Source organism: Dipodomys merriami, unplaced genomic scaffold, assembly GCF_024711535.1.
Source record: "Dipodomys merriami isolate MVZ:Mamm:240054 unplaced genomic scaffold, mDipMer1.0.p SCAF_3, whole genome shotgun sequence".
NCBI classification, from domain to species: Eukaryota; Metazoa; Chordata; class Mammalia; order Rodentia; family Heteromyidae; genus Dipodomys; species Dipodomys merriami.
The window spans coordinates 10,425,565-10,569,743 of NW_027204492.1; the positions used below are offsets into that span (position 1 = coordinate 10,425,565).

The following is a 144,179-nucleotide window of genomic DNA, read 5'->3' on the forward strand; positions in this document are numbered from 1 at the left end:
AATTTTTATTATCTTTAAGTAGTTGTACAAAAGAGTTGTGATTCAACAAAGCAGTTTATGAATATAATGATCTTGATCAATGTCACCCTTTCCAACATTTTCACCCATCTGTCCAATCCACCCACCCCTTTCCCTCACTCTTCTTAATTTTGTAGGATATGCATTAAATTTGTGGCTTCATTTTCCCACTTTCAGAAAATGGCAAGCCATACTCCTGTCAGAATAACTTGAAAAATGGACTACTGTTAAAAAAAATAATATCCTGCTAGTGCCAGTGGCTCACGCCTGTAATCCTAGCTACTCAGGAGGCTGAGATCTGAGGGTCGTGGTTCAAAGCCAGCCCAGGCAGGAAAGTCTGTGAAACTCTTATCTCCAATGAACCACCAGAAAACTGGAAGTGGCGCTGTGGTTCAAGTGGTAGAGCACTAGCCTTGAGCTGAAGAGCTCAGGGACAGCACCCAGGCTCCACGACCAACAACAACAACAAAAAAGATATGTTGTATAAATAATCTTCTTTGTTAAATCATAACTTCTTTGCACAACTACTTAAAGGTAAGAATAAAAAGAAAACAAATGGTTAAATAATAAAAGAAAAAAATCCTTCCCATAAACCATGAGTTCTAGCAGTTGTCAGTGTTTGAATAAGTGATGTATATATGTATTTATTTTTGTTTATGAATGTCAAGTTTCAGAAATGTTTAACTGCTCTCCTAGAAAGTTAAGAGCATAAGATCTTGTTTCAAAGGGAGAAAATGAGGGAGAGGGTAACACTGTTCAAAAAGAAATGTATTCAGTACCTTACTTGTTCAACTATAAGCCCCATTCATCACTTTTACAATAAGTAATAGTAAAAAAAAAAAAAAAAAAAAAAAAAAAGCAAAGATTCTGAGTCAAATCCCTAGGATTGCATCTAAAATTTCTATTTATTACCTGGGTGTCATTCAGAAATTTAACTCACTTCTCTGTTCCCCAGGTTTCCATCTATAAAATAGGGATAGTATAAGTATTATCTGGGCTGAGGTATACCTGAGTGGTGAAATGTTTACCTAGTATACACCAAGCCTTAGGATTGAGTCATAGCACTGAAAATCTGAAATTTTTCAATACTATGAAAACAGTTGACAACTTAAATAGGAAGAAATCAATGTTGGCTGAATATCAGAGGTTTGCGTTCGTTCAGTTATATTACCGCTAGCTTGTGTTGGTTGAGTCAGAATCATCATGGCAGGAAACAGATGGCAGAGTAAAGTTGCTCACCTTGCAGCAGTTAGGAAGCAGAGAGACTGATATTAAGAAGCCATACATAATACGTATGCTTCAAAATCAGGGACTCAGTGACCTACATCCTTAAACCAGGCTCCATCTTAATCGTCCACTGAGCTATGAATTCATTGTGGAGTTTGTATATTAAAGACATTGGAGGCTGCTTGATCCAATGACCTCTCAAAAACCCATCAGCTAGCAACCAAAAATTCAGGGAGACATCTTTACACCAAAGCCAAAACAATCACCTACTTATAGGGTTTGTAGGAACTAAACATATTTTATCAGTACCTGTAAGTTGCTTGGAGTAGTGCCTGACATATAATACTTTGTGTTTTTAAAAAGAAGTCGATCATCTTAGTTGTATATAGAATAGTAGTGCTTGGAATTATGTGCCACTTGTCTAAACAAATAAGGAAAGAACTCTGACTTCTAGATCTCTTTATTAACCCATCAGGTGAAAACTTCTCCATACTACCTAGGACCACATTGTGAGGATCTCTTAAAGGCTTCTGGTCTAAAATATACATTACAAAGGAGGATGCTGAAGAGCGTCATAGAGATGGAACTTGCCCAAGGAATAGTTGTTAAAGTGTAGCAGAGTTTAAAATGCTTAAAAAATTAACATACTGTCTTATACATCTCATTGTTACAATGGGTCAGCATTTTATTCTGTTTCAGCATTTTATTTCCCTTCCCTCTTCAAATTAGATAAACGTATATACAAGATGCAGGGCGAAATCAAACACAGTGAAAACAGGGGTTATACCATGGGGGGAGAACATACAAAAGAAACAAAAATATCGTATAGTACATTAAAAATAACAAACAACAGCGACAAAGGAAAAAGCTCTTGTGTCCCTATCTTAGGGTTCATTTCGCTTAGCATCATCTTATATGGTCATATGTGCATAGTTCTGGACCTTTTCTACTTGTCTGGTAAGGTTATCCTAGACGTATACTAGTTATTGCAAATAAGGGAAACCATGGGACCTGTGTTTCTTTGGGTCTGACTTACTTCAATTAATATAATTTTTTCCCAAGTCTTTCCATTTCCTAATAAATGGGACGGTGTCATTTTTCTGATGGAGGCATAGAATTCCATTGTATATACATTTTTCTAATTTGGAGAGGGGAAGGAAAATAACATACAAGACACTATGTTGAAAACAGACTTTACAACTTTGGGGATGGGGAGGGAAGGGTTAGGGAGTTGGGGAGGGAAGGAGTAATAGGAAAAACAAAGGAGTGGATAACAATGCTCCATAGGACATGTACTCATTACCTTACTCATGTCACTGTAAGCCCTCTGCACAGTATCGTTACAATAAAAATATTTTTAAAAAAACAAAAAGGCAACAAAACAAAATATTTAATTAAATTTTTTTAAATGGGGCTGGGAAGGTGGCTCGGTGGTAGAGCACTTGCCTTGCATGCATGAGGCCCTGGGTTCGATTCCTCAGCACCACATAAGCAAAAAGAAAAAAGGCGGAAGTGGTGCTGTGGTTCAAGTGGTAGAGCGCTAGCCTTGAGCTGAAGAGCTGAGGGACAGCGCCCAGGCCCAGAGTTCAGGCCCCATGACTGGACGGAAAAAAAAAGTTAAAAATTTTTTTAAAAAATATGTATGTCCTTAGAAAAACTTCTTACTAGTAAAGCTAGCATTTATATCTCCACTCAAAGTAAACTGTTTTCTTTCTACCCTAGAATTATGAGTTTTGTGTCATTGATGTTACTTAATAGAAAAAGGTTTTACCAATATCAGTTTATCACTCTCTTTCTCTCTCTCCCTCTCCCTCCCACTCTCCTTCCTTTATCTCTCTCCTATAATTTCCTCCTTTCCTCTATCTTTCCCTTAATCTATGAAATTACGTAATAAAATTAATATTTGTATTGCATCTTTAAACATAATTCCTTTATAATCAATTAAACTAAACATATTGAAAGGTATAGCATAGGGCAATTTTATTCCTTACATTAACACTGCAAAAGATCATTATGATTTCTCATATTAGAATATCTATATTTTCATAGCTCTATTCCTAAAATAGTAAATTATTAAAAAATACACAGTGAGTGGATTAGACATGTTAGCCAGCTCAGAAGCAATGAAGCATAAACCTCGAAACTGCATTTTAATTTTTCTAGCCATTAAAGAAAAATAAAAATAAGTGAAGATCATCACCTTACAAATGTTTAAGGATATTTCTGAAAGTCAAGATTGTAAACCCATATGGTTTATTTTTGACACACAGGGAGTCTTTACAACATTCATTTACTCAAACCTAAGACAAAAATTCTGAATATCTCTTAAAAAGAAGAGCTATGACTTTGTAATTTTTCTTTCAATGTTTATATTTATCACAAATTAAAAAAACAGTGAGTTCACATTTGTAAATTTAAACATCCAATATTAAACTCACCAATCTGACTCTTTTTATATTCATTATAGAACATGATTATTTGTAAAGTCCCATTAATTTATCCTTTGCCTCCAGAAAGCAGTGATTGAGATTTGTCCACTCACAAATTAACAAATCATACAGTTCTTACTACGGGTTTAGTCAACCTCAATATCGACACATACTAGAGCAATAAATAATTACATTTCAACAAGATCATAATAGGACAGCTTATGACAATTATGTGACTATTCTGATTAAATACAAGAAAAAAGAACTGATACAGATATCATGGCCCATTCCAAACATCTTCCATTTAGTCTATCACAATGGAAATATTGCTTAGAGACTATGCAGACAACTCTTCCCCTCTTCTTCCACACACAGCTCAAAGCCAGAATATGATGGTTCAGATCAGGGAGTTAGTTAGTGTTGGAGCCTCAAGTTTTCTGTATCTTTGTCTTGTTTTCTTCCAAATAAAGAGATGGTGTGTTGTGTTTGCTTGTTGGGTTGTGTTTGCTTGTTTATATTTGAGCTTCATGAAAAACATTCTCACACTAAATTAGTTAATTCCAAGGATTGCTCTGAAGTAATAATCTAGACTAAATTTCATTGAAAACTGTTCCTATTTGTGAATATTAGCATTTATAGCTATTAATGATTAGGTATTCATACCATATTCACATTTAGAAGAAAAAGAAATGTAAACTGGAAGACGTTCTACACTGGAGAAAACTTCCACTATTTCTATTTATAAACATAATCTTCATGTTTCTTCTTAAAGTTATTTTACAGCAAGAAATTAGCTATAGAGACAATTCCATGGTCTTGTAAAGAGTTATATCCAGGAATTTATTTTACAAAACTAAGCAGCTAAGAAAATTGAAAAAGTTGAGTTTTTACCAATATGAAATTATAAATATGAAATTATAACCACAAGTACAAGGGTATGCATCTTTGTAGTGATTTCACAAAAGCCAACTACTACCACCAATATAGTTGTGAAACTTTCAAGAGCTGTTAATATAATCAAATAACAGATATGTAAGCTTTTTCTCCAATTTATATTCATCAGCTATTTTGGTACAATGCTTTCCTTAACCACCTCAGCTTTAAATAATCCATTCTTAAAATGTTGCATGGTGCTTAGTAAACTAAGACGAAGCACCCCACTCCCATCACCAGGGCCTATCTATCACCTTATAACCTTATCGACAAAACCTGAAACTTATTCTTTCTTTCTCTCCCCTACTTAGTCAATTGAACGGGCTCATTTGCCCACTCAACAGATTTTTATCAGGCTAGTAGAGTGCATTGTATTCATGTCACTTTCCTTTAAGGAAGAACTGTGTGTGTGTGTGTGTGTGTGTGTGTGTGTGTGTGTGTGTGTGTGTGTGTGTGTGTGTGTGTGTGTGTGTAGCTGCATACCTATGTTGTTCAATTTGCTCTTTAGTAATAAGGTCCACTCACCACGCCTTTGAGCTGCAATCTGGCCCTTTGTGTTTTGGTATCTTCATGAGGGACAAAATGAAAGAGATCAGACACTATATTGATACTGTTTTTCATGCCCATGTACGCAGTACATTGCCTGAAATTATCTGGGCTAACTGTATTTGTTTTTATTTTGCCAGTCAAATCTGTTGGGATGTCTAAGGAGTAATGACAACAAGCTCCGGAACCAGACAACCTGATAGGTGATTAGGCCATGGGGGCTGTTCTAAAAAGATGACTCTGGACCCCTCAATCACACCCTTGCCCTTCCACTTTCCATTCTCCATCTTATGATGACACAACAAGAATCCTATGCCAACGACAACAGCAACTTGGTCTTGCACTTCACTAGAACAAAGTTCTTTCCATTATAAACTTCCTTTTATAATATCAGGTATTCTGTGCTTATAGCACAAAAGAGACTAAGACATCAACCATGTTGCTTAGAGATATGGCACAGTAGGTCTATAACCGTTCTCTGTGTTGATTTCCTATTACCAAATGTTGCTTAAGGCTTATGAACAGTAAAAGGGCAACTTTACCATGATAAGTAATGACTTTATTCAGCAAACCAACTCTTTCCTTAACCATCATCAATTTATTTAGTAGCATTATTTTATGTTACACATTATAAATAATACAATGGCTTTTAAGAAATATTACCTCTCCCCCAAGAATTACCTAGCTGGACATGTGTTCCATAAGTACTATGATTCTGACAAAACAACTTAACCAGGAGCCAGAGTATAGAAACAACTTAAATACCTTCTCTTCAGTATGTATCTTTCAGAAAGGACAAGTGTGTCCCTATTTCAGAAACATAACAACCATCATTTACTATGGGGAAAAAGCTCATGATTTTAGGAACCAATATTATAATGATACATTATTTCAGAAATGTATCAACCCCTTATTTAAAGAGAAAACCAATCATTTCAGGCACTAACAACACAGTGATATAGTCATAAAACTACACTGCACAATACATATATCTCATGCTGTGTATGTGCATGTGTGGGGCTTGAAATCAAGGCCTTGCACTCTGGTTTAGCCATGCTTTCAGTCCACTGGAGATGGAATCATGTAGACTTTCCTGCCTAGGATGGCTTCAAACAGAGATATTCAGATCTCAGCCTCCTGAGTAACTATGATAACAGGTATGAGTATGACTACCCAACTTGTCCTATGTTTTCTTTACCTTGTAAATCTCATTTTCATTAAAAATGTTTACTATTTTCTGCTACTGAAATATCATACCTCATTAAAGAAAATTAACAGGAAATAGGAAAGATTTTTTTCATGGGGGTCTGGTCATGGGGCCTGAACTCTGGGCCTGAGCGCTGTCCCTCAGCTCTTCAGTTCAAGGCTAGCGCTCTACCACTTGAGCCACAGCACCACTTCTGGCTTTTTTCTTTTTGCTTATGTGGTGCTGAGGAATCGAACCTAGGGCCTCAGGCATGCAAGGCAAGCACTCTACCACTGAGCCACCTTCCCAGCCCTAGAAAAGATTTTTGAAATCATCTGCAACCCAGAAATGGGTTCTATGAAGATTTTCACATATTTCTCCCATTTTATATATTGATTTTAACCCTGATGAGTTAATACCACATTTTTAACTTCTAAATTGAAATTTTTGGTCTTTTCCTTCCATTAAAATGCATGATGGAAATAAAAATTATCCATTACTCTCTAATCAGGTAGATATCAGTTAGATAACCGCATATATCCTTTAGAAAAAAAATCACAGGTGATTAGAAATTCAGGCAGTATAATGACGTATCCTTTCACTATAGATGTATCATAATATATGCTTTATATGTATGCTATGTAATATGCCAGTTATGAGATTTTCATTTATTCCACATTACAAGTAATGCTTTATTGAGTACTTTTATCAACACATATTACTAAGACAAGAAAATAGCTGTATACATTTTAACAAAGTTTGTAAAATATAGTTGCAATAGCTTGACTCAAAATACAAGCTACAAAGAGTACATGAGATTCATTTTGCAGGTCAGACATGAAATACTAGGAAAATACTGCTCCAAAGGAACTGTAGCTGAGATTTAGCAAGCGATCTCTAAGACTGCTAATCAACAAAGCCCTGTCCTGTAAATTAAAATATCCAATAGAAAAAAATCAAATAGTGCTTTAAAAAGATCCCCTTTTGAAAATTTCAGTGTCAGATATACACACACACACACATATATATATATCAATAGATATAGATATATACTACATATGTATATACATGTATACTACATACATATACATACTTCACATTATAAATACTTTCTATTGAACTTTTTCTCTAATAGACAGCTGGGTATTATGTCATCCAGAGGTAATAACAATAGTACTAGTATTTATATTTTGGTCATTGATGATGAATTTGAGCAACTCACAAGAGGCAAGAAACATAAAGAATTGCCTATCATCTGAAGGTAATAAGCACTATGAAAAGTGATACAAAACTGGAGAGGAATGAACCCCAAAGGACTAATGCTTAAAGTCGAAGGAAGCTGTAGACAATAAATCCTCAGAAAGACTTGAAACAGTGCTATAGTCACAAAAGAATAGAACAAGCCACTGCTTTAAAAAAAAAAAAAAGCCACAAACGTATAATTGTAAAAGGAAGCAGTGTGCGAACAACATAATATACAATGTAATTATATATAAATATAGTTGCAGGACTACAAAACAACAAACTCCTTAAATAGCAGAAAGAACATAGCAGGAAATCAAATTAGAAGTTTTGAAGATTACATTAAAGCGTATTTTTAGAATGTTTTTCAGCAGGAAGAAAGTTAAGAAAAGTTGATGAAGTATGGAGAATTATAGGCAAGTCAATATCTGTCTAATAGGGATTCTAAACAATGAAAATGGAAAAACATAATTAAAAGTAGCAGAAAATACACTTCCCTGCTTAAAACTATTACTCTGAAGCTAAAAACTGAAGAAATGTTGCCATCTAGTATATTACTTGTAAGAAGATCCACAATTATTCTCTCCTATCATCTAGACACTCTACAATGTCAAAAGTACCTCCTATTGAAAGTGGAATCTATTTACCCACCAGTTCAGTCTTCCTTGGCATTATGACTTGCCTTGGTAAACAGACTGTGGTGAAAATAACATTGTGGTAGTATCAGACTATGTTTCAAAAGAGAAATGGCTTCTGTATTTGCTTAGAAGTCTATGACTACTTTACCACAATTCCAAACTAATCTGGTGGGTTAGTTTGGGATTGGTGGAGAGCAGACAAAAGTCATTGCAACTGAGGCCTTCTTAAGTACTCAATCTACAGACACAGGATCTCAGGAAAAACCCAAATAATTGCTTAGCTGAGATTAAGCCAAATTACCAACCTGTAGTCTCTAAGGAGACATAGGAACTGGCTACATAGATATGCGATAATGAGATAATGGCAAAAGGATTAGTATTATAAAGGCCTTGAAGTGAGAGTATGCCTGCTATTTCTGCAGGAAAGCAAGGTCAATTTGAATGAAACATTAGCATATGGAATACAGAAGAATGTGGCAGATTATGAAAACAGTCACACAATCTTCCCCTTTCTTTGTGTTTAGCCTTGAAATCACATTGTCATTGGAAATACCTTAGCTCTTCCCTACATGCTTCCAGGTTGATGATGCCACTTGGCTTTGGCCAAGGGGATATTAGTAAATGTGCAGAAAGTAGAAGTTTGAAAAGCCCTTGCAGATCATTCTTGAATGCCTATCATGCAAGTGAATGCAGGTCATTCTACTTATGAGTCCTACTCATTTTTGCCATCCTAGATGACACACAGCAATTCCCCACACGTGAGGCCATTCACTGCAGCTAACTGAAGGTGCCCAAATAATCAGAGTTAGCAAAAACTGCCCAGCTGAGCCCACTCCCAACTGTTAAAGGATTATGAACTTAATAAATCATTCTCATGTCATATTTTCATAAAGTTTGTTGGACATCAAAAGTTAATGGATGCATGTGCTTTGTAATTAGGCTAAAAACTTATAAAAAATTGAGTTATACTCACTGGCAATAAAATTCTCCATCCATAAATAGGATAGAAAATTTGATATTGGCATCATGTTTATAGAATTCTTTTTTTTTTCTTTTTTTGTCGGTGGTGGGGTTTGAACGCTGCGCCTAGGCGCTATCCCTCAGGTCTTCAGCTCAAATCGAGCACTCTACCACTTGAGCCACAGCATCACTTCCGATGTTCTGAGTACTTTATAGGAGATAAGAGTCTCACAACACAAAAAATTAAAATTAAAATTAAAAAAAAAAATAAAAAACAGTCTCATGGACTTTCCTGCCTGGGCTGTCTTTGAACCGTGATCCTCAGATGTCAGCCTCCTGAGTAGCTAGGATTACAAACGTGAGCCACTGACACCTGACATGTTTATGGATTTCTTTAAGGAAGGATTTGAAGCTAAAGTACCAAGGGAAAGAGGCCTTGGGTATACCAAAATGGTAGCACCTACATGGAGAGAAAATTGTCAATTATTCAGGAATTCTACTTGAAATTAATGTACTAAATGAAAATACACAGGTTAATTTGGCATAGACTGGCTTAAAGAACTTCAGTAGTACCATTATCAGGAAGAAATGCTGGCAAAGTGAAAGAATGGTAATCTGAGATGAACTGGGTAGAACTTCAGTTTCCCACTCATGTCCAAGGCATGAGACTTGGGGAGAGTCCATGTAATACTACAGTTCATCATCCCTTCCCAGAAATCAGTTGCACTCAAATAATAATTTAAAATGGTATAAGATTTAGCGGAGGGAAAAGGTAAGAGTGGATCCAAGAAATATACAAATTTAAAGGAAAAAATTGAACTGTATTATTTTTAGAAAAATCTCTAAAGTATGTATTTTACCATATGAAAGATAATTGTTCTTTCCTAAAACAATTTAAAAAATAGCTGTGGGCTGGGTGCCAGTGGCTCATACCTCTAATCCTAGCTAGTCAGGAAATTGAGATTGAGGACTGAAGATCAAAGCCAGTCTGACTAAGGAAAGGCCAAGAGACTTATCTCCAATAAACTACTTGGAAAAACTAGAAGTGGCAGTGTGGTTCAAAGTGGTAGAGCACTAGCCTTGAGCAAAATAAGCTCAAGGACAGAGAGTAGGTCCTGAGTTCAAGATCCAGGACCAGCAAAAATAAAATAGCTATGGCCTTGGAGTACTATGATTTGTGTGAATATATTCTAAATGAATTTAGGTTTTTAAAATTTCAAACAAAATGATTTCAGAAAAGATATTCTACAGTTTAAAGATGATTTTTTTCTATATGGAAATATGATGTTAGCATCTATTCCTGTATCTCAGATACAATTTGGCTTAGAAAGAAGGCAACTGTGCCCATCAGGAGGTGGTTAAGTTAAAATAAAAGAAAAGAAAAAAGAAGTTGACAAGATATCTAGAAAGAAATATTTTTCCAGGCTTTCATTCCATAGCCACAAATCTGAAGAGGATTTTCTCCTTTACTATCTATGCCATGTTAAAATGTTGGCCTGAAGCCTTGACTTTAGTGGATACTTGGTCAAATCCAAACATGGATAGGTGGTTGGCAGCAGTATGTTGGCAATCATTTTACCTTCAGATAATGTTTCATAAAAGGTTAAAGAGTTAAAAGTCAGAAAGTGTTCACACTAGGGAAAATCCCCCAAAATATTGTTAATTGGCTTTTAGATGAAGGCAGTTGTGCAAGACACTCAGAGGAAGAGTTTTTTTTTTTTAACTATCATACTGTTTGAAGTTTTTTTGTCTTTTCTTTTCTTCTTTCCTTTTTTTGTTTGGTTCATTCCCTCTTGTCACTGTTTCTGATTTCTGTGCCCTTGTCTTCTATATAAGTTTATCTGATTTGGGGAGGGGAAGGGGAAGCAGAGAATTGGTGGGACAAAGGATGAACCAATTCAGTAGTGAAACTCAAAAGACAATATGGTGGAAATGAACTTTACAACTTCCGGGGGAGAGAAGTTAGAAGGGGAAAACCTGGGTGAGAATGCCAGAGAGGGTGACATCGTTCAAAAGGAAATTTACTCATTACCTGAACCATGTAACTGAAACCCCTCAATACAACACCTTTATAATAAAAAAATGACAGAGACAAACAATGAATTTAGCTACTAGCATATGAGCTGCATCACCGGATTCTCACTATTGGGTACAAAGATACATGTAAATGGGAAAGTTCACAGAAAACCAAGTACTGCAATGCCCAAGGAGACTAGGGTAAAAATGCTCTAGCAGACCTTATGTTACTGCAGGGGGACTGTTTTAAATAAGAAGCCAAGAACAAATTACTGACTCTCTCTACATCTTAGCACAAACTCCAATGCCTGATTAACATGTTAGGATTTTAGCAAACCCACAGAGAAATTTATGATCTTGTTAATTGACTGGCTTTCTGGTCACATAGGTCCTGTGATGTGCCTTTCAGCTACTGGCACCAAGAAGTGGAGTCTTCCTTAATTCTTGAATAGGAGTTGGCCCTGTGATTTGTTCGGGCCCCTGGTATGGGGCAGAAATGATATTGTGTCAGCTCCATATAGAGGCCTTAGGAGAACCTCCCCACTTCTAAGTCCTCTGTGGGATCTCTACAGCATCCAGAGAATAAATATAGGCCATCCCACTGGGGAACGTATAGGGCAGAGTTCAGTTGTTCCAATGTAAGCCAGCCTAGAGCCAGCTGATTGCCATACATGTGGGAGTATCCAGCCTCTCCTGATCCACAGCCAACAACAGAAACACAAGTCATACACCACACTGGCCACAATTGCCCAGCCAACCTGGACACTAAGTTCTAGAGAGATTGTACAATAGCGAATTGATATGCAATTTGATAACGCAGGTGGGATGCTGCTAAAATAGAAGCTTTAAATAGTATTTCCTTGTTCTATGGCACACTTTAATTCTGGTGTTTCTCTATTAAGTTCTTGTCTGAAGCATCTATCCACTGATGAAGTGCAGTGCTAGACTTTCACGCTACCTTGATTTGGATTCCCTATATTCCTTTCTATCTAATGATTTTTGTCAGTATCGTGGTTTGAAATCCCTCCTCTACTTACTAGACAAACATTCTGACCCTTGAGTTATGCCTTCAGCCCTTTTACCTTGAGGCTATTTTGTTAGATAAAGTCTCTAATCCTACTATCCAAGCTTCTACCTACAACTACATACAGCTGAAATTACAGGAATTCACCACCATGTCCAGGTTATTTGCTGAGATGGAATCTTACTCTTTTTCTGGGACTAGCCTTCCGTCAGGAACCTCCTGATCTCTGCCTCCCAAATAGGACTGAGCTATAAGGTGCAATGCATTGGGCCAACACTCAATGTTTGTTTTATAAAATTTCAAGCTCTAGTATTAAGCACACATACAATTACAATTGCTATACTTTCTAGGTGAACCGATCCCTTGATCATTATATAACCTTTCTCAGTTTTTTAATAGTTTTTATCTTTAAGTTTATTTTGTCTGATATAAAATACCTGCTTGCTTTTGGTTTCCATTTACATAAAATATCATTTCCCATCCTTTCCAAATTCATTCTATGTGTGTGTTTATTGGAGAAATCAGCTTCATTTGCAGAAAAATGAATGGAATTGAGTATTATTGTATTAAGTGATATCCAAGGTTAAAAAGCATATGTTCTCTCTCATATATGGAAGTGAAAAAATAAGTCAATGTAGAATAGTGATTACTATAGTTTGGGAGATAGAGGGAGATAAAAGTATGCTACATTTGATCAGTGCATGATCCATATATGCACTGTACCCTACCAATACATAAAACACATGCTAATCAAAGACAAGGTAGGTATCTTTGATACTGGGTAGCAGTGGGGGAAAAGTTGGCATTGTGGAGCATGCCTGTAGTTCCAGCTACTCATGATTAATACACAGAAGGTTCACTGTTACCAGCCTGGAAAAAAATGTGAAGTTGTACCTGAAAAACACACTAAAATCAAAAGAATCTGGGAGTGTGGCTGAAATGGCACAACATTTGCCTAGTAAGTATAAGGTCCTGAGCTCAAGCCCAAATACTGTATAAAACTTTACCAAAAAATAAATGATTTGTCAACCTGTGTTACACAATAGTTAAATGACTTTTGAAAATGTGCTTAGGAACAATTTGGAAGACAGAAATTTTTCCTAATGAACTTATTTGGCTAAGAGAGATCCATGTAGAATATCAAAATTGTCACTTGGGAGAATATTCTTAGGAGAGGATCACATAGGTGCAATAGCTATATGCATCTGAACATATAAAATAATATTGATCGAAATGAACTCCAGGAAGTGGAGAAGCAGTGGTAGTACTCACTAGACACTGTGCTGAAAATGAACGATACAACTTGTGAGCAGGGATAGGAGGGAAAAACTGGGAGAGTGCTAGAGAAGGGGTGACATTGTTCAAACATGTACTCTTTACCTCACAAGTAACTGAGATCCCGCTGTACATCACCTTTCCCATAATGATTAAGAAATGGAAAAAAATGGGCTGGGAAGGTGGCTTAGTGGTAGAGTACTTGCCTTGCATGCATGAGGCCCTGAGTTCTATTCCTCAGCACCACATAAGCAAAAATAAAAAAGCCGAAGTGGCACTGTGGCTCAAGTCGTAGAGCGCTAGCCTTGAACTGAAGAGCTGAGGGACAGCACCCAGAGCTCAGGCCCCATCACACACACACACACACACACACACACACACAGAGAGAGAGAGAGAGAGAGAGAGAGAGAGAGAGAGAGAGAGAGAGAGAGAGAGAGAGAGAGAGAGAAACGGAAAAAAAATTACTTGGCTGTTCCTCACTAGGTTAACATAGAGAGGGAAATAAATGAATCAAAGAGTGTATAAGTAGAATTCAAAAGGAACATAAAAGAGAATTTCCTAGGTTGAAAAACTTCTTTTTCCTCAGCCTCTTAATCCAAATGTGGGTTATGCCAAAAACATACTGTATTTGCCAAAAAGCCAAAACTGTAAGTCTACCACAATTTGATAATACTTCTGGAAGAATTCGGTGATAACAAATACATGAAAGATTTCTAGTAAGTTTAAGAGACTTGGCCCACAGCTGGCTTAAAAGTCCAAAGTAATTATGATTGCATCTGGAAAACTTGTCTTAAAAAGATATTTGGGTCAAGCTTTCATGCCAAGCCTACGAAACTTTTGAAGGACTGTATTGGTGAGAATCTCCAAATTAAACTAAATGGGACTTACAGAATTCAAAAGGTGTGAGCTTTCAAATTTCTATGAACAGGAAGCAGACTAAGAAAGTGCTCAAAGGACATAACTTCTACAACCTCCTTTGGAAATGGCCACCATAGAAAAGAAAGAGAATCTGGGATGTTTTCAGAGAAAAGAGCCACACTAGTTGGAGAACAATGGAAAGGAGTGCCTCTTTCAACAATTAAAACCACAACATAACCCAGGATGAGGTTAACTGAATGGATTAATTGCATTGACAGCAGGCATTAACAGGCTCCCTATATTCCCACCTGTTGTAACATAACCTTGACATTCTCAACATTAAAGGATGGAGTATATTCCCCTACACCTTGCATTTGGGATGGCACCTTGAGTTTGTGACTTGCTTTGGCCAATTGATTATGGCAGAAGTGATAGTATGCCAAGGGCACCTATGGGTCTTTAGAGGCCTGGTATACCTCTGCTTTCCCTCTTGGTCCCCTGTCATACCTTCACAATAAGCTTGAGCTAACTTGCAAGAGAAAAAGGGACCAAGTAGTTAGGACACTGATTACTCGAGAAAACTAAAACTTATGGGAGCCCAGCTAAAAGAATCAGATACCTACCTGACCCATAGCTAACTTGGCACACATAATTCATTTAGTTAAGATTAGAAAAAAATCCCAAGTGTCTCATGGGATCATGAGGGAAAATAAAGGTTTATTGAATAAGCCACTAAAATGTGGTTTGTTACAGTACAATAGGTAGGTGATACCGGTTCTAGCAATCAAGTAACCTAGAAGCAAGTGACTCTATATTTCTTTTCTGGTGTGAACACTAAATTACTATTAAGTCTAAACTGGGCTTGTAGAGATGATACACCTTAACCCAAGAAAGGAGATTGTTGCACTAAAACTTCATATGGTTTTGTCCTTGTTTTTATAAGAAACCATGTAAACAATACCACTACCTAAATTGGTTAGGGTGGTTTTAAAAAAAGTAAGTTATATGTTGAATGTTTGTGTTCTGCTATGTGAGCATTTATATGGAAAGTTAATCATCAGTGCTGATTATTAGGTACAGCTTCTACAATGTGATTAGGTCACATTGTATGTGGTGTGCCATCTTAATCTTCTGGCTTTCCTAATTTGGTGCTTATGTAAAAAAAATAGTATGAATCATGCAGGTACACAGAGTCTATCTGTCAGTACTAGAGTTTGAACTCAGGTCCTTGCACTTACTAAGGAGGAGCTCAACCACCAACATTTTTTGAGGTAGGTTCTCACAATTTTAATCACACTTACCTAAGAGCTCAATTTCTCTACTTAGAACCTCCCCCAGAGCTACATCACAGATTCAGCACCACCAAGCCTGCTTATCTGAGAGCATGTCTTCTTACCAGGGCTGTCCTTGAACTGCCATCCATCTTCCCAAAATATCTTTCTGAGTACCTGGGATCACATGCATGAGCCACCCTTTGCCAATGCCACCCCCATTTCTCTCTCTTTTGGTTTTGTAAGAAAGTGGGCCAGGCTGCCTTGAACTTGTGATTTTTCCGGTCTCCACTTCTTGAGTGCTGGAGTTGCAGACCTGCACCACCACACCTAGCCAGAAAGAATCTTACTTGAAATTTCGAGACCAAAAGTTCAATGGCTGATCATTTTTCTGCCACGAATGTGGCTATGTTTGCTTATTTTTTCATTACAAAGATGAACTAGTTCCATGTGGAGACAAAATAGATGCATTGATCGAAAGACTTTTACAAATTTGGAGTGCCATGTGAAAATTACCTTCATTCAATTAAAACAAAAAAGGGATAAGGACACTTTTGTATATTGCTTTTTGAGCTACATATGTCCTCTGCTTTTATATGCCCTGAAGGGGGCTAGGAACTTTTCTTTACAGACAACTGAAGTTTGAATGTAATTAGTAGTGGAGATTGGTGGCGCTCCACAGCTTGAGGCCACTTGAAAGAAAAACAAGGTAAGACAAAATAAAAGTGATTAAAAGAAACCAGCAGCTGCTAAGTTGGGAGGAAGGAGGATAATATGATGGTATGATTTTGTAACACATCTCATGGTATCATAGTCATTGGAAAAGTTAAAAAAAACTGGTAGCAAACTTTTTTTAAAAAGAGAGAAATTGAGTTAATAAACTCTCATTCATCCAGGTAAACAACTGTGTAAACTGGTAGTTCATATTTGGAAAAACAGTTTGTTTATTATGTAATATCTTACTCTTCTGAGGAAACAAAGATAACATTAAAGATATCCAGAAGTTGTGGCCTAATAGCTTAAAATTGCTCGAGAGGAGTTACAAATTGTGAGCTTTATAATGTGGAAAAAAATATTGACAGGCACCTGGAATAAGTGGTCTATAAAAGGCCGAAATTTCATGATGTTTAAGAGAAAAATATGGAGGAACAACTTTTATATAATGCATCATTGGATTGGAGCCACAGGACAAATCATTGTACCAAGATAGCAATTACCTATCAGGGTCAGAGGCCTAACTGTGAAAAATTCCGGTATCATGGTAATCTTCAAACTCTGGATATTAAATCAGACTCCTGTATTTCCTCAACCACTGGGAACTTCGAGGTGAACTATTGCATGAGCATTGGCCATTATCTCATTTTTCCTGTACCTGAGAAGAGGACCTTTCAATGCTTAGCTTCATTCAAAGTGGAGACACATATATTGGCTGGGTTCTTTCAGTCTAACAGCATAGAATCTCTGTAGCAAAAGGCAATGAGGCTGTAAGTGGGGTGGAGATGTGTCAAGACCCCATCTTATATGGACACTTGCAGCGGCACAAACCCATAATTCTAGGTATCAAGGGAAGCTTTGTTGAGATAGGAAACCTCAGACTTTATGCCACTATTTAGAGGGGAAAGTATATATTGTATCAACTAAAATGTGCGAAAGGAGATATGATAATAGTGGCAAACAGGAAATGCCTATTACCTCAATAATTTCTGAAATGTGACTAGGAAGTTAAGATTTTGTTAGGAAATGGGAAGACTTGGAAAAAATTCTATTAAGTGAAGTAAGCCAGGCCCAAAGAAACATAGGTCCCACGGTGTCCCTTATTTGCAATAACTAGTATATGTCTGAGTCAAGCAGAAAAGGTCAGATAAGGTATGAGGGAAATGAACCCTAAGATATGTATTCAAATTTTTTTTCTTTCATGCGATTGTTTCTAACGCTTTTATAAAAATATTTCTCTGTTGCTTTGCATGTCCCTCCCCCACGGTATAACCCCTGCTTTCACTGTATTTGATGTTGGTATAATTTGTGGAGGGGAAAGGGAAAAAACAAATTGTTTAAATAGGGATACAGGTGGACCCATTGCAACAATGAGATGTACAAGTCGTTATGTCGAAAACGAACTTTACAACTTTGGTGGCGGGAGAGGAGCGTTGGATAGGGGAGCGGGAGAGGATGGGAAGGGATGGGAAGGGGAAACAAAGGAGGAGGCTATAATGCTTGATAAGAAACGTATGCATTATCTTGCCCATGTAATTGTAGCCCCTCTGTAAAGTATTTTCACAATAAAAAACTAAAAGAAAAAGTTACTTGAGATATGAAAAAAAGATTTTCTTAAGTATAATCCTAAACAAAGAAGGTATAGTGTGAAAAACAAACAAAATTCTTTTAATATCTAGAAATGAAGAATTCATTTTTGTTGGTGCAGCAGAATTCTACCAAATGGGGTCAGTATTGCTTGAGAGTGGAGCAGCTGCAATGAATTTTGAGTATAGAGCCATCAGGAGGCAGTAGTAGGGGAAGAATCGAGTGTGCTGAAGATGGTGTTCTTTGGCAGTAAGAGTGCTGCAGATAATTGTTTAGTGGTATCAGTAAGATAGTGGGTTTTTCTCCATTGTCTACAGAGTTCCTCGTTCCATTTCAGGAAAGGGGCATGCTGACTGAAATGGGGCCTCAGGCAAGAACAGCAGGTGGAAACACCCTGAGCTCAAGCTCATGGATTAAATATTGGTATGACCCAACCAACTTTCAAGGAAGTTTGATACTTTACTCTGTGATGGAGGATTTATTAGAGTACAGAAAATGACAAAAGGTTAAGTTAAAGCAATGGAGGATAGCACTATTACTAAGGTAAAGGTGGAAGAAAGCCTTTGTTTTAGTGTGAGAGGTTAAATTGAAACATTAAATCAGTTGGGATGTGGTCAACAATTTTATTATTAATAAACATCAAATGCTCAAAGGAGTCATATCACTGAAATTCTTCCTGCATATACCATACTTTAGTTTTAATATGTTTGTGTCTATATGTATGTGTCCCTGTATATGCTTAACAAACTGAATAGGAGAAAGCTCAGCATGTGTAGGAGTGATGTCTAGCATAGGGGGAGTAGCTGAATGGAGAAAAGTAAGGTGGGCAAATGAAATCACAATATCCAATGTAAATAGGAAAAAATGGAACCAGGTAAATTGAGGGGATGGGTGGGGATAGGTAGGTTTGGGAAAGATGGAGAAGGATGAATGACATGGATCAAGATGCATTGTGCTCACAAACTGACATGTTAAATGAAAACAAGTACTAAGGACAAATAAATAAATGAATGATATACTAAGGAAAGAAAAATAATTCTAAATGCAATAAAGAAATATCAGAGCCTTCATCATTTATGTGTTTGTTTCTGTGTATACCCCAATTCAGTATCTGGATAAAAAAAAAAATCCAGCAATCTAAAAGGGCACCGGTGGCTCACACTTGTAATCCTAACTACTCAGGAGGCTGAGATCTGAGGATCAGGGTTCAAAGCCAGCCCGGGCAGGAAAGACCATGAGACTCTTATCTCTAATTAACCACCAGAAAACCAGAAGTGGTGCTGTGGTTCAAGTGGTAGAGCGCTAGCCTTGAGCTGAAGAGCTGAGGGACAGCACCCAGGCCCAGAGTTCAAGCCCCACAACTGACCAAAAAATAAAAAAAAGAAAACCAGCAATCTATCCAAAATTATTGCATGAGTTACATGGACATTAGTGTTATTTATTATTATTAAAATCCCTTTATTACATATTACTATGTCATATCTGAATAAATAAATTTAGGCTTAGGTTTCTTTCCCCAGTCTTTGTTTTTTTATAATAAGGACTATGCTTTTAAAATTATACTTACATATTTTTATCTTTTGATAAAACAATATATACATACACAAAAAATTCCATCAAATATTTGAAGCTTGCAGAGTTAAAAATGAAGATTTCGCCCACAGTTTGTAACCAGAATGTTCTGGTGTTCCTTGATGGAAAACTCAATCTAGAGAATAGATTGCAGACTTAGTACTTCAAGAGTCCTTTGAGAAAATAAAAATGTGTGGAGAAGAAAATGAGCACAAATAAAGAAAGGGGCAAATGCTAATGTGTGGGGTCGTGAGGAAAACATGCTGCTCAGAGTAGATGATCAATAGGCAAGTTGAGAAGCCACAGGAACATGGATGTCAAGTATAGAAACTGAGGTTCAATTAGGAAAGTGGAAGGGAAATTTTTTTATATGAAAAGATTAATCTGACAGATTAAGGAGTTGAGGAGTTGAAAATTTGACCAAAGGATCTAAAATTTGCACAATGACACCTAAGCAAGGATAGTAAGAAATAAACCAGTAGTAGACATATTTAAAAGCACATGTATTTTCTATATTTTATTATAAAGCTATTACATGATCATTATAAAATTATTATGTATAAAAGCATATAAAATAATATATGTGCATACATATATATCAGTGTAGTCATTAACAGAATAAGTAAAATTTTAAACTTGTAAACAACATAAGAAAATATATACATTTTTACAAATTCAGCAAGAATATGAAATAAGAAAATTATCAATGTTCCAGGAAAATGTATGTATAAGTAGTACTGACTATAATAAATATAAAACATATAATTGTGAATTAAAAGGCAAATATTTTTAGATGAAGTAAAATCTCGTATGCTATTTGGAAAAGGTATGTAGACTCCTAAACACAGCAACATACAAAAGTTGAAACTTTAATGTAAAAATATACTAGGAAACTCTTTCCCAAACAAATTAGAAGACGCAAAGCAATCCTATTGAATAGGTCAAAACTGGTATTTTTATAGTGTGAGCTAAGACAATCCTATAAGACTATGATGAGTCTTAAGGCACTAAGAAATTTCAAACATATAAAACAAAAATAAAGCTAGATATATGAGACTGTCATAAAATAAATAGGAAAATATACATATTTTTATCAGAAGATATAGATCAAGCACACAAAAAGGGAAAATTAGAATAACAGCATCAGATTTAGCATGTACAAACATGATTCATTACTCCAACAAACAGAAAAACTGTGTTTACTTGAATTTCCCAAGGAATATTTATTTAAAAATTCATTACTATAAAATAGAAGGAAAATACTCCAAAATACTTGACTCATACAGGAAACATTTCTTTATCAACATAGTACAGGAAAAAAGGAGGGGCAAACTTAAAGAAAAGTCAAATGTTTATTTCCAACTGACATAATCATGTATCCAACAATTTTTTTTAAAATCACCTGAATAAAAAAGCTATTAGAAATAGGAAGAGTTCAATATGATGGCTGGAAAAATGTTAAACATGAAACATCTCTAGACTTTCTATAGTTTTATAAGGAATTTTTAAAATGCAGTTGCAGAATTATCAATAAGACAGGAATCAACCAATGGGTCCAAAAGTAAGTGAATACATAAATAAAATGTGGTCTATACAAGCAGTTGAGAATTATTCAGACATAAAGAATGAAATCATGTCACTTGTGCCAATATGGATAGATGCAGAAATTATTAGGTTAAGTGAAATTCATCAGGCACAGAAAGACAAGAATCTTATTATCTCATTCATATGTGCCATCTAACAAAGTTTATCTCATAAAAGTTCAAAATAAAATGGTGGTTTCTAAAATCTTGAAAGAGCAGGAAAGAGATAAGTTGAGGAGAGGTTAATCAATAGTTATAAAAATAAGTTAAGCCGGGCGCTGGTGGCTCACGCCTGTAATCCTAGCTACTCAGGAGGCTGAGATCTGAGGATCGCGGTTCAAAGCCAGCCCCGGCAGGAAAGACCGTGAAACTCCTATCTCCAATAAACCACCAGAAAACCGGAAGTGGCGCTGTAGCTCAAGTGGTAGAGCGCTCGCCTTGAGCTGAAGAGCTGAGGGACAATGCCCAGGCCCAGAGTTCAAGCCCCATGACTGACAAAAAAAAAAAAATAAGTTAAGTCAGGGGGTAGTGGCTCATGCCTGTAATCCTAGCTACTCAAGAGGCTGAGATCTGAGGATCACAGTTCCAAGCCAGCCTGGGCAAGAAAGTCCATGACACTCTTATGTCCAATTAACCACCAAAACACTGGAAGTACAGGTGTGGCTCAAGTGGTAGAGTGCTAGCCTTGAACAAAAAGGCTCATGTGGACAGCACCCAGGCTCTGAGTTCAAACCCTAGACTAGTATACACACACAAACACACAATACACACACACACACACACACACACACACACACACACACACACACACACACACACACACACACACACACACACACAATTCATTAACAAAGTTTAAACTGATTTTTAAACTTTGAAAATAATCCATGTTTGGAATAGAAATCTTTTTTAAAAACATAGAAAATATATAGAGAATAAAAAGTCAAAGGAGAATAGAAGCCACATGCATTTCAATTACCCGTATAAATAATGAAAGCCAAGGGCACACAATTAGATTAAATAATCTCTAGATTATAATATACCTCTTTGATCCATGTGTTAGCTTTTATTTTTATTAACTTGTTCTATTTAATTTTAGCAAATCATTTAATCATTCAGTAATGATTTCAGTTATATAGTGACATCCAGCCACCCACTCAACAGACTTCAGCACTAGGATACTAACAACAGTTGATAACCATTGATATGGTCTGTTGGTATTCTGACTGGCTTTCCTCTATGTTATGACCATAATCCTGAATTTTTATTGATATGTCTTTTTTAAATAAATTATTATATGTCATAGACTTGTATGCTTAAAATATAGTGTCTAGTTTTCTTTGTTTTGAATAAAACAGACCATTCTATGTAGTCTTTGGGGACATATCTTCCTTAACATTCTAAAAGTTAAATCTTCACATAATATTATATGTAAAGTCTAGTACATTTATGTTACTGTTAAAAATATCCCATAGTGTAAGTACATCAAAATTTATCAAACAGGGTAGGTGGCTTAGTGGTAGAGTGCCTGCTTTGCATGCATGGAGTCCTGGGTTCGATTCCTCAGTATCACATACACAGAAAAAGTCAGATAGGGTGCTATGGCTCAACCGGTAGAGTGCTAGCCTTGGGCAAAAGAAGCTCAGGGACAGTTCTCAGGCCCTGAGTTCAAGCCCCAGGACTGGTGATACACACACAAACAAATAAAAATTTATCTATTTTTTTGGATTTTTTTAACTGTCCTGATTTATTTATTTATTTATTTGTATCAAGACTTATACTCAGGGCCTCACATTCTCACTCAGCTTTCTTGCTCACTGATGGCACTGTACCACTTGATTCATATCTCCAAGCCCAGCCCTGTTGCTGGTTATTTGGAGATGAAGTCTCATGGACTTTTCTTCAAATCTCAGTCCTGCTAATCTCAATCTTCTGAGTAGCTTGGGTTGTAAGTGTGAGCCATTGGTGTCTGCCTACTTTCTACAAGTAATTTTTTAAGCATTTACAACTCTTGGATATCTTGATTGCTTGTAAATGTTTTTGTGGTAAGCATTATGATCTATATGCCCTGTGGTTCAATAACTCTCCTTTTACTTACTGATCCTAGGTAATACATGAACCAATATGCACAGAAATATGTGATAAACCACTATGTAGTGTGATATAGTTTATTTTCGATACAATTTGCACAACATATAGTCAGTTCACCAGGTTTTCATAGGACAAAATATTGGAACAAACTTAGTACCCACCAAAATGTGTAGTAAAGAAATTATGTCCAAAGATGTATTTACTGAGAGTTAGAAAATAAGCACACTTGTCAGAAAGCCTGAAAGGACATACATCAAAATCTTAGTGGTGATGTTTTCTGTGTATTATGATTGAGAATTTAACCTTTCCACTTTGTTTTACTTACATTTTCAGGTATTTTTCAACAATAAAACAGGTAAAAAGATGAATAAATAATACACTTGTGTATAATTGCTTACTTTTCCTGACAGAAGATACCTTCACATTATAACAACTTTGGGGGAAAAACAAGAATACAAAGAAGAAAATAAAATCACCATAATCTTGCTCAATATTTATAAGCATAATTAGTTCACAATGTGTTTATTTCCAGCCATTTGTCCCTGATTACATACTCTAAAATAGCTGCAGTCACACTTTATATGATTATTTTTCTCTTAGTATTTTGCAATGCGTACTCCATAAATATCTCAATGGCAGAATATTATACATAAATAGCACATTTACTTAATCATTATCTAAAAGCTAGCCTAGCTAAGTTTTTCTGGTTTTCTCCAATTACTTAATCATTCTATAAAGCTAGACCGTAAGGTTTTTCTGGTTTTCATTATCCCAAATAAAATATGTGAGAACCATTTTAAAATATTTTCTTTGAGACAAGCTTTCACTATGAACCTTAGACTGGCCTTAAATTCCAATTCTCCTGACTCAGCCAAGTGCTAGGATTACCAGTTTGTATTGCCTTGCTCAGTGTGTATTTTCCACATTTTAAATACTTTGCTTGGATAAATTTTCCAATGTGAAAATAATAAATCAAAGAGTCAAAGCATTATATATTCCTTGATTAAGGCAGGGTTGAGTAGAAGGGATTTAAACAAAGGTCAAAACAACACATTGCACACATAAACTGATATGTTGAATTGAAACCCCTCTGTACAACTACTTAACACTAAGTAAATGTTTATAAAATTTTGATAAAATAATTAGATGTCTTTTTTTTTGCCAGTCGTGGGCCTGAACTCTGGGCCTGGGCGCTGTCCCTCAGCTCTTCAGCTCAAGGCTAGCACTCTACCACTTGAGCCACAGCACCACTTCCAGCTTTTTCTGCTTATGTGATGCTGAGGAATTGAACCCAGGGCTTCATGCATAGCAAGAAATCTACCACTGAGCCACCTTGCCAGCCCAGATGTCATGGTCTTTATTATTACTGTTCTTAGCTAAGTCACAAGGTTACTCTGACAGCCAAACAAAGAACTAGATTCTCCAGAATCAACATGAATGTTACTTCTCAGGAATGCTTTCTTCATTTTCCAAACTGTCACAACATCAATATACTTACTTTTCCTTCGTGGCCTTAGCATACCAATAAACAATTGATGGTTACTTTTCATTTCCTATAAATACCTCCTACAACTGATTTTAAAACTCCATTAAGACATGTCTGGCACACAAATTTGGCACTCAATAAATATTTGGTGAATGGATTGATAGATGAGTAAGTGAAGTGACAGCACTTTATAAATTGTAATTCAGAAGGTATTTCTATTTTAATTGTTATTATTGATGTTCCTTTTACTGCTATGTAGATGAGTCTAAATTTTTTAGAGGTCACTTGCCTATCTATACTTTGACTTTGTGGCTTTCATGTTGTTCATATCACCAGCCAGAGGCATGGGTAGCAACATCGCTGCAAAGTGCCTGATGAAGAGCGTTGAGACTTGGAGAACCAAGCAGTTAGTTCTCTAAGTCAGCATGCTGGGATTTAAGGAGTGGTAGTTACCATTAGTTGGACACAAAGTAGAGATCAGGAACCCAGGAGGTCAGTGATATTTGAAGAAGCACGTGGATCTTGAGTGTCAGAAGCAAACTAATAGTAAGCGGTCTGGATAATAAGGTTCAAAAAGTAGAATGGTCAGTGATAAGGGATGAAAAGTTGACTTTCACATACTAATATTCAAGGTATGAAGCTATGAATATGCATCTAAAGCAAAGAGTACTTGAGGCAAGTTTTTTCTGATATCCATCCTATTACAATGGAAAACAGTTTTCAGAAACTGTACCTACATCCCAATATATGAGCAAGGGAATGGGAATAGCTGGTTGACATGTGTTAATAAGCTGTTACTACAAATGGGTTCTGACAGTGGCAGGATTAAGGAAGCCCATTTATATTTAAGATTTCACAATATTCTACACACTGTGTGAATAATCAAACTTTAGATCCTATAGTTTTCATATTACTTTTCTTTGTTTGTGCTGGTACTGGACCTTGAACTCAGGGCCTCATATTCTTGCTTAGGTTTTTCTCAAGGCTGGAATTGACCCACTTGAGCCACACTTCCACTTCTGGTTTTTTCTGGTTAATTGGAGACAAGAATTTATCAGATTTATCTTCCTGAGGTGGCTTTGAATTGTGATTCTCAGATCTCATAATATATCCCTAAAAAGGTTTTTTGTGAAGATCAAATGAATTAATGCATGTAAGGACGTTAGAACAGTGCTTGGAAACAGAAATGCTATGTATGGTTGCTGTTGTTATTGTTGTTGTTGTTATTATTATTATTATTTCAAATAATACCACACCAAATTTGATGTTATTAAAAATGGACAAACATATTCTATGTTAATTTTATCTAAAACTACAATCTAAAAATTAAATTTTCACACTAAAATAAAAATTTCCCTTGCAATAGCATTAGCAAAGTAGTAAAGTTTACTGCAGTGATTCTGTGAAATTTTCTTCTGAACATTACCTTAACAATTGTAGAGAATAAATATATATGTCCCAATATCAAGAAAAATAAACTGCAGAATACTTGGTTCCTTAATTCTAGCCTATAAAAAGAAATGCCTTGCTTGCATACTTGAAACTAATTCCACTACAGGAAGTCACACTTGAGTTTGGTTATCTGACTGTTGAGGAACTGAACATAGGAAAGCCTGAATGAGGAAGACTAGATTTGAAAACTCTTTAACCTGGGGAAAAGCTGAAAGAGATTATAAAACATGTTAGAATACCTGGATATTGCAGACACAGGAAAACCTGAATGTCTGAAGACTGGTACACTGGAGAAGTAGGAAGACGTGGATATTGAGCCCGCTGATGGAAGACTGGGTAGTTGTAGGAAGACCTGAAGATGTTGAAAGACACGGAGATGCGTGGAAGACAAGCAAATGCTGGAAGCCCTGGAGATGCTGGAAGCCCTGGAGGTGTAGGAAGACATCGACTTGTTGGAAGACATGGATGACTTAGTTGGAAGACAGATTTTTCTGGAAGACAGGGAATTTCTGGAAGATATGGATTTTCTGGAAGACGTGGATTTCCTGGAAGACATGGATTTTCTGGAAGCTGTGGATTAGCTGGAAGACGTGGATTATCTGGAAGACATGGATTTTTCTGGAAGCTATGGATTTGATGGAAGACAAGGATTTTCTGGAAGACATGGATCATCTGGAAGACTTGGAGGTCATTGGAAGACGTCGACTGGCTGGAAGACCTGTCTTTCATGGAAGACGTGGATTTTCAGGAAGACCCGAATTGTCCGGAAGATCTGGATTGTTTGGAAGACACTGATTTTCTGGAAGATATAACTCTTCAGGAAGACATACATTGGCTGGAAGACCTGTAGGTTATCGGAAGACAGGGATTTTCTGGAAGACGTGGCTTTATTGGAAGACTTGGATTGAGTGGAAGACATAGATTTGCTGGAAGACCTGGATTTTTTTCTGGAAGACTTGGATTGGCTGGAAGACATGGATTTTTCTGGAAGACGTGGACTGACTGGAAGACCTGGATTTCTTGCTGGAAGACGGTGATCAACTGGAAGACCTGGGATTTTTCTGGAAGACCTGGATTGATCGGAAGACTAGGATTTCATGGAAGACACAGATTTTCCCGGAAGATGGAGATTGGCTGGAAGACCTTGAACTTGCTGGAAGACCTTGAAATTTTTGGAAGACATGGATTTTTCTGGAAGACGTGGATTCTCCTGGAAGAGCTGGATTTTGTGGAAGACTATCATTGCAGGAAGACGTGGATTATCTGGAAGATGTAGATTTTCTGGAAGACATGGATTTCTGGAAGACCTTGAGGTTATTGGAAGACTTGCGGTTGCCGGAAGACCTGGAGATGTTGGAAGACTTTGATACTGGCGCCATTGGAAACCCTGGACATTGGAAACATTGGAAGCACAGGATGTTGGAGATATTGAAAACCTTACATTTGGGACACAGTGGTTATTGTTACTGCAGATTTTGGAGGCCCTGAATATTATGACAATGCATACTGAAAGGCAGACACTGGAAATTGTGGCTATTAGAGACATGTTAATTGCTTTACCCTGGAACTGCTAAACACTGCTGGATATGAGTAGTAGAGGACTGGGACATCTAAAAGTCTTAAAAATAAAAGGCATAGACTAGGAGACAAAGGAAAACCTAGATACTAACATACTCATCAAAACATGATTTCAAGAATTACATTTAAATGATGCTCGAAGACAAGAATGCTGGGATCTAGATATAAAGACATCTGGATGATAAGAGACATTGTTACTCAAACACTGGGGACATAATGCTATCTAAATGTTAGAAGCCAAAGTTCTTAGGAATATTGAAAGAGTAGTAATAAACAGATACTTGTAAACCAGGATTTAAGAGAGAAGAAGAGATAGGGAAAGTAATGATATAAGCAGTAGAAGATATTAGAAAAGCTAGACTTGGACACTGAAGCACTACATATATGGACTCCAGACACACTACATACAGGAAATATTGAAAGATTGTGACTATAGAAGACTAAGAAATCTGGACCTGGAAATGTTGACCTGAAATATTGATGGAAATATTATAATACTTAATAAACTTAATACTAGGGAGATTCCAAAATCCAAGCGGTGAAGATGCTGCAGGCCAGAAACTGAAAGACATGGGTGTTGTTATATGGGAAATACTTGGTAATTAGGGATATTGTGAAGCTATGGAGCTTAGAAGCACTAAGGGACCTTAAACAAAGAAAAGGTTTGATCTGAAATGTTTGAAGGGTATATCAAAAGTCTCATATATTAGGGCCTACATTAAAAGACAGATATATGACTAGTTGTTATGATTGTAGAAAACAACAGGGGAAGGGCATTATTAGGTAGCAAAGGAAGGAAGGAAATTTGAGCCAAATCAAGAAGTTTGAATGGATTAGAACTTCTCTGAGATGGTCTTCTTGGCCTTTCTGAGGAAGTAAAAGAAAAATCAGTATCTAAGTTAGAACTTCTTGGCTTTAGACCAAATTGAGAAAACATGTTACGTAAAGGATTAGACTAAATATTTTAGGCTTTTAGGCTATATTTCTCTGTTGCAGTGTGATAAGTTGAAGAATGGAGATGGTCATGTTTCCGTGACTTTATTTTTAAACAAATAAGAGTTGGGAGCTCACAAGATGGTTCAAATGGTAGAGCATCTGCATAGCAAGCACAAAACTCTGAGTACAAACCACAGTACAAGAAAAAACAAATCAACAGTCAGGTTGGATGGAATCGGAAAGCCTTAGTTTTGCCAAGGCTTACTTTAGATGTTAAATGTCAAATATGGTAAACTTAAGTATAGTCAAGTCTGGTATTCACATTCAAAGACATTTTGAAGCCCAATAATAGAAGAAAAATGCCATGTTATATGCTATATCAGGAAATGAGGTTGGCAGGAACCTAAGAGTGGCACTCTTGGCAAATATTTTAGGTGACTATACAGGAAGTCTTACATTCAGGGTCCCTACGAAGGAGAATAAGAGTCTGAGAAGATTTCCTAATTTATTAGGGCTGGAGACTTAAAGAGAATATTAAGCAATTAAATATACCCTATAGACTGGGACATGTGATTTAATTATCTTTCAACAATACTTTCTAGAGAATATGAATATACCTGTGTCAAATGCCATTACCATATAAATAAATGTCATCTAATGATAATCACATTACATAAATATAAAGAATCACTGCAGGCCAAGCTGTAATAGTAATAAATGAATTACTATTTAGGTGTCCCTCGTCAGCAAATAGAAAAGTATTAAAAGTCATTTCTTAGTCCTCTTAAAAACCATCATGCACACCTTATTTGGAGGAAATTTAAACATTGAAATTTTGCCAAGACAGGAATAAATGATCATTTTCCATTTACATAATGATTATTAAGGTATTATAATAATAATAATAGCAATGATTTATTGAGTGCTTACTGTGTGCCAGGCACTATACTAAACATCTCATATAAATCTAACAACCATCCTATCATGCAAGGAATTAAACCCCATTTTATAGACTAGAAAATAAAGTCTGCAACGATTAGGAAACATACCCACAGATGTCTAGCTGGTACTTGGCAGTGGTAGGAGCTGAAAACAGATTTACATTATTCCAGAGTGTAGGCTCAAACTCCAATAACCTAAGGACTATATTTCCAGGACTAAGTACCACGACTCAGAGAAGAAATTCCCAACACAGAGCAGAGAAATCAGGGTCAAAGTCCTCACATAAAGCCCTGTGACTTTTTCACTCTAAGTGTTTGCAAGGATGGGCTACTTAGCAATGCAAGATAAAGTGCAGTGTCTCAGATACACTAAGTTCTCAATTTCTCAATCAGTATTAGTTATTTATGCTGATACAACATTATTTATTCTTTCTTCAATTTTGTTTGATTTTGTGGTTCATCAAAGTACATAAATTCTGGGCACAGCATATGTTTCCTGACATTAAAGAGCATCAAATGGTACAAATACTAAGCAAAGTTCACATTCACTCTTAAACACACCCCTGCCACCCCTTATTTGCATTCAAGTGGCTGCAGCTAGGTGATCTCAATGTGTAATTTAAAGAGCTTTCTCAGCAATTTGAACTTAAAGATTTTAAAACAAAAGGATCTTTTAAAATTAAATGCTAGTTTTCTAATACACACTCCACATTTCTGCACACTATGCCGCCCACCTCATCTCCTTCTTTTCTAGTTTGTTCTTTTTGCCATTGCAGTTAAACAAGCTTATAAAGAAAGAAATTTGCATGTGCTTCTACAGAATGTACCCAAACCATTTGCACACAAAACTGTGCCTAAGGCTTACTAAAATAAATTCTAGCTTTTCAATTTAATTATATTTTTGAGACATACCTCATGATGTAGCCTAAGGCTGACCTGGAATTCACTGTTTACCACAGTCTGGCCGTGAAGTCACAGTCCACCTGCCTGGACTTCTCAAGTACTGAGATTACTGGTGTACCTCACTATATCTTGTTTGTCAGGCTATTCATTTTTTTTTTGTTAAAAAAAAACCAGAAACATATTACTAGTTACCAATTATTGATTATTGTCTATTTCTCATTCTAGCAAGATAATGAGAAAATATAAATATAGTTAAGACTATATTTTAGTTACAAAGAAAAATTTAAAACTTATAGATAGGTTAAAATATATGTAACAGCCAGGCACCAGTGGCTCACATCTGAAATCCTAGCCACTTAGGAGGCTGAGATCTAAGGATCATGGTTCAAAACCAACCCCGGGCAGAAAAGCCCCCATGAGACTCTTACCTCCACTTAACTACTAGAAAAACAGAAGTGAGACTGTGGCTCAAAGTTCTAGAGTACTAGCCTTGAGTGTAAAAGCACAGGGACAGTGCTCTGAGTTTAAGCCCCACAACCAACATACATACATACACACACACACACACACACACACACACACACACACACACACACACACGTATGTGTGCACATATATGTTATAATCGCCAGTACCATAGTCTATATTCATGAAGAAAACAAATGCATAAAAGCATCAACTATAACCACAGGAAGAACATAAGTAGAGAGATTAGCCATAATACAGGGATATTCTTAATTTAAAGAATAATACATAGCAGAACCTCACTAAATTCCATTACTACTGCTTGGCTCATACCAAATTTCACATCTTCCTATGAGTTCTACTGACCTGTTCAACTCAACTTCAATAAAATGTTTTAACACTAACCCTAATCATTAACATTTCTTAATTATTTCAACTAGACTTTGTCTTAAACAAGAATTAAACTTATCTAAATGCTTCAATTCAAATTACTTGGGTCCTAGACAAATGCTTCTTTCTACTAAGCCAAATTCTAGGCATTCTTACAACAATTAAAATCATATAATGGTCAATTTCTCATTCTATTACTTTATATGAATAATTCCTACTTGATGTAACTTAATTGAAAATCTGATTTCTCTAATTCTGGTTAAATTAAGAGAAATAATAATACAGACAGTAGCCCCAATAATGAATGGTAAAATTCCCAGAAAAGCTCATCTTTCACTACGAGGCTCATGAAAGGGGAGATAGTGATGAAGATGCCTTGTACACATAAACTGACATGTCAAATTGTAAACCCTTTGTGCAATTCCTTAATTAAAATATAATTTTTTAGATGAAGCACATTTTGTGTGTATGTGTTTGGGGGAGGCTGGTCCTAGAGCTTGAACTCAGGGTCTGAGTATAGCCCCTGAGCTTTTTTGGTCAAGACTAGTGCTCTACCACTTGACCCATAACTCCACTTCTAGCTTTCTAGTGATTAATTGGTAAGGGTCTCGTGGACTTTCCTGCCCAGGCTGGCTTCAAACTACAATCCTCAGATCTGTTTCCTGAGTAGTTAGGATTACTGTTGGGAGCTATCAGATATACTGAACCACAGACTATTCTGAGAAAAAGATCACTGACATAAAATTTACCTCTACACATAATTAAGAGGAATTATCTATATGACTGTAATTCCCATTACTCAGGAGGTAGAGATCAGGAGCACCATGATTCAAGGTCAACATTGGCAAAAACAAGAGAAATCCATGTGAAGGGCAGTAAGCAAGAGGCATAAGTAGGGGAATAGTAATATACAGCCAGCACCAGGTACACAGTGAAACTGTACATGAAAAATAGCTACAGCAATAAAGGGCTGAGGGTATATAACTCAAACGGTAGAACAACTGCCTGACAAATACAAGGTGCCAAGTTCAAACTCTAGTAGTGCCACAATAAAAGAGGAATAAATTACCCATTGAACCTTAAAATATTAATGATACTGATTGTTCCACTTATAGAAATACAAAAAGTGTTTTAAAAAAGTAAGTATAAATATATATATAAGTTAAAACTATATTAGGATTCCATTTTATTATAGTCAGAATGAAGATATGAAGAAAAGAAACTATACTTGGTAGGTATGTGAACTATAGCAATGTCTATGGAAAGAGTATGGATGCTCACACACAAAACAAAAATAGGCCCATTTATGACCTTTTCATAGCACTACTGGGCATATCTCAGAAGAAATGTAAATATATAAGAGATATACCAACATCCATGCTTATTGTGTCTCTGTTCACAAGAGAGAAATAATGGATTCAGCCAAAATGCCCAACAACCAACTAATGGATAAAAAAAATATGGCAAAAAAATACCATGAAATAATACTAGTTATAAAGAAAATGAAATTATATCATTAGCAGGCAAATGGATAGAACTGGAAATCATCATACTGGGTGAGACAAATCAAGATCACAAAGGCAGATATTGAATATTTTCACTCATTTGTGGAACCATGACCTAGAATGATCATGATGGCTAATCATGATGATAATGATGACATGAACATGAAAGGGAGACTGTCTGAGGTGAGGAATCCAGTGGGAAAATGGGAAAGGAAAGGATATTATGGGGTAACGAGGATCAAAAAAAGTAATGTACATGCATGACCTATGTATACATGTGGATAGAGAAAGATAGCAAATGGACAGAACGAAACCTGCCAAACACTGTTTGAAAGGAGAGACAGGGAGTTTAAGGAAACATAATGGAGGGGGTAAACTTGTTCAAGGTATACTATATGGACCTATGGAATTATCACAATAACCCCCTTCATATCATTAATGAATGCTAATTAAAATAAACTAAAATTTAAAAATTGTGTTTTACGTATCTACATGCTACTTTCTCTCCACTATAATCATGAGGGAAAATACTGCAGTTGTCACAGACAAAGAAACTCATAGGAGATTCTTTATTTTCAGAAAGTTAATGACCTGTTGGCCTTTTCGGTTCTGCCATCTTTGCCTACCTTTCATTCCTACAAGGGACTAAAATGGCAAAACTGGAATGGCAGACAGAATTTCGAAAACAAGAACATACCACAGTGTTAGTACTTATCTTGATCTCCGTGAACCATGGGGCTCATTTCCCACAATGTAACGGTATCAAAGCAAGAATGTGATCCTCTCAGAAAATGTCATAAAATTTCACCAAGTGATTCTGTCATTTGACGAGTAAGAAAAGAGAAAAATGACTTGAATAACAGAATTTGTGTCCAAAAAAATACTCTGTATCAGGGATTCCCAGCTCCATGGCCAGGATCCATTTGTCTGATATTTTCTATCTTAGTTTTGTTCATTCATGGAGCAGAGGTTTTCAACCATGACTATATTTTTAAAAATCACATGAGAAACTTGCACAAAACACCTGAGGACAGGTATCAGAAATCCGTATTTTAAAAGCTTCTCATCAAGTCTATGATATACACTCAGGTCTAATTAATATCAGTGGCTTAAGTGGCTTTGTGGTATCTCTAGTCCTGAAGATCCTACAATGGGTTTTCAACCTTCCTCTACCTCCGCTGGGCTTGTTACAGAACATATATCATCACAACCATAACTATGCAAGCAAGCTGTCTTTGCATTTCCCCTTCTTGATAATTTCAAACTCACACAGTACACCTATCATTCAGACCTTCAAATTTGGGGGAAATTACTGGATTCCATCACTCCTGAGGTTAATTTAAGTGAATTTCTTGTGTCCTTTAAAAGCAACCTTATTTTCTGATATGGTGGTAGTGATACTGGTAGTGGTATGGGTACGGGTATGGGTATACTGGAGTTTGAACTTAGGGTCTAAAAAAAAAAACTTGGCTTTTTGTTGGAGGTCTACCACTTAAACCATACCTTCAGCCTTTGGCTTCTTGCTGGTTATTTTAGACATGAAGTCTCAGACTTTTTTACCACACTGGCTCCAAACCTCAAGCCTCCATTTCTCAGTCTCCCGAGTAGGTAGAATTACAGTCATGAGCCGCCAGCACGCAGCTTCTGATGTCATTTTTTTAAACTGTTACTCAAGGCAAAGCATTTATTTCATTACTGTACATAAAATTTATTTCAGGTTGTCTTTATGACTTTTCAAGCCACATGAGGTCTTGGAAACTTCAAATACAGAATGTTTTCCTAATCACTAATCCTTGTTTTGGTACAGTTCTGTCAGAATAACTGTCCAACCACGTCCAAAGTGTACAGCAAATGGGAAAATGTGCATAAGTGGCCAAATGAACAAGTAGGTTCATTATGGGTCCTGGTCAAGAATTCTTAAATAAGATATGAGTTTCACTGCCAGCTTTATAATTTTTTTCACATCTGTGGTTAAAACTTCAGGGAAAATGCCAAATAAAGTGAATGAGTGAAATTATGGAGGGAAGATTTTTTAAAATATCAATCTGGCAAAGAATTCTCCACCAGCAAACAAAAAGTAACAGTACCCCTTTTCTGGAATATATTGCATTGTTAAAATCATTGGGAGAGCTACATATGAGAACAGAGAGGAACTATGGACATGAACTCTAACACTTCCTCTTCCTTGACCTAGATACCAATGTAAATTCAGAAATCCATCATATTGTACTGTCCTTCAGGACCAGCTATCAGCTAACTTACACAACAGATGCAAAACTCATCAAGTTAGACCACACTACTCTCTAGTAAGAGAGCAAGGTAGGATTGAATGGAATTGAAATAAATTTCTAGATCAAGAGGATAAACTCAAATTGTGAATCTCAGGAATAGTTTAGAGATTTTACATCAGCAATAGCAGTTACTGGGTAATGAAATCCTACGGGTTTCTGACCTCAAGGGGAAGAAAATAATGCACCAATGAAAATACCGGCCATGACAGTATGACAGGAAAAGAATAGGGAAGTCTTGATGGTGTTTATAGAGAAAGAAGTAAGCTTCTGCTCCATTTTCTGGCTCAGCACCCAGGTGACACCTTCGAAGCCATCAGAACATGAATCCCAAGACTGAACTCAATGTGCGATGCGGTCTGGAGAACAAGTCTGAGCAGCTTGGTGGTTGATCTAGATTCCTCTCCCCTGTTAAATAAGCACACAGAAAAGACTCAGTGACCTTTGTTTGAAGGGTTCTTATTAGGTCTTGATAGGAATGAGTGTCATCATTTAAAGCCTTGCCTGAGGTGAATGAATTCCGCTGAGGGATCTCATTCTTCTGAATCATCGTGACAAGTTGATTGTAGAGTGGATGCTTTAACGTTCTTTAATATCTAGATGTTAACCTATGATGGTCACTTTAACCAGCGTTTGAAGTGCTCACAGCTCTGAAATGTTCCTCAACTCTTTTGTCAAGGTGAGAGTCAAACTAGTAGTTCAGCATTGTCACAACTCCATCTCCTCCTTTCACTACCTTCCACCACCACAAGAACTCTTCACTCTCACGTTTCTGACAGCTTCCACCAAGGGCCAATTTCTCTATTTCCTCTTACGTATACTACTATTAAGCCATTACAAATGAAGAGATATTGCCAAGCGACATTCATGAAGCTGAGTATAGTGTATCATGAACCATTTGGGACCCCCATCTGTAATAGGGGAATTGAGGGAATGTACTATTGTGGGGCATGGAGATGAATGCAGGAGCAACATTTGCTAAGGCTCCTCTATCAGTGGTGAGAGCAACATTATTTCCAATTCCAGGTTGTTTTCATTTAAATATTGTCTTAGCCTTTAGAACCAAATGTCAAAAACCAGTTTAAAAAGAGTTTCTCAATGAACCAAATGTTAGGGTTTTCTTTCATAGAGACCTACAAGTATTTCTGGCATTGTCCTTTCTTGGTTGTTTTGCTTTGTTTTGTTTGTCGGTCATGGGGCTTGAACTCTGGGCCTGGGCACTTTCCCTCACTCTTATGTTCAAGGCTAGCACTTTACCACTTGAGCCACAGCACCACTTCCAGTTTTCTGGTGGTTAATTGGAGATAAGAGTCTCAACAAACTTTCCTGCCTGGGCTGGCTTTTAACGGCGATCCTCAGATCTCAGCCTTCTGAGTAGCTAGGGTTACAGGTGTGAGCCCCCTGTGAGTGGCTGGCATTGTCTTTGAAAAGGAAAAGAATTTCCAAATTTGTGAAGTAACCTGGGATTAGCAAGGAGGTCACCAGAAGCACTGGAATGAAGCAGAATTTTGAGCTTGTCTTTCAGTTGTGAAGCCTGTGGCCCTTTCCCATCTTTTGCAATAGATAAGCCAGTTCCATGTGCTTCCACCACGGGACCCTTCATTGAAGCTGAAAATCAGTTCAAGCAAATACCCTTCCCTTACTCAGTCTTATACTTATTCAGGATACCTGCAGCTGCTTTTACCCTGCTTACTCTCTCAGCCATTTCTTCTTACACAGGCCCTCCTGTTTCATAAGCCCATTTGCTTGAAAGGAATGCGATGGTGTTTTGTCCAGACCAAAAGTTATGCTTGCATTTCTGTGCGAGCCACCAATGGATTCCTCCTAAGGGAAAAAGTACTATTCGGCTTCAGAGGCTATAAATGCAAATCAATTTCCATGTTCTCTATTTGGGCAATTTGAGTCATGTATGATTTCCCCAGTGACGGCTGCTGAAACTGTCACTACCTTAATAGCCTTCTCAAACAAACAAACGAACAAACTGGAGCTTCATCAAATGCCCTGTAAGAGTTCTCCCATTCACCCTTCTCAAGCATCGCAAAACTCCTGTCTGCACTGATGTGAACTTTCTTGCTCTCTTTACTTGTCTTGCATTCCTGTCCCCTATGGTCCCATTTATTCTTGTGGAGGCCATCTTTATTCTAACTCATGCCAACTTACAATCATCAAAGTGTTCTATCACGAAGCTGTGGGCATTTTTACTTTGAAAGAATATTCCAATGATAAAATTGCTAAGGCAAATAAAAGGCTGGGGAGTGAGAACACATGAATGGGACTGAAGAGGGAGCAACAGGTGGAAGCCAAGGGTAGAACACTGCAACCCAGATGATGTTCCTTTCACACGAGCTTGTCGGCAAGGGGACATGATGGTGGTTCAACTTGCATAGTAGGCCAAAGCTCTCAAAGGCACCGACTAGATCAACTCAAAGGTCGCCCAAGAATGACTTGCAGTTGTGCAGCATCGACAGGAGTCAGGCTGTCAATGAGGTAAGAATTGCAGCTATCACCACCTAGGAGAAAACAGATACAAAAGGAAGAAGTGAAGTCAGAAGAAAGGTCGTTGGCATGAGTAGTTTAGGAAGAAGCTAGAGATTGGGAATTCAAAGAGCTTTGAAACCACAAACTATTTCGAGTTGATTGAACGACCTGATCTCACCAACTTTACATACTCACAAAGAAAGAATGCTTTGTGACCACGTATCATCAACCTTTGTAAGTTCTGCCAATCAGAAAGTAAACAGAAGCCATTTCACTTTTGCTTTCGTTCTCATCTGTTTAACCATCCTTCCACATAATAAGATGGTTCAGTCACCATGAGTAGTGACTAGGTGAGCTCGCTCAATTTCTACCCTGTCCTACTCTGGTTTACCTCTGAGAAAAAGATGCTGGAAACTAGAAGTTATTCCGTAGGTGAGCCAGGTAAATCCATTGGTCTATGATGAACCATCTAACAACCTATAACTTCATTATCATCCCATTTCTGTACGCATACCACCATGCCATCACATACACATCTTGCCATGAGAAGCTGACAATTTTCATGATATGACCAGAAAGAGCTATAAAAATAGAGAAGAATCTTCTTTATTTGCCGATTCCTTCCTCTCAGTTTTGGTGGGAATACTGGGACTTGACCTGAGGGCTTGGGTGCTATCCTTTAGCTTCTCTGCTCAAGGCTGGCACTTTACCATTTGAGCGCTGGCTCCACTTCTGGTTTTTTGGTAGTTAATAGGAGGATAGAGTCTCATGGAATTTCCTATCTGAGCTGGTTTCAAACAATAATTCTCAGATCTCAGCCTCCTGATTAGCCAGGCATGAGCCATCAATGCTTGGCATCCTTTTATTTCTTTTATCCTGTATCTACATCATTGTGGCTCTCTCCACTTGTTCAGAGGTTCATATGTAAGTCTTCGATCCCTACTTCTATGCTCTGGGCAAGAATACATTTTCTTTCCCCCAACAACAAATCTTCAAAGAAACAACTGCCCAATAAATAAGTGGGCTAAAGACTTAAAGAGAAACTTCTCTGAAGAGGAAAGAAGGATGGCAAATAGACACATGAAGAAATGCTCAACCTCCCTAGCCATAAAAGAAATGCAAATCAAAACAACATTGACATACCACCTCACCCCAGTTAGAATGGCTAAAATCAAGAACTCTAATAACAACAGATGCTGGAGGGGATGTGGTCAGAAGGGAACCTTATTGCATTGTTGGTGGGAATGTAAACTTGTTCAACCACTTTGGAAAGCAGTATGGAGGTTCCTCAAAAGACTTCACATAGAACTCCCCTATGACCCAGCAATCCCACTTTGGGGCATTTACCCAAATGTTTACAAACAAGACCATACTAAAGCTACTAGCACAACTATGTTTATTGCAGCATTATTTACCATAGCTAAGATATGGAACCAACCCTGATGCCCCTCAGTAGATGAATGGATCAAGAAAATGTGGTATATATACACAATGGAATTCTATGCCTCCATCAGAAAGAATGACATTGCCCCAATTTGTTAGGAAATGGAAGGTTTGGAAAAAATTATATTAAGTGAAGTAAGCCAGGCCCAAAGAAACATAGGTCCCATTGCTTCCCTTACTTGCAATATCTAGTATATGTCTGAGTCAAGCAGAAAAGGTCAGATAAGTTGATGTTAGGGAAATGAACCCTAAGATATGTATTCAAATGTTTTTTTTCTTTCATGCGATTGTTTTTAACACATTTATAAGATGATTTCTTTGTTGCTTTGTATGTCCCTCCCCCCATGGTATAACCCCTGCTTTCACTGTATTTGATGTCAGTATAATTTGTGGACGGGAAGGGAAAAAACAAATTGCTTAAATAGGGATACAGGTGGACCCATTGCAACAATGAGATGTACAAGTCATTATGTTGAAAACGAACTTTACAACTTTGGTGCGTGGGGGGGGGGAGATGGGGGCGGGGGGAGGATGGGAAGGGATAGGAAGGGGAAACAAAGGAGGAGGCTACAATGCTTGATAAGAAATGTACTCATTATCTTGCCCATGTAATTGTAACCCCTCTGTACAGTATTTTCACAATTAAAAAAATAAATAAATAAAATTCCATTGTATATAAAAAATAAAAAAAGAAAAAAGAATACATTTTCCTTTGCTGCTCAGTTGGCCTTCACTCTCTTCTATTGGTTCCTGAACTCCAAAAGAGAACACTCCCGTTTGAGTCAAAATATTGGTAACATTTCTAGTTTGTCATCTGTAAATTTGTTCGTATATTTGTTTTTGCTGTAGGTTCTGGGGCTTGAATTCAGGAACTAGGCACTGTCCTTGAGCTGTTTTGGGGTGAAGGCTAGTACTCTACTACACTTGAGCCAGAGCTCCACTTCCAGCTTTACTGAGAGGCTGGTTTACTGAAGAGAAGAGTCACACAGACTTTCATGCCCCAGCAGGTTTTGAACCATAATCCTCCAATCTAAGCCCCATGAGTAGCCAGGATTACAAGCGTGAGCAAGTAGCACCTGGCTTCATATCCCTTTTCCACTCTAATTTTTCTACTTAAAAAAAGAGAATTATAAAAACATCAGAAATAACAACAAGAAAGATAAAACCTCTTGTGCCCCTATCTTGGGGTTCCTTTCACTTAGCATCATCTTATATGGTCATATGTATGTAGCTTTTGACCTTTTCTTCTTGTCCTAGACATATACTAGTTATTGCTGATAAGGGAAACCATGGGACCTATGTGGATTATAGAATTATCACTTACAAACAGAAGGCACTAAATCAGAGACGAAAACAGAGGTTGTGTGAGAAGCATCGGATGTTGTTTATAATATATTTTCCTGCGTTAGGAAGCAATGTTGATAAAGGAGAGACGGGACAACAAAGCCCATGGTTTACTGGCCCTGCCTGACTCTCTAAACCCACCACATATTCCCACACTATGTGTTCCTGCTGCCCTGTTGATGAGGAAAGCGATGGTCCCAAGGTGAAATGGTACTGGCCACGCCTACCTCAGCCTCAGCAGGACCACAACACTTGCTGTGCACAGAACCTGGAAGAATTTCTCTGCTATCACCATCCACGATGCCTTCGCTAAATGTCACCTCCTCCAGAAAGTCCTCCCTCACTACTGTGAATGTGGTTTATCTTGGAACGGTTATGAATACAATGTAGACTCTTTCTTGACTTTCCTCACCTTTCTTCTACCCCCTTACCTAAAAGAGAACCAGGAACGTGGCAGGCAGGAACAATGGTGAGCACCTGATAAATACTAGGTATGGAAAGGAACAACTACACCCAAGCAGCACTTCCCATCATCACAGTGAACTGCTCCCCCTACCGACCAATCCCCATGCTAACAGAATCAAACACAATCCCTGGCAACTTTTTCTGTTCCCTGGGGGGGGGGGGGAGGGGGGTGCGGGGGAGGGGGAAGGAGCGGCTGTTCTCTCTCTGCTTTAGAGATCTCAACTTCCACAGCTGGAGCCATCTGTTCTCTTGAGGCCCCTGGCCCGGTGTCATATGGCTTAGCACCCAATCAACACCCACCTCAGTGCTACAGATAACAACACCCGCTCTCCCTCAGTCACTGAGCACCCAATGAGGGCTTGGCTTCTCAGGAAGAAAGGGCCTGGTAAAGGTATGTTCACAGTTTCTTCTAAAGGTACATCTCCTTTGCCAGTCAGACCAACACCCCCCCCCCTGCCCCGCCCTGCCATGACCAAGGGTAAAACCCACTCCTATCAGGAAGACTTGTTTAAATGAGGAATCACTACACAAAATGGACCCAGGTGATCTATGACATGCTGAAGTCAGGGACCTGGTGAAGAAGGCTCCCTTCATGCTTGAGAGGGAAATACATCCCCTGGGGAGCAGACTGATTGTGAGTTCTAGTCTCCCTCCCTGAGCCTTTCTGCAACAGCTGTCTAGCATTCCTTTGGCACACATCTCCCCCCCTCCCACAACTGCTCCAGTTCTGCAGCTCCAAGTAAAGGTCTTATCTCAACCTAAAACCATTATAATTGTCTCCCAATGGATTTTGCTATTTCCAAGGCCACCCACTTGTTTCTCTGCTTGTTCCCCTAGCTGAAATGCCTTCAGCGGATTCTAAGTAACCCTGCAGTGAATTCTTAACTCTTTCGTGCTCAGTCCTTATTCTCACTTCCAGCATTCATTAGGACTAGCATTACTTTACTCTGGAGCATTTGCACCTTAGTTCAATTTCCTTAGGCTGGAGTTGAACATTTCGAAACCCTAGATTACTGCAGAAAGTATGAAGACTACTGCCTGTATTTCATAGATGAAAAAAAACTGAGATTCATAGAAGTTAAGTAATGGTCTCTATATCACAAAACCAAATGTTTATTGATTCATCTTTCTTTTAGTGCTAGGAATAGAAACCGGAGCCAACTACATCCTAGTACACACTCTGATACTTAGCTACACTCTCAACCCTAAAACCCAAACTTGAAACCTATTCAATCCTTCTGCACACCCCACACTTACCCATTACCATACACCTGAGACTAATGACCCTCATATTCTTTTTTTGCAGTGCTTGGGTTTGAATCCAAGGCCTTAAACTTGGTAGATAGGTGCTCTTGCTTCTTGCCTAGGCCAAACTAGATCACAATTATATTCATGTATCCTATATAACAAAGATAGTCACACTATAGCCAGATTGTGTGTATGGTGTCCCGGTCCTGGGCATGAACTCAAGGACTGGGTGCTGTCTCTGAGCTTTTGTGCTCTACCAATTGAGCCACAGCTCAAGTCTCACAAACTTTCCTGCCAAGGCTAGCCTCAAACTGCAATCCTCATATCCTAGTGTCCTGATTAGTTAAGATTACAGGCGTGAGCTACTGGAATCCTGCTAATGCTGTTTGTTGGGTTTTTCTTATTGCTTGATATAGGGTTTTATGGACTTTTTTCTGGGGTGGCTTCCAACTGTGATACTCCTCCTAAATCTTTGCCTATTGAGTCATAATTCACCTCATCCAACTTTCTTTCGTACAGTTCTTAACTGCTCCAAAATCATCCTAACAAAAAAAAATCTCTCACTAAATGAGAAAGGAGGCACCCAAAATTAGAAAATTTTTACAGTAAATGATTTGTAAAATGTCAGTGTGCAAAACCATCAAAATAGAACACCCAGAATAACTTATACATTCCAAAATAATGTGTGAGTTTAAGTCTATCCAATATGAATTTTCCTTTCATTTCATACATCTATCTCAAAATTGTACCACATACATTACAAACCATATACTGTTTTAGCAAATTTTCATAAATATTAGCTAAACATAGTAAATAGATTTCAATCTAATCCTGCTCAGAATCACACATATTGGTATTTAATTTTATGATAAACCTTTTACATTTTTACTTCACAACTATCCAGTGTCAGACCATATTTTGCCACAGATGTCTACATAAAAAGTAAAATCATAAACTCACAAGTTTTTATTATTTTAAGGGAATAATAGAAATCCACATATCAACTATCTTTATTTGAATGTTAATATTGTCCCTATGAGCAAAAGTTCCATGTCCAAAACAATTTAGAAGTACAATGATGATATTTACTACTATATTATTTGTCCTTGGTATTCTAATCTCTGACTGAAAAAAAAAAAAGGGAAAGGAGACATTTTCTTCCATTAACCAAATATTCAGTCATAAATTCTTAGTGATAATCTGTGTATACATTAAAGTTTCTTCTTCTTTCTTTTTTTTGCCAGTCATGGGGCTTGAACTCAGGGCCTGGGCACTGTCTCTGAGTTTCTTTAGCTCAAGGCTAGTCCTCTACCCCCTGAGTTGGCACCACTTCAGGCTTTTTTCTGTTTATATGGTACTGAGGAATTGAACCCATGCTAGGCAAGCACTCTACCCCTTGTGCCACATTCCCAGCCCTAAATGTTCATGGAAAATCATTCATCCATCTTACTGGATCTTAGTAAAGAAATTAGCCAAAAATTCTCCACTAAAACAAAAACAAAACAAAACAAAAAGTTGTATGTAACAACTCTGCTCTCTGCTGGTCGAACTATGGAACAACAAAACTTGGTCTGAAAAGTGGAAGAATTAAACTAGTGAGATTTTGAGCACTAAGAAAGACTACAATGATTCCTTGGAGATTACTTCCTCTTTTATTTAGGATGTGGATTTAACAGCCCTTCAAAGGGCACAAACTCTTTTTTGCAAGTCAAGGAACGTGCAGGTATTCCACCAAATTCTTTTTTCTTCTTTTAAAGGATCAGCCAGTTTCCAAAGATTTTTCTTTTTAAAAAAATACATCTACATATTACTTCCTAATCTCTACCTCAATTCCCCATTCCTTATATTACATATATTACAATTCATCAGCTACAAAAGATGAAAGGAAGGAACTAGTAAGCAGTACTCCTGGGATACTTCTCACCGCCATTAATTTAAAAAGCATGAAACATCACAACACTTGTACAAAATGGCTCCAATCAATAAGTATTGACAGACATCCCAGACCCCTCCATCCCGTTTTTGTCCCTCTGTACCTACCACAGATTGTGCCTGCCTGTTGAGAAAGTTAAATAAGTTATGGAGGGGGGGTGCAAATATGGTAAATTGGTGAGTATGAACGTTATGACCGTTGTTTAATTCATTGCAAATTCGGACTGAATGAGAGCAGGCCACTTACAAAGAAATACCCTCCTATCCCCAAACACAGCATTGTGAGGCGCCCTTTTACACAATGATTTCTAAAGTCATCCTCTGCTTCTTGGGGCTCTTTGAGAAAATGTATATTGCATGTGAGTACAGAATTCTTTCTTAATCATTCCTTATTACGGGAATGCAACGCTATCCCCTCCCCCTCCCCAGCCCACTGCAGGGTGCATTTGGAAGGTGAGCCACATCGATTTCGGGGTACTGCATAAACTCTCCCCTTCGGCCTTCTCCAATTGCATATGGTCCCTACCTGGCATTGGAAAGACAGCAAAAGCAGCCCCTTGAGGCACCAGGTGAGAAAGCTTCAGTCCCCACCAATCACCACACGGTGGGGAAAGCAAATGCACAACAAAAACAACCCAACTCCTTCTGTTCTACAGTGGTACACACGGGCGGGTGGGGGGGGAGGTCACTTCAGAGTTGTTTCACTTAGCCTGCAATTAGGGTGTGGCCCGAGGGACTGAGCTGTTCAAAGGCAGGGTCAGATCCCCGCCTTCGATCAGTTTACATTTTTGTTCCTTAGGAAATGTGGGGCCTAACCCTGGAATTTTCAAAGGAATGCATTTAAAAACAAATCTGCATCTCACCTACTGAAGGTCTTGCTGTCACTTCAGATGCTGTGCCAGAGGCCAGGGCCTCTCTGCACTGGATCTAGTTAAGATCCAGGTGGTTTGAAGTTGGCCAAAAAGGTGGGGCGTGGTTTCGTTAGGAGAAGAAGTAGAACTTCCACGCCTGCTGGGAAAGGAGGCCCGGCCTGGGGCACAGACAGGCGAGGAGGCAGGCTTGGAAAGCCAAAATGCTCAGTCCTCATCCTCTGTGGCACCCCAAGAGAAACCACCCTGGCTTAACAGCCGAATACCTGAATGTTGTCCGCTTCCCAATTGTGCCAGCTCCGGTGTCAGCCGCTACACACAGCACGGTGGGTCTCATTTTTTGTCACGCCCTTCAGTGCTGCCTGGGAAAAGAGCTGTCCCAGAGGCGGGCTACGCCAGCCCGCCACAGCCTCCCCCCCCCCCCACCCTTCCCCCCACAGCTCCCCCCACCGCCCCTCCCGCTGCATGCAGGGCGGACTCTTCCCCAGCTTGGGTGGCAGGACTCAGTGCGGTCACTTCCGACCTCAGCCCGGGGGGCCGATCATTTCTACAGACACTCCACCAGCGCCCCGCTCCCTTCCTCCCTGAAAGAGGCCCCCGGGAGGCGGATTTAACTATCTCACAACCAGAGATGGGATTGTTTTTCAGTAGTGGCAGCGATCGCTGACGGGATTCACAACCCAGCACACCACACTCCAACGCTAAAGCTGGAAGAGGAATCAGATGCAGGCGGGATTCATATTCAATGTCTTTCCTGAACTCACCAAAGGAATTAAATATGGGTTACCATTCCATGCCAGGAGGGAATGACAAGACATACCTAATAACCCCAATTAAAGCAGACCAGACGGGACTAATCACTGCCTGTGCCCACTTAGAACAAGAGGGCTGAAAAGGTTTGAAAGACGGACAGGGTTTCTGCTGGGAAATGCACTACTTCATCATGCCAGCCGCATAGAAGGGGTGGTACGGGGTTTGTTCTTCCTGCCCAATCTCTATAGGACCTCTCACTCTACATTTCTTTGCAACGCCATCAAAAGAAAAATGTAAATGTCTATCCACAGGCAGCTTGGAGTCTCTTACAAAACATTTAATAAGACCTAGCCAAGCGAAACTGGCAGCCCAGACACTGGGAGTGAAACACTGATTTCTTATTACAGGCAAGGGCACGGAAAGCACTAGAATACAGCTCTGTGGAGGCAGAGCTGTTGCCTAGCTTTCCACCCCCAGCACTGAAAATAATCAGTTTACTGAAAACAAGGGCAGCGAATATGTATTGATGGCACTAGGATCCTAAAGATCTATTTTGCTTCAGGACTCCTGTCTCCAGACATTTCACTATTTTCACACCTTTAATAAATGAGGATTGGGCAAAGCCTATACACACAAGAACAAAGTTCAGATTTCGCATCTGGAAATTCAGCTCATTCAACTAAAATTGGATCTCAGCTAAACAGCAAATACTTTGTCTTTAATACAGTAGTTCTCCCTTATCTGAAGTTTTGTTTTCCACATTTCATTTAGGCACAATCAACCATCTACCAAAATACTGTGTGGAAATTTCCACATAGCAAACATAAACTGTAACTATTACACAATTAGGTATTATATTATGATAAAATTTGCCCCTTCCTGCTTTACCTCACCCAAAACACAGAAATCATCCTTGTGTCAAGTCACTGAATAGCTATCTCAATCACCAAAATGACTGTCCCAGAATCACTGTGCTGTGTTCAAGAAACCATTTATTTAATGATGGTCCCAAAATATATTTTTAAAAAGCCAAAAAAAATCCTTCCTTCAAGTGAAAAGATCAAAGCTATAAACTTAACAAGCAAAGAAAAAAAAGGATGTGCTAAGGTAGTAATATCTAACATATAAGCAAATCTATACACAGAGATTGTAAAGAATGCAAAAAAAAATCATGCTAAATTTGTAGAAAATGGATGGAACCAAAGAACATCATGTGAAGTGAAATGAGCCAGTTTGGAAAAGACAAGCATCATGTGTTCTTTCAGAAGTGGAATGTGGTGGCAGGCAGGACATGAAAGTAAACGGGAGAAAAAGGAGAAGAGGGAAGAGAAACAAGGGAAGAGAAACGGAAGCTTTGCATGTGATTAAGGAACAACATATGCATGGGTGGGAATATCAAAATGAAGCTGTCTGCTTTCTACAATTTTAAAAAAATTAATGGGATAGTGGTGTAACTCCACTGTTAGAACAGCTGCCTGGTGAGTAGAAGGCCAAGTTCAAACCCCAGTTTTGACTTTTGACTTACAAAAGTTATAGCCTTCGTGCATACGTGCTTAGTGAATGATGGGAAAAAATCATTAAAATTGACATGTACGTATACTGTAGTTTCTATAGGATTCACTGACATAGCTAGATTCTTCAGTACTATTCATACTTTCAGGCATTCAGTTGACGGTTTCAGAATGTATCTCTTGGGAATAAAGAGGGCATATTTTTTATTTATATCCTATCCAACATTTGGTATACAAATTTGGTATCCAAAATTGTCCTTAACAGAAATTCAAATTAAAGTGGGAGTATTTTCTTCTGACAACTCCATGAACAAATGCAAAGCTTATTTGAAAAACTTGTCTCCAGTCTTAAAAGGAGATAGGCAAAAAAAAATACCGCCTGCATTTTTAGTAATTTATGTATCTGCAATAGAAACCTACTGACATGTATTATGACACTTACATACACAGGCTTTGAGGAGGCTGCCAATCTGATAGAAGACTCTGGCGTCTAAACATTAAACAAGGCTTTTGGGAAATATTGCCTACTACCTAAGTCAAGAATATTTTTTACATTTTAAATGATCAAAAATTCAAAAAGAATAATCATATTTTGTGACTAGTGAAAGTGAAGTTTTTGTTACCTTAGCCATGCCCAATCATTTCTGTATCATTCCACACTGTTTTGGGTCAAGTTAAGTAATTTCAACAGAGAGACCATGTAGCCATCAAAACTGGAAATAATTGCTATACAGCTCTTGACAAAGGAAGTTTGTCAACCTCGACACTGATGAAGCCATTACCTGCCAAGTGGTGCTACAAATGATCATTAAGTCTCTTAGCTGTAAGTTTAAGTGGGCTAAATACTGCCCTTATTTGAAAAAGTATTTGCTTAGCTGTTCTTTAGTCATGGTCAAATGAAAAAGACGTGCTTTCAATAGATAGCAAATTTTGGTAAATTGCAAACCAATAGTGTTCGACTGAGACTTTAAAAAAATATTACAAGCTGTCTCTGTTTTTCATGACTTCGAATTTGTCCTTTGTCTCACAAAGCAGAATATCACTATGGTTTTTAGATCCCTAACCCAGTCAGTGTTGTGGGAAGTGGCCTGCCTGCCATCTAGTGGGGAAAGAGGAGTTATTTATTCTGTAAACCTGACTGGCCAGCTATAACTGTCAGACTTGACCAGTGATGATAAACATAGCCATTACTAACCATTGGAACGCGCATGTAATTTATATAGTGTTTCCCAAAGTCAGGTCCCGCAACACAATGCTTTAATGTAAACCACTTGGTGGGGGGACGGGTACTGAGGTTTGAATTCAACACCACAAACAGCTAGGCTGATGCTCTACCACTGGGGTCACACTTCCACCTTTGATTTGTTTTGCTGTTTTGCAAATGGAGTCTAGCAAACCTTTCTGCTTGGGATGGTCTTGAACCACACTACTCCAGACCTCCACCTCGTGAGTAACTAGGCTTACAGGCAGTATTTGACTATAAGATCTGTCCCAAAGTTTGTTTTTGTTTTTTTTTCAAATAAGGAGAGTAAGTTGGAATGATGAACTGATCAAGGTCATAAAGTTGGGCTCTAAACCACTGCTGTGATCCGTTCACTGAGCCTAACTCCGATGAGCTCATATTCTCTCATTTCTTCATTTCGAATTCTATTCTATGAGTGAATTTTTAAGTCTCTACTTCTACAAGTACATTTAGTATTATGGGATACTTCTGTGGATAGCCTCTTTAGACAAGAGTGGTACCACTTGAGCTAGCTTGCAGCTCTGACAGTCTTTTGAAAATAAACACGAGCATCCTCTCAAGAAAACAAAAAGGAAAACTCCTCTCAAGATTAAAAAAATCTGAAGTGCCAAACACATTTTTAAACTGATGTTTACCAAAGGAATGTTAACTTATATCTATTTTCTGATGGAAGGTGCAGAAATTGGGCAGAAGATACTCAAGGCTTAAACCTGGAAGAGCTGTGTGACTGCAGTCACAGTACCAGCTATCAGTTACCTTTAAAAGCTTTATTTTTTTTTCATTAAGACACATAGCAATTTACAAGCACAATCTCATTTCCTGGTTTTAGGTCTACAAAAAGTGCTTGCAAAGAGCTTTGAGAGAGTAAGCTACAGGTCTCACAATGTGATCACAAAGACCCTCTTAGGGGCTTGCTATCCATTTTCAAAGGAAACTTTGAACATATTATGCTAAAGTTCATTTGAGAAGAGCAACGTGTGTGTGTGTGTGTGTGTGTGTGTGTGTGTGTGTGTGTGTGTGTGTGTGTGTGTGTACTTCTAGCACTTTCTGAGGTCTGCATCTTGGAATCGCAGTTTATGTGTTTGCTGATGACCAAGAGCCAGACTAAATAAACCAAAGGGTAGCACAACTCACTGGAAGAGTCATGTGTGGGATGACATCTACGTGCTTGCTTTGCCCTTCGGCACACAGTCAGAAGGTGTCGAGAAGTGTACTCATCACCTTACTCATGTAACCGCCACCCCTCTGTACAGCATCTTTACAAAAAAATAAAATTTACAGAAAAAGAACGTGTCACCTGCTTAGTGTAGTTGTACTTGAGTGTGTCCAAAATTGTCCCGCAGTTTTCAGAGCTTTGTTCCCAGGCTGCTCCTGTTTATGGGTTCGAAAATGAAGGGTTCTAGGAAAAGGGATTGAAATATTCACACTGCTGGAATTTATGTCTAGTTTCCAGTTTAAGAATCAGGGAATAAGACTGTTTACAAACTCTACTAACCATGCAGGGAGGATATGTGCTTTGGCCGCCAACCCTTTTGTGAAGTCTTTCCTAGTTGCGGACGCTTATCTCTTCATGTAGCTATCGTGTGGCTCAAGTCAATTGTACAAAGAGAGTAGTACAAATTCTTTTCACAGCCTCTAAAGTTCACTCCTGGTTTCCTCAGGCATCTGAGGTCATCTCCAGTATGTCCCATACAGTCATAGCAGCAGAACGCTTTAAGGTAGCCACCATTTATATTGAGCCAATTGGTGCTAGTACAACCCAGTTAACAGCAACACTTACAGACTATGTCCTTCGGTTAGCAAATCTATGTGTTTCATGTATGTGAATTAAGCTAACTGGTCCTGATGACAACTGTGAGGGTGTGGTATTATTGCCATCCCCCCCTTTTTTGTGGAAGCTGAGGTTGACAGTGTGAACTTCGTGTGGAAGGCAATGAGGCCAGGCTGTCTGGCTCCAGGGCCCTTGCTTTTCATTTCCATTGGCTCAATCCCAGACAGAAGCAAAGATACACCACTCTCCACTGTCTACTCAAAGTCCAATGACCCACCCTGACATGTGGTGCCTGCTGTGGTTTAGTTGAATATTACTATTTTCTTAGCTTATGACGCTGTTGGTCCTCCAGAATTATGCAAAAAGAACAGTCTTGATTATGACCACGGAACAGCAGTTATCAATATAAACCATGCCTCTATTTATGTTTATCCTTTCGTTTGATCTCTCCCTTCCCCCCCCCCCCGCCCGCCGCGCATGATTTCACTCAATTTCCTGTTGAATTTGACCTCTAGTAAATCCTTACCCAAGACTCCAGCTAGAAATAAGCACACAAACCTGAACTCTCCCTCAGAACACTCTGTGTGACTTTCTGTTCTCACACTTCATACTCTCAACTAGTTGAAATGAGGAATTAGTTGACTGGGAGTCACAGGCACTAGACTATACCCTCCCACTGAGAAAATTCCTGCTTGCCCAGCACTCTTTCTTGGCTTCCTGCAAACACAGTGATCCCTAGGTCTCATCACATTGCTCTTACCACAGTTAATCTTATCCCAGGGTAAAAGCAGTAGTCCGGAAATAAGCCAGGTTAGTAGAGTAGAAGGTGGACTCCGTGAGGGCTGATGCTGTTCTATTTGATGTTGTCTCTTGCTTGTGGAATGTGGAATAACGGAATACATGAGTGAAGTCTTTCCCGAATGCTCATAATTAGAAGTAATATCTACCTTCTCTGAACTCCAACAACAACACTTTCACCATTTTGGTATTTAAAAACAATCATACCTTAAAGGTATTTTTAGAGTGGTATACCTGTAGACAGGTGTAACTCTAAGATATCTCTACCTTCCTTGGGGGATGATTAAGTTCCTTAAGAAGGTTTGAAACTGGAGGGATAAAACATGAACAAATGAAGCAGTGCTACTCAGTAGATTCTATGTTGAAAATGAGCAATACAATCTGTGGATAGGGATGGGAGGGAAAGAAAGGTACTCTTTAGCTGATTTATATAAATGTAACCCTTCTGCACAGCACCTCTATAATCATAATCAAAGCTGTTTTGAAGAAGGAGGAGGAGGAGGAGGAGGAGGAGGAGGAGGAGGAGGAGGAGGAAGAGGAGGAGGAGGAGGAGGAGGAGGAGGAGGAGGAGGAGGAGGAGGAGGAGGAGGAGGAGGAGGAGGAGGAGGAGGAGGAAGTGATATTGAAGCTATGCCTTAAACAGATCCATTGTGCTCTCTCACCTGCCAGGATCCCTGGTCCAGTAGTGAATGGGCTCACTAATTCTTTGCTGAATGAGAGAGTCATCATAATGAATGCAGCCCCTTAGCAATGAGGTCTGTGTGTTGCCAAAAAGAATAAAATAAATGGAAGAATGCTGAACTGGGTATGAGCTGGCTATCCAGTCTGAGGGGAGTGGTATATTATAGAAGGGTTATGCGCTACAGGACCAGTGACTCACAGCTACCATACAAAAGACCCGTCACTTACCCCTATTGCTAGTGACATTAGAGGCGGTTCAATATTCTTTGCTTTGCCACTGTATAAATTAGAACAAACTTCAACATCTCCCAGAGAAGAGGCCAGTGATTAAGAGAAACTATCAAGAAAAGATTTTCATACAATACATTAGCTTCATTCAGTAGCTGCATCTGTTCTACAAAATAATCCATTTTGTTCATTTGCCGGTACAACTGCTTTCCAATTCTGAATTCCATTTCATACTATTTTAATCACTAAATATAATTATAACTACCTTAGTACCCAGTGAAATATGAAAAACAATAAATTAAAATGTATTATGACAACTAGTAGGCTTTAAAGATCATGAAATTATATGGGTTATGCTTTCTGTCATCAAATGATAAATAAAATATCTTGGAAAGAAGTGATTGTCAAAACTAAATTCTTTACACAATAATAGAAATGTAAGATTTGTGGAAAAAAAGAAAATGGCATTTCTATCTAGTATGTGTCAAATATTACCTATTATGGAGAGGTTACTCACCTAATGAGCATCTAAAGTGGAAGTTTCATACCTTGTCCATATCATTTTCTTTTTCTTGTCTGTTTTGTGAAAAATTCATTGCTATCATCACTAGTTGGAATTCCTGTTCAGTAAAACTCAACTTGATCCTTCCTTATCCCAAACATGGCTTCAGATGCTGTCTAGACCAATTCATTGAATTTCACAAATTGATTTAACACATCTACATCCAAGTGGTCAACATTTCTACCATTCAACTCCCTGATACATGATATCTATCATATATTTACTTTTATAATTTAAGCCTATTAACTTACACAGATTACGTTTTTTTAAAAAAAAATTGTCCCCACCCAAATACACAGTTTAAATAGCCTCAAGACAGAATAACAGTCATGACCATCTAAATGGACACGTGTCCAATAGATCGATTACTCACTTGGTGGCCTGCTGATAAGCAGCCAAATGCCATCAGAAAATATGGAGTCCGGTTCTTGTTCTCAGTGATTAATTGGCCCTGTTATTACATTATGAGAAACAGTTTTCCTTACCAGCGGTGACAGTTTGATCTAAGCAATCATAGACATGATAGAGAGCGTGCAAACAGCATGTAGACAGGGGCTCTTTGCAAACATTTATACACATTGTCAGGCTGGGGAAAGCTTGGGAAAGTGTATGAGATTGTTAAGGAATCAAAAATTCACTATCAGTTTCTAAAACGCTAAGCACTTGTCAAAATGGCACCGTTAAATTCTTTTAGATTAAATGAAAATGAAGGAACAATAATTGGGCATGCAATTATCCATAAAAATGTTTTTAAGGTTTGTAATTAGAGTTAATTGCTATAAAATACCATGTTGATTTGAAAAGCTGTTAACGAAATTGAAAGTAAAGCAATGACATTGGGAATGCATATTGCCTTATGCTAGCCAGGCATGTGGGCAAGGGAAAAAGCCTTCTCTGCTGACTTAGTGGCCCAGCGCCCATAACACCTGCTGGGCCAGCTGTACAGCCTCCCTTACTCTTGCTGCAGCCTGTTTTTCTCTTTCATATGGTCCATGCACACGTGAAGAGTCCTATTATTCGTGAAGAGTCCTATTATTCTCTGCCCCCTGCCTCCATTTCATACCTCTCTTATGATGGTGATGCTAAAACAAAATGACTCATGGGATTCAAATAAAACAATAAGATGAAGCCATTTAGGTGATCTAGCATTCTAATAGGAATGCTACTGAGTCATGCCAGGGTTAAATCACTCTACACTTGACCTGCCTTCAAAGTATGTCATTCCTATTCACCATAGACACACTTCCTCCAAACACGGGAGTGTTCTCGTTTCATTCTGCCCAAAGTTTCATCTAAACCCCTCAAAAAGGGAGGAGGTAACACTGCTCAAATAGACATGTACTCATTACCTTACTTTATGTAGCTGTAACCCTCTATACATCACCTTCACAAGTAAAAAAAACTCAAAAAGTCTAAAGTTTCATTTAAATGTAGTGGTAGTTATGACTATAGTATGACAATGGAGTTTCAGAAAACTTGTCCTGGGCAAAAGTGGATGCTATTATTATTTTAAAACTCTAAGGGCAAAAATGATGTATATAATGTCTCTTGGTTGACTTAATGTCACAATTCTCTTAGAGCTGCCCTTAAAAAGAAAAATTAAGAGCCAGCTGGTGGTAGCTCCCACCTACAATCCTAGCTGCTTCTCAGGAGGCTGAGATCTGAGGATTGTGGCCCAAAGCCAGTTCGGGCAGGAAAGTCTATGATACTCTTATCACCAATTAAACACTAAACAGCCAAAAATGAAGCTGTAGTACAAGTGGTAGATCACTAACCTTGAGGGGAAAAAAGTTCAGGAACAGTGCCCAGGCCTTAAATTCAAACCCTAGGACTAGAACCAAAAGTAAGTTAATTCTCCATTTTCCCTATGTGGCTGGGAACGATTATATAAAGTGTTCAGAGAATTGTACTTTAATGACATCCTAGCATATGCCCATCCATTTTAATGCTCCCTTAGTTAGCATAATTTATTCATACTGAACAATAAAAGTCCTCACATTTATCACTAATCTTATCCTCTAAATTATTTCTGCCATAAAAATTATGTCCTGTGATGAATGTTAGACATAAAAGCAATTGGAAGATGAGGCCTTCTCTAGCTTTCCATCAACATCTAGCATATATTTGGGGAAATTCCAGAGAAGTATAGATATGTGGCACCTAAATATTTTATAAAGAGGTTAATTAGGCTCTGCTGTTAGCTATTAAACTACACTTGAATGCAGGGTTTTGGGACAGATCTGGAAATAGACACTTCTGTTGGTGTGTACTTTTCACAGCAACATTAGGGAATTCCTTCATCTATTCATTCAACACACTTTTACTCAACTGCTCTACCAGGCATATCGCTGCAAAATGTGTTAAATATGTAGAGAAATTTATGAACTCGTCACAAGAATATGACGCTGGTCTATTATGGCTCGATTTTACAAATATTGCCTACAGAAATTATTTCTCTAAGGCCATAGATGGAGTAACTCAGACAACATAGGCAAAGCGAATATAATATTTAACTCAGGGAAGTGGTACCTGATCAAAAATTTTAAGTTAATTTGAAACATCTTGGGTAGAAGATAAACTTACAAATGTCTGTTGCAATTACAATATAAGTAGCACAAGTAATTGAGAACTCTTCTTCCATATTTGATGCGATGGTGATGTTCCCCACTTTCATGTATTGATGAGGTTCTGACATACATATTTATTATATCATTTCACTTTGGTTTGATTCATTAATGTAAATAAAGGTATAAACCTAAAAATCATGTTAGGTAGAAAATAAGTCCCGGTGCACTGTGGACACACAGGATTATCTTCTGAAACTTTTCCTAACTTTCCACTATCTTGACAAGATATTACCACCATTGTAGGTGACACTAAATTTAATGACTCATGAACACAGTAATTCAGTATCTCTTTCTAGGATCGCCAGAGTCCAGAAGTTCTATGACTTACTGGAATCCCAAGATACAATTCAGTAGCGTCTGATTGAAAGCCTAAAGTTTTTAGTTATTTTCAAATCTGTTCCAAATTCATTACCAGGACTCCAATCTCACTCCTTTCTAGAGGTCTTCCAGGTATCTACAGCTCAGAACACCATGAGAACTGTCAGGAGAGAAGAGAAGCAATATCCTTCCCTGCCGAAAGCCTATGCTAAAACCCAGCTTCGAGTAACTAAGAGTGAATGAACACACGGGCACAGGAAAACACAAAGAAGGTAGGCTCCAAAAATTAAAGGTGAGGTTAGAAAACAGTGTCTGTATGTAGAAAGAATACATGAAATCAATGGCTGCTTGCTCCATTCCAGAGGTCATTGGCATTTCAACCAAAGTGTACTTACTATGTTCACTTAGTTCACTTAGAGGTCCAAAAATAATCTCTCAAATACCTAAGGCAATGATTTAATTAAGGATGTAGTCACACTCCTTCAAAATATACCAGATAAGGGCTGGGAAGGTGGCTCAGTGGTAGAGCACTTGCCTTGCATGCCTGAGGCCCTGGGTTCCATTCCTCAGCACCACATAAGCAAAAAGAAAAAAGCCGGAAGTGGTGCTGTGGCTCAAGTGGTAGAGCGCTAGCCTTGAGCTGAAGAGCTGAGGGACAGCACCCAGGCCCAGAGTTCAGGCCCCACGACTGGACCACCCCCCCAAAAAAAAACACCAGATAATACCAAGGACCTTCCAGGGAAGCCAAAGGGAATGAAGTAAGCTCATCTTGAAACACTGAAACAACCAGCAGCAAGGAAGATAGAATTGTTACCAGTAACGGTCTCCTATTGGCTTGATTCTAAGGACTATAGAGCTAAGGAAAAATGTTGATGTGTTCTTCAGGACTAAGTAAGAGTCAGGATTACTTTAGTGTTGAAAAGAGAGAGCTTAACAGAAATGTCATTATGAAGGTCAGAAAACAGGTCCCAATATATAATTTAGATAAGAGAACTGCCTCAAATATTATATAGCACAGTGAGATGACTATAGTTTCCAACAATTACATTTTATAAATAACTAGAAGAGCCAGGAGCCAGTGGCTCTCGCCTATAATCCTAGCTACTCAGGAGGCTGAGGTCTGAGGATCGTAGTTGGAAGCCAGCCCAGGCAGAAAAGTAATTCCCAATGAGACTCTTATCTCCAATTAACCTCTCAAAAACTGTAAGTGTGGGGCTGTGGTTCAAGCGGTAGAGCTCTAGCCTTGAGTGCAAAGAACTTAGGGACAGCACCCAGGCCCTGAGTTCAAGCCCCACAATTGATGGGGGGAAAAAAAAAAAACCTAGAAGCGTTTGAAGGTTTCCAATACAAAGAAAGGGTAAGTATTTAAGAAGATGAAAATGGGGCCGGTCATGGGTGGCTCACGCCTGTAATCCTAACTACTCGGGAGGCTGAGATCTGAGAATCATGGTTCAAAGCCAGCCCGAGAAGGAAAGTCCATGAGACTCTTTTTTTATTCTGCTTGTCTCAGACATATACTAGTTATTGGAAATAAGGGAGACCATAGGACCTATGTTTCTTTGGCTTACTTCACTTAATATCTTTTTTCCAAGTCTTTCTTTTTCCGTGAGACTCTTATCTCCAATAAACCACTAGAAAACCGGAAGTGGCGCTGTGGCTCAAGCAGTAGAGTGCTCGCTTTGAGGTGAAGAGCTGAGGGATAGCACTCCACCCCAGAGTTCAAGCCCCACTACCAACAACAACAAAAGAAAATGGGTATAATCATGATTTGATCATTCACTTGAATATGTGTCTAATTACCACATTGTACTCCACAGTTATGTAAATCTAAAAAGATCACTGTGAGTTGTATCAAAATCATTATATTTTTGAAAGATGCTACCATGATTGTATTGTGCTTCAAAGGCTAATTATTACTAGTTTGGATTCTTTCAACTTTGGGAAGCTTCTGACCAATGCAACTCAGTTCATATGCAGCAGGAATGATTATGCAATAGAAATATCCTTTAAGCCATTGAAATGATTTTAACTTGTCTAGCGAGTAAATAGAAAAACAAAAAAGAAGCAAGTAAATCAATTTAATAACGAATCTTATTTACCAAACATATATCTCAAAGATGTTTCAATATGTAATCAATGGAAAGCAGTGGCATGGTGTTTAAGTATGTTATATATTAGAATGCTGGTGCACATTCCACATGCTCAACCATCCTCTGCTGGAGAGAGCACCATTTCACGAAGCTAAGTTACTCTTCCACTCTGGCAATATGCTTTAAGGACTACACCCCCAATGAATATCGTTTTAATGATATACCTATTGACTTTTACTCTGAAATGAGAGTAAAAGTGACAAAGACAAAGATGCTTCACAGAGTTACAGACACACAGATGTTGAAGGGACCATAGATATTTAGGCCAACTCTTTTTATCTCCTAACAAGGTGCCTGAGGGCCAAGGGTGGACGGCTTGTCCCACACTATACTGGTAATTAGTGCCAGCACAAAGAATGCAATCTTAAGCTGCTCTTGCTATCCTGATAGTTGAAAAGGTGGCATCTGTCCTAATTTTCCCTTTCTTAAATAACAAAGACTTATTTTCTCTAATGGTGAAAAAAGCAAAAAAAAAAGTGATCTTCTAATGCTGTATATAACAAAGAAAATCATGTCACCAGCGATTCAAGTGTATGACATTTAGTCAAATTTATCAGAATCTTTTGATGTATGTTCAAATCGTTTTATTGCTATTTTATTTTTACTATAGTAAAACACCATCAATTTCAGCACACAAAGAATGAGGTAGTTAAAGGACCAAATTAACTCAAGAGGTTCCGACTTGAATGAAATGATTGATTTCTAGAACGGTCCCCACATGTGGTAGGAACAATCAGATGCTTCATTGTATTAAACAAAAGAGTATCTGGGAAGTAACAGGCCCTGATTGGTAACACAACCTCTTTAGTCTATCATCTTGGGTTGCTTTTTTTTTTTGAGGAGGGGGAGGGAAAAAGTTAGGAAAGGTCACTTTCATACAGATAGCCACCTGCCTGATACTTAGAAATATGTGGTTAGTAAGAAGACTTATTTTAAAAAGATGCTTAATAACAACAAAGCCAACATGTGCTTCCCTCACTGTGGGTTTGTGAATGTGAGTCTTCTGTTTCCTCAGTTATTTTCCTCAGTGGTTTGGTGGTATTGACGTGGAAGCAGCTTGTCTACTGCTTGAAATTGTTACACCACACAACTGTGCCAACAGCAACCATATTGACAACTACAAGTGCATACAAGCTGATTCTTTCCTTCATGCATCCAATCATTGACCAGGTACCCCAGGCAAGTGCCTCTGGCCTCTCAAGGAAGCTATAATAAAGAAATGGCAACCTGTCCCGTCCAAAGGCCTTACATACCTACAAAAGTGGAATATACAAATGACAAAAAATTAACATTTAAAGACACACATTATACACTATTATAGGAGACACATTACATAATTTTGGGATGCATATCTGCCTAAATTCATAATTAGAGCACAGTGACTACATGTATGTGAGGAGTGGACATGCAGGTTACAAGAGATCAAACAGTTCTGATGAATTCCAGTATTTTGAATAAGGGCTTGAGGAAGAAAGCTGCAATCTTATGAACTTCCACAAAAGGAAGGTGTTTTTTCTTTATTCCACTTTAATTTCACAAGGATAAGAAAATCTCCATTTAGCTGGGCACCAGTGGATCACGCCTGTAATCCTAGCTACTCAGGAAACTGAGATCTGAGGATTGTGATTCAAAGCCAGCCCAGGCAGGAAAGACCGAGAGACTCTTATCTCCAATAAACCACCAGAAAACCGGAAGTGGCGCTGTAGTTCAGGTGGTAGAGTGCTGATTGCCTTGAGCTGAAGAGCTGAGGGCCCAGAGTTCAAGCCCCATGACCAACAAAAAAAAAAAAAAAAGAAAGAAAGAAAGAAAGAAAAAGAAAATCTCCATTTACACAGAACATCAACACATTCTACTTGTCTAACTTGATATTATGGGTTGGGTATGAATTTCTTCAAACCTATGACTTCCTTCAAACCTATGCGATAATTACAAAACACTTAAGTACGTACACAAAGAAAGCCAGAGGAACTTCATCATGAGGCGGGAACTGAATGCAATGTTCACACATCATACTGTGATGATCAGCAGATGCCACTGACTCACACCTGGCTGAGACCTCTAAGATTATGGTTCAAGACTAGCCCTGGAAGAAAACCTCACCATATTCCACCTCCAAAATAACCCACAAAAAGCAGAGCTGTAGACATAGCTTAAGTGGTAGAGTGCCAGCTTCGCAAATGCAAGGCCCTGAGTTCAAACCCCAGTAATGCCAAATTAATAATAATACTAAAAGGAAAAAGGGCTAATGGTGTGGCTTGAGTGATTAGCAATGACTACCAAGCTCAAACCTCAGTATGGTGAGAAAAAATACTGCATCAAACAGCCCTTAAGGATTCTTTGCAAATCACAATATATACATGGTTGAACATTCCCTACTCTAAAATCGGAAATATTTAACTTTGAGAATTAGAGCTGCTCACCAGCAATGTGTACACAAGTATTCCAAAATTCAAAAATTAAATCTCCACAATCTGAAACATTTTGAACAAGTAGTACTCAACCAGCACTACCATGTTTCTTTCTCTCATCAGCAGTCTCACATAATGTCCTGAAGAAAGTTCTGGAAGCCTTGCAACACCCTCAGGGAAGTCACTGTTGACTTGTAGCCATCCTTCACTTGCAACTTTGACAACTGTTGTGGGAACACACAGGCATTTTCCATTTTGCTGTGACCAACTCAATAAATTTCTGGCCTAGCCTCTGGCTCCTGTCTGTAATCCTAGCTACTCAGGAGGCTGAGATCTGAGGATCAAGGTTCAAAGCCAGCCCAGTCAGGAAAGTCTGTGAAACTCTTATGTTCAATTAACCTCCAGAAAAACCAGAAGTAGCTCTATGGCTCAAATGATAGAGTACTTGCCTTGAGCTGAAGAGCTCAATCAAGGACAGCACCCAGGCCTAGAGTTCAAGCCCCATGACCGACAAAAATAAACAATTTAATTAATTAATTAATTAATTAACCAGAAATTAATTAATTTAAGATGTCTGATGAGCTACACTTGTACCTCTAGGCACTTGTACAAGTAGCCCTCATCTAATTAATTCAAGAAGCCCCTCGCTGTGCTGCTCCTACACCTCAGCCTGTCACACCCAAGACTCTGTGCTTGAACACAGATTCCTGTGAGCACCTGACATCCTCCTCTGTCTTCAGGCTGCCTGGTGAGGAGAATCTCACAAGACACACAAGTTCAGGGTTGATACTCAAGCTCTGTTCAGCCCCCATACGGTTGCTCAATCACCATGTTTCCCCCTCTCTCTCCAGTTGTGCTGGAAGTTCTCACATATCTTCCCAAAGCCAAGTTGCTAGGCAGCTGGAAGTACTTGATTTGAACCAATCAGAAACTAGATCTTGGCTGGTTCCTAAGTTTACCAGGTCTGCAGCCTTTGCTGCAGCTTAAACCCAGTGCACAAAGCCATGTGCAAAACAATTACAGTGATACAAACACCCCACAACTACCTCTCCTCCTGCATTCTGAACACAACGGTGGAGCCCCTTTTGCAATAGAAATACACAGTCAAAGGCACTGTGTCATGTCAGTCAGGGAGAGCCTGATTGTGCATGCTGACTGGGAAAACAGCACTTCCCTGTCCTTTCTGCCACCCATCAGAAACAAAGACTTCAGTAATACTCAGGACTTCCATCTCTGTAGTCAGTAGCAACATTTTGACATCCTATCAATTCCAAGGTCAAGAGGAGGAGGGAGAGACAGAGGCAGCTCTTAGACCATCTGGCAGAAAACAGGCTCTTTGTCCCTAAATATATAATTGATGGTTTTTCAAAATATTCATCACAGACTCTTTTAGGGCAATTTGTTAAATAATTTAAATCATAACACAGGATCGACAAACATTTTCCAGGTCTGGTGGCTCACATTTGTTATTCTCGCTAAGGCTGAGATTAGCTCAAGGTCACCTCAGGCAAAGAGCTAGGAAAATCCCCTAAGATCAGTTAAAAGAAAAAGAAAAAAAAAAGATGAGCACAGTGATATACACCTGACATCCCAGCTATACAAAGCATAAATAGGAAGATGGAGGTTCACAGCAGCCCAATTTGGAAAATAATTAAAGCAAGCCTGGCACTGGTGGCTTATGCCTATAATCCTAGCTACTCAGGAGGCAGAGATCTGAGGATGGTCGTTCAAAGCCAGCCTGGGCAAGAATGCCCATGACACTCTTATCTCCAAATAAACACCAGAAAACAAGAAATGGCACTTTGGCTCAAAGTGGCAGAGTTCTAGCCTTGAACTGAAGAGCTCAGGGCCAGGGCCCAGGCCACAACTGACAATAATAATAATAATAATAATAATAATAATAATAATAATAATAATAATAATAATAATGCTGATAGGCAAAAGGGAAAATGGCAATGGCATACTGACCATTTGCCAAGCATGCAGAAGGACAATAGGAAATCAAATAAATGGCTGATCATCTCCAATCAGGAAAGGGCACACTACCAAGATTATCTAGAAACTCTTCTTTCTGATGGCATTCTTTTAGCTTCATTTGAAGTGTTACTTTTACCTCTCTATTGCTTTCCGTGGCAAAACTCTAATGTCTAACTAAAATTTTAGGATACACCATGAAAGGAGTCTGTGGATATTATTGGATATTTGAGAGCCTTTTGCATTTCCTGGCGTTCTCAATGTCTCTCAGTGTGTTTTCCTCTTTACACTCATTTGAAGCAAAATTCCCTTTCCTTAGGTAATGACAGCTCTGGATACAATTCCCTCCAGAACCGAAGAGTAAGGGCACTTCTGTGTGTGCGTTCTGCTGGCAAGCCTGGCTGTTCGTGTCCCAGCCCTGGGGCCCCAGAGGAAGGGCCTGCCTTTCTGCCATTTCTATCCTTGGTAGGGCCCTTGAGGTTGTAAAGGAACTGATGCTCCAGCTCTTAGATCTTGTGGCTGTCTGGTCTACAGTCTCACTAGCCCAACGAGGTGTCCAGGGCCCCAGCAGGTGGTTGCCATGCAGACTTCCTACTTTATAAGGGGACAAATTATTATTTTCTTGTCTGAGTCACTGGGCTTGCACTCTGGGCCTGGGCACTGTCCCTCAGCTCTTCAGCTCAAGGCAAGCGCTCTACCACTTGAGCCACAGCGCCACTTCCTGTTTTCTGAGTGGTTTTATTGGTGGTAAGAGTCTCACAGACTTTCCTGCCTGGGCTGGCTTTGAACCACAATCCTCAGATCTCCGCCTTCTGAGTAGCTAGGATTACAGGCGTGAGCCTCATTTGGGGGTTGAAGAAAGTAGTGTAGGGTGGATGAGTTGGGGGGGCAGTATTATTGAACTCAGGCCTTGCAGTTGTCAGGCAGTCAGTCTACCGTTTGGTGTACTCTCCTCGCCCTGTTTACTATTATTTTTCTAATAGGTTCTTGCTTTGTGCCTGAGAGAGCCTGGACTGCAATTCTTCCATTTTTGCTTCTTTTGTAGGCCATGCATGACTGTACATACATTTTATGAGTTGAAATGGGTTATCTTGAACTTTTTGTCTCAGCTGTCCTTAAACAGTAATCCTACCAATCTCAGCCTACTGAGTAGTGTCACTGACATAAATAAGAAACTAGATATAGAAAATACCCCAGGTTGGGTCATGAATAAATGGAACATAGAGATGATGGTATTTAGTAGCAATGCTATTCCCCGTCCTACTTCCGAAACTACTACTTCTAACGATATCAACAACAGCAATAGAGGTTTATGGATACTATTTATGAGTAAAGATAGCAAAAACTTAGTGCACAACATTAGAAAAACAATACTTCAAATTTAATTTTGCAACTTCTGTTCGTCATTCAATGACAAGAGTCTCCTTTTCAACAGCATCAGCTACATAATTTGTGGGGTCAACAATGGTCACATGTAGGGCCATATGATCAGAAGTTATTAAGGGCAGGCACTGATGGCTCACGCCTGTAATCCTAGCTACTCAGAGTGCTGAGATCTGAGGATCACAGTTCGAAGCCAGCCCAGGCAGGAAAGTCTCTGTGAGACTCTTATCTCCAATAAACCACCAAGAAACCAGAAGTGGCACTGTGGCTGAAACTGTTAGAGGGCTAGCCTTGAGCAAAACCTGCTCAGGGACAGTGTCCCAGCCCTGAGTTCAAATCCTATGACCAGCAAAATAAAATAAAATAAAAACTCATTAGGAAGTTCAAGACAGTGACAGAAAGACATTAAACTCAACAGAGAACCCGTCTTATTTTGGGGCTCTGTGTGAAGGCATGTGTGATCAGCTCGTGAATCAGCCCTGCTTATCAGCCTTCAAGACATCCCGTGAAAATATATCATCACTTCTTATTCTCATTTCATGAAAACTTTTGGTTCTGTTGTCTCTCAGAAATTTCTTATCAAGGGGCTGGGAAGGTGGCTCAGTGGTAGAGCGCTTGCCTTGCATGCATGAGGCCCTGGGTTCAATTCCTCAGCACCACATAAGCAAAATGAAAAAAGCCGGAAGTGGCGCTGTGGCTCAAGTGGTAGAGTGGTAGCCTTGAGCTGAAGAGCTGAGGGACAGCGCCCAGGCCCAGAGTTCAGGCCCCACAACTGGACCCAAAAAAAAAAAAAAATACTGTGAGGATGCCAGTGGTTCACATCTGTATTCGTAACTACTCAGGAGGCTGAGATCTAAGGATTGTGGTCCAAAGCCAGTCCCTCCATGGACTCTTGTTTCCAATTAACCATCAAATAACCAGAAGCAGAGCTGTGGCTCATGTGGTAGAGTGCTAACCTTGAGCACAAAACCTCAGGGATAGTGCTTATGCCCTAAGTTCAAGCCCCAGGACCAGTACCAAAAAAAAAAAAAGTATTATCAAGAGTACTAGTAGAGCTGGGCACTGATGGTTCATAACTGTAATCCTAGCTACTAAGGAGACTGAGATCTGAGGATTGCAGTTCAAAGCCAGCCCAGGCAGGAAAGTCTTCAATTAACCACCAGAAAACCGGAAGTGGCACTGTGGCTCAAAGAGGGTAAAACACTAACTAGCCTTCACTAACCAAAAAGCTCACAGACAGCACTTAGGACCCGGAGTTCAGGCCCCACGGCCAACAAAAACAGAGTGAGAGAAAGAGTACTATTAGAATCAGAGCTGTGTGTTTCAAGTCCTGGATGACATATTTAGTTCTTTATTTAATTGATTCTGGAAATAACTAATATACTTTCTATGGAATTCTCATACATCTTGCTGACTCATTCAAATACTACATAAAAAAAAATCTAGGGAAAGATCAAATCTCCATCCCACCACTTACAGGACTTTTTGTAAAACACACAAAAAAATGGTTTATGCCTATAATCTTAGATACTCAAGGGATACTGAGATCTTACTGAGATCTGATACCTGAAGATCATAGTTTGAAGCCAGTCTGGGCAGGAAGGTCCATGAGACTCTCATATCCAATTAACCATTAAAAAGCTGGAAGTAGAGCTTGTGGCGCAAATGCTGAGTGTCAGCCTTGAACAACAACAACAAAAAAGCTCAGAGACAGCTCCCACACCCAGAGTTCAAGTCCCAGGATAGACAAGAAGAAGAAGAAAAAGAGGAAGATGAAGAGGAAGAAGAAGAGGAAGAAGAAGAAGAAGAAGAAGAAGAAGAAGAAGAAGAAGAAGAAGAAGAAGAAGAAGAAGAAGAAGAAGAAGAAGAAGAAGAAGAAGAAGAAGAAGAAGAAGAAGAAGAGGAAGAAAGTTTATATTGCATTTCATCTCATTAGAAATTTTATACAGTCATCCTCAGAGTCATGAACTAATTTGGGAAAAAATAAAATCATACTCACTTAAGATACACTTTCCAGCCAATACTTTTAATGTTTACCAATTAGCATAATACATAATATTTATACTAATTTTAATAAATATATATTACTGACAATGTAATGATAAAAGGTTTAACTTTAGAGGCTTAGTGTCACAGAAAATGTTGTTTTGATCTCTATATTTTTTGCAGACAAAAAGGCAGACCTTTAAACCTTTAAACGTAAAAACATATCACATTAGAATAAAATGGGCTGGAGTGTGTACTCCACTGGTAGAGAGCCGCAAGCAGGAGGTCCTGAATTCAAAACCCAGTATTTAAAAACAAAAGTCCCATTGAGATGAAGGAATGGCTCCTACTTAGCAAGTGTGAGGCCCTGAATTCTAACTGTAATATCCACCAACCATAAACATAATAAAGTTGGCAGGTCATGATGGCTCACACCTGTAATCCTACCTATTCAAGAGGCAGAGATTGGGAGAACTGTGGTTTAAGGCCAACCCAGACTAAAAGATCATAAGATTCATTGTCAACCAATAGTTAAATGGTTGTCCTCACAGTGGTTATTTTGAAGAGAAATAAAACTGTCAATTTCAGACTACTAAAGAGGACCTTGTTCATTCTTTACTTTGAACACACTAATGCTGATTATCAAGTTAGTTTGGCAGTTTTATTTCATTAAATGCAAGATGTGATTAAACCTTTTTACTTAAAAATATATAAAAATTCAAAAAGGAGAATATGGCAGGTGAAAGGACATCATAAAGAAAAAACAACGGTGTCAAGTGCATAAAAACATGATCATATTCATTCATCAGTCTGCTGTAAATTATATTACTAAAGTATACCTATTTGCAATATGCTGGAATCTATAGTTTATAATAAATTTCAGTTGTTAACTTTAAGACAAGTGTGTGGTGGGGTGGCTGTTTTCACAATGAATTTATGCAGCAAGTATTTAGAAAGTGTGAAGATCATGGCTAGAGAAGTCAGTGAATCCCAGGAGTAGGATGGGGGGAGTGAAATCTGGAGATATGTATTTAAATGTTTTTTTCTTTCATGCATTTGTTTCTAACTCATTTATAAGATTATTTCTTTGTTGCTTTGTATGCCCCTCCCCCACAGTATAACCCCTGCTTTCACTATATTTGATGTTGGTATAATTTGTGGAGGAGATGGGGAAAAACAAGTCGTTTAAGGATACAGGTGGACCCGTTGCAACTATGAGAAGTACAAGTTGTCATGTCGAAAACGAACTTTACAACTTTGGTGGGGGGGGAAAGGGGGGGATTGGGGGTGCGGGGGGGGGGGTCTGGGAAGGGATGTGAAGGGTAAACAAAGGAGGAGGCTGCAATGCTTGATAAGAAATGTACTCAATATCTTGCCCATGTAATTGTAACCCCTCTGTACAGTATGTTCACAAAAAATAAAAATAAAAATTTTTAAAAAAAAGAAAAATTTCATTTCATTTTTATTACTATTTTTATTTCAGGATATAGTAGAAAGTACTACGATGTGATATATTCTGGCTTACTCACAAGGACAGATACACCATCTTCAATGTATACAGTTCACAGCAAAGCCCAAATAGTGTACTTACTTGACATGGCCACTAGGTGGCAAACGCACACAAAGTGCAAGTCCCTCTTCTACTGAGCTCTCAATCTTCTAGCTCCTGTAAAAGGGAAAAGAATACAAAAGAATGATAGGAAACACTTATTTGGGTCCTTTCCAGTTGTCATCAGTAAATCTTTTACACCTCTCAGAATTTCAGAAATGATCCTGTTTATGAACAAAATATATTCTTTAATAATACATTACTAAAATATTGATTAGTATATTTACATAATAATCTATCTGTAGTCCAGTGTTAGCTACTCAGGAGGGTGAGATCTGGGGATCACGGTTCAAAGCCAGCCCGGGCAGGAAAGTCTATGAAATTCTTATCTCCAATAAACCACCAGAAAACCAGAAGTGGCACTGTGGCTCAAGTGGTTGAGCGCTTGTCTTGAGTTGAAGAGCTGAGGGACAGTGCCCAGGCCCAGAGTTCAAGCCCCACAACCAACAAAATAAAACTAAACTAAACTAATATATCTGTAGGATACAACCATGCAGAATGACGATTAAAATCCAACCCAGTGAGGTTAAGCAGTTTGATGCTAGAAACATTAAAAATAACAGCAATAGCAGCAAATTGCATGACACTCACTCATTTCATTAAGTTTGCAAACAGCACTGAAAGCTAAGTGCTAAGATTATCTCCATATTACAAAGGACAATGTGAGAAAATGGCCCAAATTACTGAGCTGGTGAGTGACAGAGCTGAGGTTAAAAAAAATACAAGCTCTCTTTTGCTTCAGGAGTTATGCATTTAAATATTAAAGTGTGATATTTCAGTAGTGCAGTGTGCATATCAGTCTGCATATTTTTTCTGTATTTGTTCATACATGTATTCATCTGTTTCAATGTGATCACTCTGTGTGAATATGGAAGTGTGTTACATGTTTCTTATACACATTGCGGTGCTTGAGATGTTTTTAGATATCTCACAATAATTTTCCACATCTACCTTTATGCTATATAGTCATATTAGAGAGCTTGAAAATTGTTCCTTGCTCACAGGCCAAGATTTTAATGAATACTAAGCTATAGCTTCCTTTATGGAATGCTTGTGTTTCCTTTATGTGTGATTGGATGTCTTGTTTTCACAGATACATTAGCATGTGGCTATGTGCATGTAAGTCTACCTTTCTGTTCACATCAAAATTTACTTCTGTATGCATCTATATATCTATGTTGATACATGTTCAACTCTGTGTTCTAAACTTTATGGTCTAATTCTGTGCATGTCTGGATAATGTAAGTTGATTCTAAATGTGGTATTTGGTGTGTGTTAGCACAGTAAAGAGAGTTTAGGTGAGTAGCTCTAAGTCTGGGTGTGATGACAGCTTGTGTTAGTACAATGGGACTACTTCCTACAGCAAGTTCAGTCTATATTAACATGTAATTATCTGTGTTGTGAGTATACCACCGTGTAACTGCATGTCTTCAGTTGTGGATCTTTGTGTCAGATTGTGGCTTGTTTTGTGGATATGCTTGTGTGCTAGGTTATGTGTGTCTTTCATAAGGTGTCTCACAGTGTGTTGTATTCATGCACATTTTTGTGTAGCATGTATCATGTACTAATGCGGGTGGTGATGTGAGCTTGTATTGTAGGAATCTGAGTGTTAGGACGTCTGTTACTGTGCTGTGGCCAGAACCTATAAGATGGATGAGTGTATATGTTGTGATTTGATTCTAGGCATTTTGGAGCGGGTGTGCGTGTAGGAGAAAATTGAAAATAAGGTGACAATTGTGGGAAACATCAATGAACGCTTAAGGTGGAAAGTTCAAGGTGTTGTTAGAGTGAGTTTGTACATTGTAAATTGTACCTAAGTAGTGAGTCAAGGGTGCCTTTGGGGACTATCTATACAATACAGGGGGCTGGAAATGTGACTTAGTGGAAGAGTGCTCACCTAGCATTCCTGAAGCCTGCAGTTTGATTCCTCAGTACCACATACACGGAAAAAGCCAGAAGTGGAGCTGTTGCTCAAGTGGTCCAGTGCTAGCCTTCAGCAAAAGAAGCTCAGGGAGCTCTCTGTCCATTTCTAGCTCTCTGCTCTCTCTGCCTTTTTCTAGCTCTCTCTATCACTCTCTCAGTTCTTTTCTGCTCTCTCTGCTCTCTTGCTCTTTTCTAGCTCTCTCTGCTAACTAGCTCTCTCTGTTCTATTCTAGCTCTCTCTCTCTCTCTGTTCTTACCTCTCTCTCTTTTCTAGCTCTTTCCTCTCTTCCTAGCTCTCTCTCTTTCCTAGGCCTTTCCCAGCCACGTGGAGTGCCAACCTTGCCTGGTCCCAGCAGGTCTACTGAATAAACCTACCCCTTACCTGAATACCACGTGCGTGCTGGTGCTGTTCTTACTCGGCTACCTCTTTTTAAAAACCTAACATAAATGGTGCCGTGACTCGGATAAAGGCTTCAAGTCAGGATAGCTGGGATTTCTCTCTGTTTTTTTCCCTCTTTTTTCTTTTTTTTTGTTTGTTCTTCCCTTTTTGCTCTGAGGAATACACACAGTTCTGACGGCCTTTTGCAAACCCGTCTGTCCGCTGTGGACACAGCGCATCGATACCATTGCTGCCTTCACATCCACGTCCACACCACTTCTCTACTCTGGTGAGTGAAACTACTCTCTACAGTTCTCTGTTGCTCAGTCTCCAGATGTGGCGCCACGCCAGAGAGCTCCTACGGCCTTTAGCTGAAAGGCGGTCACCTCTGAAGCCGAGGATGCTTGGCTTTGGGGGCTTGGCCATTTCTCTCTAGAGGGCTCTGGGGGAAGTCCGGACGCCACTTCTGCCTGGTCAGCTCTCCTTCACTCACCAGACTGACTCCCCTACTCATGTAATGGGGTGCTACGAATCACGCCTGAGCCGTGAAACCCCTTTGAAATGCCTCCTGCGTTCCCTGGAAAGCCAGAGCACCTAATTTTATGCCATTCTCAGAAGTATACAGTTTTTGCTACTGCAATGGTAAATGGTCAGAAGTTTGTTTAATTTCAGGCTCTCTTTGCTCTCTCTCTGCCATTCATGTCCAACTTTCTACTCTGGCCCTGGTAACTGAGGCCCAAGCATCTGCTCCTGGATGGCCAGCAGACTCCACCCTCCTCGCAGCAAAGTTTCCACCTAGTACCTGAGTTACCTAGGCAACTGGGACACCTGGAAGAGGTCACATCTGCATCCGCTGAGGTCACATCTGAATTTGATGTGGCCACACCTTTCCCCGCCCATACCCTACATAAGGCCTAGCCCAGGCCCAGACGCTCTCTTGCTGCTCTTGCTCTCTCTGTTCTATTCTAGCTCTCTCTCTGTTCTTTTCTTGCTCTCTCTCTTTCCCAGCCACCTGGAGTGCCAACCTTGCCTGGTCCCAGCAGGCCTACTGAATAAAACTACCCCTTACCTGAATACCACGTGAGTGCTGCTGTTCTTACCCCTCTTTCTGCTCTTTTCTAGCTCTTTCCTCTCTTTCCCAGCTCTCTCTCATTCCCAGGCCTTTCCCAGCACGTAGAGTGCCACCCTTGCATGGTCCCAGCAGGCCTACTGAATAAACCTACCCCTTACCTGAAAAAAAAAAAAAAAAAAAAAGAAGCTCAGGGACACTGCCCAGGCCCTGAGTTCAAGCCCAGGACTGGCAAAAATAAAAAAAACAAAAAAACAAAAAAAAGTACAATATAGGGTAGGTATTGAATGTATGGGTCAACTCTGTCGGTCCTGGAGCTATTTTCTGTGTGAATGACAGAGACGTATATTTTCATTGCAGAGTATATTATGTGCATTTTGAAACGAACCCACACCAGAATACAAGTTTCTGTTTGTAGGAAAATTCACCTGTCTACATCTGCCCCCTTGTAATCTGAATCCACATTTTAGGAAGCTAGTTTGTGGAATGTCAGACATATGTTATTGTGTGGGGACAGTTTGTGATGAAGTTGGATGTGTGGGATCTGTTCTTCTCACAGTGCAGTAGCTACATGCTGAGCGTGAGGCTGTTACAGGAAGATGTTTCCACTGTGGGACTTACCAGTGTATTACAGTGCATTACACTTCCTGTGTTGGTACCAGGTGGTGAGTGCGGGCATTGTGAGGACAAGTCTTCTTATTGTAGGTTCATTGCAGGCAGCGTCAGGAGGGATTTCCACCATCATCTGGAACAAGACGTCCTTTGAAGCAAATCATGGTGATGATAATATTAGATAGCTTCTGGAGCAAGTGTTGGCATTCTGTGAATTTCAACACTGTGTCTTAAATCTGTATATGGTGATGAGATTCTAAGGCGGTGCTGAGAGACTTATGTCATGAAGCCTGTACCACATAGTCAACTAAACCGGTTTACTGTTGAGTGGCAGTGTGGAAATAATGGGAGATTCCTGGTACTATAGAACTCGCATGGATTTTGTACTGATTCTTAGCATTGTGGTGCGTGTCTATGTGTTGATTATAACACATTATAAGGTTTTTCTTTGGGTTAAGTCTCTATACTCTATAATAATACCATATATAGGGATGGAAGGTTGAGCATTGCAGAATTAATTTGGAAATAGGGTAAAATCCTTGAGAGATATTTGTGGGTTCCTATGCTATCTTACCTGCTTCTAGCCATCTAAATCTTTTTCTTTTTTTCTATTTTTCCTTTATTTTTCCAGTGATGGGACTTGAAGTCTGGGCCTGGGTGCTGTCACTCAGCTCTTCAGCTAAAGGCTAGCACTCTACCACTTGAGCCACAGCGCCACTTCCAGCTTTCTAGTGGTTTACTGAAGATAGGAGTTTCACAGACTTTCTTGCCAGGGCTGGCTTTGTACTGAGATCCTCAGATCTCAGCCTCCTGAGTAGCTAGGATTACAGGTGTGAGCCACCAGTGCCGGGCTTTAACTGTCTGTATCTTATGAGGCACATTTGAATACAGGAGTTGTGGGAGAAGCTGTGTACTTTGGATTGTGTTTTGAGGCACTTTCGGGTGCTTTGAGATGATTCTAGACACTTTAAACAGAGCTCTGCAGTGTTAGGGAAGCCTCTGCATTATTTGAGGGGTTTCAAAATCATGAAGGTTGGCTGTATTCTGGAAGACATGGCCAGAAGCTGCTTCATTAACCTCTGTGGCTCAGGTTAATAAAGTTTATGGACAAGGTCTGTATATATTGTATTATGGCTTATGTCAGTATGTCATGTATGTTGTAATTATATGTCCCATGTATGTATATTTTATGTCTGGGTGAATATTTTTTGGCATGCCTTCACCTAGTGGAGCCTATCTGGTCTGTGTAGGATTTGGTTACATGGTTCCACATTTGTGCATGCACTAAGCCAAATTAGGGTGTTGTGGAGATCCAAAATTATTTTTTAAATCAGTATGTGTATTATAGGAAGAGTCTGCATCTTAGGGTGCATACTGTTGTGTGGTAGCAACTATTTTGTGTTTTGGGGAAGCAATACCAATTTTCTGTGTAAATGTGTGGAGTGTGAAGTGTTATGATGTATGTCTTGGTATTAAAAGGTCAAAATGTTGGGGGGGAGGGGGGAGGCTGGGAAGGGATGTGAAGGGTAAACAAAGGAGGAGGCTGCAATGCTTGGTAAGAAATGTATGAATTATCCTGCCCATGTAATTGTAACCCCTCTGTACAGTATGTTCACAAATAAAATTAAATTAAAAATAAATAAATAAAAGGTCAGAATGTTGTTTGGCCTGGCATGTTTGTGGGTGCTTTGCTGGGTTGTGGGGCTGGTTTACTTTGCACAGTAGGTCTGTCTCTTGTGAGGCTAGCCTTGGTGAGGATGCAAAGTTAGGTGTGGTGTTGTGGGGCCAGTAAGGGTTTCATGGGGTTACATTTCATGTAGAGTCAATCTGGCTTTTCAGGGTGAGTCTGAGTGCTGTAAGACATGTTTGAATGCCATGGGCTATTTTTTTTGTCGGTCATGGGGCTTGAACTCTGGGCCTGGGTGCTGTCCCTCACCTCTTCAGCTCAAGGCTCTACCACTTGAGCCACTATGCCACTTCTGGTTTTCTGGTGGTTTATTGGAGATAAGAGTTTCACGGCTTTTCCTTCCAGGGCTGTCTTTGAACCATGATCCTGAGATCTTAGCCTGCTGAGTAGCTAGGATTACAGGCATGAGCCATCAGTACCCAGATCTACAGGGTAAATTTAAATATTATTATATGATTCTAAGTTCTCTACAGGGAATGTACATTTATGTATGTATGTTTGTACTGCAGTTAGTGATGTTTCTATATGTTGTCCATAAGTTCTGTGAGATCAGAGGAAATATTTGCAGGACTACTCTGCATATTGGGAGAGCATGTCATAGAGAAATACAGTTGAGCTGTGTGGCCAGTGTGGGTACTCTGTGAGAAATGGGAGCCCACATGTCTGAGGCAAGTCAGGATGTTAGGGGCGCTATTATACTCATCTGGGTAATATTATATTCATATGATGAGCACTGATGTTTTACGTGTTCTCTAGCTTCTCAGACTTCTTATGTAGGTTTTTGTATTGCAAAGGCAAGAAGCTGGTGTGTGTGTGTGTGTGTGTGTGTGTGTGTGTGTGTGTGTGTGTGTGTGTGTGTGTGTGTGTGTGTGTCTGCTGGTCCTGGAACATGAATTTGGAGATTGGGTGCTGTCCCTGAGCTCCTTTAGTTCAAGGCTAGCATGAGCCACTTCCAGCTTTTTCTACATAGTTAATTGGAGATAAGAATCTCATGGACTTTCCTGCCTGGGCTGTCTTCAAACCGCAACCCTCATATTTCAGCCTCCTGAATCACTAGGATTACAGGCATAAGCCATCAGCTCATGGCAAGAAGCTGTTTTATAGGGCTGGCCTGATACTGTGGAGGTAGATCTGAGTATCTTGGGAGAAGCCTAGTTTTATGTGATGGATGTGGATGGTGAATACTGTGCCAGTACATTGTTACTTGCATGTATGCTATCCAATATTTCTCTGTTCTATGAAGCTAGTGTTTTCATTATATTTTATGGCACAAGGTATATATTATGGAATTATTTTATTGCCTTAGAAGCATAACTATATTGCTAGTATTAGCTTTGTGTTATTAAGCCAGGCTTACAGATTGAGTCTGGATACTAAGGGGAAGTCGGGGTATAATGAGACATAGCAGTACACTTATGATGTTTGTATAAGCAGGACGGTGTGTTGCTGATTTCGTTTGTATGCCACCTATGCTCTGTGGGACAGGTCCACAGGTCCTAGTTCCTTGTGTTGTAAGGCTAGTTTGTTCATTGTAATCAAGTTTATGCGGTGTGGTGCATTTTGGAGAAAGCCATGTGTAGTAGATCACTGCTGGGGATTGAAAGTGAGCACTTGGTGTTGTGGAGCCAATGTGGTGTTCTAGGGTTGGCCTGAATGCAATGCAACATTGTGTTTATGATAGGGAGTGCTTATTTGAACTGGGATGTCTCCATATATGGATGAGTTTCTATGTTCTAGCTATATTTGTACATTGTAGTGTGTGTCAATAGGATGAGCCTAGATGTTACATAGAGACAGTGTGGCTGCTGCTTTTAAGTGTTGTGGGCTCACTGTAATCAATACTATTGAATAGGGGTAACAGTATGACTTGGGGTATGATTATGAGGTTTATGTGGGATAGCCTGTCTATGGGTAGTATGCTATTTTATTATTTTATATTGTTTTATATTTTTTTACTATTGGGGTCCCAATTCCAGGGGTAGTAACACCATTAACAACAACAACAAAATTAGCTAATATTAATGACATGAATTCTTTACCAGGTACTATCATACACCCTTTATAGGCACTAACCTATGTATTCCTTTTATTTATTTATTTATTTATGTATTTATTTATTGGTCGGTGGTGGGGCTTGAACTCTGGGCCTGAGCGCTGTCCCTCAGCTTTTCAGCTCAAGGCTAGCGCTCTACCACTTGAGCCACAGCACCACTTCCAGTTTTCTGGTGGTTTATTGGAGATAAGAGTTTCACGGACTTTCCTGCCTGGGCTGGCTTTGAACCTTGATCCTCAGATCTCAGCCTCCTGAGTAGCTAGGATTATAGGCGAGAGCCTCTGGTGCCTGGATGTATTCCTTTTAATTACCATAAGAAATAGGTACCATAATTGTTTTTATTTCATAGATGAGAAAAGTAAGACTCAAAAAGGTCAATAAACTTTTTGAAGGTCACAATAGCAGTGATGGTGTATATGAGATTGGAAGCTGAGCAGTTGGATGTCTGGATACAACCTTTCCCCTGCACAAGGAGGCTAGGTGTTGTAGACCAAGTTTTGTGCTACATGGATATATGCTAGGTGAGTCAAGCTAGTCTTCGCTCTGTGCATGTATGGCCAATAGAGGGTGGGATTTTTTATTGTGAGCCTGACTTTGCTCTGTAGGAGTCTGGATGCTCAAATTCAAATGCAAGTTTCAATGTTGTGGGATGAGTTTGTGTGTATGTTGTGCTGTGCTACTATGCATTCAGGAGAGGTGTGTGTCCTACCATGGCTATCTGCATGGTAGGACTTATTAAGGTATTAGAGAAGAAATCTGGGTGGTGTAGAGCATGCAATCCTATGTGTAGCAGTATATTCCAGTAACTCAGAGTTATGGGCAAGTTATAAGATGTGGGACATATATTTCCTGAAGATCAAGTGTTAGATAGGAGTAAGTTAATATGTTCTAGGAAGGGGGATTTATGTTGTAATAAGATAATATGTGCATTCAGGGGTTTCGATTTAGAAGTACATTTGTGAGTAGTGAGGAAATCTACTACTAGAGGACAAAAGTCTGTAAGAAACATCATTGTGTGTGACAGTGAGCATATCTCTGAGTGTAGGGTGCATTGTGGGACATTACCTTGTAGAGTGAAGCTGACAGTTGCACATCTAGTCTGTGTGTTGTGAAATAGGTCTATGTGTTGTGGACTGGGCCTATGTGTACCACTGCGCACTTAATTTTCATGCAACTGTCTATGTTTTGAGTGGCATCTCTTTTAGAGTTCTGCCTGTACTCTCTGAGGTGTGTGGGTATTAGGTTGAGGTGTCTGTGTGCTGTAAAGAACTTCTGCATATTTTGGGGACTAGGCTATGGATTACGTGGTAAATCGGTGTTGCTCAATGGCTGTAGATATTTAGGCCCTTATTGTTTGAGTAGTATGGTGATAGCAGAAGGTGGTGACTGTAATATAAATTACTCCAGTAATTTAGTATTGCTCTAGTAATAATATTTTAGTATTAATCTAGTAATACAAATTACTCTAGTAGTTCCTTTGTGACAGACATTGTATTAAGCACTAAACATGTCTTCATTAATTCATCCTTTACAATACACATTTTTGCAGTGTTGGTGATCATACCTACTGCTGTGTATATGGGGACAAATGCTCTACCACTATGCTACATCTCCAGCCTTTTTGTTTGAGACAGGACCTAACTCCACAGATCAGGCTGGCTGGAATAAACATTGTTTATTCCAGGCTGGCCTCAAACTCAAGACCCTTCTGTCTCTGCCTTGTAGGTCCTGAGTTTAAAACAGGGTACCATCACACCTGCTACAGTAAACCTCGGAAGGTTGAACTATTGTTATGTTTGTTTCATAAGTAAGCAAATTATAAACAAAAAAACAATAAAATGCACTTACCTGTGGTTATACAATTATTAAGGGATGGGATCTGGATTCAAATTCAGGTAGTCTAGGTCCAGAAGACTTGTTCTTAATCATTACACAAGCAGTATATCTGTGGTAGGCCAGTTGTAGCTCAATGGTCAGGTAAAGCATGTCTTCCCAAAATAATGGAAATCCTTGTAAAGTAGGTGGAATATGTGTATTATATGTCTACACAGTGAGCAATGGTTATGTTCATTGTAGGTTTTTAAATTATAGAATAGATCTGTGTTGTAATACAATTCTCTGTGTTGTGAAAAAATGTGTTTGCAAATGTCCTGTGGATTTTAAGGCATGTCTTACATATCATGAGTATGATTATGTTTAATCTATGTATTTAGGTTGAGTCTCAGTGGTCAGCAGTGGGTTTTTTTTATGAGTTGTGAAGCAAGTACATGCATTGATGGGAGAATGTGTGGATTTGTATGGAGTTGTATGTGCATGGCTATGGGCAGCAGTGTGCGCAGTGTAAATCGTTGTCATGCTTTGTAGTAACTCTTATTTACAAATGATATCATGCATTGTGGGCACGTTGGTGCAAGTATGTGCCATGGCACATTGTGAGCATTTCAGTGGTGGACTGTTGCAGGATGAGGCGAGGACTGTGCATCACATCGATGGTGGTGCCCTGAGGGGTTTCTAAATACTTGAGTGAAAGATGAATGGGTCTGTGTATAAAACAAGTCTTATCTGTTATCGTACCAATCTGCATGCTGTGGGGCCTACGTATCACAGTGCGTCTGAGGAAGTTCAGGTTATTTGGGGTGATAAAGGAACCATAGTGTGCACTGTGACCATGAGTTTAGAAGGAGATTCAGATGCTGTAGGACAAAAAAGTGCCTAGAGGCAAGTATTTGCATTGTATAGTGAGCAAGTTCATTCTAAAGTGAATTGGTACAGTGAAGAGTTAGTTTAGGTTCTGTAGTGTAATCTTATATGTGACAGCACTGTGTGTCCGTCTATGTGTATATGTTGTGGCATGACTGTGGTATCTCAGTGTAATAAGGTGAACATGTCTGAGGGCCATGAGAACATCTCTGTACTGTGTGCTTACTATGTGTTTCACAGCATGAGTTTGCGTGACCTGGGAAATGTCTGTGCAGTGAGATGAGTCTATGTCCTGTTGTACCATCTGAAGCTTGTGGTCATTATCTGTGTGTCATGGGGCAAGTCTCTCTGTTAACGGAGTCTTGTGCCATGACAGGAGACTTCAAGCTGTATTATGAGTCTATGTTCTGCAGGGGAAGTCTGCATGACATAGAGAGATTCTGTGTGCTCTAGAATGACTGTGTGCTGTGGACACAGAGTGTTCTGCTATGCAACTTATCATGACATGGGGAAAGTCTGTATGCCGTGGGCATGAACTGTTACAAGGTTCAGTGTGATAGAAGGAGTCTGTGCACAGGAGGGTTGGGTCAGTGGAGCATGCACTGGAGAAATGGTGGATCATGAAGAGATCTGTATTCTATGGGAGGGGGTATGCTGTACAAAAGGGAGTATCTCTAGGCCCCATGTGCATGTTGTAGGGAGGATATATGTTCCGTGAGTCAAGTCTGTATGCTGTTTGTGCCCTGGGAAAGGAAGGTCTGTGTGATGGAAAGGGACTGTAATACTGCAACTGTCTGTGTTTCGTAGGCAAAGTCTTTATGATATAGCAAGCCACTGTTATGTGGGGCACATTAGTGTCCCTTAGATGGGTCTGTGTGCTGAGGGGAATCTGTTGCCTTTGGAAGTACAGTAAGGTGGGAAATGTCCTTGTAGCATGGGGGCAAATATTTTTGCTACTGTGTATGGATGTGCCTTGGGGCAGGGATGTACTATAGGGGAAGCCTGTGTGCTATGGGAAAACACTGTACACTAAAGAGGTAAGTGCATGTTTGTATTCTTTGGCCAACAGAAGCATTAGAGGATGAGTTGTATACTGCGGTGCAAATCTGATCCCAGGCAATTCTACAAATAACAAGACAACACTTTTTAATGATTGCTAACTACCACTTTTCTACAGGTGTTCATTTCACTCTGAAGAAACTAAGGCACGGATGACTAGGTAATTCCCACATGTCGTGCAACCAGCAAGGGGTGCAGATTTGAAATCAGGTACTCTGCTTCCTGCACCCACATTATAGGGATTCCTTGGGGCCTTAAAAACATCAGGTGCTTCAACACTGAAAAGACCTTGTGATCAGTAGTAGAATTTATTCACTGCAATTAATTTGGGAGAAAAAAAAACGTAAAAGCTTCAAGCCTTCCAAGGATTTAAAAAAAATGCAATGATCTGTATTCAATAATGATGTCAGTTTAGCAAAGAAAAATTGACGTCATGTCTGCAGAATAAGTCCTTCAGCCACCGCAGGCACCCAAGACCCTTCTCTGGCCTCACAGCCGCATTCTGTTACTGCAGAAGAGTCATTGCGCATGCTTGGGTAAGCTCCCGTTGCTAGGGAAACCAGTCTCCAGCCATAAACAAATCAGACTAATGCGGCAAGTGGGGAAATGACTGGAGCTGTGTCTATGAGCCCAGAGTCCTGTGCAATAACAACATATAAGGAACCTCCCACACACACCCTTTTGCCCTCCAGGAAGCAGCTGGAGGCCAGGGTTAGAGGTCCATAGAAAAAGAGGGCTGTGTTGGGAGGCAAAGGGTTCAACAGAAGGTACAGGTGATTTTTCAAATTCTCAAATAGTCTTGTGAACAACATTTAACCTACCTCCCACTAAAAGACTCCATGTTTTATGACCTGAGAATTCCACCTGCAATGAAAAAGAGGTGAACCTTTGGAGTCCAAAGAGATAGTAACAGTGGTAGCAATCCTTGATTCTTTAAATCCCTAGATCATGCTACTGTCAGCAGCAGGCTGACCAACATGACAACTTCTGCTTTCACACATCTCTTACATGTATTTGCCTTGTACGCCATTCTAGAAAATTCCAGGAACTGAATCCAGATAACTCTCTTGAAAACCTGAAGAGCAGGAAAAGTGGTTAAAGGAAGAATGTAAGGACTAGCACAAACCCCTGAGTTATTTCTTTTCAAACATACAAGTGGGCTATCAGGTGAGTCCCTGAGGAACAGAATATCTGGAACGGTGGTTTTCTGTAGTTGATTACTACATGTTTACTTGTTAAAACATATGACATAAATCACATTTTTAAATATTAAAAATGAAAGACAATCCTATTTAAAACCCACTGTCCTAGGTTGCATGTCCCTAGAATTCTTGAAAGGCAGAAACTAAATGTGCTGCTTTAGCAAGCTGTCAGACATTCCAAGAAGGTAGAAGTACTATTGTGGAATGTAATCACCTTGAATGGAAAGAAAATGGCCGACCTGTGGAAAACTACACCCCATCTAATGGGAGAACAGCTGTTGACATTTCAAATCAGTGCCAGAAGGTCAGATTATGCAGTGTGTAATTGCTGAAACAACTGGTGACCTATTTGGAAAGAACAGAAAATTAGATTCTACTTTATACCACATACCAAAATAAACTCTAGGTGGATTAAAGAGCAAATTATTTTTAATAAAGGTATCAGAGAAAAATCAGGAGAATATATGTATAGGTGACTACTCCATGAGAAAGAAACAAAATCCACAATTTATAGATATAAATTAGGTGAAAATATAAGCTGCACAATGTGAAAAACATCACCACTCACTAGAAATTTTTAAACAGTCAATAACCAAGCAATGACAAAAAATCATGTTTTAACCACATATGATAAATTAGATGATGTCTTACAACAGGGAAAACACATTAAACTAGATCATACCACTTAATCCAGGAGTTCCACGTCTACGTATTTATCCTAAGGAAAGAAAAACCAAAAAAGCATCCTCAAATCACTTTTCACAGCAAAAAATGCACATATTTACATTCAATAATTGGACATTCAGTGACACTCTCAGTTAAAATTATGTATCAAAAACACATTGTATAGGGTATTTTTAAAATACACATAATTCCTCCCAATGTATGTTAAAAACTATATGCACATGTGATCTTCATTTTGCATTAAATATTTCTATGCATATACATTTGTATCTATTCAGGGAAAAAGAGACTTGACAGCAAATATGCTACAGCAATTAACTCTGAGTTTTGGGTTATAAGTAATTGGTATAATCACCTATATATTTCTAAATGTTCTACATTACAAAGAGGAAAACTGAATTTTAACCAAGTATTCTATAGCAAGCATAGAAAAACACTGAGTGCAGAAAAGAATGTCTATGAACAAAGACAATGAAAGGCAAATATTAGCTGCAAATGTAAATCAATGGAAGCTTACAGAAGATGAAGTCATTATCTGCCACTGCATGATTACAGCATGAGTGGCATGTTTGTATGTATAGAATTTCCTGTACAAGATGGAGTCCTGGAAATTTTTCTTCACTACACCACAGAATGGTCACATGTCTCTGGATGCGTCAGTCACTGTTTGCCGCAGTGCTGTGCTGTCCCCCCCCCCCCCCCCCGCCTTCACCACGCTCTCTCCCTTTCCCCTGCAAAACACACTACCAGCAGACATGTTCAACTTTGGACATGGTCCATCTTGGGGACTTTCTAATAAGCCTTTTCCTTCTTAATTCTCCTGTATAATTGCTGTTTCATCCTCTATGCAAAAAAAATTAATTCATTTTTTTCTCCTTCCTTCCTATTCAAGTGTCAAAACAATCTGAATTCCAAAGGAATTTTGAAAGACACCATTTCACATTTTCTCCTGTTTTCTTACAGAAATTGGCCACAGGAACACTCACATTTTCAGACAAATGGCAGAAGTGAACCTAGAAACTGTATCTATAGGAATCTCTACTATGTGCTCATCTCCCTTTTCAAAAAGCGAAGCACCATGAACATTCTGTCCTTCCTGTGCAAATGGATATGCAACACGAAGGCACCGAGGCAATCTTACTATATTTATTACTTATTTTTCGTGTTTCATATCTCCAAATCAAATTTTCATCTTTCTCATTCACTAAACCTTCATCGCTCACATGAAGCCATTAACATTAATATTATTGCAGGCTACACTCTTTTCTCAGTTTCTCACCCATGCAGACATTTCCTCATACATTCGTCTTAATTTAAAAAGACGTGAAACATAGGATCTCTTCCTGTATTGCAAAATAATATTGTTCTCATGCTGTCAACACACTGAGAAAAGAAATCAGATCTGAGAACATCTTGAAATCGTAACTACCATTTCATCCTGTCTAATCCAAATACCAGAAAGCTGAGACACCATTTTAGTAACATCTTTATTCAATCTTATTTAGGAAACTGTCTCACCAGACTTCCAAGGGGAAAGGTCTGTATATCTTTCTAGCAACTCATTCACCATTTAAGAAGCAAACAAACCAGCAGCATGACTGTACAATATGAAGAATTTTAATTCATTTTTTCTAGTGCCACTGCCTAGAGAAATTCCTATACAGATCTCTATTCTGCTGTTCCCTCCAAGCATATCACTTGCTTTACAAAGTGGAGCCTCAACAACTATTTTATGAAAGCTTTCTCAGCTACTTACCAGTTGCGTGCTCTCTGGCTCTCCAGCAGCTCTGAGACTGTCTGTCGCACTGAAGGAGTGGGAGGGGAACAGCAAAGCAACAGCCACTTGAAAATGAGCTGCGCTCTGAGGAAGGGATTAGCTCAGTAGAGAGAAATGAAATGCCTTGAGATTGTCTTCAAAAATCCTCCCAAACTGTAAAATCATATGAAGCATCCTATGTTAAAATGTGCACACTTTTCAAAGGAGAGAGTTTAATGGCTAAACCTCAGCTCCCCAAACTACTTAAACTGCCTGGATTTGCTGTGGAACCCCTACAAGACCATGGACTTTTGGCTCTCCCGTCTCCTAGCAACATTCTCATTAATATATTTTTTTTTCCTGCAGTAGTCCTACTAGGCATCAGAGAACACTGACAAGGTCTAAGCCTCTGATAAGAAACATCACACTTAGTTGATCGGGATATATTTTCCCCAGATAATAAGGAAAGTGAAGAATTCAATAGCAAATTACCTAAGGGAAATTTTCTGATTCAAATGGCATTCCACAGTAAAAAAGCTGAGGGGGTTCTCATTGGCGATCTTGGTGTACTGTGGCAGTAGGCCCTGGTGAAAAATAACTGTAATGTCATTGAATTATGACCTTAAAAGACGTAAGAGGATAAATCTGATGTTGTCTATAGTTTGCTGCAATTAAACAATGGAAACATTTATTCACCCCTACAAATGCGCATTAAGTCTCATCACATTCAAACTGCTGTCAGAAAACAGACATTTTACAAGTAAATAAAATACAGGCCACCCCTTCTAAGAGCTCATAATCTAACAATCCACATGTGTTGCAAAATAAAGGGTTGTTTCTATTCTTTTATTAACTTTGGGGAACATTTGTAAGTGAAGTTCGTATATGATCTGATCCAAAATAATGAATTGCCAATAGGTGAAGGAAATTCATTTAATTTTTGAAATATAATGCATAGTTGTATATATTGATTGGTAATATGGACTTACTTTTATAGTGTAGCTTTTATATGTCTGATTTTACTTTCACAAATTCATTTATATTAGAATGACAGTCTAGTACAATGTTATATAAACTGTTTTTTAATTTATTTAATCTGTGCTGTATAGGAAATACTTGACAATTCAGTTCAATATATTACAAGGAAGAAGGAAGGAAGGAAGGAAGGAAGGGAGGGAGGGAGGGAGGGAGGGAGGGAGGGAGGGAGGGAAAACAATAGATCAGTTTCCTTTCCTGTGCATATACATATACTAATGATTTTTGCTAATCACAGGGCTTAATCCCAGGGTCTTGTGTTCTTTCTCAGCTTTCTTGCTTATGACTGGCAGTTTATCATTTGAGCCACATTTCCATTCCAGCTTTTTGCTGGTTAACTGGAGATGAAGTCTCAGACTTTTCTGCCTTTGCTGGTTTTGAATCTCATTCCTCTGCACCTCAGTTTCCTGAATAGTTAGGATCATAAGTGTGATGCACTTGTGCCCAGAAGCTGAAATTTGTAAAATCGTCATAGGTAAAGAACGGCAGAGATTAGGGAACAGAATAACATAAATATTTCTTGTTTAAATACCACACTCTAAATCACATCACATCATGTTATGTCAACTACCAAAGTTTTTCACAATCACTTGGAGAGTTAACTTTTTAATAAGTATTACAGGTATCTATTCCCAAGTGAGTATTCTTTTATCAGCAGGCTTGAGGCAAGGAAAGATATCTGGATTTAAAACAAATGTTGCCGATTAGTTCTGACTAAAAACTCTAAATATAATCTTTGGTTTTGGAAATATTACTACAGAAGTAAACCCTCAAAGAGCATACCCTAGTTGTACAAGTGGCAGAGATGGGAAGATTGCAATTCCAGGCCAATCCAGGAAAAAAAAAAAAAAGGTTTCTTTGTGAGACAAGATTTTTAAAATAATGTGAACCCCAAGGTAAGGATTCAAATGGTTTTTCTTTCTTGCTATTGTTTCTAACATATTTATAAGATGATTTCTTTGTTGCTTTGTATGTCCCTCCCCTACGGGATAACCCCTGTTTTCACTGTATTTGATGTCGGTATACTTTGTGGAGGGGAAGGGAAAAAACAAATTGTTTAAATAGGGATACAGGTGGATCCATTGCAACAATGAGATGTACAAGATGTTATGTTGAAAAATGAACTTTACAACTTTGGTACAGGGTGGGGACGGTGGGGGGGGGAGATGGGAAGGGATGGGAAGGGGAAATAAAGGAGGAAGCAACAATGCTTGATAAGAAATGCACTCATTACCTTGTTCATGTAATTGTAACCCCACTGTACAGTATTTTCACAATAAAAAAATTAAAAATTAAAAAAAAAATAAAACAATCTGTTTATGGTGGTATGTGTAACTGCAGCTATAGAGGGACAGGAAAACTTCCTATCACCAAAGGTATTCCTTGGCAAAAGTGTGAGACATCATCTAAATCAATAAAGTGGTAAAGTACTTGCCTCCTACGGCCAAGGCCCTGAGATAAAATATAAGAAGATTAAATAATAAGACATACATATATATTAAATACATAAAACTCTACTCTAGTGCACACATATGTATAGGTACTGTATGAGTTCTGCAAATGAACAAATTGAACAAATTGACTGTCTTTTTTTTGGTTGGTTGTGGGGCTTGAACTCTGTCTGGGTCTGGGCACTGTTCCTCAGCATTTCAGCTCAAGGCTAGTGCTGAGCCACAGCACCACTTCCGGCTTTTTCTGCTTATGTGGTGCCGAGGAATCAAACCCAGGGCCTCACACATGCAAGGCAAGCACTCTACCACTGAGCCACCTTCCCAGCCCCAAATTGACTGTCATTGAGGGAAGAAGAGTGCTCATAATGGGAAAAAGAAAGAAGATAGAAATATAGACCCTGCAATACTGGAAGGAATCTTGATGACATCTCTGGAGATTGGAACAGGATACATTAGTATGATCCCATAAAAATCTAAAACATGTAAAACTGAAAGCAGGCAGTGAAATTCCAGAAGCAGAGCAGAGAATTCAATACATCAGTAATAAGTACATCTAATGTCCAGATATTGATTTCTGAATATCATTCCCCAAGGTTTATTGGAGAAATAATTGAAATAGGCGAACTTAAGTGTCTTTTATCATAAAGAAAAGGAATATTCAACAAATGATGGACATGAAAAGGCATATGACATAACCATGAAAGAGCTTCCACTGGCCAAATTTAGTTCAATTTTAATATCAAAAATAGTAATTGTGGTAGCCAATTATAAAACATTAAATAAAAACATCTGTGAGTTTACAGCAAAAGGAGAAATTCTTGGTAAATTATAACAGAATAACAGTTCAAGTATGGCCATTTAGAAAACATTTGGGTAATAACTGACTTAGACAAGCATCATTAGTACATGCTCGAAGATTGGATGAGAGGTAGTGAACAGAAAACTCACAGAGGTTACTGGTTAACTATGAAACAGGAAAACATGTTTTCTATGGAGAGGCACACACCAACATAACTGATTATACTTCATATCCCCCATAATAGGCCAAACTGAAATGTGTCTCCTGATGTGATAAAATGAAAATCACTGCTAAAAATATTAATCTGAATCTAATCATGGAGGAACAACCAGATAAATCCAGATTGTGAAATATTTTAGAAAACAACTAGCCAGCAACTTTTCAAAATGTCACTCATAAACTGTTCTACATGAAAGAAGATGGAAGAAATTTGGCATCAAATGTCATCTGTGGTCCTAGAATGAATCCCAGATAGAAAATATAAAAGCCCTAAAATGCAGCTCAGATACAAGTATAGACATATGAACACAGAGTATATACAACAATTTTAGATCAATGTAAAAAGTATTTAGTACAATCATGTAAAATATTATACATACATGATGAAATATTAGGAAACAAAAAGCAGTAAGGTCTAAGAACTACTCTAGAATGCTTTAGAAACCATCATGGAAACAGATTACCAATTGGTAAATATGGGTAAAGTAAATGTATATATTAATTGTGGTATTCTTTTGAAATTTTCTGAGATTGAAATATTTCAAATGAGAAATGTTATTAACTAAGAATCCAGAAAATATTTTCAGAAAAAATAATTACAGCCGGGCGCTGGTGGCTCAAGCCTGTAATCGTAGCTACTCAGGAGGCTGAGATCTGAGGATCAAGGTTCAAAGCCAGTCTGGGCAGGAAAGTCCATGAGAATCGTATCTCCAATAAACCACTAGAAAACCAGAAGTGGCGCTGTGGCTCAAGCAGTAGAGTGCTCCCCTTGAGCTAAAGAGCTAAGGGACAGTGCCCAGGTCCAGATTTCAAGCCCCATGACTAACCAAAAAGAAAAAGAAAGAAAGAAAAAATAATTATCCAATAATTACAGTTAAAGCTAATATGAATATACATTTAGGAACTGATGACAATCAGGTTTGCAATCTCTCCCTCAGAGAAAAAGCTTTCATAATGAACAACTGAGTGACAAATATTCATTATGCTCCATCTAGTGGTAAAATACTGATCTACCATGACAGGATGACTAGACACTAAATGACGAATGATATCCTTAACATTAATATAATTATTTTCTTTATTTGCTCTTAAAATATCTTTAGTATTTTAATAATTAATATATTTAGCATACAAATTAATGGGAATAAAAGAAACTCTTGGACCATTATTTATTTATCTAATTGATGGTTCATATTTGGAATTCATAAAAAATGCTAAAATCTTAACAAGCCATCAAAGCAAAAACATACAAATGAATACAAGAACAGTAGGTGAGTGTTCAGACATCCCTTTTCCAGACATGCCTTCCAATGCTCTGTGTTTACCCATAGATGAACACTTTGTAGCGGCTTAACATCCCAAAGGAGAAGGTGATACAAAGAGCTGCCCCTATCTGCCCCTATCTTAGTCTTACAATTTGGCACCTAAAACAGGTGGTGGCAGAAAGCTTGCTGCTTTGGTTTTTCCATTTGCTCCGTGGTTCTGATGTTTCCTTCTGGCCCTTAATGGGTTGTTTTTGGTTTTGTTTTTTTTTGGGGGGGGGGTATTTTATTTTTTATTGTGAAAATACCATACAGAAGGGTTACAATTACATGGGCAAGATAATGAGTACATTTCTTATCAAGCATTGTAGCCTCTTCCTTTGTTTCCCCTTCCCATCCCTTCCCAGCCTCCCCCAGCCCCCCCACCCAATCCTCCCCCCCCCAAAGTTGTAAAGTTTGTTTTCGACATGACAACTTGTACTTCTCATTGTTGCAATGGGTCCACCTGTATCCCTATTTAAACGATTTGTTTTTCCCCTTCCCCTCCACAAATTATACCGACATCAAATACAGTGAAAGCAGGGGTAATACTGTGGGGGAGGGACATACAAAGCAACAAAGAAATAATCATAAATGTGTTAGAAACAATCGCATGAAAGAAAAAAAACATTTGAATACATATCTTAGGGTCCATTTCCCTAACATCAACTTATCTGACCTTTTCTGCTTGACTCAGACATATAGTAGATATTGCTAATAAGGGAAACCATGGGACCTCTGTTTCTTTGGGCCTGGCTTACTTCACTTCATATATTTTTTTCCAACTCTTTACATTTCCTAACAAATGGGCAATGACATTCTTTCTGATGAAGGCATAGAATTTTATTGTGTATAAATCTCACATTTTCTTGATCCATTCATCTACTGAGGGGCATCTGGGTTGGTTCCAGATCTTAGCTATGGTAAATAATGCTGCAATAAACATAGTTGTGCTGGTAGCTTTAGTGTGGTCTTCTTTGTGAACATTTGGGTAAATGCCCAAAAGTGGGATTGCTGGGTCATAGGGGAGCTCTATGTGGAGTCTTTTGAGGAACCTCCATACGGCTTTCCAAAGTGGTTGAACAAGTTTACTAAAGTTCGTTTTTCAACATAACGACTTGTACATCTCATTGTCACAATGGGTTGGGTTTTTTTTTCACTTAATTTCCCTCTGTCTCATCCATCTATATGTCTCCATGTCATCTGTTACCTGGCTCCTTAGGTTTATTTTTATCCTTTAGGCCTAGCAATGCAGGGAATTGACACCCTGCAGTATTCTTTTGTTTGTCCCCTAATGAAAACATCCATGTCATTCAGAAGGCAATATAATGGGACTCCTAATGAGCTTTGGAATAATGACTGCAGTGACTATAGGACTCTAAGTGGATAAATATCATAAATAACACCTCCTCCCCCAAATCATGGGTTACCACTAGTAGTTGCTAAGATAACAATTCCTTTTTTTTTTTTTTGGTCGGTCGTGGGGCTTGAACTCTGGGCTTGGGTGCTATCTCTGCGCTCTTCAGCTCAAGGCGAGCGCTCTACCACTTGAGCCACAGCACCACTTCCAGTTTTCTAGTGGTTTATTGGAGACAGTCTCAAGGACTTTCCTGCCCAGGCTGGCTTTGAACTGCAATCCTCAGATCTCAGCCTCCTGAGTGGCTAGGATTACAAGCATGAGCCACCGGCACCCGGCTCAATTTCTTATTCTTATTCTTAAAATTGATAAATAAAGGGCAATTATCAAGCATTTATCCTGTCTCCTGTACTGACTTTATATAAATATAATCAAATATCTGATAAAAGGAAGATCTTCTTTTTAGAAAAACTGCAGGTAATAAACGTAAAAATAATGAGAGAATCCAAAAAGTCATCATTTTACTGCTCTCCAAAAACAACAACAATCTAAACAACAAATTTTGGTAGCTGCCCAAACCAATTTAGTGGATAATTGATGAAGAACTTCACTTTAAATAATAAAAAATAATTTCCCAGGTTCAACTTTTCAATTTCCGTGTGTGTGTGTGTGTGTGTGTGTGTGTGTGTGTGTGTGTGTGTGTGTGTGTGTGTGTGTGTGTGTTGATACTAGGGCTTGAACTCAGAGCCTAGGCTCTGTCCCTTAGCTTTTCTGCTCAAGTCCAGCCATCTACCCCATAAGCCACAGCTCTTCTGACTTTCTGGTGATTGATTGGAAATGAATCTCACAAACATTCCTGACCAGGATGGCTGCAAACCTCAATTCTCAGATCTCAGATTTTAGGATTAAAAATGTAAATAATCATAGCCTGGACTCCATTTCTTTTAAATGCTAGTAAAATTGTGGCATTAGCTCTAGGAAACTATAGCAGAGGGAAAAACTACAGGCCTGTCTTGTAATGTACACCACCACCACTTCCGAATGAAATATATTCATTGGACAGTTTTGTAATAATCCGTAAACTAAAAGAATAATTCTATTCTAGGCTAACCTGGATTAAATTGTAACGTATTTTAAGTGAAATATTTTAATTTGACTAAGGGTATTTAAAGGTCATAATCTAGGACTCTGGACTAGGAAGATTATCAATGTTATTGTTTTTGTAAGACATCTAGGACTTTGAAGTTTACATAGGAACTTCAAGGAATAAGAAGAAGAGTACAGTTAAGCTACAGCAGGCACACTAACAGATTCAACATCAGATCGACATTTTTTTTCCTTCTGAAACAAGTTAAGATACTGGAGACTTATTTCATTGGAGAAATAGAAAACAGTCTTGTGGGAAAAGACCTGAAGAATAAGTCCATACAGAAAACAGAGTTAAAATCACATACTGAGGTGGTACCTTGTGCCTTTGTTGTTGCTAAAAGAAAATAAAGTATTTTATGTCAAATGATAAAAAGGAGATGGGGTGTATGTAACCTAATGCCCACAAGCAGATCATGTAAAGCCATGACAACTGTAATCAACTCAGATGTCACACTGCAGTACAAACCTATTCTTTCCCTTTATCATGGAAAGATGGTATGTTTTTAAATTGCAAGCTTAGCAACAATGTTGAGAATATATGGTAAAGTGGCAAGTCTAAAAACAGAGAACGTGGAAAAGCAGCTCCATCAGGAAGGTAAGGAAAAAATAGTGATGGCTTTGTTCAGGTAAAAATAGAACAGGTTGACACAAGGGTCCAAACTCAAGACAAATTTCAGAGGCAAACAGCATATTATTCCTGGACAGGAGTGGCTATGCCCGTAATCTGAGCTACTCAAGAGGCTGAGATTTGACGACTGAGCTTTGAAGCCAGCCCGGGCAGGGAAATCTATGAGACTCTTACCCCCAATTAACCACCAAATACATACATACATATATATATATATATGGCTTAAGTGGTAGAATATCAGCCTTGAGTTAAAAAGTTAAGCAATAGTATAAGGTCCTGAATTCAATCCCCAGTACCAGCACAGACTCACACAGACACACACAGACACAGACACAGACTCACACAGACACACACAGACACAGACACAGACACACACACACACACACACACACACAAAACAGGTATTATTGCTTGAATAAAGGAAGAAGGAAACCTAGGATGCTTGCTAGTTTATGACCATAAACAATGATAGATGATAATGCCTGGTAATAAATGAGGAAAGGAGGAGAAATAAATGTGATGGTGTGGGAACAAAATTATAAGAACATCTTCTTGGAAATGTTGTATTTGAGATTCTGTTGGAGATGTACAGGAGGTTGGATGCAACATTACAAAACTGGAGAAGCAAACTGGGAGTAGTGACTAGTTACTTACAGCAATGGGAGTAGATGAGGGCATTATGGGGGTGCATGTACATTACACAATTCAGTGTGTCTCACTGAACAGCAATCTATAGAATTATCTATGGAATGGAGATGCTAGCCATTAATATTTGTGCTGCATTGAGTCATTGTAAAGATTAAACAAAATCATTACAGCCTAGAATTGTTTAAACTATTTTCAATAGGTCTGGTAAATTGCTGGTTTGTGTTTAACTCAAACTTCCAGAACTTTTCACCTTTCATTCTCTCATTGAAACAGATGTCCTCCTCCATTTGTACAAAAGTAATTGATTTCTTTCATTAAAATGCATCTCTTCCCTCTTCAGCCTCAATCTTAGGACAGATTTTCTGTGTTCCCTTTCTTACAAGCTGCATGCTGCCGTGAATGAATTCTATTATGTTTCTTGTCTATGACTTCCCTACCCAGGCTACAGAATGGACCAGACTTCAAAGAAGCAACTGAGCTCAGTCATGCTTCAGCAAAGAGCATCAATGACCTAAGAGAGCTGGGTAAATATCTAAACAATTCTACACAACAATACTTGTCTAATCCTCTCATAGCAACTCAGTTAGGCCCAAGTATTAATCAGTATTATCCCCCAATACAACATCAAGGGCAAGCATCATAGAAGGAAAAATAAGGATATCAGTGACAAAAAGATGGTGAAAGTCAGACTATAGAGCAGAAAGTAAGGAAATAGAAACACAATACAATTAGGAAAGAGAAAGCAGTGAGTTGATCCAGCCTTATGAACTTTATTTAGCTCATTATTAGGACTCTAGCTAAAAAAAAGAGAAGTTGTAGCCAACATTCATCATGAATCAAGGCAAGGGATTCTATTGTTTCCAGAACAAACTAGGTAAAAGCTTAGTGAAGACAAACTTTATAGTCAAAATCAAGATTGTTACAAGCACAGAAGTAATACGTATTTGTATATTACCCTCTTTAGAGTCCAGATTAGCTCTAGATTCGAAAGTGGAGTTGATTTAGGTTGTCTAAGGATATAGCCCAACTAGAGAGATGAGTGAAATGAAGAATGCCTAATCAGTCTTATGATAGAAAATCATAAACAAGACACTTGATTAGAAATAAGGGAAGATTTTTTCCTCTTTTTTGTGGCCTTGAGTTGGTGATTTCCTGAGTGTGAATATTATCAAATAAAAGGTATGACATTGATCAAGATGCATTGTATTCATAAACTGCTTTGTTGAATGGCAACTACTTAAAAATAATTAAAATAGAAGGGGTGACACTGTCAAAAAAGAAATATACTCATTGCCTGTGACCCCTCTGTACATCACCTTTACAATAACAATAAAAACATACTCTACTAAAATAATTTAGTAAAGAATATAGTCAATAAATAATTTTGTTAAGCTATGAAAAAATCTCCAATCTCCCAAATACTACTACTAACACTACTACTAATAATATTTTTAAATAGCTGACCTATAATCTTAAAGCTACATCCTGCTAATGAAGAACAACTATCTTATTGTACACATCACAATAACTTTATGAAAAGAGGAATTATTTATTACTCCTACCCATTTAAATGTTCAAAATCCACAAGTCAGTAAAGGGACAAGATTGGAATCCCAGCAAATTTAACCAAGGAATTCCTTCTCTACACTATACTATCTCCTTGAGACACTGTTTCTGTTTGCTTCTGTGTTTTTTGTTTTGTTGTTTGGTGTTGAGGATTACACTCAGGGCCTCGCATATACTGAATATTTGCTGAACATGAGCTCTACCACCAGGCTTCTCAGTTTGCTTCCTGTGATGTATGGCACCAGAAGTAGCTGTCGCCCATCTATTTATGAGCCACAACCTCCATGACGACAAGGATCTAGTATCATTCCCCAGGATATATCTGCAGGCCCACCACCATTCCTAAGCAAACCTCCAGGCCTATATTTCATACTTTTAATCAATGTTTTGGCTGGCTTGGGATTACAAACTAAAACTATTTCTCAAATTAGTCACTGTACTTTAGAATACTAATGGGAGCATGGTATCTCAAGTCAAGGCCAGAGAAAAAGTAGACAGTGGGACAAAAGATATGCTTCCTTGCATCAATATAATAATAATTAAACAATTAGTTAAATACATAATAAATAAGCATAGTTAAATAATAGACAAAATGCTAAAGTTCTTATTTTCTAATCTGTTTTTAGAGCTATAATAGATATCATTTACACATGGTTTATTCAATAGAGAGAAAATTAATAGGAAAACTAACAGGCTTGATTACTATAATGGAAGTAAGCAAAAAAGTGTCCTCCAAGAAATTATAGTCCTCAGCTAGTTCTCAGAAGCATTTTGTAATATCTATAAAATTCAGTTGATCACTATCCAGATCTAATAATAAAAATAGAACACAGATAATGAATACTTGCCATGGTTCAGATATTACCTGTCCCCCAATTTCCTATGTGGGGGTTCTATGTCTTGAAGGGTTTGTTTCCATCTGCTGGGGCTATTGAATGGTGATTGGATAATGAAGTGTTGGAACCAATGGATAAATCCACTGATGAGTTCATAGCTATTCAGAATCAGGTCACTGAAGACACTTTTTGACAGCTATAGTTTATTTCTAGTGCCACCATCCTCTTCTCTCTTCTTCCTGACTACCATGAGATGAGCAGACTCTTCTTTAAAATTCTCCTCTGGCCTTTCTTCCCAAAGCAATAGAGCCAGGCAGCCCAATGAGGCATAGGAATCCATAAGTCATAAAGAAATCTTTTCCTTTGTGTAGAGTGTTCTGAGATATTCTGTTACAGCTATGAACAGCTAGTGAAACAATGAATTATTCACATTGAGTTTACAGTTACTTTGAAAGAAAATATAGACTAGAGCTTTTTTTTGTTCCATGGTTCTGTTTCTGCCTATCGATTGGAGATGGGATGTAGCTTACTTAGATTGCTTGCCTAGCATGAATGAGGCCTTGCATTCCATACCCAACAATGCAAAAGTATGTATAAACATTATATTTGTGCATATATATGCATAACATACAATAATTAGATGAGCAGTTGCTCCGAAATTACATGTTATGCCCTTTATTCCCTGTAAGTTGATAACTCCCCCTTTAGTGGCAATTATTGCTTTTTCATGTTTCATTTATTTTGGGTTAACTAGAAAAAAAAACATAATCCTAGTCAGATGATATGATCAGAACGATATAATTCTAAGTATTATTGTAGGCTAGGCAACTTGCAAGTATGTCACTTCCTTTTCATGGTTTCAGGACTGAAAGTAAGGGTCTCCAGCTTGCAATAAACAGTTACCGCTTGACACATGTCCTCAGCCCCAGTTTTCTTTAAGTTGTCTTTTGCTTGGGTTCTCCTTTATTTTTTCGGTCATGGGTCTTGAACTCTGGGCCTGGGCGCTGTCCCTCAGCTCTTCAGCTCAAGGTGAGTGCTCTAACACTTGAGCCATGGCGCCACTTCTGGTTTTCTAGTGGTTTATTGGAGCTAAGAGTCTCACAAACTTTCCTGCTTGGACTGGCTTTGAACTATGATCCTTGGATCTCAGCCTCATGAGTAGCTAGGATTACAGACATGAGCCACCCGTGCCTGGCTCCATTTTTGTGTATGTGTGTGGGTCATGGAGCTTGAACTCTGGGCCTGGGCACTGTCCCTCAGCTCTTCAGCTCAAGGATAGTGCTCAACCACTTGAGCCACAGTGCCTCTTCTGGCTTTTTCAGTTTATGTGGTGCTGAGGAATGGAACCCAGGGCCTCATGCATGTGAAGCAAGCATTCTACCACTGAGCCACCTTCCCATGAAAAGTCAGTTTATTCCAAAAGACAATCTAAAGTCAGGAAGTAAATCTTTATTAAAGTTGTAATTTACACAAAGTAATTCCATTTCTAGAAATAAAGACTACGTAATATAATATTTAATTTGTATGACTCCTTGGTAAATTCCCTTACTTACATTAGTTTCTCACCTTCTAATGAAAACACAGGCTTCCCTTCACATCCTCAACTCAGAAAGAAGCTTGCCAATGTGTACTGAACAACAGCAAATCAGAAACCAACTGAAATCTATTATTCATTTTATTAATGATGAAAAGCAATGTGAATAGTCCCTTATCATTTAAACAATGCTGTCATATAATACATTAATTTTACTAGCATTTAATATTTAAGTACATTAAAAACTATATTTTAGAGTTCTTGTGTAAAATCAAGTCATTTCCTTAACTCCTTAAATCTATCTTCAATGCATCTCCATTCTGACCTTCAACAACCTGCTAACAGGTCTCAGGCTCTAGGTAATGAATGATCCTTCTTGCTCTAGTCCATATAAGTTTTTACAACAACAAACTCAAAGATATTAGGACAGTGAGGAGAAAGACAAATCCATTGCTGGGGCATGTGTCCTGTGGCTCGAGAAGGCATTGGTTTAGCCACAACTTGCCTATAGAGCCCCTTTGTGCAAATTAGAGAAAAAAGCCCTGCTGGAGATGGACTGGGGGAAAAAAAACCTCTTTGAGGTAACAAAGTAGTAAAAACAAAAATTACCCCTCTTATAGGACAAATTGCACTTGAGAATTCTGTGGATTTATACAAGTCTGTGGACTCCTATCAGAGTAAAAGAATGCAGGCTAAATACTAAGCTTATGGACCACTGTTAACCATCTTCATTTTCAGATTCATTTGTACAGCACACAAATTGTACATACACAGTAGTCTTTTTTTTTAATTTAATTTTATTTTTTTTGAGAACATACTGTACAGAGGGGTTACAATTACATGGGCAGGATAATGCATACATTTCTTACCAAGCATTGCAGCCTCCTCCTTTGTTTACCCTTCACCTCCCTTCCCAGCCTCCCCCCTTCCCCCCACCCAATCATACCCCCCTCCCCCCCCCACACTGACATTGTAAAGCTGGTTTTGACATGACATTTTGTACTTCTCATTGTTGCAACAGGTCCACCTGAATCCTTAAACGACTTGTTTGTCCCCATCTCCTCCACATGTTATACTGACATCAAATATAGTGAAAGCGGGGGTTACACTTACACAGTAGTCTTAAACCAGATGTTTCTGCCAGAAACATCTGCGTCATGAGATAGGAATATCGTGAATATTCTAGGACAGCCTGAGCTGTTGGTTTGTTTCAACCAACCAACCAAGAGCCAAAAAACACAGCAATCTGGTGAGCAGTGCTTGTGACAATTCGTACTTCTCTCTCCTCTTTCTCTCCTGGAACCCTATGATTCCATCCTGAAATCCATTTGATTCAGAGTTCCAGTAGCTAGAAAGTCGTGGGCCATTGCAGCTTATAGCTTTCTACTATCTTGAAAGGGAATTTTTTCTTTTTTTTCATATGCTTACTACATGCCTGCTTTGAACAAACCATTGCTCTGCATTCATCTTCATCCATCATCGAAGTATAGACTTATCCATCTTTTTAAACCTCAAATATGAATATTTCATCACTTCCTAAACCTTTGTCTTGTCTTGCCCAAGCACAGAAATGAAACTTACAGTGTATCTGAACCCTTGGCTTATGGTTCTTACTCTAATAAAAACTTTTCCTTGTGAGAATCTGGACAAAGCCTAAAACCTAAAATCACTTATTCTATCTCTTCTAAAAACTCTAGTCATAAAGAAAAAGTATAATTGTTTGTCTCATTAGATTGAGAGGAAGTTCACAGGAAAAATCCAATTTTCTCTTTTCATATGACCTTCGAATCTTATTCATATGCAAAGATGCTTATCTCATGCATAATAGATATGAAAATTTAAACTACATTGAAGGTATACCAAAATACTGGCTTTAAGAAAATGTTTCATATACTGTGCTAAAACAGTATTATGAATATTAGTTCATATATTGTTTATAGGAATACGAATTGGCATAACACTTATAGAAACATGTGTCAATATTTACAAAAAGAGAAAAATGTTCATACTGATTTTGACCTAGCAATACAATCTCTAGGATTTTTTTTCCTTAAAAATACTATTGTATTTCCTTGGTCCAGGTGCTCTACCATCTTACAAGAAGCTTGTGTCATATATAATTTTTCTTCTCAAATACTGAATGTAATTCCCACAGACTATCTCTCAGGTGATGGTCTGTTTTCCATTCTACTGAGAAATACAGATGATCAAAAGGGACTTCCATATACTTCCAACAGTACACCCCCTTTGACTTATATCTGTATTCACATTCTCCACCATCTCTTCTTTTGTCACAGATGAACTAGACATACTCAGGCCAACAACTCCAACAGTGCACAAAATTCTGTCTGCCAATGCCAATTCAAAAATCCTTTCTTGGAAGTGGCATTGTAGCTCAAGTGGTAGAGCGCTCGCTTTGAGCTGAAAAGCTGAGGGACAGCGCCCAGGCCCAGAGTTCAAGCCCCATGACCGACCCCCCCAAAAAAATCCTTTCTTGTATCATATTGCTTTTACTGGCCCCAGTAGATCATTTTCAGGGCTGTATGTATGAACATGCTGTCATTTTTCCTGTCTTGTTCCCTAACTCCAATAGCTACTTTCCCATTTATAGTACACTTCTTGCTCCTTCACAGTACATAGCCTCTAGTTCATTTCCTCATCTTGCCTCTTGTATACGTTCTAACAAGGCTGGTATCCTCAACTCTACACCAATGGCCTCCACGTGGTCAATCCATGGTCTGTTTTCATTCCTAATCTTACTGAAGCCATATTGATTTGGTTGCTGTTCAGGTTTTTTTGTATCACTTTTTTATGATTGAAAGAATACAAAATAGAATACTAGTATGTACAATTAAATCCATGTAGAAAAAAAAAACATATAGCTGGGCGCCAGTGGCTCACGCCTGTAATCCTAGCTACTCAAGAGGCTGAGATCTGAGGACTGTGGTTCAAAGCCAGCCAGGGCAGCAAAGTCCGTGAGACTCTTTTTTTTTAATTGTGAAAATACTGTACAGAGGAGTTACAATTGCATGGGCAAGATAATGAGTACATTTCTTATCAAGCATTGTAGCCTCCTCCTTTGTTTCCCCTTCCCGTCCCTTCCCATCTCCCCCACCTCCCCGCCAAAGTTGTAAAGTTCATTTTTCCACATAACAACTTGTACATCTCATTGTTGCAATGGGTCCACCTGTGTCCCTGTTTAAACGATTTGCTTTTTCCCTTCCCCTCTACAAATCATACCAACATCAAATACAGTGAAAGCAGGGGTTATATCATGGGAGAGGGACATACAAAGCAACAAAGAAATCATCTTATAAATATGTTAGAAACAATCACAAAAAAAGAAAAAAACATTTGAATCCTTATCTTGGGGTTCATTTTGCCTAACATCAACTTACCTGACCTTTTCTGCTTGTCTCAGACATATACTAGTTATTGCAAATAAGGGAAACCATGGGGCCTATGTTTCTTTGGGCCTGGCTTGCTTCACTTAATATAATTTTTTCCAACTCTTTCCATTTCCTAACAAATGGGGCAATGTCATTCTTTCTGACAGAGGCATAGAATTCCATTGTGTATATATACCACATTTTCTTGATCCATTCATCTACTGAGGGACATCTGGGTTGAATCCATATCTTAGCTATGGTAAATAATGCTGCAATAAACACACTAAAGTTGGTAGCTTTAATATGGTCTTGTTTGTGATCCTTTGGGTAAATGCCCAAAAGTGGGATTGCTGGGTCATAGGGGAGCTCTATGTGAAGTCTTTTGAGGAACCTCCATACTGCTTTCCAAAGTGGTTGAACAAGTTTACACTCCCACCAACAATGCAGTAAGGTTCCCTTCTGTCCACATCCCCTCCAGCATCTGTTGTTATTAGAGTTCTTGATTATAGCCATTCTAACTGGGGTGAGGTGGTATCTCAATGTTGTCTTGATTTACATTTCTTTTATGGCTAGGGAGGTTGAGCATTTCTTCATGTGTCTATTGGCAATCTTTCTTTCCTCTTCAGAGAAGTTTCTCTTTAAGTCTTTAGCCCACTAATTTATTGGGCAGTTGTTTCTTTGAAGATTTGTTGTTGGGGAATTTAATTTTTTTTTTATTTTTTATTGTGAACATACTATACAGAGGGGTTACAATTACATGGGAAAGATAATGAGTACATTTCTTATCAAGCATTGTAGTCTCCTCCTTTGTTTACCCTTCACATCCCTTCCCAGACTACCCCCCACCCCCCCACCCAATCCTCCCCCCACCAAAGTTGTAAAGTTCGTTTTCGACATGACAACTTGTACTGCAACAATGGGGGATTTAATTTTTTGAGTTCCAGGTATATTTTTAGATATGAGACCCTTTTCTGTTGTATGACTAGTGAAGATCTTCTCCCAATCCATGGGCTTTCTATTGATCTTGCTAGCTATGTCCTTTGCCATGCAGAAGCTCTGCAATTTCACACAATCCCATTTGTCCAACCTTTCCTTGATTTCTTGTATTTCTGGGTCTCTATTAAGAAAATTTCAGCCTGTGCCAAGGAGACTTAGGATTTCTCCTATTCCATCCTGTAATGTTTTCAGAGTGTCTGCTGTGACTCCAAGGTCTTTGATCCATTTGGAGTTGATTCTGGTGCAGGGTGATATATAAGGATCTAGCTTTAGTTTTCTACAAGTAGTTAACCAATTTTGCCAGCACCATTTACTGGAGAGGCTGTCTTTCTTCCATTCTATTTTTTAGCTCCGTTATCGAAGATTAGATGTCTATAGGTCTGTAGGTTCACTTCTGGGATTTCAATTCTATTCCATTGGTCCTGAGGTCTGTTCTTGTGCCAGTACCAAGCTGTTTTGATTACTATGCCTTTGTAGTAGAGTTTGAAATTTGGTATTGTTATTCCTCCAGCACCGTTCTTTGTGAGACTCTTGTCTCCAATAAACCACTAGAAAACTGGAAGTGGCGCTGTGGCTCAAGAGGTAGAGCGCTCTACTGGAACTGAAGAGCGCTCGGACATCGCCGAAGCCCAGAGTTCAAGCCCCACGACTGACCAAAAAAACAAAAAACCATACATATTTAACATAGGGCATTGTCACGGTACACATGGCAAAAAATGTTTGATATTTCTAGACCATAATGGCTGTTAATTTCTATGCAATGCCAACTCAACAGTAAACTGAGACACATTTTTCCAAACTTGACAGCACAGTTTCCAAATATTTAAATTGTGTGTGTCTTTATATAAAAAGACTAAGCAACCATATGTGGTGTATGAATAGCATGAACAGCTTCTTAAGGGTCTGCAATCATCTGAACAAAATTCTAGAGACATCCAGCAGTCCATTAAGAAAAGAAAAGTAAGGGCTGGGAAAGTGGCTCAGTGGTAGAGCACTTGCCTTGCATGCTTGAGGCCCTGGGTTCGATTCCTCAGCACCACATAAGCAGAAAAGAAAAAAGCCAGAAGTGGCGCTGTGACTCAAGTGGTAGAGTGCTAGCCTTGAGCTGAAAAGCTGAGGGACAGCGCCCAGGCCCAGAGTTCAGGCTCCATGACCGGACCCCCCCCCAAAAAAAAAAGAAAGGTAAAATGAAAAAACTCCAGAAAAGCACAAAGTTCTGTATACTGTTGTGATAGCTGACACTGTTTTCTATTAGCTTTTCAATCATCAACTGGAAAAACAACAAAAAGCATTCTAGAGTTACATTATTTAAAAAGAGCTCTAATAAAACGTAGTCAAAAGCAAGCATTATTAAGCATATTTTTCTGAAAATTTTCAAATGGACTGAGAAAAATGAAATGATTGTACACTGCTACATTTGCTTGATACTGCCCATGCTATTTTTTTTTTTTTGGGGGGGGGGTCAGGTCATGGGGCCTGAACTCTGGGCCTGGGCCCTCAACTCTTCAGCTCAAGGCTAGCGCTCTACCACTTGAGCCATAGCACCACTTCTGGCTTTTTTCTTTGTGCTTATGTGGTGCTGGGGAATCGAACCCAGGGCCTCAGGCATGCAAGGCAAGAGCTCTACCACTGAGCCACCTTTCCAGCCCCTGCCCATGCTATTTTTAATAAATTCTTAGCATATATTAGTTGTACAAGTGGTTCCTTGCAATATTTCTATACATGCCACAATGTACCATAATCAAATTCATACTCACCACCATTTTCCCTCATTCCCCTTTCCTTCTTAAAAGCAATGTCAATAGCATTCAACGTTGTGGTTTCATACATGCATATTAAGTACCTCAACCATATTCAACCTCATTCACCCTCTCTGTTGGCCCTCCTCCCTCCCACTGATACCTGCTCCCAACAGAGATTATTTTTTGTTCCTGTCATTCATTTTTAAGTATATGTTAACTGGAAAAAAATAAAACGGTTTCACCAGGGTGTCACACTTGCAAATGCTGTATTTTAATAAGATTAACTCCCTCTATTGCTGTTTTTCCCTGTTCTCCTATTATTCAACAGTTTATCATGCCATGCTTTCTTTCTACTACTAATGTGAACCTTAGAGCCTTTTTCATCTTAATTAGTCTGAGCCACCTTATCCTGTATCAATAAAGGGACAGAAAGGAAGAGAGAAAATGTATGGTGGGGTTAGAGATAGTCAATCCAAACTGTCAGATTAAGGAATGAAAGAGTAAGACAGTTACATCACTTCTGGCTCTTTTATCCAATTGATGCCAACTGGTTTTTTTCCTTTAAAAATGTTTATAAAGTGCATAGTTTGTTTTCTTTTATTTTAATTTTATTGTCAAGGTGATGTACACAGGGGTTACAGTTACATAAGTAAGGCAGTGAGTACGTTTCTTGTCGAACTTATTAGCCCCTCCCTCATTTTTCCTCCTTCTTTCCTTCCCCCTCAAACACCCCAACGTGTATAGATCATTTCCAACATAGTGTCTTGTGAGTATAGCTGTTGCATTGTTTCTCCCTTTGTCCTTTGTCTCATCATTTTTGTTCCCCTTCCCCAATTTAGATAAACATATATATATATGTATATATATATGTGTGTGTGTGTATATACATATATATATATATATATATATATATATATATATATATATATATATATATACACACACAGGGGATACACCATAGTGGGAAAAACACACATACACACAAAAAGAAATCACATAGTACATTAAAAACAACAACAACAAAGAAAAACTTCTTGTGCTCATGTCTTGGAGTTCATTTCACTTAGCATCATCATATAGGTCATATGAACATAGCTATTTAGCTATTCTGCTCATCTGCTAAGACTGCCCTAGACACATACTAATTATTACAAATAAGGGAAACCATGGGACCTATGTTTCCTTGCGTCTGGCTTACTTCACTTAATATGATTTTTTCTGTCTTTCCATTTCCTTTTTTTTTACTTTATTATTTCATGATTTTTATTGTGAAAATACTGTACAGAGGTTACAATTACATGAACAAGGTAATGATTACATTTCTTATCAAGCATTGTTGCCTCCCCTTTGTTTCCCCTTCCCATCCCTTCCCATCTCCCCCACAAAGCAACCCATGCACCAAAGTTGTAAAGTTTGTTTTCTGACATAAAGTGTTGTACATCTGATTGTTGCAATGGATCCACCTGTATCCCTATTTAAACAATTTTTTCCCCTTCCCCTCCACAAATTATACTAACATCAAATACAGTGAAAACAGGGGTTGTGCCATGGGGGAGGGACATACTAAGCAACAAATAAATCATCTTATAAATATGCTAAAAACAATAGCAAGAGAAAAAAAACCATTTGAGTCCTTATCTTTGGGTTCATTTCACCTAACATCAACTTTTCTGATCGTTTCTGCTTGTCTCAGACATATATTAGTAATTGCAAATAAGGGAAACCATGGGACTTATATTGTTTTGGGCCTGGCTTACTTCACTTAATATAACTTTTTCCAAGTTTCCTTACAAATGGAGTGGTGTAATTCTTTCTGATGGAAGCATAGAATTCCATTGTGTATATATACCACATTTTCTTGAGCTATTCATTCACTGAGGGTCATCTGTGTTGGTTCCATGTTTTAGCTATGGTAAACAATGCTGAGATAACATAGCTGTGCTGGTAGCTTTAGTATGACCTTCGTTGCAGTCATTTGGGTAAATGCCCAAAAGTGGGATTGCTGGGTCACGGGGAAACTTCCATACTGCTTTCCAGAGTAATTTAACACATTTACACTCCCACAACAGTGCAGTAGCATTCTCTTTTGGCCACATGCCCTCCAGCATCTGTTGTTACTAGAGTTCTTGTTTATAACCATTCTAATTGGGGTGAGGTGGAATCTCAATGTTGTTTTGATTTGCATTTCTTTTATGGCTAGAGAAGTTGAGCATTTCTTCATGTATCTATTGGCCATCCTTCTTTTCTCTTCAGAGAAGTTTCTCTGTAAGTCTTTTAGCCCACTTATTTATTGGGCGGATTTTTCTTTGAGGATTTGTTGTTGGGGGATTTAATTTTTTGAGTTCCAGGAATATTTTAGATATGAGAGCCTTGTCTGTTATATGGCTAGTGAAGATCTTCTCCAAATCCATGGGCTTTCTATTGATCTTGCTAGCTATGGCCTTTGCCATGCAGAAGCTCTGCAATTTCATGCAATCCCATTTGTCCAACCTTTCTTTGATTTGTTGTGTTTCTGGGTCTTCATTAAGAAAATTTCAGCCTGTGCCAAGGAGCCCTAGAGTTTCTCCTATTCCTTCCTGTAATGTTTTCAGTGTGTCTGCTTTTACCTTGAGGTCTTTGATCCATTTAGTGTTGATTCTGGTGCAGGGTGATATATAAGGATCTAACTTTAGTTTTCTACAACTTTTTATTTTTTAACTTCAGGTATAATAGAAATTGGGATATTATCTCAGTGACTAAAACCCACATGAATGATGATACAGCATATACTATACTTGAAAGACATATCAGTGTCAGGTGCCGGTGGCCTGTAATCTTGTAATCTCAGGAGGCTGAGATCTGAGGATTGCAGTTCAAAGCCAGCCCAGAAAGAAAAGTCCATGAGACTCATAACCAATTAACCACCAGAAAAACAAGTGGCATAGTGGCTCAAGTGGTAGAGCGCTCACCTTGAGCTGAAGAGCTCAGGGACAGAGCCCAGGCCCAAAGTTCAAGCCCCATGACTAACAAAAAAAGACATATTAAATATTGGGAATATGAATATAATGCAGATTTTCTCTGCAACTCTTTTTCATTATAATGACACAGAAATTGAGGAAATAAATGTAGCGTTAGTCAGAAAAGTATCTCATTCATCCTTAAACCATACAGATTGCTAATAACTGAACACTGAGTTGGAAATTTTTAAAAGTTCTGCATTTCAGGAGAGAGGTGCTTTGAGTAGAAACAAAAGGTAGCTGGGAAGTTCATTTGTATTTGCTTACACAAAAAACTGTGGAAAGTAATCTCAATTTTTCTATTTAAAATAGTGCTTCTGTTTTCTTTTTTTACTTGTAACTGTAATGGTGATATACAGAGGGGTTACAGTTACATAATTCAGGTAATGAGTACATTTGTTTTTGAACAATGTCACCCCTTGCCTTGTTTTCTCCCAGTTTTTTCCCTCCATGCCCTTCTCCCCCACAAGTTGTAAAGTTCATTTCAACATACTGTCTAGTGAGTAGCACTGCTGCATTTGTTTACCCTCTGATTTCTTTAGCAATATTTTCTTTCCTGTTTTGTTCTCTTATAGGCAAAACATTAGAATTAACAAACCAGGAAAACAATTCAGAATATGAATGAGGGATTTATCAAACAGAAATTGCAAAGAACCAATCAGAAACTGCAACTGATGAATAAGGACAGCTTCCACAACAGATAATTAGAGCAAGCAGAAGAAAAAATTTCAGTACATGAGGAGTACTGCAATAATTTATCACAGTCACATAAAAAAAGAGGAGGAGAATGAAGAGGAAGAATAGGAGGAGGTAGAAAGAGGAGAAAGAGGAGGAATAAAAAGAGGAGGAAAAGAAAAAACAAATTTAAAATTAATAAAGACAGCCTACAAGACTTGTGGGATAAAATAAAGCAACCAAATGTATGGATTATAGAAATCCCAGAAGATGAAGAAAAGGGAAATGACATTGGAACCTATTTCATAAAACAGTGGCTCAGGCCAAGCACCAGTGGCTCACACCTATAATTCTAGGTACTTGGGAGTCTGGGAATGGGTGGATCACAGTTCCAGGTTAGCACAGACATAGAAGTTCACAAGACTCTTCTCAACCAGTAGCTGAGAACAGTGATACATACTGACATCCCAAGCTAAGTGAGAGGCTGAGATTGGATCATGGTGTCAGGGCAGCTCCATGCATGAGACTCTCTCTCCACGGAAGAAAGCTGTGAACACTGTGTGTATTTGTGATCCTAGTGACACTAGGAATCCTAAAAGTAGGCAGGCTAAGGGTCAGAAAAGCAGCAAAATCCCATCTTAAAAACATTTAATGAGATGTATAAGACACTATGTTGAAAATGAATTGCAGAGGTAGGGAGGGAAGGGATAGTAGGGGAAAAACAAAGGAGGGGATAACAATGCTCAATAAGAAATGTACTCATTACCTTACTTACATACCTATATTAAAACAACAGCAACTAGCCAGGTACCAGTGGCTCATACCTGTAATCCTAGCTACTCAGGAGGCTGAGATCTGAGGATCAAAGGCAGCCCAGGCAGAAAAGTATGTAAGACTCTTATCTCCAATAAACCACTAGAAAACCGGAAGTGGTGCTGTGGCTCAAGTGGTAGAGCACTTAACTAGTGAAAATGAGGACTAGTGGCATGGCTCAGTAACGTTGTACCAGTTGTTAAGTATCAGGCTGTGAATTCAATCCTTCAGTACAGACACACACACACACACACACACAAACACACACACACACACACACACACACACACACACACACACACACACAAAATGGCTCAAAACTTTCTAAATCTTCAAGGAAATACAGACACCCAGATTCAATATCATATAAGACCCTAAAACAAATTCAATCAAGGCAGAACTTCAGAAAGGCATACTGTCTTCTAATATAAAGCAGAGAAAATCTTAAAAACAGCAATGGAAAAGATCAAGTGAGGGTTTTATGGGTACATTTTACAAAAGATTTATGCATGAACCAGTTCCAATTCCTCGTAAAATATTCTAAAAACCAAAATGGAATGAACTTTCTTTCAAAGTTCCTATAAGGCCAATATTAACCCTATACCAAAACTAGGCAATGATACACCCCCCCCAAAAAAAAAGAGAAAGAAAAGAGCAAAGTACAGACCAGTGTCCCTGATGCACACAAATGCAAAAGTTTCTTGCTAATACTAGCAAAACAAATAACATTGTGTATCATAAAGATTAGACAACATGAAAAGGTGAGATTTATCCCCAGCATGCAAGAATGATTCAACATACACAACAATAAACATAATACCACATAGTAAAATAATGGACAAAAAATGATTATTTTAGTAGATGCAGAAAATGTATTACAGCAGTATGGTTCAACATCTCCTCATGGTAAAAAGTCTCAGCAAATTAGGTATAAGACCTCAAAATTATAAAGGTTATATATGAAAAACAGCCACTATCATACCGAACAGGTAAAAACAGGAAGTGTTTCTGTCGGGAATAAGAAAGATGTCTATTCTCACCATCTTTAGTAAATAAGAAACTGGAAACCTTAGCATAAATAATTAGACAAGAGAAACAAACAAGAGATCCTTCAGATTGGAAAAGACGAAGTTAAATTATACCCACTGTAAGGATAATGGAAACAGAAACCAAGAACTTCTTGGGGACTAGGATGGGTACTAGAAGTTGGAGGTAGATTAAGGGTCAAAGAAGGGTAAATGAATACAATTAATATATGGTGTATATATCTACATAAATAGCTCAGTGAATAAAATTAATTTGTACAATTAGTATATTAAAAACCCTTCAGTGGTTTTTTTTGGCATCTGGGGATTTGAACTTACAGGACCTTTCACTTATTAAGCAAGCACTTTCCCACTTGGACCACTTTTCCAGCCCCTTTTTCTCTTGGTTATTTTTCAGGTAGAGTACTGCTTTATGCTCAACTGGTCTGGGTTTTAGTTCACCTCTGTTCATGGTGGAGGTGGGGGGTGGGTTACAGGCACACCACTGCACCCAGCCATTGGTCTTCACCTTGCAGCTGAGATAACAGGCAAAGGTCACTGTGGCCAACCATTGAGTGATATAGAGGCTCTTGAACTTCTGTGCCATGGGTGTCTTTGAATTATGATTCCCCCAATCTTCACCTCCATAGTATCTAAGATTCCATATATTGGCTAAGGGTTGGAAGAAAGCAAATTCTCCATCCAAAATGGAATTAAATTAGAACTCAACAACAGAAGGAATTTGACAAATCAACAAATATTTGGAAATTCAATAATGAATGAAGTAACCGATGGGTCAAATGTAAAATAATAAATCACAAGGATAGAATATATTCTGAATTGAACCAGAACAAAAATACAGTATAACTAAAGGTATCAGATATTGTAAAGTAATGCTTAAGAAAGGAACTTATAGCTTTAAACATATTTTATCTTTGTTGTTGTTGTTGGTCATGGGCTTGAACTCTGGGTCTGAGCGCTGTCCCTCAGCTCTTGAGCTCCAGGCTAGAACTCTACCACTTAAGCTACAGCACCATTTCCGGTTTTCTTGTAGTTTATTGGAGATAAGAGCTTCACGGACTTTCTTCCCTGGGCTGGCTTTGAACTGCAATCCTCAGATCTCAGTCTCCTGAGTAGCTAGGATTACAGGCATGAGCCACCATTGCCCAGCTAATCATATTTTAAAAGGGAAAAGATGTCAAACTATCACCTTTTTACCTACCTTAAGAATCCCCCAAAAGAGGAAACTAAACACGAAGTGGGTAAAAGGAAGAAATAGGAAAGAAGAAAAGAGAAAACAATGAGAACTAAAACAGAAAAATAGAAAACCCAATCAAATTAAATCAAAATCAGAGTTTTGAACTGATGAGTAATCATTAACAACATTTTCCAAGACTAACCAAGAGAAAAATAAGATATGGATTAACAAAATCAAGAATGAAAATTAATACACCTTGAGCTAGGGATGTAGCTTAAGTATAGAGTACTCGCCTAGCATGCACAACACCCTGGGATCTATCTTCAGCACTGAAAGTAGAGGCAGCACCTCTGAAGTCACAGAAATTAAAAGGATTATGACAGAAACAAATTAGAAACAAAGGAAAAATTCCTTGAGAGATAAACTTGTGTAACTGACTAAAAAATACATTAAAAAATAAACTGACTTATAATCAGCAAAGAGACTGAATTAGTAAAATTCCCACAGAGAAGTCCCAACTCAAATTAATTTAGATGGGAATTTAATACAAAGAAGAATGAATAATTCTGAGTTTTTCTAAAAAATAAAGTTAAGGAATACTGCCTAATACATTCTATGTAGCCCAAATTATTCTGATATCCAAAAGTTATATGTAGTATAAGAATAATATAAACCAGCATAATTAATGGATATAAACACAAAAATTCTCAACTGAATTCTCCCAAACCAAAATGACTGTAAATCAGGTGCTGGTAGCTCAAACCTGTAATCCTAGCTACTCAGAAAGATGACATCTGAGGATCATGGTTCAAAGCTAGCCTGGGCAGAAAAGTCCATGAGACTCTTATCTCCAATAAACTACTCAGATAAGGCCAGAAGTGGTGCTGTGGCTCAAGTGGTAGAATGCTAGCCTTAGGTAAAAGAAGCTAAGAGAGAGCGGACAGGCCCTGAGTTCAAGCCCCAGGACCAGCAAAAAAAAGATTGTAGAACAATGGGATTTGTTCCAGAAATGTAATACTGGTTCAAAATTAAAAAATCAGTATCAGGTGAATAAAGGAAAACAAAGGTGATCTCAGTAGACACAGGAAACAGTTTTTACAAAAAAAAAAAAAGATTATGTATATGGATCAATAGCTTAAGCCAGTGTTCTTAGGGACTTGGGAGACAGAGATCAGAGAATCTTGTTTCAAGGCCAGTAGGGCAGAAAAGTTAGCCAATGTGTAGGTGCTGTGGTGTCTGCTCCTATTATTCATAGCCACAAGGGGAAGAACAAGTAGGGATCCTAGTTCAGGCCAGCTTGAGCATAAAGCAAGTCCCTACCTCAAAAGTAAGCAAAGCAAACAAGGAGCTAGAGGCATGGCTCAAGTGGTAGAATGAAAGCCTTATAAGTAGGAAGCTGAGTTCAATGCTCAGTACCACAAAACAAAGCAAAACACAATAGAAACCCTTGTAGAAATTCTAGACATAAACATAAAATGCTTAGCAAAATAATACATTTAAATAAATGAACAAACTTCCTTTGTTCATTGATTGATGATTTGGTACTGTTGAATGGGAATTCTACCTTAATAGAGTCAAGGAAATCGTTATCAAAACATTAAAAGCAGCCGGGCGCTGGTGGCTCATCACACCTGTAATCCTAGCTACTCAGGAGGCTGAGATCTGAGGACTACGGTTCAAAGCCAACCTGGGCAGGAAGGTCCATAAGACTCTTATTTCCAACTAACCACCAAAAATCCAGAAGTGGCGCTGGGGCTCAAGTGGTAGAGAGTTCGCCTTGAGCTGAAGAACTCAGGGACAGCGTCCAGGCCCAGAGTTCAAGCCCCACGACTGACAAAAAATAAAGAAAGAAAAGCCTGTTATATTTTTCTGCAGAAGTTGACAAACTCACTCATATTTATGAGAAAATGCAATAAACTCATAACACAGAAAACAATATTGAAAAGGATATACTTAATGCTTTAAATTTTTAACAGGAACTTTTAGCTACAAATAGAAATATAATTTGGCAAGCCAGGCACCAATGACTCACAACTGTAATCTTAGCTACTCAGGAGGCTGAGATCTGAGGATTTGTACATTGAAGCCAGCACAGGCAGCAAAGCCCAGGAAACTCATCTCCAATTAAGCACCAAAAAGTCAAAAGTGAAGGTGTGGCTCAAGTAGTAGAGTTCGCCTTGAACATAAATGTCAAGAGACGAAGCCCAGGCTCTGAGTTCAAGCTCCAATAGTGGCACACACACATACAGAAAAATAATGTAACTTGGCTAGTACTGATTAAAGGTAACCATTATCACAGGCCAGAGCAGAATTGTCAAGATGGGTATATGAATGCAAGGGTTATATTGGCAACGGCAATAGCTACTCATATGCCTACCAGCACGAACTCCTACTTAATATGGAAAAATTAGTTATTTTCTCGAAATGTTCAAACTACCATCAACAAACACTAACTTTATGTTCCTGATATAGTACAATTCCTTAGAGACCTACTGGCTAGTTGACTCGAGGTGATTATATTCAGGGCCTGACATTCTAGAAAGGTCAGAGATTTATAGTAACAGGGACAGATACATATTTTGACAATGGATTTTGCTTTCACTGTAGTAGAGCCACGGCCAGCACCACTATCTTAGGCCTTAAAGAATGCAAAGGTATGAAATGCCACACAGTATATTGTAATGAGAAAATCCGATTGACAGTGAAGAGAGTGAGCATAACACTGGTTAAAGCATATATCACATGATTCCAAAACAGCCAGCCTCAGATATTAATCTTCGGGCTCTAAACATACAATCCTTTTATTTTAGTTCATGTTTCTTTTACTATGATTTTTAAAAAAGGTAAGTTTTCAAATGTTTTTTTCTTTCATGCGATTGTTTCTAACATATTTATAAGATGATTTCTTTGTTGCTTTGTACGCCCCTCTCCATGGTATAACCCCTGCTTTAACTGTATTTGATGTTGGTATAATTTGGGGAGGGGAAGGGGAAAAACAAATCGTTTAAATAGGGATACAGGTGGACTCATTGCAACAATGAGAAGTACAAGTCGTTATGTCAAAAAACGAACTTTACAACTTTGGCCGGGGGTGGGGGGAGGGGAGGGAAGGGTGGGTGGGAGATGGGAAGGGATGGGAAGGGAAACAAAGGAAATGGCAACAATGCTTGATAAGAAATGTACTCATTATCTTGCCCATGTAATTGTAACCCCTCTGTATGGTATTTTCACAATAAAAAAAAAAAGGTACATGATTCAATAAAAAGATCAATAAGCCAAGAAACTGACTGGTTGCCAAGTAGCTATGTAAACTTGCTTTGCTGTATGCAAAGCATACAGCCAACAAACAGGTTGGCTGTCTGAGCCTCACTTTCTTCATGCTGAAAACAACAGTGTTAGATTCTATCACCTTAGCTCTAAATATCATGTCTACAATTCATGTCAGTTCAACCTACAGGATCACAACTTGGCCATACTCTCAAATGACCACAAGGTGTCAGAATATGTTCATCTAACACATATAGTTCTCCAGTCACTGATTTTAAAGAAAACTAATTTTTATATTTCACAGATTTCATAAATCTTTATAATAACCCTATCAAGAAGGAAAGATAAATATGATCAGCAAAATTGATTGCAGAGATAATAGGGAGCCAACCCACACAGCTTCTCTACCTACTAATTAACCCTCACCTCCCAGACACCACATGCTGATTTTCTTCATTTATGCTCTATTTGTTCTCCAGATCCAAATTTTATCCATCATTCAAAAGCTAGCTCTACTCATGACTGTCATAATCATAAATGAAATATCACTGTATCCCATTACATTATTCAGTTTTCCCTTGCTATAATAAATAGTCAACTTACAAAGAGAAAAGGGTTATTTTGGCTCACAGTCTAGAGGTTTCAGTCCATGACTGATTGGCTTCATTTGCTTTTTGGCCTGTGGCAAAGCTGCGCACCATGACTGCAATGCATACAGCAAAGCCATTCACTCGCTGACCAGGATGTGAAAAGACAGTGGAAGGGGTACTGTCACCTTCAAGAGCATTTGTCCAGTGACCAGAAGACTTCACAAGAGGCATCATCTCAAAGCTTTCTCTCCCTTGTAGTAATATTCCAAGCTGGGAAGAAAACTTTCAAAACATGGGCATTTGGAAGAGACTCCACATCCAATCTATAGCACCAATTCATAAGCATAGTTAACACAGATTAATATAAATTTAAAATAATATGTTAAAATAAACCTACTGGGCGGGGGTGGGGGGTGGCTAGGAAGGTGGCTCAGTGGTAGAGTGCTTGCCTTGCATGCATGAGGCCCTGGGTTCGATTCCTCAGTACCACATAAACAGAAAAAGCCGGAAGTGGTGCTGTGGCTCAAGTGGTAGAGCACTAGCCTTGAGCTGAAGAGCTGAGGAATAGTACCCAGGCCCAGAGTTCAAGCCCCAAAACCAACCAAAAATAAAAAATAAAAAATAAAACTACTGGGAAATATATAAGACTTGAATGCAACTCTGTTATCCTACAGAATGATTAGAAAGACCCATGTTTCTTCTTTGTATTTTTTTTCTTATTTTCTGAAGGCTAAAAAATCTGGGCCAATCTCGCCCATTTACTTTTCTCAATAAATGATTAGATTGCTATTCTCAAGAGTTTGGGGGATGCAGTAACACTGACCTAAGATTAATTTCCAGAGAACTCATTTTTCCAGAGCATAGAATTTTGTTTGTTTAGATTTAACTCTTTGTTATATTTATGTCATCAGCTTAGCAGTTTTTTCTAATGAACTAAAGTTTCATTTCTCATACGACATGCAAGTTTTTTTTTTTTAATTTCAGTTCACAAGAGGAGTTTGAGTCCAACCCTGGGAAGGGAATAAACATGATTCCTTGTGCTCTCTGAAGAATTCAGTGAAAATCTGTCAGTGATCAGAGAAGACACAGAAAAGATACTAGCTGGGAATTTGGGGGTAGGGATGAGAAGGTGATAAAAGGATAAAACAAGTCAGGGCTGAGATCCCAGGGAAAGATAAGATCCTATGCTTGATATACATTTCACAAGATTTCTCCACTTCAGAATCCTTCCAGTGCTAAATGCTTCCCTGGAGCCTTTCAAGTTTGAGATTCTGGGTCTGATTAACTTCTATCATTCATCAGCTCCTTGACTTTTATGGTGTCACCTAATTTGCATACTTGGTTTTTCCACCTGTAAAATTGGTAAATAATAGCTCTTGCCTTTACATCCCTGGTTGTTTGGAAGTGTTCCATATACCTAGACAGAAAACACTACTGTGATTCAGGGTACTTTCCCAGACTAGATAAAGTAGACACAGGAAATACAGTATTCCTCTGTCCCCACCTGAGCGCAGAATTATGCTCTAGCAGTTGGAAAAAAAAAAAAACACCTTCTTGCCACAACTTTTTGGCAAGTAGAAATGCAGAGATGTCCACATGATCAATGCTCAGAGAATTCATTTATGAACCGGCCCTACTTGCATGTACAAAATACCATGGTGAGACCCTTTAATACAATTAGTATAAGTGGTAGGAATGATAGGAAAGTAAAACAGGCTTTTGGTTGGCAAGTGGGTATCAGTGGTAGGAGGACAAGGAAACAGAGAAGGTGAAGGAGGGTAAATGTGATTAAAGTACTTCACATGCATACATGAAAACTAGTCAGCATTTTAAAGATAGAGGGGTAAAGAGTAGCAGAGGATGGAAATGATATAATGAAATATTCCTTGTACAACCAACATATGCTAATAAAAGTCTTAATTAAAAACAAAAAAATCAGCCCTGATTTGTCATTGTTCCAATGTGTAATTGCTTTTGAGGTTCACAAGCAGGTGGACTGTGCCCAGAATAAAGGGAAAAAAGTCTACAATTCCCAGAGTTCAAAAGTAAAATTAAATTTTACTCTTATATTTGCCAAGCAGAAAATAAAAATCCCCCATTCACACACACTCTTTCCCCCCCAAATACTACCATGATTTATTATTCAATTTCCACCCTTAAGATCCTCTTTTACCTAGAAGACCTCATCTCAAACCAGCACATACATTATTCTGAATCTCTGGGATATTGGGAGACATTCTGACAAAGACTTTTTAAAACTACAGTGAAAGGATAGTGTGAAAATTCCTGACACTGGATTTGGAATTTTATTTATGCAATGTGTATAGAGTTGGCTCTTAGAAAAAGTAGCATACATTGTAACAATGAAATGTCCACGACACTATGTTGAAAATGAACTTTATAACTTCTGAGAGTGGGAAGGGAGGAGTTGGGGGGAGGGGGAGGGAAGGGATGGTAGGGGAAAAACAAAGGAGGGGGTAACAATGCTCGATAGGAAATGGAGTCATTATCTTACTCATGTAACTGTAACCCCTCTGTTCAGTATCTTTACAATAAAAGAATTAAAAACAAAGAAAAAGTGGGCATAGATTACGGCCTTCTAATGCTAGCCATGTGTACTTGGCTATCCTAATGAAACTTCCTCATTTGCATTTCTCAAATTGCTATCATGAGCCGGCCCTAGTGGCTCAGGCCTATAATTCTAGCTACTCAGGCGGCTGAGATCTGAGGATCCAGGTACCAAGCTGGCCTGGTCAGGAAAGTCCATGAAACCCTTATCACCAATAAACTACCCAGAAAAGGCCAGATGTGCTGCTGTGACTCAAGTGGTAGAAAGTGAACCTTGAGCAGAAAAGCTCGGGAACAACACCCAGACCCTGAGTTCAAGCACCAGGAATGGCACAAAGAAAAAAATTACAATCGCCTTTTTAGCAGAATATCAATATACCTCAGTCCAACTCTCTGCCTAGAGCTAAACCATCACTTCCTTTGAAAGTTGACAGTAGAGGTCAGCAAAGCCCACCCCACTTGTGTATCCCTGGGAAGCCTCACAGATCCTGACTTTCATATTGCTAATTTCAGACCCTTTAGCAACCCAATCTCCTTCAAAAGGATTTGCAAGGTAATTGAGAGAAGGTTTCTCCTAGAGAGGTTTCTCCTAGTGAAGAAAAACAAAGCCATGGACCTCATGATTATGCAGTAACCACAAACAACCTCGCAGGCTTCCCTTCTGCAGACATTATTTTCAAATGAATAGGCTTCTCTCGAAATTGGTCAGACGCAGGTGATATAATATACAAATAAACACAAAGCATATATATGATCTCTATCATGCCTGAATAAGAAGACTGCAATTAAGGAAAGCCATTTCAAACTATAATTGATAATTTTTAAGTAAATATACCCTTGGAACCAAATGCAGATGGCAAGCCCACTATATCGCTGACCCCTGGGCATGAAGAAGAAATAAACAGGAGGTGCATTACATGCTATTAATTATTTTCACTGCTACAGTTGTTTGCCATATAATACAGGTCAAGGGGTTAGCCTGAAGCTTCTCCTAATATATTAGTAAATAAATTTGAACAGATTTTAATTTGCTAATGGAAAGGTCTGGGCCAGTTGCAAATAAGAGTGAGGCTACTTTGTCTCCCTCATTAGCATGCAACCAGGCCTATCTTTTCCATTCATACAAAATGTTACATTTCCATAAAGTGTAGTGTAATTTGTCAGGAAAAAAACTCTGGAAACTATATTAGAATAAAGATAAATTTGTATCATGTGGTCATCCTTCTCATAGAGTCTTTATGATAATTGCATGTCTAACACCTGCCTCCAAATAATACCGCCTGCCAAATAATACCACTCAGAATCTTCATAGTACATAAAAATGACAGAGAATAAAGCAGCTATTCCTCTTAATGTATTTCTATTTATCTATCCTTAGAGCTATAGCCTTTATTGCTATTCACGAGTGTGTCTCGGGTTTTGTTTTGTGTTGTTTTGTTGTGCAAGAGACTATGTTTCTCCTTGCTTGGCAATTTTCAATACTTAGTTTACACTGTGGACTTATGTTTTCTGAAAGCCGACATTAAAATAAGAAAACAAATCATTTGGCTATGGGATGAAAGCCCTAGATTGAGATGAAATGAATGTTTCACATTATGTATTGTTGATCATTTAATCTACACAGAGTCCCTACTTTTCAGTGTCTCCCACTCCCCACAACCCCAAATTATTTATTGACCCATTGAAAATTATTGTTGCAATTTGTAGGATTAATTCCTCAAACAGGGAAGAGCAAATGTCCAATGTTTAGAGCCTTGGAAATGAATTTTATGTCTCCATTTCTATTTTCATTCTTCCTCCCCACCTGAACACTACAAGACTGGACCTTCACTCCCTCATCTCTTCATTGGCTGCAGGGCCTGGTAAATTCACTCACGTTCTAGGGCAAAGGCCACTGGACTGGCAGCTTCTTTTCCTCAGCCTGACTCTGGAGACTTCTGGAGACACATGGATATAAGAAATGGACAATGTAGTGAGCTGAAAAGAGAGTCCCCTTAAAGCAGATAAGTGAAAGTGAAGCTGTTGGAGGAAGGACACCAGCTAGATGATGGCTTTGTAATAGTTTAATCCAAAATTCACTCTAAGGGGAAGAAAATGCTAACGAAAGTCAGTAACAGGAAAAGAAAAACACTTGCTATGAAAAAAAATCAGGGTTTACAACAGCCAGTCATTTTGGACTGCAATGCCAGAAAAGCCTCATAAAACTCCTCCCAGGCTTTCCTTCTCACATTTGTACTGATGACTTAAATATACATTTCTAGCCCTGAAATCCCAAATAAGCAAGTGTTTTGTTTTAGAATAATGCTTACAGTTTCTTGTTGGAGTAGATAGTCACCATAGCCCTGGGAAGTTGGTAGGGTTCAGACACACGCAGTGACCTTTATTTTATCATCTTTAAGTAGTTGTACAAATGGGGTTTCAAGTCAACATGTCAGTTCATGAGTACAAAGCACCCCTTTCATCATTCTCCCATGGAGTGACTAAAGTCACAGAGCATGGACTGAAGTTCTGGCTCTAAATTCCAAGCTCTTGCACTATTCCATGATGCTCTGCCCCAAAATTAAGTGTATTATGGCTCTATGTCACACCAAGTCCACTGCCATGGACTAGGTGAGTGCACACTGACATTGTGAAATCTCTCTACACATTCCCCTTCAATGTTCCTCCCCATTATCCTTCCTGGCATTCAATACTTGGGTGGTTTCAACCCTAAAGCATCTCCTCTTCCTCATTGTCCCGACCCGCAAGATGTCAACGAAGACAATGAACCTAAGCGCGAAGGAATGAAGGGACAAGAGACACGAAGAATGACAGCAAGACAAGGGTTCTGATCAAGCTGCAAATTTTTATTTTTCACACAGGGGTATTTATATGCTTGGAATAAGGAAGCTTTTTCATTGGCCGTTAAGGAAGCTTTTTCATTGGCTGTAGCAGGTGCAGGATGTTTGCTTAGGGCAGGGGGAAAGGGTGGTCATTAGCAGTTGCAGGATGTTTGCTTAGGGCAGGATGAGGGTCAGATTCTGTAAACTCAGCCTCAAGATGTTCCAGTGAGATAGTCAAGACTATCATGTTGAGACACTCAACTTTTGGCTCCCGACACCTCATGTCCTCCAATCTTGGCTCTCTACCTGCAGAATGGCAAATGTCTTCTCTCAGCAAGTAAGGAGGTTCTTACAGGGGCTGGAAAGAGGTATTATGACTCCCAGGATTTTGGTTTGGGAATTGAGTAAGGATGAGAGGGAACAGCAGACTCCATCTCTCAGAGTAAATTAAGGCACATCACAAGACAGCAGGCTCTCTAGCATTGTTTGAAACAAAGCTGAAGTGAATTTGACCAAATTCTCAATATGTGTGACAAAGCAAAACATAATATCCTTGCTACAGGACTAAACTAGAAGAGAACGGAAATCACAACTTAAGTGCCTGTCTAAATTCTCCTAAAGGGAAGTAAGATTCTCCACCTGCAATCTCATCTACATCACTCAGCAGAGTTTTTATATCCTACAAAAAGACAATCCCCTGATGGCCTGAATTTGTTTTTAAGATGGAGAAGAAAAAGAGCAAGATAATGACTCTGCTACTTAATAACTGTAAGAGAGACAGCAAAATTAAATAGGTCCAGGCAACAAAATGCTATTTTACTTGAAAATCTCAGGGCCCATTCATCACTGAGTACTCATCTATTCACCTGTTAGTCGATGACAAAATAGAGGACCTTATTTTTAATACTCTCAATCAATACACTGTCATCTTCATATTGAAGAAGTACAGTCCCTTTTTAAAAAGGAATAATTGCAAGTGACAATAGCAGAGAATGCCTCTGTTTGGAGTACTGGAATGTCCTTAGTAGTAGTCCTCTCTCGATTCTAAATAGCCATTCACACTATTTCATAGTAAAACAATATCAGGAAATATCTCTGCTGCCAATGTGGTCTGATAACTCTTGTCCAAAATCTATTGCATATATGTATAACCTAGACTTTATATTATTTTAACTTCAACATTTGTAACTTTTGTGCAATATTTTTCCTTATAATTCAGTTCAGTAAGAAATGGAAGGAAGAAGGATGTGTGTTAATCCTTACTACTTTCTAACACTTCGCTTTTTTCTGTGATGCAAAAAAAACAACAACCCATATTTGGAAACTGGGAGAAATGAAGCAGCATCCAAAGGCAGACCCTCTTAATTACAACATAGGCCTCAAACATAAGCTAAATCTAGGTACTTTTAATGCTTTTTTGTGGTGACAAATAAAACGACAACAACAAAAAGAACAGAAACACTACTACCTTACATTTTAAGGTGGTATTTGTACAATTTATGTCAAAATAATAAATGTCTATTAAGTGTGCATTGTTTCTAGAAGTGCAGCTAGTTATTTTAAGCTTACCTGGTATTTCTATTATAAAAGAAATATTTGAAAAGAAAACAAGGAAAGACGCTGAATACACAGAGCACAACTGGATGTATCACATTATAGCTCAGCAAAAGCAAACTTGGCTTTGACCTAGGCTAGATCATTAATATGGAAGAAGGAAGCCATTAAATCCAATAACAGGTAAATATAAGACTATTTTTAGTGGCGCTGTAGCTCAAGTGGTAGAGCGCTTGCCTTGAGCTGAAGAGCTGAAGGACAGCGCCCAGGCCCAGAGTTCAAGCCCCACGACTGAAAAAAAAAAAAAAGACTATTCTTAGCCGGCTACTCAGGAGGCTGAGATCTGAGGATCGTGGTTCAAAGTCAGCCTGGGCAGGAAAGTCTGTGAGACTCTTATCTCCAATAAACCACTAGAAAACCAGAAGTGGTGCTGTGGCTCAAGGAATAGAGCCCTCGCCTTGAGCTGAAGAGCTGAGGCACAGCGCCCAAGCCCAGAGTTCAAGCCCCACCACGGACCAAAAAAAAAAGACTGTTTTTCTTCCTATAGTTACCTCATTCTCCACTTGAAGTCCAAAAACTACAAAAATTATATAATTATTTTAAATGCCAGCATTTGTAAAAATTTGATATCCTCACTCCATTTTCACTGCTGGAAAAATATGGATTTTCTGCCAGGCACTAGTAGCTCATGTCTGTAATCCTGGCTACACAGGAGGCTTAGATCTGAGGATCATAGTTCCCAGGCAACCTGGGCAGATGTTTGTGACATTCTTATCTTTACTTAAAAAAAAAAGTTTAGGTGAGGTTTAAGTGTTACAATTCCATCCTTGAGAGAAAAAAGCTAACAGACAATGCCCATACACTGAGTATAAGCCCAAGTACTGCAGCAACAACAACATTCTTCCTTCAATTATCTCCCTTGGAATAGCTATTTAAAAAAAGAGGGGAACTCAGGAAAACTTACAGTAGAGAAAGACAAAATAAAATACCAAATAACCAACTGAACTTTTTAGTACATTATTCAAAGCCTAAAGACATAGTTCTGAAATTGTATAGAATTAAAGATAGTTACAACTTAATCCTATCTGCCCAGCAGGATGAGATCTGTAAGACTGAAGTTGAAGCCAGTGCAGGCACACAAACCCACTCTTATCTCCAATTTAACTAGCACAAAGCTGTAACTGACAATAAGATTCAAATGAAACTGCATCAACCATGAGCAGAAAAGCTGAATGAGAGTGCAAGGCTCTGAATTCAAGCCCTAAAAAAGGCACAACCAAAAATATAAACAACTAAACACCTTAAGCTAAATGAATTTTGCCTAAAGTGCAACTAGGGTCTAACTGGGCTCTCTCCAAGAAACCAGTTGTTGTGTTCCAACAAAAAAGTCCACAGCTTGGGCTGGGAAGGTGGCTCAGTGGTAGAGCGCTTGCCTTGCATGCCTGAGGCCCTGGGTTCGATTCCTCACCACCACAAAGCAAAAAGAAAAAAGCTGGAAGTGGCGCTGTAGCTCAAGTGGTAGAGCACTAGCCTTGAGCTGAAGAGCTGAGGGACAGCGCCCAGGCCCAGAGTTCAGGCCCCACAACCGGACCTCCTCCCCCCCAAAAAAAAGTCCACAGCTAGAGAGTCACACCAAGTGAGCCATAATAGTACAGAGATTTTGGCCAGAGAGGAAAAATTGAAGCAGCCTTTTTAAGAAGACAAATTTGAGCACATTTCCTATGAAGGTGGAGAGCATGACAGCAACTACCAAACACCGCTCAATCCTAACTCTCATTATTAATGAAAGTAACTCTCCAATTAAACAACATAGATTGACTAGTTGGGTCAAAAAGCAAGATCCATCTATTTGTTGTCTTCAAGAGACAAGTCTTGCCAACAGAAATAAACATATTTTGAAAGTGAAAGGTTGGAATACAACCAATCAAGGAAACGGCCCCCATAAACAGGCCTTAGCTGCAATCCTATTAGATAAATACACTTCAATTTAAAGATAGATTAGATAAAATAGACTTCAAATTAAAATTAGTGAGAAGAGAAAAAGGACATTACATACTAGTAAAAGCATCTCTCCCAAAGGAAGATATAACAATTCAAAATATCTATACACTAAATGCTGGATCACCCAAATTCATCATACGAATACTACTTACTCTAAAGTCACACACAGAACCACACGTATTAATGGTTGGTGACTTTAACACACCACTGTTGCCTCTGGATAGATCAACCTGGCAAAAACTCAGTAGAGAAACCTCAGGTCGAAACAAGTGCATTGACCAACTAGACTTAACCAAAATCTACAGAATATTCCACTTAGCAGCAGCAGAATATATGTTATTCTTAGCAGCACATGGAACATTCTCCAAAATAGATTGCATTTTAGGGCACAAACAAATCTGCGCAAATCCAGAGATACTGATGTTATTCCCTGCATTCTCTCAGACCACAATGGAATAAAATTAGAACTCAACACCAAAAGGCACCATAGAAAATTCTGTAACTCATGGAGAGCGAACAACACATTGTTGAATCACCAGTGGGTCATTGAGGAGATCAGATAGAAAATTCAAACATTCATGGTATTTAACAAAAATGAACATACAAAATACCAACTCTTCTGGGACACAGCAAAGGCAATACTCAGAGGAAAATACATATCTCTGAGTTCCTACATCACAAATTGGAGAAATCTCAAGCCAACAATTTTCATGATGTTCCTTAACCTCCTTGAAAATGAGCAACAACACAAACCTCAATCCAGTAGATGGAAACAAGTAATTAAAATTAAATAATTAAATGAATTAATGTCCAAAAAACCAGAGCAAGGATCAACAAATAATTGATAAGCCGGGCGCTGGTTGTTCATGCCTGTAATCCTAGCTACTCAGGAGGCTGAGGTCTGAGGATCGTGGTTCAAACCCAGCCTGGGCAGGAAACTCCATGAGACTCTTATCTCCAATAAACCACTAGAAAACCAGAAGTGGCATTGTGGCTCAAGCAGTAGAGCACTCGCCTTGAGCTGAAGAGCTGAGGGACAGCGCCAAAGCCCAGAGTTCAAGCCCCACGCCCGACCAAAAAAAAAAAATTGGATCTTTGAGAAAAAAATTAACAAAATTGATAGACCCATAGCAAATCTGATGAGAGAGGGAGAGAGGGGGAGAGGGAGAGAGAGAGAGAGAGAAAGAGAGAGAGAGAGAGAGCAAACCCAAATAAATAAAATCAGAGGTGAGAATGGGAACATCATGACAGAAACAAGCAAGATTCAGAACATTACAGGGTAATACTTAACAAACATTTATGCTAACAAATTTGAGAATCAGGAAGAAATGGAAGAATTTCTAGCAAATATTGTTATATCCAAACTAAACCAAGAAGATCTAAACCAACTAAGTAGACCCATATCAAGTATTGAAATAGAAATGGCAATAAGAGATCTCCCATCCAAGAAGAAAAGACATCCTATCCAAGAAAAGCCCAAGACCAGATACCAGATGGATTCATAGCCATATTCTGTAAGTCCTTCAAAGAGAATTCACTTCAATATTCCTCAAACTCTTCAATGAAATTGAAAGTGAAAGATCACTACCAAACATTTTATGATACCAGCTTAACCCTCATCCCAAAACCAGATAAGGACTCATCAAAGAAAGAGAACCATAGACACATTTCTTTAATGAACACTGATGCAAACTTCTCAATAAAATTCTGGCCAACCGACTTCAACAACTATTCAAAAAATTATACATTATGACCAAATGGGATTCATTCCAGAGAAGCAAAGCTGGTTCAACATACGCCAGTCAATTAATGTAATTCAATACATCAGTAGGAGCAAGGACAAGAACCATCCCAATAGATGCATAAAAAGCATTTGACAAGATCCAACACCCCTTTATGATGAAAGCTCTGGAGAAACTAAGACCCCATAGAAAATTCCTCAACATAATAAAGACTGTAAATAACAAACTTACAGCTAGCATTATACTTAATGGTGAAAAGTTAAAAATATTTTCCCCCAAATCAGGAATATGACAAGGAAGTCCACTCTCTCCACTCCTGTTCAATATGGTATTAGAATTCCTAGCCAGAGCAAGGCCAGAGACAAACGTAAAAGGGATCCAAATAGGGAAAGAAGTAAAACTCTCCTTCCTTGCAGATGACATGATCCTGTGTTTAAAGAATTCCATAGACTCCTCTCCCAAGTTACTTGAGCTAATCCCAAACTTTGGCAGAGTAGCAGGATATGATACTAACCCACAAAAATCAGTAGCTTTTCTGTATGTCAACAATGAGAAGAGCAAGGCTGAAATTTAAAAAAGCAACTCCTTTTGTAATAGCCTCAAAAAAATTTAAAATACCTAGAAATTAACTTAACCAAAGAGGTGAAGGACCTCTATGCAGAAAACTTAAAAACTCTGGAAAAGGAAATTAAAGCAGATTTAAGTTAGTGAAAAACCTCCATGCTCCTGAATTAGGAGTATTAACATTGTGAAAATGGCAATACTGCCAAAGGCTATGTACAAATTCAATGAAATACCCATCAATATCCAAACATCATTCTTTAATGAACTAGAGGAAGCAATCCCAAAATTCATATGGAATAATATAAGACCCTGAATAGCAAAAACAATCCTAAGCAGGAAAAACAGTGCTGGAAGAATATCAATATTAAACTTCAAACACTATTATAAGGCTGAAATTAGGAAAGCAACTCCATTTGTAATAGCCCCACAAAAAATAAAATACCTAGGAATTAACTTAACCAAAGAAGTGAAGGACCTCTATGATGAAAACTTTAAAATCTTGAAAAAGGAAATCAACACAGAACTTAAAAAATGGCAAAACCTCCCATGCTCCTGGATTGGAAAGATTAACATCGTGAAAATGGCAATACTTCCCAAGGCTATCTACAAATTCAACGCGATACCTATCAAAATTCCACCCTCATTCTTCAAGGAAATAGAAGAGGCAATCCAAAAATTCATATGGAACAATAAAAGACCCCGAATAGAAAAAACGCTCCTCAACGGAAAGAACACTGCTGGAGGAATATCAATACCAAATTTCAAACTCTACTATAAAGCCATAGTAATCAAAACAGCTTGGTATTGGCATAAGAACAGACCTCAGGACCAATGGAATAGAATTGAAAACCCAGAAATGAACCTACAGACCTATAGCCATCTAATCTTCGATAAGGAAGCTAAAACAATAGAATGGAAGAAAGACAGCCTCTTCAGTAAATGGTGCTGGCAAAATTGGTTAACTACATGTAGAAAACTAAAGCTAGATCCTTATATATCACCCTGCACCAGAATCAACTCCAAATGGATCAAAGACCTTGAACTCAAAGCAGACACTCTGAAAACATAACAGGATGGAATAGGAGAAACCCTAGGTCTCCTTGGCTCAGGTCGAAATTTTCTGAATAGAGACCCGGAAGCACAACAAATCAAAGAAAGGTTGGACAAATGGGATTGCATAAGGTTGCAGAGCTTCTGCAGGGCAAATGACATAGCTGGCAAGATCAATAGAAAGCCCACCGATTGGGAGAAGATCTTTACTAGCCATACAACGGACAAGGGTCTCATATCTAAAATATACTTGGAACTCAAAAAATTAAACCACCCAACAACAAATCCTCAAAGAAACAACTGCCCAATAAATAAGTGGGCGAAAGACTTAAAGAGAAGCTTCTCTGAAGAAGAAAGAAGGATGGCCAATAGACACATGAAGAAATGTTCAACATCCCTAGCCATAAAAGAAATGCAAATCAAAACAACATTGAGATATCACCTCACTCCAGTTAGAACAGCAAAAATCAAGAACTCTAACAACAACAGATGCTGGAGGGGATGTGGACAGAAAGGGACCTTACTTCATTGTTGGTGGGAATGTAAACTTGTTCAACCACTTTGGAAAGCAGTATGGAGGTTCCTCAAAAGTCTTCACATAGATCTCCCCTATGATCCAGCAATCCCACTTTTGGGCATTTACCCAAATGTTTACAAACAAGACCACACTAAAGCTACCAGCACAACTATGTTTATTGCAGCATTATTTACCATAGCTAAGATATGGAACCAACCCAGATGCCCCTCAGTAGATGAATGGATCAAAAAAATGTGGTATATATACACAATGGAATTCTATGCCTCCATCAGAAAGAATGACATTTCCCCATTTGTTAGGAAATGGAAAGGTTTGGAAAAAATTATATTAAGTGAAGTAAGCCAGGCCCAAAGAAGCATAGGTCCCATGGTTTCCCTTATTTGCAATATCTAGTATAGGTATGAGTCAAGCGGAAAAGGTCAGATAATGTGATGTTAAGAAAATGATCCCTTAAATATGTATTTTAATGTTCTCGTTTCTTTCATGCATGTGTTTCTAACGCATTTATAAGATTATTTCTTTGTTGCTTTGTATGTCCCTCCCCCACAGTGTAACCCCCGCTTTCACTATATTTGATGTCAGTATAACATGTGGAGGAGATGGGGACAAACAAGTCGTTTAAGGATTCAGGTGGACCTGTTGCAACAATGAGAAGTACAAAATGTCATGTCAAAACCAACTTTACAATGTCGGGGGGGGGTATAATTGGGTGGGGGGAGGGGGGAGGCTGGGAAGGGAGGTGAAGGGTAAACAAAGGAGGAGGCTGCAATGCTTGGTAAGAAATGTATGCATTATCCTGCCCGTGTAATTGTAGCCCCTCTGTACAGTATGTTCTCAAATAAAATAAAATTAAATTAAAAAAAAAGCTGTAGTTATAAACATAGCTTGGTACTGGCACATGAACAAGCCTGCAGACCAATGGAATAGAATTGAAGAGCCAGACATGATCCCACAGCACTATGGCCACCTAATTTTTAATAAGGGAGCCCAAATTATCAGATAGAAGAAAGCCTCTCCAACAAATGGTGCTAGCAGAATTGGCTATACACATGTATAAAACTGAAGTTAGATCTTTATATATCACCCTACACCAGATTCAACTCCAAATGGATCAAAGACCTTGAGGTAACAGCAGATACTCTGAAAATATTACAGGAAGGGATTGCGGATACACTAGGGCTCCTTAGCACAGGTTGAAACTTCCTAAGAAAAGGTTCAGAAACACAACAATCAAAGAAAGGTTGGACAAATGGGAATGCATGAAACTGCAGAGCTTCTGCATGGCAAAAGACATAGCTAACAAGATCAATAGAAAGCCCACAGACTGGGAGAAGATCATCACTAGCTATACACCATACAAGGGCCTCAGATCAAAAATATACCTAGAGCTCAAAATATTAACCCCCCTAATAATTCCTAAAAGAAACAACCATCCCGTTAATAAGACTTAGAGAGACTTCTCTGAAGAGGAAATACGAATGGCCAATAGATACATGGAGAAATGTTGGATATATCTGGCCATAAAAAAAAAATGCAACTCAAAACCACACTGAAATTCAACCTCACCCCAGTTAGAATGGCTATAATCAAGAAATCTAATAAAAACAGATGCCAGAGGGGATGTGGGAATGGTACTACATTATAGGTGGGAGTGTAAACTTGTTCAACCACTCTGAAAAGCAGTATGGAGGTTCCTCAAAAGACTAAACATAGGGCTGGGAAGGTGATTCAGTGGTAGAGTACTTGCCCTGCATGCATGAGGCCCTGGGTTCAGTTCCTCAGCACCACATAAGCAGAAAAAGCCGGAAGTGGTGCTGTGGCTCAAATGGTAGAGTGCTATCTTTGAGCTGAAGAACTGAGGGGCAGTGCCCAGGCCCAGAGTTCAGGCCCCACAACCGGGGGGGGGGGAGAGTAAACATAGAGCTCCTCTATGACCCAGCAATCCCACTTCCGGACATTTAGCCAAATGATCACAAACATAGCCACACTAAAGCTGCCAGCACAACCATGTTCACTGCAGCATTATTTACCACAGATAAGATATGGAACCAACCGAGATACCCCTCAGTAGATGAATAGATCAAGAAAATATGGTATATATACACAATGGAATTCTATGCTTCCATCAGAAAGACTGACACTGCCCCATTTTTAAGGAAGTGGAGACTTGGAAAATATCATATTAAGTTAAGTAAGCCCAACCCAAAGAAACATAGGCTCCATGGTTAGCCTCATTTCTAATAATTAATATATGTCTAGGATAGTCCTAGCAGAGGATCACAAAAGCTTAATAGCTATGTACATATGATTGTATAAAATGATGCTAAGCAAAATGAATTCCATGGTATGGAAACAAGAGGATTGTTTTTGTTTTTGTTTTAATGTACTGTGTGAAGGTATTTCTTTTTTCTTTCTTTTTCCTTCCTTTGGTTTATCGTCTGTTGTCACTGTTTGTTTTTGTACTCTGTATCTTGTATATATGTTTATCTGATTTGGGGAAGGGAAGGAGAATAACAAAATGGTTGAGACAAAGAACAAGAGTGAACTAACACAACAATGATACTCACAAGACACTATGTTGAAAATGAACTTTACAATTTGGGTGAGGGGGTCAGGGGAAGGGAAAGTGGGAGAGAAATGAGGGAGAGTGTAAGAAGGTTTGACAAGAAATGCACTCATTACCTTACTTATGTAACTGTAACCCTTCTGTAATCACCTTTACAATAAAACAAAATTTTAAAAAATGAATTTTGCCAATAGGTTTGTCCAAACATACAATTAGAGCATATTGACTAGGCTGAACTTAAAGCTACTAAACATTCCAGTTAGTTTTATTTGGGAGGAAAGTAAAAATGTTTAGGTATTAGTTTGGGGAAAAGTGGTAGGAAAATCTCCCAGTTAATGAATACATTCTTACCAGATTTAAATGCCACATTGTGTTATATGTTGCATATAAATCTGGTAAGAATGTATTTGTTAACTATCTTTCCTAGGTCAACAACTATCCCCTGGAAAAAATGAAATTCATAGACATTAATTGGCATAGACAATTTTGGAAAACAATACTAAATCCTATTTCCTATAGGATGCCAGGTGTATACAATTCTGAAAACAGTTCCTGTTACCTCAGTCTTTTTTTTTTTTTGCCAGTTCTGGGCCTTGAAGTCAGGCCCTGGGAACTGTACCTGGGCTTTTGCTCAAGGCTAGCATTCTACCACTTGAGCACCACTTCCAGACTTTTCTGTTTATGCGGTTCTGAGGAATCAAATCCAGGGCTTCATGCATGCTAGGCAAGCACTCTACCACTAAGCCACATTCCCAGCCATTACCTCACTTTTTATCCCTCCTTAATGCCCAGTATTTCCAAAATGAGAATTATTTATTTATGTTATGACTGCCTCCAGAGCTTCTATAGATGAGCTCAACTTTTAGCTACTTTATGGGAATGCCTCCTTCTTAAGGGGAAGATTGAATTGTCTGGTCTCTTCTTTGAACCTGTCTTAAACTAGGCAAATTATGGTGGTATTATTTTAATCATAAAATTGCAAATATGAAACATAAGTTTGTTGTAAACTAAATTCATAAAATGACAGTCAACATACTCACTAGATTTTTATCATTATCATGCTCTCAAAAGAAAATTGTCCAATGTGAATAGGTTGATGTCTATTACTACACAGACTGAAGCTTCATATCCATGTCCCATGCAGTGCACAAAAGGTATAGACTATCCACAACACCAATCACACTTTCCTTAAATGTTTTATGGACTAATTAAATTTAAACTACCTCAAATAATCATAATTACATCAAATTCTCTGTCATCTATTGAGAACAATTCAAGTTGATTGGGTGCTTATCAAGTACAAGGTACTAAACACTGTGCATGCTACCTCATTTGAGTTTGTCTATGACACATGAATTAAGTAGTAGTAGTACTTTGCAGTGGAAGAATCTCAGACTTAAAGAAGTTAAATAATCTGCTGAAAATCTTTTATCTGCTGAGTGTCCAAAATGGAATTCAAAGATGGCCCTTTTCATCCAGAGTAGAGCTCCATAATACACATGCATATTGTGCCTTGTAAACTGTAGAGCATTTTATACATTTCAAGAATTTCACATTACCCTTCCAATGCTTATACTTCTTCCATAAGTTAAAGATAACATGATTTATTTCCACACTCCTTGGGATAGAAACCAAACCTGCATAATGCAAATCCCTGGAATCCAGACTCAGACTCACCCTGGACTCATTGCTTAGTATTTATTGTCTGAGTGACCTTAGACAAACGATTTAATTTGTCTGAACTGTACTTCCTTTCCTTGAATGATAAATTTCATAGTTCAGTCTTACCTTCTCCACAGCATCATTACTAAGTTAACAAGAAAGTATACTGTTAACTTCACAATGATAGAAACCAAATTGATACTATCTAAAGTCTTTGCTTGTGTATATATACAAATTCTCCAAAAAAGACCAATCACAGTTGTTAGCAGATTTATTCAGTTTATGCTGCTATAGAAAGTAAGCAATGCATTTTGTCTGTAGGTGACTAGAGAAGATACAAATTTACCTCATTACAATCATACTGTCTTCCTAGGGCTTCTTTCTATTTATATTTGGCCTTGTTTTATTTAGGCAACCATGTGGAAATAAGCATGCCACATTTTCTGCATGCCAGGCTTCTCAAGGTTTAACATTACTCTCTCCTCACCTCCATTTCCAATCCTTAGCCCCTCTGTCATTCCCTCATGTGTTCCATATGTATGAAGTTCAAACTTATGATAGGCATTATGGTACTAAGTAGGGATATAGCAAGGAACAGAAAGAATCAAGTCTCCTAAAACAGGAGAGTTCAGTTAAGAGGACAGATAAAGCTAGGTTATGAGAGTGCTGGAGCGGGTGAATTGTGGAGTATTTACAGGAGCACCAAACCCTGGACTTCATACACAGAATGGAGAAGGCCTTCTCTCTAGTCACTTTTCTGCCAGTGTACTTAGTTGTCTATAGGCTTCTTTTAAAAATAAACCAGATATGCACAAAATTGCATTATGGTCAGCATACCAAGCAATCTGTCTGCTATTACATACTCTAACTTTGACTAATACAGCCAAACATCAAATCATTATATTTTTTTCAACAGTGAGGTTCATATTTTACCTTTTAGTAGATAAGAAAGTGAGAAGAAATTATATACCTTCACTATAGTATTATACTGGTGTTATAATATTTTATGTTTTCCAGTAAAGATTATATTAGATCAGTGATTTGCAACCTACAATTTGCAATCAACTAAACAGTCTTAAGACCTTCTCAGTATGGCAGAGATTTGAATCCTTCACCTCTAAACCCCTAAAGCCTACATAAATGACTGTGGGCATGCACAGATGATGAACAATTAAAAGAGGTCATTTATTTTGTATTTGACTTGGCTTCATGGGGATGTAAACTTGGCATTAGTATCAAATTCATTCAAACTTTGTTTATTAAAATATTTTTATTGGGCTGGGCAGTTAGCACAGTGGTAGAGTGCTTGCCTTGTACGCATGAGGCCCTGGGTTTGATTCCTCAGCACCACATAAGCACAAAAAGCTGGAAGTAGCGCTGTGGCTCAAGTGGTAGAGCGCTAGCCTTGATCTGAAGAGCTGAGGGAGAGTGCCCAGGCCCAGAGTTCAGGCCCCACAATCGGACCCAAAAAAAAATATTATCTTTAAGTAGTTGTACAAAGGAGTTGCCATTCAATACCAGTTTATGGATACAGTGCCTCTTGATCAATGTCACCCCTTTCAACATTCTCACCCATCCCACCCCATCCCTTCCCTAACTTTTCTATTGCTTACATTATGTATTGAATTTTTTACCACTTAACAAAGCAATTTATCTATGCAATTCATCTTGATCTGTGCCATCCCTTCAACATCTTCACCTTACCCCTTCGATACACTGCTTCCCTTATTTTTCTCAGTTCTGTGGCATAATACAATGCATTCTTGCCTGCTTTCTACTCCCTTCCCCCATTCATTCTTCTACCACTCTCTCCCCACCCCCCACAAGTACCCATTTCCTGGTACTTAGTTTGTTAGACTTTTGACTTTGTCTTTCTAAAGAATTATATTATTTGTGCTCTCTATAAATTCTACTATACTTGTTAATCATTTATAACTGCTTATATGTCACCCAGTGTGTTTACTTATAGATTTACAGGCATATTCTAGCTTTCAAAATGAGAGAGACCATGCAAGCTTTTTTGTTCTCTGGATCTGGCTTACTTCACTTCACACAATTTTTCCAAGTTTTTCCATTTCCTTATGAATGGTACAATATCATTCCTTCTGAGGGATGAGTAGAATTCCATTGTGTGTATGTACCATATTTTCTTGTCCCATTTGTCCACTGAGGGGCATCTGGGATGATTCTATAAATTGGCTATAGTTAATAGTGCTGCCATAAACATGGCTCTACTGGTGGATTTATTGTATTAAACTTACTTTTTGAGAATGCCAGAAACAGAGTATTTGTTCAACAGTAGCTAAGGGTAGTTGGGTTCAGGCCACATGAGGACTCACACAGACTCACACAGGTAGTCTCTGAGAAAGACACCTATCTCTTTTTTTTCTTTTCTCTCTCTCTTTTTTCCTTCCTTCCTTCTTTCCTTCCTTCCTTCCTTCCTTCCTTCCTTCCTTCCTTCCTTCCTTCCTTCCTTCCTTCCTTCCTTCCTTCCTTTCTTCCTTCCTTCCTTCCTTTCCACTGTGAGGCTTGAACTCTGCCTGGGCACTGTCCCTCAACTCTTCAGCTCTAGGCTAGCGCTCTACTACTTGAGCCACAGTGCCACTTCCGATTTTTTGGTGGTTTATTGGAGATAGGAGTCTTATGGTCTTTCCTGCCCGGGCTGACTTTGAACTACAATCCTCAGATCTCAGCCTCCTGAGTAGCTAGGGTTACAGGCGTGAGCCACCAGCACCCAGCTACACCTATCTCTTCACTGATAAAGAACCTTGTGATTATCCAAAATCATGGGGCAACAGGGAGCACTCACTAACTGTTCCGAATAGGCCAAAGGGAATTCTTTTTGTTTTTGTTTTTTTATGGACAATTTCACAGATCCATGGATTTGAAGAAGCTTCAAGACAGAAAGTGATTTTTTAAATTATCCAAAGTTATGTCTGTCTTCAGCAACCATAAGTGGGAGTACAGTTAGCACTGAAATGTGAACTAAAGTCATGTCTATCCTATACCTTCGGCCAAATGGCAAATACAAGCTAAAGATTATCAGGGAAGATGGGTGCCCATGGCTCACGCTGTAATGCTAGCTCCTCAGGAAGTTGAGATCTGAGGATCACAGTTCAAAATCAGCTCCGCAGGAAAGTCCATAACACATGCATCTCCTATTAACTACCAAAAAGCCAAAAATGGAGCTGTGGCTCAAGTGATAGAGCAGTAAAAATTATCAAGGTATGGAAGTGGCACTGTGGTTCAAGTGGTAGAGTGCTCACCTTGAGCTGAAGAGCTGAGGGACAGCGCCCAGGCCCAGAGTTCAAGCCCCACAACCAGGCAAAAAAAATTATCAAGGTAGAGTTATACTTTTTTTTTTTTAATTGTATTTTATTTTATTTGAGAACATACTGTACAGGGGGCTACAATTACATGGGCAGGATAATGCATACATTTCTTACCAAGCATTGCAGCCTCCTCCTTTGTTTACCCTTAACTTCCCTTCCCCGCCTCCCCCCTCCCCCCACCCAATTTTACCCCCCTCCCCCCACCCAATTTTACCCCCTTCCCCCCCCACACCGACATTGTAAAGCTGGTTTTGACATGACATTTTGTACTTCTCATTGTTGCAACAGGTCCACCTGAATCCTTAAACGACTTGTTTGTCCCCATCTCCTCCACATGTTATACTGACATCAAATATAGTGAAAGCGGGGGTTACACTGTGGGGGAGGGACATACAAAGCAACAAAGAAATAATCTTATAAATGCGTTAGAAACACATGCATGAAAGAAACGAAAACATTAAAATACATATTTAAGGGTTCATTTTCCTAACATCACATTATCTGACCTTTTCCGCTTGACTCATACCTATACTAGATATTGCAAATAAGGGAAACCATGGGACCTATGCTTCTTTGGGCCTGGCTTACTTCACTTAATATAATTTTTTCCAAACCTTTCCATTTCCTAACAAATGGGGAAATGTCATTCTTTCTGATGGAGGCATAGAATTCCATTGTGTATATATACCACATTTTCTTGATCCATTCATCTACTGAGGGGCATCTGGGTTGGTTCCATATCTTAGCTATGGTAAATAATGCTGCAATAAACATAGTTGTGCTGGTAGCTTTAGTGTGGTCTTGTTTGTAAACATTTGGGTAAATGCCCAAAAGTGGGATTGCTGGATCATAGGGGAGATCTATGTGAAGTCTTCTGAGGAACCTCCATACTGCTTTCCAAAGTGGTTGAACAAGTTTTCATTCCCACCAACAATGAAGTAAGGTTCCTTTCTGTCCACATCCCCTCCAGCATCTGTTGTTGTTAGAGTTCTTGATTCTTGCTGTTCTAACTGGAGTGAGGTGATATCTCAATGTTGTTTTGATTTGCATTTCTTTTATGGCTAGGGATGTTGAACATTTCTTCATGTGTCTATTGGCCATCCTTCTTTCTTCTTCAGAGAAGCTTCTCTTTAAGTCTTTCGCCCACTTATTTATTGGGCAGTTGATTCTTTGAGGATTTGTTGTTGGGTGGTTTAATTTTTTGAGTTCCAAGTATATTTTAGATATGAGACCCTTGTCCGTTGTATGGCTAGTAAAGATCTTCTCCCAATCGGTGGGCTTTCTATTGATCTTGCCAGCTATGTCATTTGCCCTGCAGAAGCTCTGCAATCTTATGCAATCCCATTTGTCCAACCTTTCTTTGATTTGTTGTGCTTCCGGGTCTCTATTCAGAAAATTTCGACCTGAGCCAAGGAGACCTAGGGTTTCTCCTATTCCATCCTGTAATGTTTTCAGAGTGTCTGCTTTGAGTTCAAGGTCTTTGATCCATTTGGAGTTGATTCTGGTGCAGGGTGATATATAAGGATCTAGCTTTAGTTTTCTACATGTAGTTAACCAATTTTGCCAGCACCATTTACTGAAGAGGCTGTCTTTCTTCCATTCTATTGTTTTAGCTTCCTTATCGAAGATTAGATGGCTATAGGTCTGTAGGTTCATTTCTAGGTTTTCAATTCTATTCCATTGGTCCTGAGGTCTGTTCTTATGCCAATACCAAGCTGTTTTGATTACTATGGCTTTATAGTAGAGTTTGAAATTTGGTATTGATATTCCTCCAGCAGTGTTCTTTCCGTTGAGGAGCGTTTTTGCTATTCGGGGTCTTTTATTGTTCCATATGAATTTTTGGATTGCCTCCTCTATTTCCTTGAAGAATGAGGGTGGAATTTTGATAGGTATCGCGTTGAATTTGTAGATAGCCTTGGGAAGTATTGCCATTTTCACGATGTTAATCTTGCCAATCCAGGAGCATGGGAGGTTTTGCCATTAGAAAGTCTGGTATCACATGGAGGCTGAACAACACACTGCTGAATCATGAGTGGGTCATGGAAGAGATTAGAAAGGAAATTCAAATGTTCATGCTATTCAACAAAAATGAACACACAAATTACCAGCTCCTCTGGGACACAGCAAAGGCAGTACTCAGAGGCAAGTTTATAGCTCTGAGCTCCTACATCAACAAATTGGAGAGATCGGAAACTAACAATTTAATGACACATCTAAACCTCCTTGAAAAAGAGCAGCAAGATAAACCCCAATCCAGTAGACGGAAAGAAATAATCAAAATTAAATCAGAATTAAATGAATTAGAATCCAAAAAAACTATAGAAAGAATCAACAAAACAAAGAGTTGGTTCTTCGAAAAACTTAACAAAATTGACAGACCCTTAGCAAACCTTATCAGAAAAAGGAGAGAACACACCCAAATTAATAAACTCAGAGATGAGAATGGAAACATCACCACGGAAACAACCAAGATTCAGAACATTATTAGGGGATACTTCTCAAAACTTTATGCTAATAAGTTTGAGAACTTGACAGAAATGGACCTTTTCCTAGCAAATATTGACATGCCAAAACTAAACCAAGATGAGTTAAACCAGCTTAACAGGCCCATATCAAGCATTGAAATAGAAACAGCAATAAGAGACCTCCCAGCTAAGAAAAGTCCAGGACCAGATGGTTTTACAGCGGAATTTTACAAGGCCTTCAAAGCAGAGCTCACACCAATACTCCTCCAACTCTTCAATGAAATTGAAAGAGAAAGCTCACTACCGAACACATTCTATGAAGCCATCATAACCCTCATCCCAAAACCAGGCAGGGTCTCATCAAAGAAAGAGAACTATAGACCCATTTCTTTGATGAACATTGATGCAAAACTTCTCAACAAAATTTTGGCCAATCGACTTCAACAATTCATCCAAAAAATCATACACCATGATCAAACAGGATTCATTTCAGGGATGCAAAGCTGGATCAATATACGCAAATCAATTAATATTATTCATCACATCAACAGGAGCAAGAATAAGAACCACATGGTTATCTCAATAGATGCAGAAAAAGCATTTGACAAGATCCAACACCCCTTTATGATGAAGGTTCTGGAAAAATTAGGAATCCATGGAACATTCCTCAATACAATAAAGGCTGTATATGACAAACCTACAGCCAGCATTATACTCAATGGTGAAAAACTAAAGCCATTTCCTCTTAACTCAGGAACAAGACAAGGATGCCCACTCTCTCCACTTCTCTTCAATCTAGTATTAGAATGCCTAGCTACAGCAATAAGACAAGATGCAGACATAAAGGGGATCCAAATAGGGAAAGAAGAAATAAAACTCTCCCTCTTTGCAGATGACATGATCTTGTATTTAAAGAATCCCATAGACTCCACTCCCAAATTACTCAAGCTGATTCAAAGCTTTGGCAAAGTAGCAGGTTATAAAATTAACCCCCAAAAATCAATGGCTTTTCTATATGCCAACAATGAGAAAAGTGTGGCTGAAATTAGGAAAGCAACTCCATTTGTAATAGCCCCACAAAAAATAAAATACCTAGGAATTAACTTAACCAAAGAAGTGAAGGACCTCTATGATGAAAACTTTAAAATCTTGAAAAAGGAAATCAACACAGAACTTAAAAAATGGCAAAACCTCCCATGCTCCTGGATTGGCAAGATTAACATCGAGTTATACTTTTATAATAAGTAACTAGGATGAGAAATTCAGTTTTACTCAAATAAGGAAAATATATTTGTTCCTGGAAAACAGTGCAGAATGGCTCAATTTATCTACCTAGCTCTAAAACAGTAGTGTATGTGTACAACACAACTGAAGCTCTACTTTAAGGTCTACATACTTAGGAAAGAAGAATGGAATATAACTATCCAATGGCTAACTGACTAAATAGGAGAACAGTGACATATAGACTCTATATCCCATCTTACCCTGACAATGTAATAATGCCTCTTCTAGTGGCAATATGAAAGTGGATGAGGAAGATTTGGGGGGACTAGGACCTTACAACAAGCACACGTGGATTCCTTGCTAACAGACTTAGACAAACTCCTCTGAGATTTCTGGTCAAATGAAACAATATCTACAACACTGTGGAAGGACAGTTTCAAATATGGACGTTTCAATTTCCTGGCAGTGCTGACTCAGAATAGGGCATTGATGGGAAGACCAGCCCTTTGTCTCCAGACCACCCATCTTTTCTTCCCACTCCCTCACAGACTTCCCTTGTGCACAAGGATTCCCATGTGCTGTGTCAGGTAGGGACCCCAGTCTACATGTTCAAGCTCCAGCAATGTAGCTCTCCCTGCCCCTCCCCACCTCTTCAAGTTTAGGAGTGATCATTCCAATGTGATGGTCAACTCTCAGAAAGGAACCTACAGGAATGAGGCTAGTGAGGGTGCTGGAAGCAGGCTTTGGGCTGGAGGGCAATTCCCATGCCCTAGGTACTTGAAATAGAGCATAGGAGGCTCTGGGAGTGCATGTCTCCTTGGTCCTTCAGAGACTTCTCACCCCATAAGGAGAAACAGAAAAAGCAGAGACAGAATAGACCCCCACTAAGCATTATGGCAAAGCAAGGGCCCTTCTTCTAAGATGTGAAGGCAGTCCATGCTGCAACAACCGATGGAAATTTGTCAACATATATGTTGAGATTATTATGCAATATCCAGTGTATTGACTACTAGAGACTAGCTTAGGCATTATGGAGCTCTAGAGAACACCAACAAGATTAAAGGCAATATACTTACTGTAAGATAGGAGGTATGTGAATTAATTTTGGGCTGATTATAGGCAGCAACTCATCTGAAAAAAAATCATTTGGAATACTAAAAAATCATTCTGTGCCAGACACCAGTGGTTCATGTCTGTAATCCTAACTCAGGAGGCAGAGGTCTGAGAATCATGGTTGAAATCAGCCCAGGCAGAAAAGTCCATGAGACTCTTATCTCCAATTAACTAGCAAAGAGCTGGAAGTAGAGCTGTGGATCAAGTGGTAGAACACTAGCCTTGAAAGCTCAAGGACTAGTACCCAGGCCCTGAGTTCAAGCTCCAAGACACACACACACACACACACACACACACACACACACACACACCCTGCAACTACTAGGTAATGGTGGTAGTTGCACAATACTCTGAATTTAAGCTCCAAGACACACCACACACACACACACACACACACACACACACAAACACACACACACACACACACACTGCAACTACTAGGTAATGGTGGTAGTTGCACAATATTCTGAATTTACTAAATACCACTGGATTGCTTGCTTCAAAAGAGTTAAAATGTAAATTTTATACTTATTTTACCATGGTAAAAAAAAAACCTATATTCATTTATACAAAATTTTTTTTTTGCTATTTATTGAATTTTATGTACTTTATGTCTTCATTAACAGTCACAATGCCATGCAGATGAGTCATTTTTTTCTCCAATCAGAAACCCATGTAGCGAACTGCTTTATTCAAGGCCACAGGACTAGTGGGAACACAAGGATGCAAATTCAGATCTGACGGGCTCTCAAGTTGATACTTCTGATTATTTAAAGAACAAGGCCATGTGGTAGCATCTGAGACATCTGCCAGCGGTTCAGACAGATTTGGAGAGTAGAATTTTTCCTGCATCAGAAAATGTACATTCTCGAACTAAAACTCTAAACCTGTGCAATTTCTACCTCTATCAGTGATACAAATATGAGCACAAGCTCCCAAAACTGATTGGGAGTATATTTAATTATATCCATTAAAGTTTTGTTACATATTTTAATTGTGCAAAGGGGTTTCATTGGGTTACTCCTACATTTATAGTGCACAGCTCGGACTTCTATAAAGTCCACTGTAATTTTTCAATAAACACATTTATTTAATAGGGTCAAAATAAACATCCATTTTAATATTTCTTTTCTACTGTCCACATGGATCATCTTTCATATACACTCTTAGGAGTGAAAGTAATCTTTTCAGAGCCTTCTGCTTTGAAGGAAACAAGTCTAGGCCCTATCTGAATATTAATCAATTTTCTTAAGGACTTCTTTGTCACAAATCATGTAGTCAAACACCACATATGAAACAAAGATAAATCAAATATACTCTCTGCTGTCAAGTTCTTTAAGCTAATAAAGTGACCGGTCACTTACCTGGATAGTTCCTATCAGAGGCACACTGAGTTCACTAAATAAAGTGAGACAGAAACACGCAAATCCAAAAGCCCTTTAAAAACCTATTATTAGTTTGAAAAACAATGATATGCCATTTGTAGTTTTAAGATTTTTTAAGCCCCCAAAATGACACCAAGAGAAACAAGTTAAACGTTGAAAGAAACATTCCTACAAAAATTGTCAGAGGAATCACACAGCATGAGGACATATGTAGGTATGTGCACAGGTGTGTAATATATCCCACATCTGAGGAAACATTATTTATAAGTGACCAGATGCATGAATGAGAGAACTTCATTTTAGGAAAAGATGGTTAGAATTAAATAACATTTCTCATCTGGAGCTTTTGATCATGAAGTTAACTAGTTCATTTGAGATGAGTTCTTTCTTATGTCCCTGATACTACTCTCTTTATTAAAGAAATGATTGGGCAATCGCTAATGCATTTTAAATAAATGAAATATACCATGCCTCATTTACCACCTTACCATAGATATAATTTATAAGTACTTCAAATTTTTCTAGTTTTAAAAGAAAAAAATCCAAATAAATAGTTTCTTCTCCCTGGCTTAAAAATAAACTCAAAAAAAGATTTATGAAATGTTCTTATTTCTGCAAGGTATTGTGATTTCTGAAATAATGAAGTGTAGTACTTGAAAATCACATTTAATTTGCTCGGAGGGAAGCAAGCTAATGCTAGGCAAGGTTGCTGGGGAAACAGAAAAGCTTCTTTAGGTCAATGTTGTAGCAGAGAAGTAAGCTGATATTTCACAATTTATTCATGGTCATAGCTCTAAACTCTTTGTTGATTTGTAGCCACATATTCATAATTTTGCATTAAATATTCACATACTCCTTTAATCTCTTCTTATTTCTGGCTGCTGATGGAGATTTTTAAAGGGGGAAAAAGAACTTAAGCTGCTCTTAATCATAATCCCTGTATATTTTAAGTTATTTTCCTAAAGCATAATTCAAATGTTGGGGGGGGGTTGGTTTGGACACCAGAGAAGCTCATTTGGGGCAATGGAAGCCCATTTATCATGAAACTTTTAGATAAAATAAAATAACAGCTCTATGCTTACAATGACTCTAATTATTCAGATAATTTACAAAAGCCCTGATTTATGCTAAATACTTAGCTTTAATTAGCCAGCAGCTACATAAAGGAATAGGAGGGGTCTTAAGATGAGTGTTGGAAAAAGGACATATGTGGCAGGCGCTATTAGTTGCTTTCTCTACATCCATGCCCCTCCCCCTTTCTCTTATTCAGGCAGATCTACCTCCTGCTACTGGATATGCTAGATACCCATGTTTTAATCCTCTCTTGCAGCTAAGGGACTATGTGACCATCCCTTATCTGACCAATGGAAGCTGACAACCAATGGAACTTGGTTAAGGAAGGTTTTCTTCTGTAATTAAAAAAAAAAGGAAGAAATGTCCCTTTTCCCTTACATTTGACTTCTTTCTGCATATAATGTCTGGAGTTGCTACAACCATCTCCCAAACAAGAGAAGACATTGAGTAATCTGAAGATAAACAGAAGAGAAAGATGGAAAACACTACAGCCCTGATAGCATTGTTGAGCTACTGAATTGAGTAATCTTCAAGCCACTCTAAATCTGGATATGGGATAATAAAATGCTCTTAAAATTTTAGCTACTGTGATGGAATATTCTGTTACTTTTGGCCAAAATGATCACAAAACTAGAATTTTTTCTGTGTATTTTCCAGAGATCCGTATTGATTTTTTTAATGAGCTAAGACTATAAATCATTAGGAAAAAACTTTTTAAAAAGTAGAATATGGCTGGGCGCTGGTGGCTCATGCCTGTAATCCTAGCTACTCAGGAGGCTGAGATCTGAGGATTACAGTTCAAAGCCAGCCCAGGCAGGAAAGTCCATGAGACTCTTATCTCCAACAAACCACAGAAAACTTGTCATGGCACTGTGGCTCAAGTGGTAGAGTTCTTGCCTTGAGCTGAAGAGGTGAGGGACAGTGCCCAGACCCACAGTTCAAGCCCCACAACTGACAAAAGAAAAAGAAAAAAGGGAAAAATATGCAGTGATTTTAAAGTTTTGATGAGGGAATGATCTGTGGCATTTGTTTCCCCAAACTACACATATCCTCCTACTTCCACGCAGGTAATCAATGAGGTAGTAGAACATTTCACTAAGGAGGTTAAACAATGCATGGGGGTAGGAGAAAAGACAGTCCAGAACAGATTAAAAGTGAATCATGACCATAAGCTTTAGTTCTATGGCCTCATTTTACAGATGAGGAAACTAAGAAAGTTGAGTCTAAGTAAGTTTTTCAAGTCATTCAAAGGTACAAAATGCTAAGAAGGTTTTTAGAGGATGGAAAGAGCATATTACACCCAAAGGTTGGACAAAACCAACAGACCTGATACATAGTGGACATGGACTTGTTATTTAATGCTCAGCTGGGAACATCTATAGATAGGAAGTAGAAAGCCCTGATGGACCCTTTCTGTTTACTCATTAAGCTCAAACCCATGTGTACTATTCTGGGCCCTCTACATCTGGGCCACCTAGGGAACTTTCTGTACACTTTTCTCCACTCCTTTGCCATTATCCAGCAACTAAACTGCTGGCTCTTAATAGTCATAACATCAGAGCTGGAAACTCTTCTTCACCCACTATCCTATCTTACAATTCAGGATGTAGAGGGCAACGTGGTCTAATTTCCAACCATTGATACTTAGCTTTTTTTCACCAAAATTGAGATATAGGATCTCAGTTATAGTATTATAATGTACAATTTTAAACTACTACAAATTAACTACCTACAAATTTGGAATCTAATCACTAATATTGAAATCAAACCGATTGAAGCTTATCAATCTGCAAACTTGTCACTGTTCTTACTATCTAAACTTAGAATGCCTTAGAAGTGTCCTCTCTGATCAGCAGTCTTGCCTGTCAATTCCTCTACTTCATATGGTAAATGCTGATGAAACCAACATAAAAATAGGAATTCAAAGTAATATCACAACATATAAGATTTCAAATTAAGAACAGTTAACAAACAGTGGTTAAATGAAACTTCCTAGGTTCCCAGTAATGAAAAAAATGTGTTAAGGGAGAGAACATAAAATGGCATTATTCTGATTTTAGTCTCAGGTGAGATAAATTTAAATCATACAACTGAGAGCAATATGGCTTTCCAGGAAGTTTACTATACAGAGGATCAAGAAACTGGCTCTAGTTCTGGATTCTGGTTCAATCTCTACCTCTAGATGGTTAATAACCTTAATAACATTTTCCTTCAGCAAAATGAGAAAATTTTTCTAAGTTGATTTTGGGGGTTTTTTTGAGGGGAAGGGAGATGTTTTTGGACATGTGACTCAAATTCAGGGCTTCGGTGCTGTCTCTGAGCTTTTTACTCAAGGCTAACTCTCTACCACCTTAAACCACCGCCCCACTTCTGATTTTTTTTTCTGTTGGTTGTGGGGCTTGAAATCTGAGCCTGGGTGCTGTCCCTCAGCTTTTCAGCTCAAGGTGAGCACTCTACCACTTGAACCACAGTGCCACATCCAGTTCTGGTGGTTTATTGAAGATTAGAGTTTCACAGACTTTCCTTTCTGGGCTGGCTTTAAACCGTGATCCTCAGATCTCAGTCCCCTGAGTAAGTAGTATTACAAGGGTGAGCCACCATCACCCAGTCCCACTTCTGATTTTTGAGTAGTTAATTGGAGATGAGTCTCTTGGGGTTGTTTCTGACTGGGTTGGCTTCAAACTGCGATTCTTAGGTCTCAGGAAGTCAATGTTTTTCAAAGTGAGCTAAACAGATGTATTATGGAAAATGGCTTGTTCATTCTATTAGATTATTCTAATGCTGTACATTTCTATATAAAATTAAATTCTTACAAAAATGTATTCTTAAAACCAAATATTGATAGGCTATTTTCTGTCTACAAGTGCTACAGTTAATAGTTGAATGGAAACCAACTAAAATGTTTTAATTATTATAAGCCACACAAACTCACAAAGATAGATGTGTTAATACAAATGATGTGTTCCTGCTATACAAAGACCTAGTATAAAATGCAGATGTCCTTCTTTGACTAGAGGAAATGGATGAGAAAAATAAATCGTTGCACATGGCCTAAGTTTAGGGGGTTCATACCTGGTTTTTATAAATACTACCTGAAATATATAAATTGAATTTTACATTAGAGTTTTATTATATTTTTCCATTATATTCTTATTCTAACAGCATGCTAGACATAACTGAAGTTAATGCTATGGGTTAGTAAGACTTTTTTTTCTACCCTTAAAAATGGGTCTCTAGATTACTCACTTCAGAAAAAATTAGATGATCTCTCAAAACCTTTTGACTGTCATATTCCATGAATCCAATAGAAGAACTGACTCAGAGAAGCTATTTCCAGAACCCAAACAACTTGAACCAGAGAATTAAGCAATATGCTGTGAGTGTTCCACCTCCCTACACACACACACACACACACACACACACACACACACACACACACAATCTTTTTTTTTGTACGCTATCCAAATATACAGTGTAAATATTTTGTTTTCCTAAAATTTTCACTTAGTGACAACAATCAAAAGTACAAAAAAAAAAACTCAGGAAAATAACAGTTTCTTGGAGTTGGCTATAATTTCTTCAGTGGTTGTCTTAGTGTCATTTTAATGGATAAATGCTTGACGCATTGTACCTGGCTAAGAAAGCATTAGAGGAACAGAGAAAAAGGAGGGTTCCTTTCCCATTTCAAAAATCTGTAATGCCTTGCCACAAAGTTTACTTCTATAAATAATGAACTGGAAAAGAATATATTGGAAACTATGCAAGAAATATTTTTGCTTGTAAATTACTCAGTTTTTCCTGTAAGTTAAAGTGTGTCTTGTCATTTTTCCCCTCGTTCGTCACACACAAGACCCCCAGACTGGCTACATCCCTGACGAGTAATATTTTTTATAATGTTCTTATAAGTGATTGCTTGCAGCATCTTATAGTCTTATCTCAGCTTGTGCAGCTTCTCATTAATATTCTGTACATATGGAAGAGTTTTCTATATCATTGTCTATTAACAAGGAGAATAATCACTCATTCAGTTATCAAGCAGTCAGCAAAGACCTGGCCTTGCGCCCTTAGTGCAAAGAATCATGGGATATCAAGAAGGTTAAATGTGGTTGACATTATGATAGTTACATTTTTTTATATAATTAGAGTTCTATAACCAAGTTGATCAAAGATAAGGAAGTATTAAAGTCTTTCAGGGCTAAGAGACATTAGTAACTCTTTACCTCATAGTAGTGACAAAAACCATATTTCAGCTGATACATGTCAATGAGCATTCTTTTATGGCAAACAAAGAAAGGTCATAAGTTTATATATAAATGACATAACTATTACAAAATAGCTTTCAAAAGCAAGTGAGTTAAATAATATTAAGAAAACTTAAAATTGAAATGGGACTAGGCATTAGAAGAGAGATATAAAATAGCTAATGGACTGAACAACTATCAGGAAAGGTTTCAAATGACTCAAACCACAACCTTTGTGTTCATAATTTAGCCATTCACTTCCATAGTTACAGAATCTCCAGACAGCTGGTATATAGACTCTCTCTCTCTCTCTCTCTCTCTCTCTCTCTCTCTCTCTCTCTCTCTCTCTCTCTCTCTCTCTCTCTCTCTCTCTCTCTGTCTCTCTCTCTCTCTCTGTCTCTCTCTGTCTCTCTCTCTCTGTCTCTCTCCAGTGTTAACAGTTTCAGAAGAAGATAGAACAAGAAGACCTAGTTCTGTATGCCTTTGTATGCCTTTAAATAGTTGGCATGATCTATTCCCAATATAGTTAGAAGTCAGACTTGGGAGCAGGATAATATCAACTCAGATGCAACACCCCTCCTTCCCAGACCACTAAGTCTAACCAGAAAAGGCAGCCCAGGAAATAGAGTGGCCATGGAAAAAAGATAGGAAGAAACAAATGTAAGAATTACAGAGAGAGAGAGAGAGAGAGAGAGAGAGAGAGACATAGGATCTGTGCACAACTGGCCCTGCAGATGAGGAGAAGTTATGTGACAGCGTGAGGAAATCTTTTGAAAGTAACAGTTCCTTCCACTCTCACTTTCTCTTATCTTGAAAACATTTTCTTTAATATGCCAGCAAACTGCTTATACATAACGTTGAAATAACTAGCAAGTCTAGGGTAAAAATCATGAGATCATGTCAATGAGAATACTTTGTAAAAATTCACAGGACTAAATGATATAAAGGAGAAGAATATAGTCAACATGACTATAGAATTCAATTAAGAAAAGGAACAGGTCCAAATATAGATGATTGGCTAAAGGATGCTGAAAGGAAAGTGTTC

General features: G+C 38.5%; 1 protein-coding gene across 3 annotated transcripts; it reads right to left on the reverse strand.

The window, feature by feature from the left end:
* Positions 1–22,046: 22,046 nt before the first annotated feature.
* On the reverse strand, positions 22,047–82,066 carry LOC138840027 (uncharacterized). 3 transcript variants are annotated; one of them, XM_070039627.1, is made up of 12 exons: positions 82,020–82,035; positions 80,262–80,297; positions 79,794–79,924; positions 79,386–79,452; positions 79,199–79,241; positions 76,467–78,440; positions 70,888–71,026; positions 66,878–66,952; positions 35,619–37,624; positions 35,315–35,522; positions 26,348–27,495; positions 22,047–25,211 (listed from the first exon to the last, which is right to left on the reverse strand). In XM_070039627.1, the coding sequence occupies exons 11-12, from the start codon at positions 26,835–26,837 to the stop codon at positions 25,186–25,188; spliced, it is 516 nt and encodes a 171-aa protein (XP_069895728.1). In that variant the 5' UTR covers positions 26,838–27,495; positions 35,315–35,522; positions 35,619–37,624; positions 66,878–66,952; positions 70,888–71,026; positions 76,467–78,440; positions 79,199–79,241; positions 79,386–79,452; positions 79,794–79,924; positions 80,262–80,297; positions 82,020–82,035; the 3' UTR covers positions 22,047–25,185. The 3 variants fall into 3 exon arrangements, 1 of the variants encoding a protein (XP_069895728.1); XR_011376031.1 differs by lacking the exon at positions 22,047–25,211 and having other exon boundaries at positions 25,227–27,495; positions 79,819–79,924; positions 82,020–82,066; XR_011376032.1 differs by lacking the exon at positions 22,047–25,211 and having other exon boundaries at positions 25,227–27,495; positions 70,888–71,011; positions 82,020–82,066.
* Between the last annotated feature and the right edge of the window lie 62,113 nt (positions 82,067–144,179).

What these genes read in the sequence shown, in the direction of transcription:
- LOC138840027 (XM_070039627.1), bottom strand. Translation starts at nt 26,837, where the DNA reads ATGAAAGACAGGTCTTCCAGCCAGTCGACGTCTTCCAATGACCTCCAA. An exon ending in CCTGTGTCTGCAATATCCAG is followed by an intron (nt 25,212 to 26,347) that starts GTATTCTAACAT and finishes CTTATTATCCAG; the next exon opens with ACCGCTTACTATTAGTTTGC.